At 40.0% G+C, this 120,740-nt stretch overlaps 1 protein-coding gene and 2 pseudogenes across 4 annotated transcripts; 2 read left to right on the top strand and 1 right to left on the bottom strand.

The window, feature by feature from the left end:
• Positions 1 to 36,807: 36,807 nt before the first annotated feature.
• TBC1D15 (TBC1 domain family member 15) lies at positions 36,808 to 120,446 on the top strand. 2 transcript variants are annotated; one of them, XM_079774379.1, is made up of 18 exons: positions 36,808 to 36,873; positions 65,360 to 65,458; positions 66,718 to 66,792; positions 72,656 to 72,794; positions 80,118 to 80,328; positions 86,619 to 86,721; positions 88,108 to 88,158; positions 88,428 to 88,625; positions 91,034 to 91,162; positions 91,684 to 91,787; positions 93,440 to 93,534; positions 99,696 to 99,812; positions 107,000 to 107,100; positions 113,018 to 113,117; positions 113,761 to 113,858; positions 115,570 to 115,686; positions 116,162 to 116,248; positions 117,714 to 120,446. In XM_079774379.1, the coding sequence occupies exons 1-18, from the start codon at positions 36,844 to 36,846 to the stop codon at positions 117,933 to 117,935; spliced, it is 2,076 nt and encodes a 691-aa protein (XP_079630505.1). In that variant the 5' UTR covers positions 36,808 to 36,843; the 3' UTR covers positions 117,936 to 120,446. The 2 variants fall into 2 exon arrangements, with proteins under 2 accessions (XP_079630505.1, XP_079630504.1); XM_079774378.1 differs by lacking the exon at positions 88,108 to 88,158 and having other exon boundaries at positions 36,825 to 36,873; positions 117,714 to 120,444.
• On the bottom strand, positions 88,653 to 90,823 carry LOC307101430 (ethylmalonyl-CoA decarboxylase-like; annotated as a pseudogene). The gene has a single exon. The product of its transcript is annotated as an ethylmalonyl-CoA decarboxylase-like (transcript).
• Positions 92,279 to 92,654, top strand: LOC307101432 (small nuclear ribonucleoprotein G-like; annotated as a pseudogene). Its single transcript has one exon. The product of its transcript is annotated as a small nuclear ribonucleoprotein G-like (transcript).
• Positions 120,447 to 120,740: the final 294 nt, after the last annotated feature.

Below are 120,740 nucleotides of genomic sequence, written 5' to 3' on the forward strand. Positions count from 1 at the left end.
TCTTACATTTGAACTTGTGTAGAGCAATGAGGGATAGGGATAAAGTATAATATTGAAAAATAGACAGTGGTATTTGGTAGCAAGCTATTTTAAGGAAGTCATTATATGTAGTACTTCCTAGAAATGTGAAGTTCTTCAATAAAAATATAGATACTGTGAAAGTGCCCCTTAAGAACTCCCCTCCCAAATGGTCACCCTTGCTCTTTAATACATACTATTCAATTACTGTTTTGCCATACACACACACACACACACACATAGTTTTGTGGGACTTACAATTTTTACATGAATTGTTCTTACTATGCATATGTTTTGCAACTTGATTTTTTTCTTACCAACATGCCTAGGAGCTCTTATCCTATATAACAAAAGGCTAATATGCAAATCAACCAAACAGCGGAACGACCAGTCACTATGACGCGCACTGACCACCAGGGGGCAGACGCTCAATGCAGGAGCTGCCCCCTGGTGGTCAGTGCGCTCCCACAGGGGGAGCGCCGCTCAGCCACAAGCAAGGCTGATGGCTGGCGAGCGCAGCGGCAGTGGCGGGAGCCTTCCGCCTCCGAGGCAGCGCCTGACTGTGGCTTAAGCACATTTACCGTGGGAGCAGTCAGTCAGTCAGACATCCCCCGAGGGCTCCTGGACTGGTCAAGAGCGCAGGCCGGGCTGAGGGGACACCCCCTCCACACACACATTGCTTGAATGTCATGCACTGGGCCTCTAGTGTCAGTATAATCATTCATTTGATTTTCTCCCATATCTCTTTGGGAATATTTTGTCTTTTTGAATAACCTCCAAAAAGATATCTGGTTAATTTGGTAGACTTAATTAGAATCATAAAATTTTAATGCAAACCAGTGCTTGCTTAGAATCAGTCTCCCTTAAATGTGTAAATCAGGAAATTAGAATGGCATCTGCTTATAATTAATTTGAAGTACGGTACATTATTTTTGGACTACTTTTGACTAATATAAAAAATTCAGGAGTTAACTTTAGCAGATTCTCTAGAATAGGTTTTTATTTGAGGGAAGTATAATTGATAGGGAAAAAGTACAGGATAAACTAAAGTCTTCATACAACTTCAAGTAATTATGTCACACAAGACTTCATGCTACCAAAAATTTAAACTTTCATTTGATCTGTGCTTTTAGAGTGAAAAAAAATTTAAGTTCCTTTTCAGATCTCGCTTTCCCTACCATCCTATGTACCTCTTTAGAGGTACCCATTGTTAACAACTTAGGTTGTGTTTGTATCCCTATTATATATAAATGTTTTTATTATATTTGACCTTTATATGTTTCAGTTCCCTGAAAGCAACTTTTACTCTATGTCAGAGTCCATCCTCAATCAGCAACCAATTTATCAAGAACAAGCCAGAATCCCACCTTAACGAAAGTTAAATCAGTGTTGACAGTTCTTAAAATTAGAAGTTAACTGACTCTTAAGATGTTTTATTAGTATATTTATGATAAATTAAGCTTAAAGAATAACCATAGCACTCTGGGAAAGTAAATTTAAATTATTGGTTTCTATTCCCTGTGGAAATATGGCTGAGAAAGAGGAGTGTGCAAGTCTAAGCTCCTTAATACCCAGGTAATTTTGGATTGGACTCATTTATTCTCTTGGCATACTTTCCTACTTGGGGAGCATTGTAGTATCCCCAACAATTCAGATACTTCTCTGCACTCTCAAAGCAATAGTTTAGCATATTATTGCCATGACATAAAGTTAAGTGTGTGTGCCCCAGAACAACAATTATTCAAATTTATTCATATTTGATTTTTAATCTAAATGACTCAGCAATTGAAGCACAACTTACCATGATTTTGTTAATTTTCCAGTGGTCATTTAAAAAATGTAAAACACATTCTGCTTATCATGACTGTTCTGTCAATTTCACTTATTGAGTATCTGCTGTGTGCCCAGTGTCCTTTATAGTTAGAGCTTAAAATTAGGGAGCCATTGCCCATACTCCAGCATGTAAGTACTTTATCTGTGGATATGAGGTCAACAAACCAGGCATGTTCACATTCTGTATTTGATCAGATATGTACCAGTGAAACTGTGGAGGTAATTAGAGTGACAGTAGTTGAAGCTGATAGTGAAAGTTGAGGTAAAGCTGAACAGAATGATTTTGAGTCTTGCAAATAATTTTCAAGCCAGATTAAAATAGAATAACTTGTTTTCTAGCTTCAAGGGGGCAATTAAATGATCCTCAAGCCCAAATTGCTTTTCCAAATTTTGTGGTAACAGTGCAGGAAACAGATGCCTTGTGCTTATTTAGACAGCTGCTTTTTTTTTAACCTAGGAAAAAATGCAATTTTAAAAAGCAATTATTTTTTATTTTTGCCTTTGACAGATATTTGCCTTGTCACCAGATAGTAACCTAGGAAACAATTCATTAATGAGTCATAGTAGGCCTGTTTGGAGAGTGTAACCAAGTGTAATTTGTGAATTTCTAAATACACTTTCCAAATTGGGAGTATAGGTCCTCTTTTTCCTACCTGATATTGAAGATAGGCCAGAAAGATAGCTTAATGATTATCTGAAATTTCTGCTAATCTTTTCAATAAGTTTTAATAGTATATTTTTAATTATAGTATATTATCAAAGGTAACATCCAGGTCCCTTCTTGACCCTTTTGGGGAGAAAATGAATGACATCATCAGTTTTTAAAAATGATTCTATGAGCCAGTTATCAAGGAATAACTTCTATTTATCTGCATTAATTCATTTGCACTAATTCATAAAAGGTGAATAATTTCCATGATCTAGTGACAGTTCTTCAAAAGGTAAAAGCCTGTCAGGGAAATACAAAGTTTTTGGCTGACTCCAGGGTGACAGGATTATTTTGTACCAAAGCTATATGCAATGAATTCTGTATTGATGTTTTTAAACCTAAAAATGTTCTTTAACTGAAGAAGTGGCTGGCATGAGTAGTTCCTCCCTTCAAAAATTAAAAAAAAATGGCCAACAGTAGTGGCATAAGAAAATCACTTACGAAGGACATAATTTTGGTTGAATTTGAATGAAGATGGTCAGATATGGTATTTAATTTACTGAGTACTTCTCTTTGATATGTTGCCTTGAGGTTGACATTTGATAGTCCTGATTTCTCAACATTTTGGTTCACTGCTTTGCCAGACTTTAGGAGTGCTGCTGCCTCTTCTGATAAAATTTAAAGAATTACTAACATGATGAAGAATTATTTGTAAAGTTATCACTATGTGCCATAAAAGCAGTTCTCATAAAAGCAAGCAATCTGTGGACTGTTTGCCACAGATATGATTCATAAACGTGGGAGGGTGGTCCTTAAATGCAGAACTAAGAGTTAAAGCTTTAAGGGTACGGTGTTGATTGAGAGCTTTATTCAATCTGATAAGTGACTTCTATTTGTCCTGTTTTATTGATAGTGAATCCTGGTGGGTATAGTTAAAGAAAAATTGGTTTGTGATTCAGAATATTAAGAGCCAAGAATCCAAAAATAGCCATCCTAATATATAAAAAACCAGGGCCATCACGACTGAACAGCAGGCTGCATGGGGCGACCAGGCCGGCAGGGGTGTTAGTGAGGGATGACCAAATGACTGAACAGCAGGCTGCGTGGGGCAACCAGGCTGGCGGGGGGTGGGCAGTTGGGGGTGACCAGGCCGCCGGGGGGGGGGGGGCAGTTAGGGGCAACCAGGCTGGCCGGGGAGCAGTTGGGGGCTACCAGGCCGGCTAGGGGGCAGTTGGGGGTGACCAGGCCGGGGGGGGGGGGGCAGTTGGGCGCAACCAGGCCGGCAGCGGGGGTAGTAGGGGGCAACCAGGCTGGCAGGGGAGGTAGTTAGGGGTGATCAGGCTGGCGGGAGGGGGGAAATTGGGGGTGACCAGGCCAGCAGGCAGAAGCAGTTAGGGGTGATCAAGCAGGCAGGCAGGTGAGCAGTTAGGAGCCAGCGGTCCCGGATTGTGAGAGGGATATCCAACTGCCAGTTTAGGCCCGATCCCTACCGGCAGTCAGACATCCCCCGAGGGGTCCCGGATTGGAGAGGGTGCAGGCTGGGCTGAGGGGACCCCCCCGCAAAACCTGTGTATGAATTTTCTGTACCGGGCCTCTAGTTAAAAAATATATTGTTGAAGAATCATAGTATTTGTAGTGGTACTAAACAAAAAAAAAAGGCACCTCTAAGCCAAGCACTGCTTTTAAAAAAAAAAAAAATGGGGAGGGGGAGCTTGTATCCTATATAATAAAACCCTAATATGCAAATCGACTGAATAGCGGAATGACTGGTCGCTGTGATGCGCCTGACCACCAGGGGGTGGACGGTCAATGCAAGAGCTGCCCCCTGGTGGTCAGTGCACTCCCACAGGGGAAGCGCCGCTCAGTCAGAAGCTGGGCTCATGGCTGGCTAGCACAGCAGCGGTGGCGGGAGCCTCTTCCGCCTCCACTGCAGGGGGCGGTAAGGAGCAAGGGATCCCGGACTGCGAGAGGGCACAGGCCAGGCTGAGGGACACCCCCCCACCCGAGCGCACGAATTTCGTGCACTGGGCCTCTAGTTTAATGATAAGGAAGTTTGGGGATATCCTTAGCCTAATAATGTCTTATGTTGACATTATTTTAAAGTCAGTTTTAACATCATTAGGGAAGGTTGAGATAGGTTCTATGACCTTTACTTACCAAAGGTAACTAATACCTTTTTCAGAGTCAGCCCTCCCCTCTCCTTCATTTGCCTTTCTATTTCATCAATAAATTATGCAGACACTTCCAGCTACCTGGCATTTGTATGATAAATTTCAAATTTTCCGTATGTACAATGTTGGCTAATGCTGTCCTGAATTCCCTTACCATCTTTGCTCTCTGGTTTTTTTTTGTTTTTTTTTTTTGTTTTTGTTTTTCAAGATGATTAAGCACTGCCTGTTATCTTTTGGAAACAGTTGAGGTAGAAAACTTAAGCTGAAAGTTCACCATTTTTGTCCTAGTGTTGAAAACTGGGTAGAAGTTAGTGTCTTAAAATTCTTAATCTTGGACAAAATTTTTTAGAAAAAATGTATACGTTTTTTAGCTCCTTCAATTTTTCAAGATAATTTTGCTATTTTGTTTTTGCTTTTTGGTTGCTTTGCAATATATTTAATGGGATATTAAAAGCAAATCATTACATTTATATTAACTCAAATGAATTTTTATGCCATTTTAATATATATACCAAAAAATGCTAAAAGGAACTTCTGCAGGTGCCTGATGGGGCACCCCAAATGGGAAACAGTGAATGGACAGGAAAAGAGGCAAAACATAATCTTAACTCATAATCTCCAGTTGTCACTTAACACTGATGAATCTGTTAATCTAAATTAATAATAAAAAGTAATTGCACTGTTTTAATTAGAGTATTGTGGTCAGGATTCACATCCTATTGTAATGAACTCATTGGTTAGATCTTTAAATCTCAGTTATCTGCCTTTGTTGATCTTTGGTGGTAATTTTAAAATATTAGCACATTTGAAATTTTATGCCTCATTGTTTGAGAGTTGGGAGTGTGGTATGTACACAGTCAATGTAAGATCCAGGGGGTATAAGGTGCAATATAAGGCAAAAGAAGAATTAGTTACTGAAGCAGTGAAAGAACCTTCTCATGAGATTTGAGACTAGTGCTTGAGTTAAGCTAGAGGATAGTGTCTTCTGGCCCTGTGAGGAAAATCTATAAATATTTGACCATTTTTCTGGGCAGTTTGAAGAGCTGCTTTTTATTTGTACTTTCCTGAATTTTCATCTTCTTTCACTTCTAGCACACAATTGTTACTAACCTAACTTCACTTTAGAAAGTTTAACTTAGAAGTTAGAATTTTTACCATGCTTGTAAAAGGCCTGGGGAAGAAACGTATGTTTTATCACATGAAACTTCTGATTTGGTGTAGTATTTTTAAGATGAACACATGACTGAATTATTCTTCCTATGTAGTTGGAAGAATGTAACTGGTGTAGTTTGGAAATATTTTAACATAATATCCTAATGTAAGAAGACTAATTTTCTTATATAGTTTATAGATTGTAATCTGTTTCATACATGTAAACATGTTTTGTTTGGATTTCTCCTCACATTATACTTAATGTGTGTATTTTAAAAATAAAATCATACATAGATTTAGGAAAACTGCTATGAACAATGTATGAGTATCACCAAGACTGTTAAGCAAACCTGAGACTAAAACCTTTTAATTTTCCCTGCAATCTCATATGTAAATCTAACGAAAAAAACTTATAAACTAAATGCCTACTTTGTTGTAAAATATGTGAGTGACACTTTAAAAGATATCACTGTGAGAGGAGAAAAGAATTAGATGCTATGAATGGGCAGAATTGATTAGTCTCTTTAGAAGAAAATTAGTGGGACCTGACAAAGGGGTAAATAAAGGAACTGGACAGATTCAGAACTTAGCAGGCACTTTGTGTTTCTATTTTCATGGTAGGGGTTAATCATGAGCCATTCAATGCAGAGCATTTTACTGGTGCTCTAAAAGGTACACAAAATATACTAGTATAAATTCATGTCCTCAAGGACCTTTAAAATTGAGGGGGAGAATTAGAGTATTTAGAGACATTAGAAGTGGAAGAGATTGATGTAAAATAATCTATAAATGTAATGTGACCCCAATAAAAATATCAGGGTTTTTCAAAACTAGAAAGCTGATTCCAAAGTTCCTTGAGAAGTAAGACTGGCCAGGAAAGCACTGAAAAAGCAATGAGGGTAGACTAGTCTTATGAAATATTAAAATAGAGAACTCTAGTAATTAAAATAGTTTTGTCCTAGTATATGGCTAAACAGATCATTAGAACTCAATTAAAAGGTCAAAAATAGACCCAGATATGGAAATTTAGTACAAGATTAAGATGACATTTCAGTTCAGTGGGAGGAAATATGGCTTACTCATTGAAAGGTGTTAGGATACCTAGGTAGCTTTTTCCAGGAAAAAAATAAAGTTGGATGCATATCTTATACCAAAATAAAATCTAGTTTTAAGTGTGAAAACTGAAATGTTTAAAGTACTTGAAGAAATCATTGGAGAATCATAAAAGATTTTAGTGTGGTATGAAGGCTTTTCTAAATTCAATATAAAATCCAGAAACAAAAAGGATTTCCCTATAAAGTTATAATAAATTATATCACTATGTTAAATAACTTCTTCATGGCAAAAACCATAAACAAAATAAAAATGACCAATTTGGGGAAATAATTTGCAAATTATATTATGCATTGCTTAATATAAAAAAACTCCTATAATTCAATAAGAAAAAGTTCAATAGTACAAAAGGGAAAAGATCCAAAACTATAGAATTTTTACAGAAATGGATATTAATGACTCAAGCTGGGAAAAAATTCAACTTCACTGTTAAGAGAAGTACCCTGAGACACTAGTTTTTAAACCTATTTGATTAAGAAAGATTTTTTTAAAATTGATTTTTAGAGAAGGACGAAGGTGGGGATGGGGGAGGAGAGAGAGAAACATCAATATGAGAAAAATACATTGATTGGCTGCCTCCCTTTGGCGCCCCAATCAGGACCAAATCCGAAACTTAGGTATGTGCCCTGACCAGGAATTGGATCCATGACTTCCCAGTGCATGGGACAATGCTCCAACCAACTGAGCCACACCTGGGAAGATTTTTTTAATTTCATAAAGCATTGTGTTATATTCTAGATATTATTGGTAAGAATTAGGAAGCAAGTGTTTTTACTTGTAGAGGCATATATTGGAACAACCACTCAGGATGGTGAACTACATATTCTGTATTTTGTCAATTGTCAATTTACCTTCCTAGAGAGGGTGGAAATAAATACATTTACCAGACTTTTTCGTGTAGCTAGAGTTCTGGAAACCAATTAGATTTTTCTCAACTATATGTTTTCCACATGAGTTGAGAAGAGAAGTGAGGCATAGGCCATCTTCTTGAGGTTCTTGATTGTTGCAATGTTGTAAGAAACCTGTTGCCATGCAGCAGCGATCAAGTGTCCATCCTCCGACTTCAGGATATGGAGTAGTGGTGGTGGTGGCAGTAGCTTCATAATCTGACGTATTTGAATGGTGGTTATGAGATCTTGCCCAGTTTCCCAGGTGTGAGAGGCTGTGGTGGTGGCCTCTGGCTTCCAGCATGGCTCAGCGATGACCCCAGAAGTAAAAGCTCCCCTAGTGAATCAGTTCTGTATCATGGCAGGATTCATTCCGGAGGCTCAACCTAGATCCCTACACCCTATTCCTTTAACTCTCCCAATGACTTTGGAAGCTTCAAATTCCCTACAAGTGCCTTCCTGTTTAAAATGCCTAGAATGGTTCTGTTTCCTGCATTGAAAACTGTTCAATTTGGCAATAACAATCAGAATTGTAAATGTATTTCTTTTTGACCTAACACTTTTGCTTCTAGAAATATATCCTGTAAATATGCCTGTATATGACGGAAACAAGTTTGTACGAGTTTTTCAATGCATTGTTTGTAATTGACATCAGTAGGAGAATTGTAAAATCAAATTACATTGCATGTGTATAATAGAATCCTAAGTAGCTATAAAAAAGAATGAGGGTGTTTTGTGTATTTAAAAGATAGAATCAACAAGATATGTTAAGTTTCTTTAAAAAAAAACAGGAGGCAGAACTGTGTATGCTGCTTTAAAATTTTTTAATTAGCTTTGTTGAAGAAGAATAGATATAAAATAAAGTACATATAAAGTGTGCAATTTGACAAGTTTGACCTGTGAAACTAGCATCACAATGAAGATAATGAACATATCCATCAATCCCAAAAGTTTCCTTATGCTTTATCCTTTCCCCACATTCCTGCTTTCCTTTACAATAGATGAGCTTGAATTTGCTAGAATTTTATATAAATGGATCATACAGTATGTACACTTTTTAGTCTAGCTTCTTTCACTCTGCATAATTATGTTAAGATTCATCCATGTTATAGTGTTTATTGATAGTTCATTCCTTCTTATTGCTTAGTAATATGCCTTTGTATGGATATAACTGCTTTTTTGTTTATTCATTCACTTGGTGATGGACATTTGAGTGGTTTTCCATTGTGGTTATACAAATAAAGCTTCTGTAAACATTTGTGTGCAGAATAACTACCTAGGAGTAAAATGGCTGGTTTATTTGGTAGGTGTATGTTTAACTTTTTAAGTAACTGCCATTTAGTTGTACCATTTTACCTTTCCACCAGCAGTATGAGAGTTTCAGTTCTCCCACATCCTTGCCAACACTTGATATGGTCAGGCTTTTAAATTATAACCATTCTAATAGGTATGTATATTATTATGGTTTCAATCTGCATTTCCCTAATGACAAATAATGTTGAACATTTTTTCATATGCTTAGTTGACTTCTGCATATCTTCTTTAAAAAAATTTTTATTGAGTTTGGGAGAGGGAGGAAAGGTGAGGGGGAGAGAGAGAAACATTGGCTGTCGCCTGCATGATCCCTATCCCTCCCCGGTGATTGAGCCCTGACCCAGAATCAAGCCAGCAACCAAATGAGCCACACCAGCCAGGGCTCTGTGTATCTTCTTGGTGACATGTCTGTTCAAATCTTTTGCCCATATTTTATTGTGATTTTTAAAATTATTTAGTTTGAGAGTTATTTATTTTTTGAGGAGGGTTTTTTAGTTTTTGTTTGTTTTGTTTATCCTCACTAGAGGATATTTTTCCATTGATTTTTAGAGTGGAAGGAAGAGGGAGAGACAGAGAGAAACATCGATGTGAGAGAGACACATCGATTGGTTGCCTCCTGTACACACCCCAAACAGGGCCGGCGAACCTGCAACCGAGGAATGGGCCCTTGGCCAGAATCAAACCTGGGACCCTTCAGTCCGTGGACAGACACTCTATTCACTGAGCCAAACCGGCTAGGGCTCTTTATATATTTTGAATATAAGTTCTTTAACAGATACATGATTTACAAACATTTTGTTCAGCTTATCTTTTCATTCTCTTCATGTCTTTCAAAAAGCAGAAGTTTTAAATTCTGATGAAGTCTAGCAATATTTTCCTATATTGAGTGTGCTTTGATGTTGTTTCTAAAAACTCTGCGCCCTAACTGGTTTGGCTCAGTGGATAGAGTGTCTGCCTGCAGACTGAAGTGTCCCGGGTTCGATTCCAGTCAAGGGCATGTACCTTGGTTGCGGGCACATCCCCGGTGGGGGGTGTGAAGGAGGCAGCTGATCGATGTTTCTAGCTTTCTATCACTCTCCCTTCCTCTCTGTAAAAAATCAATAAAACATATTTTTTTAAAAAATAAAATAAAAACTCTTTGCTTAGCTCATGGTCATAAAGATTTTTCTATCATACATTCACCTTTGCTTGAAATTTTAAAATTGAATTTATTAGGGTGACATTAGTTAATAAAATTATTATATAGGGTTCAGTTGTACAATTTTATAATATATCTCCCATATAGTGGTATTTTTATAGATGATCTCATTTTTTTCCACAGCATATTGAACAGAATTCTCTCTACTGGCCCTTTTCCTAGAATTAGAAACATGGTCAAGAACCTCACATTTTATGCCCGGTGGGTGTGGCTCAGTGATTGAGCATCAACCCACGCATCAAGATGTCACCAGTTTGATTCTCGGTCAGGGCACATGTCTGGGTTGCAGGCTCGATCCCCAGTAGGTGATGTGCGGGAGGCAGCCACTTGATGATGTGTTTTTCTCATCATATTTCTATATCTCTATCCTTCTCCCTCTCTAAAAATCAATAAAAACATATTTAAAAAGAACCTCCTACTTTAAACAAAGTCCATCCTTAATTATGAGCATCTCCTCTTCTTTCCTGTTTTATAATAAAACTAGAGGCCCGGTGCACGAAATTCGTGCACGGGTGTGTGTGTGTGTGTCCCTCAGCCCAGCCTGCACCCTCTCCAATCTGGGACCCCTCAAGGGATGTCCGACTGCCCATTTTGGCTCGGGATCAGGCCTAAATGGGCAGTTGGACATCCCTCACAATCCAGGACTGCTGGCTCCCAACTGCTCGCCTGCCTTCCTGCCTGATGACCCCCTAACCACTCCCCTGCCAGCCTGATCGACACCTAACTGCTCCCCTGCCGGCCCGATTGTCCTAACTGCCCTCCCCTGCTGGCCTGGTTGCCCCTAATTGTCCTCCCCTGCAGGCCCGGTTGCCCCCAACTGCCCTCCCTTGCTGGCCCAGTCACCCCTAACTGCCCTCCCTTGCCAGCCTGGTCGCCCCTAACTGCCCTCCCCTGCCGGCCTGGTCACTCCCAACTGCCCTCCCCTGCAGGCCTGGTCCCCCACAACTGCCATCCCCTCAGGCCTGGTCCCCCACAACTGTCCTCCCCTGCAGGCCTGGTCACCCCCAACTGCCCTCCCTTTCAGTCCTGGTCCCCCCCAACTGCCCTCCCTTGCTGGCCTGATCACCCACAACTACCCTCCCCTGCCGGCCATCTTGTGGCAGCCATTTTGTGTGTTGGAGTGATGGTCAATTTGTATATTACCTCTTTATTATATAGGATTTATTGCAAGTTCACATTGGTACCTCTATCTATGTTCTCCTATTTTCTCTTCATTCTTCAAACTACTGGAATTTTCCACCTGACCCCATCACTCCACAAAATTGTTTTTACCAAGGTCAAGTATAACTATTTTCAAGGTGTCTCTTCTGAGACAGTATAAGGATTTTCTCTGCATTCCTAGAACATAGAATCAAGCTGGAACATCGTAAGAACTCAATTTATGTTGAATGAATGCACACTGAATTGTCTTGGTCTTCTACATTAGACCAAGAGCTATTTTGAAGACTGGAAAAATTGTTCTTATCTCTGTATTTACCACGTTAGCTCAGAGACTGATCCATAAGTGAATGTATGAGGAGTGCATGGGGAGTCACTATGGCACCATTTACCCAATTTGGGTAAATGCTTCTGGATATTCCAAGGCCTGAAAAAGTAGTTTTTAAATGCTACATTGGAACCCTAGATCTCCAATTAATTGATATTATAATTTTGCAAACAATGGAGATTTTTAAAATATATATATATATTATTGATTTTTTACAGAGAGGAAGGGAGAAGGATAGAGAGTTAGAAACATTGATGAGAGAGAAACACCAATCAGCTGCCTCCTGCACACCTCCTACTGGGGATGTGCCCACAACCAAGGTACATGCCCTTGACCAGAATCGAACCTGGGACCTTTCAGTCTGCAGGCCAACGCTATATCCACTGAGCCAGACTGGTTAGGGCAACAATGGAGATTTAAGTTGCCTAAAGACACTATTGGTGGTCTCGAGAGAAACAGAACTAACTGGAGATTATCTATCTACTAGTGACCTGGTGCATGAAATTCGTGCACATTAAAAGGGAATTAATTAGAGGAAATAATTTAATATTGCTATTTGCCCTTTCTCTATAATAGAAGTGTCAGAGAGGAAAGAAAATTAGTAAAATGTATATGAAAACCTTCCTCCTGTCAGAGTCTGGGGCACACCACGGAACCCAAAGTCATGTCCCTGCCCACCCACATGCACCTCAAAATCACATGAAACTCAGACCCGGCCGCCCCCCTTCCCCCATTGGGCTAGATACAGACCTGGCCAGTCCCACCCTTGTCAAGCCCTGCTGGGCAGGGGGCATAGCCTCAGGTCCCCTGGCCCAGTGCCAGGACAGGGGCGTGGCCTGAGGTTCCCCCAGCCCAGACTGGGGTGGGGGCGTGCCTTGAGGTCCTCCATCAAGCCCCGCCATGTGGGGGACACGGCCTGAGGTCCCCTGTCAAGCCCAGCCAGGCAGGGGGGTGCAGCCTGAGGTCCCCTGGCCTGGTGCTGTGGCAGGGGGCGTGGCCTGAGGTCCCCTGTCAAGCCCTGCTGGGTGGGGGGGTGCGGCCTGAGGTCCCCTGTCAAGCCCCATGGGGGCGGGGGAGGGTGTAGCCTTAGGTCCCTGCTGATTGCTCATTAAGGCTCCTTATGGGAACTTGGCCTCAGCTGTGGGTGCAGCCATCTTTGTGATGGAGTGATGGTCAATTAGCACATTCCCTTTTTTATTAGATAGGATTATCTATCTATCTATCTATCTATCTATCTATCTATCTATCTATCATCTATCTATCACCTGTTTATCTGGAGACTTATTATGAGGAATTGTCTCATGCAATTACGGAGGCAGAGAAGACCCACAATCCTCTGTCTACAAGTTGGAGACCCAGGGACACCAGTGATGTAATTCAATCCAAGTCTGAAGCCCTGAGAACAGGGGAGCTGAAGATGTAATTCCCAGTCCCAGGGCAAAGAAGGTGGAATGAGAAGTCCCAGTTCAAGCAATGAGACAAGAATAAAGGGATAAATTCTTCCTTTCTCAACTTTTGTTCTATTTAGGCCACTAATAGGTTAGATGATGCCCAAACACATTGGGGAGGGCAACTTAACTGGGTCCATTAATTCACATACTGATCTCATTCAGAAACACCCTCAGACCCCCCCCCCACACACACACACTCAGAAATGATGTTTTATTTGGGCACCTTGCAAATTGATACATAAAATTAACCATCACATTGTTTATCCCTTTAATTTGTGTTATTTATTAGGATTTTTTGAAAATACTTCTGCTGCTCAAGTAAATTTAAACCAAAGACAGGAAGGAAAGAAGTTCAGAGACAAGAACAGAAGATAAAGTTCTCAACTTTGAGTGCACATTTGAATCACTAGGGGAGTTTTTCCACTGATACCTGGACCTCACCCCCAGAAGTATTGGTAAGGTCAAGAACTGAGCATAAACATTTTTTTTTTAATTTTCGGATTATTCTGAACCACTGAAATAAGTAATCCTTGACAAATGGGTCAGGCTACTAGGGAAGATGAAAGTTAGACTGCTGAGAGAGGCAAAATGTCTCCAGTGGTTGCTTACGGTCCTCTGTAATAACACTGGGTCATAGACGGAAGTCCCTGTTATTGTTTTGTTGTTGTTGTTTGTAGTCATGACTAGTAATTGGATCCAGACACTTGAGGGGACAAGAGAGCAGACCAAGTGCTTAATTGTTACTTTATGGGACACTAATAGCAACTTAAAAAAAAAAAAAATCCTTCTTCCTTGAAGCTTCTAAAGGTTAATTATCAACCAGTTCTTTCAACCCTTAAATTACTTTCTGAGAGTGAATTAGAAAGAGGAGCATGAATTCTATTAGGAGATTGTGGTACTAGTGTAGATTAATTCTTCTTATTAAATGGTACCCTGTTGTTCATTTTTCACCACAAAGAGGTTAACTTAATCCTTGTTTCAAGCTTGCATATTGAGCAATTCTTGATAAATGCATGTAGAATGATAACCTTTATAACAAGCAAAATCCAATAAGGAGAAAAATTTGTTTTTGGAATGCAATTTCAAATTCATAAAGTGAAATTTAGTATCTTGGAAAGAGAGTATATGAGTTTCCTGGTGTATTATTAGTATTCCTAAGGGAAATGTCCAATATTCTGGGATTCAATATAGACTTAGAATAAATATATGCTACTGGCACTACATGAGGCATGCTAACAACTTAACCACATTAGACTTATTAGCAGATCACTATGGTCAACGGTTACATCATTTTGGTCAGAGCTCTCTATGTTTGGTTATTATTCTCTATGAAAATACATTTCAATAACAGAAAAACTCTCCATGTAAAGAAGAGCATGTTTTAATTCAGTTCTTTCTAAAGAGTAAGCTATTTTCATAAGAGATATTGAAAGTTTTCCCCTTCAAATTAACTGTTGTTTTTTTTTGTCAGTAAATTTAATGAAATGGTTCACCACAAGAATTACCTTTTAAATTCCAAAATAAAGTATTAAAGTAAAAGTTGACTTTAACAGAAATGGATATTGCATTGTTTCTTCCACAAGTGCCTGTGTTTTTTATTTTGTAATGATTTGTGTTCCCTGATATGCTTTATCTCATGCTTGACTGATTACAAGTGTGAAGGGGGGTTAAATGTATTTGCTATTGGCAATTTATAATTAATTGTAATACGCTGTAATCCAAATTACAATCTGTCATTTCCAGTCAAATTGTGAAGCACTGTAATTGTATTTTAGAGATCCACTGCCATTGATTATAGCTACCTCATTTGTGTTTTAATATACCATGACGAATTTGTGAATGGAAATACAATCTTGTAACAAGCCAGGAAACAAGTATTGTTCTTCCTATTATAACAGCAAGAAAATTATTTCTTAACAAATGAAAAGGGAAGGCAATAGTAAGACAGTAAAGAGAATTCATGTAAGGATGAAAAAGACTTCAATTTTCCAGCAGTGCATAAAGATAAATGAGGCATAGAATTTTAAAAAACATTTTTAAACAAAACATTACAAAAATATTTTTAAATTAACATTGTTTTTGAAATCTAGGCATACTAATATAGATTGTTTTACTTTATTTGTTCAAATTGCATGTAGTATTCCACAGCTTATTGGAAATTCTCTCTGTGGTGCTCATTCAGGTTATATATATATATATTTATATATTTTTTTTATTGATTTCAGAGAGAGGAAGGGAGAAGAGAGAGATAGAAACATCAATGATGAGAGAGAATCACTGATCGGCTGCCTCCTGCACGCCCTCTACTGGGATTGAGCCCGCAACCCAGGCATGTGCCCTTGACTGGAATCGAACCTAGGACCCTTCAGTCTGTAGGCCAATGCTCTATCCACTGAGCCAAACCAGCTTGGGCTCATTCAGGTTTTTAATAAGTTTTTACTATTACAAATAATGCTGTGGTAAATATTTTGTACATGACACTTCATACATGTAGAAGATTCACTAGGGAATATGCTTAGAAATGGGATTTCTAACTCGCAGAATATGCACAGCCTGTATTTTAGTTTTTTAAAATTAAATCTATGTAAGAACACGTAACATGAGATTTACCCTCTGGACAAATTTTTAAGTATACATTGTTGACTATAACTACAGTGTTGTACAAGCAGATCTCCAGAGCTTATTTATCTTGTCTAACTGAAACTTATTAGTAACTTCCCAATTACTGCCCCACCCCAACTTGTGGCAACCAGTTTTACTCTTTGATTCTATGAATTTGATTAGTTTAGATACCTCATATAAGCTAATCATGCAGAATTTAATTTTTCTGTGACTGGCTTATTTCACTTATCATACTGTTCTCAAGGTCCATCCACTTGTCACATATTTCAAATTTCCATCCTTTTGAAGGCTGAATAGTATTGTATGTATAAGTATCATTGGACATTTAGGTTGTTTCCATGTCTTGGCTATTGTAAATAGTGCTGCAATGAACTTAGGAATGCTAATATCTATTCAAGATCCGGACTGAAATTCTTCAGATAAATAGCAAGGGTGGGAATTCTGGATCATGTGATAGTTCTATTTTTAATTTTTCAGGTTTTTCCCCATTGAGTATGATGTTAGCTGTAAGCTTTTCTCTTTTTAAAAAATATACTTTTATTGATTGCAGAGAGAAAAGGAGAGGGAGAGAGAGAAACATCAATGATGAGAGAGAATCATTGATTGGCTGCCTCCTGCATGCTCCCTACTGGGGATTGAGGCCACAACCTGGGCATGTGCCCATGACCAGAATCAAACCTGAGACCCTTCAGTCTGCAGGCTGACATTCTATCCACTGAGCCAAACTGGCTAGGGCTCTCAGGGATTCTTGATTCCTAGACCTAGCACATAGTAAGTACTAAGAAAATACAGGATTAGTGAATATCTACATTTTAAAGGTGGAGAACTAAATCAATTACTTAGAAATTCTTACTCTGCTCCATTCTTCAAGTAAAATATTCACATTTATTTGAATAGAATAAATGGAGTGAGGATTTGGGGCTTTAATTCCTCAATTCACCTCATAAATGAATATACAAACAGAATCACCGGGCATAAAGTCTTTAAAATGTTGTGATTATTTGACGATTCTGAAAGTAAGCTAGAGTCAGTGTCATGGTGAGGGGGATCTTTCTCTGGGTTCTCTGCGTCCTCCAATCTTATGGGAGCCCGTAGGGATTCCCAGAGGAAAAGTCAGTAGGATGGTAGTAACACTGCCCCCACCCCCATACCTACAGCCTCCAGGAGCTTCACTCTCTGGAGTTGTCCCATGTGCGGACTCCAGTATTTCATCCATATTTCTAGTTTGGTCTTCCAACTGGTTTGTGGGGCATCTGTGGTGGTCCCATCTCAGTTAAGCTACCAGACTTCTAATTCAAAGAAACAAGTTTAGGAGTTCATATACCATCACACTTGAAGATTAAACTACTGACAAGCTGAGGGAACAAATTTCATAATGTTAAATCTTCTTACAGTCCTAGGAGTTTGGTGTTTGGTGTAGAATCTACACTGTAGATCCTTAGGATTTTGTTGTTGTTGTTGTTGTTTTTCTATTTTATCCTTTATGCCCATAACAGGTGAGAAAATCAAATAGTTCACTTAAATAGTTGGCTCCAACACATTCTTAAATCCCAATAACAGGTTCCATGTATACTATACTGTATATCTTTTCTTATTGCTTAATATTGATTCAAAGTTGTGGGTGTGAAGAAAGGGAAAGTATACTAATTATGGGTGTACATGCTGTTATGCAGGGAATGTTCACATAAAATACTTAAATAACTGTTGTAGAGAAACATACGCCCTCAAACTTTATTTTTTTAAAATATATTTTCACTGATTTCAGAGAGGAAGGGAGAGGGAGAGAGAAAGATAGAGACATCAATGATGAGATGCCCCCCACTTCGGATCAAGCCTGCAACCCGGGCCCTTGACTGGAATCGAACCCAGGACTCTTCAGTCCACAGGCCAACGCTCTATCCAAACCAGCTAGGGTGCCCCACTCAAACTTTAGATGGAATGTTTAGACTGCAACAACTGGTATTTTCAAGTGTTCAATTTATGCAACTATTTGAATTTGCTAGTTTTGTTTTCCATTAGCTTCATCAGAGTACGAGAGAGAAATAATGCTGTAAATTTGTGCCAATATAATTTTAAATGATTATTACATTGATATTCCTTTTTCTTACCAAATAGCTTATAAATTTCCTGTTTTCTTTCTTCATTTTATAAACAGTGGGGGGGAAAACATTTAGCATAAAGCTTCATGACATATTAAAGGAGAGAAAAATGTGAGTGGATAAGTAATGAAGCTGAGAAGGAAACATTTGATATGAGGTAATATGTGCCTTGATAGAAGAAAACAAGAATACCTCCTCAGGCTCACCAATAACTCCATTTCTCAATAGTTAGCTATGTTATGATTCAGAGATAAATGGAAACATTTCATGAATAATCAGTAGTTTGGGAAGCTATTTTTTATTATTTGCCCAACAGGTCTTTCATTTCCAAAGCATCGTAGCAATAGGGGAAAAAACATATGTAAAGGCTGTCACTGAGCTACAAACAATTGACATTCAAAAACTCCCTGCATATAACCATGCCTCGGGTTTGAAGTTTTTATTTGTTTTTCAATAGCTCTTCATTGTTTTTCCAGCTCACGCCTACAATTCTATTAGTTGAGACTCTTTTGCCTACCACTACCAGGATGAGGAATTGTGGAGAAGCTTTCCAAGAGAAAGTGTTGATGTCCTGGCTGAGAAGCCATCTCCTTGTTGAAACGGGTAGGTTTGGGAAGGGAAAGCAAGGGGATGCCAGGCTGAAGGGACCTAAGAAGCAAAGGAAGAAATCGCACAGAGTTCAGAGAACCATAAACAGTTGCAGAGAATGGTAGAAAATAAGCTGAAGGATTAAGTCAAGAAAAGAGCCTGAATTTCATACTGTCAGTATTGATGAAAAATTAGTGAATAATTTTAGGAGGTTAATGTTATTATAACTGAAAACAGAAAAAAAGATCGCTGTGCTTCATTGTTGAGAAAGGATTAGAAAGCAACAATATTTTAGCAGGGAGTACAAGGAAGTTGCTGTAGTCTTGCATGGGGAGATAATAGTAGCCTTAGGTATAATGGATAACTTTAGAGCTCTTTTCAAATGCATTAAGAGTTTAAAAAAATTTTTCAATCCCGGTTGCACATATGGTATTGCAAACATATAGGCGGTCTACCCAATAGCCATTTTCTCTTTCTTCTTTGGTAACTAACTGCTCTTTGGTACTAAGAGCCATAAACTTGAGAGTTCTACTACATTCTGAGCCATGCTAATTTAGGAATAAAAATGAGATGCAATTCTGGCCAGTAAGATTTGAAAAACTCCCAATGGCTTTTCATTAGTTGTAAAAGAGGAACACATGGAGAAGATATTCATCAATGATACATCTGATAAGGGGGCAATATCCACAATTTATAAAGAACTCATACAACTTACCACCAAAAAAGCAAACAATCCAATAAAAAAATGGGCAAAGGACCTGAATAGACACTTCTCCAAAGAGGACATACAGATGGCCAATAGACATATGAAAAATTAGAAAACATCACTATTCATCAGAGAAATGTAAATTACAACCACAATGATATATCTTTTCACACCTGTTAGAATGACTATTATCAATAAATCATCAAACAACAAGTATTGGTGAGGATATGAAGAAAAAAGAACCCTTGTATACTGTTGTTGGGTTGCAAATTGGTGCAGCCACTATGGAAAACAATATGGGGGTTCTTGAAAATATTAAAAAAAATAGAACTAGCAATATGACCTAGCAATTCCACTTCTGGGTATTTATCCAAATAAATCCGAAACACGAATTTGGAAAGTCATGTGCACCTTATGTTCATTGCAGCATTATTTACAATAGATAAGATATGGAAATAATCTGAGTGTCCATTGATAGATGATTGTATAAAGATGTAGTACACATGTGCCCATACACACACACACACACACACGCACATACACACAGTGGAATATTACTCAGCCATAAAAAAGAATAAAATCGTACCATTTGTGACAACGTGAATGAACCTAGCAGGCATTATGCTAAGTGAAGTAAGTCAGACAGAGAAATACCATATGATTTCACTTATGTGTGGAACCTGAACAAAATAAATAAAACAGAAACAGACTCATAGATACAGAGAATAAATTGATGGTTGCCAGATGGAAGGGGAATTGGAGCAGGGGAGGGGGGGGGAGGTGAAAAAGGTGAAGGGATTAAGAAATAGAAATTGGCCAAAACCGGTTTGGCTCAGTGGATAGAGCATCGGCCTGCGGACTCAAGGGTCCCGGGTTCGATTCCGGTCAAGGGCATGTGCCTTGGTTGCGGGCGCGTCCCCGGTGGGGGGTGTGCGGGAGGCAGCTGATGGATGTTTCTAACTCTCTATCCCTCTCTCTTCCTCTCTGTAAAAAATCAATAAAATATATTTAAAAAAAAAAAAAAAAAAAAAAAAAGAAATAGAAATTGGCAGTTACAAAATAGTCACGGGGATGTAAAGTACAGCATAGGGAACATAGCCAATAATATTGTAATAACTATGTATGGTGTCAAGTGGGTACTGGACTTATCGGTGAGATCACTTTGTAAATTTTATGAATGTCTATGCTGTGTACCTGAAACTAATCCTATGTAATAAAGAGGTAATATGCAAATTGACCCTCATGCCATAACACCATCACAAGATGGCTGCCCTGCCCAGCCCCTCCTCCGGCCCCACCCCTGATCAGCCTCTCCCACCCCAATTGATGGTGGGGCAGCTAGCCAACCCCCCACCCTCCCTCCAGGGTCCCTCACCCAGGCTGGCCACACACCCATGCTTTCCCGGGGCTGGGGGTACCTCAGGCAGGCTGCAGGCACAGTGTTGGTCAGAGGCAAAGGTCCTGGCTGTCCCTGGCCTAGAGAATCCAGAAAACCTCAGCAGTGACCAAAGACCAAGACCGAGTGGAAAGGTGCCAGCCGGCGCTTATGGCTCAAAGTGCCAGGAGGAGGCGGAGCGTCTTGAACCTGCAACCCTGGTGTCTGCACACCAAGCCTTGGGGCACACCACTCCGGTGGTGCCTGTGGGTGAAAGCGGGAGAGCAGGGAGCTGGGGTGTGGAGCTGGGAGGGGTCTAGAGTCTTCGGGAGCAGCCTGCCTGCCAAGGTTGCTGTGACCTGCGCTCTTGGGCTTAGTCAAAGCCCCTGGTCAGTTCTGCCACTTGCCTTCCAGGTGAAGCTAGCCCTGAACCGGCAGGCGTTGTGCTCAGAGAAGCAGCTGTCACTGGGCTCAGTTAAATAAGAGAAATCAAAGAGCTGAGAGTAAATATCCACCCAGCCCCTTTCTATACCCCCGGGCGAGGAGGGCTGGGGATGGGGGTAATGGAAAACGGCTGCTGCTTTGCATTTTATAATGAAAAGACTCCTACTATGTAGAGAGGAGAGCTGATTTGTTTCCAGCAACACCTGGCGTGTTTCCTGCCCCAGCCCTGAAGCCTGACAGCACCTAGCAAAGGTGTGTCCGCACAGCCACATTGGCCTGGCTCCTGGAACGTTGGGAGCAAGTTTGAGCTGCAGTGATTAAAAGAAAAGGTAAAGATTGAAAAACACCTCTTTGTACTCAAATGGCACTATAAAATGCAGATCACAGCATCTGATTTTGTCTTCTGTGTTGATTTTGAGGTAGAGCGCAAATAGGTTCATGGGAAAAGCAGAAAAAAAAAAACAAAGGGAAAGGGAGAGGATCCTGCAGTCCACAGCACTGAACGTTGTTTTTGTTTTTGTTTTGTTGTTATTTTTCCTTCTGTTCTTCAAGTCAGTATATGCCATTTAAACCACTTTATGGCATTAGGTAATGAGCTAATGCTTCCTCTATTAAGAGCAAGCAGCAGTGCCTTTCATATGAGTCACATACATTTAATCCATTCAAATGGAGAGAATGGTATGTGTCATTATATAAAGAACTTGGCATTATGATGCTATCTGGCTGCAGATCTTATTTATTTTGCAATTTAGAGAACGTAGACAAATCAGGCATTGAAAATGAATGTGTATGCTTTAATGCATGACTTTATTTTCATCCATAACGACCTAACGACTGGTCACCAGGAGGTGCATTGATGGGTCCCGCGGGGCGGCGGGTCTGGATGAGGCTGCATGGCGTGGGCCAGGGCCGGGGGACCTGAAGCTGCACCCCCCGCCCCAGCACTGGGGGTGGGGGACCTGAGGCCGCGCCCCCCGCCCTGGTGCTGGGATGTGAGGCTGCATCCCCCACCCAGCAGGGCTTGACGGGGGTGGAGCCGGCCAGGTCTTGGTGTCACCCAATGGGGGTGGGGCCAGCTGGACACTTCTATTATAGAGAAAGGGCAAATAGCAATATTAAAATATTTCCTCTAATTAATTCCCTTTTAATGTGCATGAATTTCATGCATCGGGCCACTAGTCTATATACATAAAAGCCTAAGCAACCATTACAATGGAACGACCGAAACAACCGGTTGCTATGACACGCACTGACCACCAGGGGGCAGTCGCTCAATGCAGGAGCTGCCCCCAGCCCATAGGCCCCGATTGCCAATGGGGCCTGCTGGCCAGAGGGAGGGAGCGGGAGGTTGGCCAGCAGGCCCCGATCAGCCCCCAGGCTAGGACGGGGAACTGGAGGTGAGTGGTGGTGGATGCGGGTGGTGAGGGAAGGAGGAGGCGGGGAGGTGGGGAACCTGATCGGCCCTGATTGCTGGCCAGGCCTAGGGACCCCACCTGTGCATGTATTTCGTGCACTGGGCCTCTAGTATAAAATAATATTGAATGTCAACTGTAATTGGAAAAAAAGGGAACCCATGTAAGGAACTTTTTCTCTTCTAGCCTTTGCACATTTTTGTAGGAGGATGGGATTGATGGGGCTGCTGCAGTCATTTTGAGAGCATGGGAACTATTTTAGGACAAAAAACATTCTGGAAATGAAAGAACAGAAATATTTCAAGAAGCAGAGTGTTCAATGACCATGTTGAGGTGGTGAATTAATTAACCCCAAACTGCCCTATCTCTTGAATTTCTGTAGAGACAAATCAAAATCTACTTATTTAATACATTTTTATTTGGATTGTCTGCTACTTACATTCAAAGGCATCCTAACTGGTATTTATGTGAAAATATGTAACGGAATTGAAAAATATCCTATACACATATGAACTGTGGAAAGTTGCCCCCCAAAATGTACAGGGAGGACTCATACATCTTTCACACCTTTTTTTCCCTATGGTAACATCTTATATAATGACTAGAGGCCCAGTGCATGAAATTTGTGCACTGGGGCGGGGGTGGGGGTCCTTCAGCCCTGCCTGAGCTTTCTTGCCGTAGGGGAGCCCTCAGAGAATGTCCGACTGGTGGATAAGGCCCGCTCCCCATCAGTCGGACATCCTTAGCTCTGCTGTGGAGGCAGGAGAGGCTCCTGCTGCCGCTGCTGCACTCACCAGCCATGAGCCTGGCTCAGGGCTTCTGGCTGAGCAGTGCTCCCTCTCTGGGAGCGCACTGACCACTAGGGGGCAGCTCCTGCATTGAGTCATAGCGACCAGTTCCACTGTTGGGTCGATTTGCATATTAGCTTTTTATTATATAGGATAGTATAGCATCAAAATCCAGAACCTTAGAATATGTTACCTTACACAGCAAAGGTACTTAGCTGAAGGAATTAAGGGTATGGACTTTGAGATGGGGAGATTGTTGTGAATTATCCAGGTAAACCCAATCTAATTGTATGAGTCCTTAAGTGGGGAACCTTTCAGGAAAAGATGTGACTGACAAAGAAGGACCAAAGATGCAGATATTTCAGAGAGATGGAATATTGCTAGCATTGAAGATGAAGATAGGGGCCATGAGCCAATGAATGAATGCAGATGACCACTGGAAACTCTCTTTCCTTTATTGAGTTACAACTTCCAGTATTCCTAACTAGCAAGAAATAAACTCTCTTCTAAAAGTCTCCAGAAAACAGCCCTGCTGACAGCTTGATCCTTAACGAGGACAATGAGACCTGTTTTTGACATATGATGGTAAGAAAATTAAAATGTGTGGGTTTTCTTCTCCACAACTAAGTTTGTGGTGGCAGCAAGAGGGAATTAATGCTGTGCTTTTTACCCATTTTTAATTGGATTAAGTGTTTCTTTAACGTTGAGCTTTGAGACTTCTCTATATATTCCAGTTATTGGTTCTTTGTGGGATATGTGGTTTGCACATGTTTTACCCTAGTCTGTAGTTTGTTTTTTCATCCTTTTCATGAAGACTTTTGAAAAGCAAAGGTTTTTAACTTTCATAAAGTCCAATTTATCAACTTTCTTTACAGATCATGATTTTGATGTTAAGTCTAATTTTCTCCTATTTTTTTCTAATTATGTTTAAAATTGTGGCAAAAATGTACCATTTTAGCCATTTTTAAGTGTGTACATCAGTGGCATTAAGTACATTCACATTTTTGTGTAATCATCACTGCTCTCCATTTTCAGAATTTTTCATCATCCCAAACTGAAACTCTACACTCATTAAACATTGACTCTGATTCTCCCCTGTCCTTCCTCCTGTCTCTGGATAACTATTCTACTGTCGCTATGAATATAGTTGTTCTAGGTACCTCAGATAAAAAGAATCATATGATATTTGCCATTTTGTGTCTGGCTTATTTCACTTACCATATGTTTTCAAAGTTCATCCATGTAGCTTGTATCAGAATTGTATTCCTTTCTAAGGCTGAATAATATTTCATTGTATGTATATATCACCTTTTGTTTATCAATTCACTTGTTGATGGATTTTGGGGTTTCAACCTTTCCGATCTTGTGAATAATGCTCCTAGAAATATTGGTGTGCAAATACCTGTCTCTGCTTTCAATTCTTTTGGATACATATCTAGAAGTGAAATTGCTGGATCATATGAAAATTCTGCTTATATTTTTTAGGAAATGCCATACTGTTTTCCACAGTGGCTGCACCATTTCACATCAGGAATATTTTGAACATTCTCTTTTGTATCAGACCCCTTGTGTCTGTTTCCCATTTTCTAGATTCTGTATGGTCCTCCCTCATAATTAACTGCCTTGTTTTGGTGTCACACAGCCACCAGTTGCTTCCTGAGAAAGGGTGCATAAGAGATACACTTTTTTTTTTTTTTACTTGCGTGTCTGAAAATGCATTGTTTTACTCTCACACTTGATTATTTGGTTATTTCATTCTAGGTAAAAAATATTTTCAAAGGCTTTCCTTTATTGAGTTACAGCTTCCAGTATTCCTAACTAGCAAGGTCAAAGAAATCTTTATTCTCATCCTTTTCATGTAACCTATTTTCTTTTTGCCCTTCATCAAAGTTTTTACTATCTTTTTTTGATTCCCATTCTTCTGCAATTTCACAATTATGTCCTTTGTTGTTGGTCTTTTTACTCCATTCTGCTGGGCACTTGGTGGGCTGACTGAATTTGAAAATTCATGCCTGACATTTCTGGGGAATTTTTTTCTTTTAAAAAATGTTTTTATAATTTATTTAAAATTACAGTTGGTGCACAATATTATAGTTTCAGGTGTACAAACCTGTGATTAGACATTTATATAACTTATGAAGTGATCACCTTAATAAATCTAGTACCCATCTGACACTACATATAGTTATTACAATATTATTGACTATATTCTTTATGTTGTACGTTTACATGCCCATGACTATTCTGTAACTACAAATTTATACTTCTAAGACCCATCACCTTTTAATTTTTTATTTTAAAATATATTTTTATTGATTTCAGAGAGAAAGAGAGAGGGAGAGAGAGAGAGAAACATCAATGCTGAGAATCATTGATCTGCTGCCTCCTGCATGCCCCACACTGGTGTATCAAGCCCAAAACCAGGGCATATGCTCTGATCCAGAATCAAACCATGACCTCCTGGTTCTTAGGTTAATGCTCAAGCACTGAGCCACACTTGCTGGGCCCCTTCACCTTTTTAACCCATTTCCCCAATCTCTCTCCCATCTGGCAACTGTCAAAATGTTATCTGTATGTCTGTTTCTCTTCTGTTTGTTTGTTTTTTAGATTTTACATATAAGTGAAATTATCTGGCATTTGTCTTTCTGTGACTGACTTATTTCACTCAGCACAATATCTTCTAGGTCCACCATGCTATTGTAGATGGCAAGATTTCCTTATTTTTTATGAGTCATATTCCTTTGTATATATATATATGCATATATGCACAACTTTTCTTTATCCATTAATCTATTGATGGACACTTAGGTTGCTTCCATATCTTGGCTGTTGTAAATAATGCTGCAATGAACATATGGATGTATATATTTTTTTGATTTAGTGTTTTGGGTTTCTTTGGATTAATACTCAGAAGTGGAGTTGCTGCATCCTTCTTCGTTTCTTATTGTAGCCTTTATTTTAAAGTCTATTTTGTCTGGTATAAGAACTGATATTCCAGCTTTTTTGTTTTCCTTTTCATGAAATATTTTTTTCCACCCCTTTACTTTCAGTATGTGTGTGTCTTTTGATCTGAGGTGAGTCTCTTGTAGACAGCATATGTAAGGGTTTTGTTTTGTTATCCATTCAGTCACCATATATCTTTTGATTGGAGCATTTAATCCTTTTGATTTAAAGTAATTGTTGATAGATATATATGTATTGCCATTTTATTTTTCATTTTTTAAATCTTTTTCTCCTCCTCCTCCTTCTTCTTTTGTTGTTATTGTTGTTAATCACTCTCAAGGACATTTTCCCATTGATTTTTTTTTTTAAACAGAAAATGGAAGGGAGGGGGAGAAACAGAAAGAGAGAAACATTGACGTGAGAGAGACACAATGGCTGCTTCCTGTACGGCCCCCACAGGGCTGGTTTTGAGCCTGCAAGGGAGGTATGCGCCTCTGACCAGAATTGAACCTGAGACCAATGCTCTAACTACTGAGAAAAGCAGCTAGGGCTTCCTTCTTCTTCTTAAAGAGGACCTTTTAACATTTCTTTAATACTGAGAAGCTCTTTATCTGTCCTTCAATTCTAAATGATAGCTTTGCTGGATAATCTTTGTTGTAGGTCCTTGAGTTTTATCGCTTTAAGTGGTTCATGCCAATTCCTCTGGTCTGAAAAGTTTCTGTTGAAAAATCATCTGACAGTCTTATGGGGCTCCCTTGTAGGTAGCTAATCACTTTCTTTTTCGCTGGTTTAAGATTCTCTCTTTGTCTTTAACCTTTTGCATTTTATTTATGATGTGTCTTTGAGGACTGGCTGTGACTACAGCAAACGAGCTGCTGTGCAGGGGCAGACCCCAAGGAGCAGGACTTGCTTCATTGGAGTTTCGGTGCCCGATGAGTCCACCCCTTGAGTCTGTCACTCGTGGATGTGGTTGGGTTGTAATCCATTGTGGTATGAAGCTGTCCACTGGGTGTGCTGGCTCTGGGACCTCCCAGGAAATGAAAGGTCATCCACGACCTGTGCCCTGTCTGGGGCTACCCAGCATGAGGTAAAGAGTGATCTGCAGATGACTGCTACTTGTGCTGGGCTTGGATATGCCCAGGAGAGACCAAGCTGCAAACCGAGATTGGCTGCTGCTAGCGCTAGGTCTGGGGTCAAATGCAAGAGGTACAGGATATGCACAGGCCAAATGCTGCTTGTTTGAGAGATTTCATTTATTATTACTATTATTTTTAAAAATATATCGTTATTGATTTCAGAGAGGAAGGGAGAGGGAGAGATAGAAACATCAATGATGAGAGAGAATCATTGATTGGCTGCCTCCTGCATGCCCTGTATGAGGGATCGAGCCTGCAACCCAGGCATGTACCCTTGACTGGAATCGAACCCGTGACTCTGCAGTCTGCAGGCTGACACTCTATCCATTGAGCCAAACCGGCGAAGGCTGTTTGAGAGATTTTAGGAAAGTCTGAAGTATGAGCCAAGACAGGCCATTTGTATAGAAAAGACACTGGAAACTGGGTAAGCCTACAAGTTGGGTGCAGTGGGATCTCTGGGAATCACCAGGGCTGGGTGAACAGTGTTCACTAGGTTGATGGAGACTCAGATATGGTGCCACCTGCTGGCTCTGTGGAACAATGGCCTCTGCCAGCACTTCTTAAAAAAAATTCTTTATTGTTTAAAGTATTACATATGTCTCCTTTTTCCCCCACTGACCTCTCCCCGGTCGTTCTCTCCCCCACCCCCAGCAGCACATGCCCTCACCCCCCTACTGTCTGTGTCCATGATTATGCTTATATGCATGCATGCAAGTCCTTTGATTGATCTCTCATCCTCCGTCCCCTGCCTTCCCAAAGCTGGCCCACCTGCCCTCATCCTGAAGCCAGATAATTCAGTTCCTCCCCGTATGTCCCTGATGTGACTTTTCGAGCTGCTGCCCCAATGCTGGAGCTCAAAGCAAGTGAGTACAAGTAAGTTAGTGCTTTAAGAGGAATGCCTAGCCCAGTGATGGCGAACCTATGACACGCGTGTCAGCACTGACACGCGTAGCCATTTCTGATGACACGCGGCGCATGCTGAGGATGAAACATTTGCTGCTCCTGAGGATGAAACATTTGTGACTAGAGTCTTGGAGTTATTTTTTTCCTCAAAGTGACACACTACCCGAGTTATGCTCAGTTTTTTTGGCGAAGTTTGACACACCAAGCTCAAAAGGTTGCCCATCACTGGCCTAGCCGAAACCGGTTTGGCTCAGTGGATAGAGCGTCAGCCTGCGGACTCAAGGGTCCCAGGTTCGATTCCGGTCAAGGGCATGTACCTTGGTTGCGGGCACATCCCCAGTAGGGGGTGTGCAAGAGGCAGCTGATCGATGTTTCTCTCTCATCGATGTTTCTCTCTCTCCCTCTCTCTTCCTCTCTGTAAAAAATCAGTAAAATATATTAAAAAAAAAAAAAAGAGGAATGCCTGGGGCTCCAGGATCTGTCCCCACTGGTTTTTATAGCCAGAAGTCATGGGGACTTCTCTTCTTGGCACTGAAAACCCGTGCTGGGGAGCCTGATGTGGGCTGGGACTCTTCTCTCCTTAGGTGGTACCTCTGCAGCCCAGATTTCCTCCACACATGGGTGTGGCATCAGCCCTTTTCAGGCCCCTGACCCTCCTACACGTCTCATGTGGCATTTTCGTTATCTCCTTGGTTATGAGACTTCTGTTCAACTAGTTTTGGTATTCTGAATGATGGTTGTCCTGAACTGAGTTGTAATTTTAATGTGGTGTGGTGAGAAGGCTAAAAGCTAATTCCAATGTGACCCTGATGTTTGGGGGGGTTAGCAATCTGAATCTGTGCCAGTAACCTAATGTACATTCTTGATAACCTATAATTAAGTCACTGTCCCTTCCTCCACAATCTGGTCTTGTAAGACCTGTTACCTAAATGCTCACATTTTACAGAGGCCATAAACCATGAACAATACACAACCCCTGGAGGGGGTTATCAGCGCTGGCGCCAGGCCAGGCCCTTAGATATGGTCTCAAGACCCCAACCCAACACACGGGGCTTTTTGCAAAGCCCATGAAAGGTCCGGAAGTCCCATCCATATTTGGGGGACAAAGAAACCAAAGGGGATAAAAGAAGAGCTTCCACCATATTTGTTTGCTCAGACTTTGGAGGCATCTCCTCTGAGACCACCGGTGTAATAAAACTGTGTAACTCCATTTCTCTAAGCGTCACTTGGGTTTCTTCCGTCTTCTACAACATCGGGAGGTTCTGCATACCATGTTTACCTATGCCACTATTTTGACTGGTACTCCCCCATTTCTGGAAAATTTTAAAAAATTTTTTGTTTGATAATTTTCTTTTCTCCATATTCTCTGCTCTCTCTCTCATTTGGATATTGTATAACTTGTTGTAATCCACTACTTTTCTTAACTTTTCTCTCTTCCAGGGCTTTGCCTTTTTGTTTTAATTTCTGGGACATTTCCTCAGCGTATCTTCCAATCCACTTAATAGGTTTTTAAAAATTTATGTTATCATTTTTTTAACTTCTAACAGTTCATTTTGCTTTCCTGAATATTTCTTTACAAGGCCTTTTATTTTTGTTTCATGAATGCAAAATCTCTTCTCTCTCAAAAGGTATTTATTATAATTAAAAATATTTTTTCTGTTCTCTGTTGTCTTGAATTACTTTTTGTTGGTATGTTCATTTTGGTCTCTGCCTTTCAGCTTAAAGGTTTTCTTCAAATGTGGAGTGATCCACAATTATCTGTTTATAGTTTAGGGTCCAGAAACAAAAGCTGACTGGAATTTTTAGGTATAAATGTAGAGGCTGTTGGTTTTTGTTCTACACTGTAGGATAATGTGGCTGGGTCATTTCAATGAAGACCCCCAACTGCAGTATCCATAGGTCTGATTTCATCAGCTGGTTAATTTATTTAGAGAGAAATCCTGTAATCTCTTGGCTGTGAGCAAAGTCTGTGCTCTTTTCATAGTACTATCTTTTATAGTTGAGCACTAAAAATTTTAGTCTGACTGGTGTAAGAGTTCAGGAAAGATAGAGATCAATGAGAAGTGGCAAAGTTGGGGAAAATCTTATTAGATGGTGGGATAAACTCTCAAAGTAAAATAGATTAGTCAGCAACTGAGTTGAGAGAGCATCAAATTGAATAGGTAATTAGATGCTGCCGTGATCACAAAAGTGTAGCACAGCTAACTAAGCCATGTATCTATAATGATGTCTCTAGTCAGTCATAAAAGCAGCTTGTGACTTTGGTAAATCATTGATCTCTAAGAGACTCAATTTTTTCAACTGAAAAAATCTGGGGAGACTATCTCTGAAGTCCTGCCTAGGTCTAAAGTTTCTTTAAGGTACTTATTAAGAGTCTTTTATATCATATGACTTTTTGAGTGATGCTGTAATTAGTAAATGACTCTATAGTTCATGGGCGTGAACTTAAGAACTATAAAATTACTCACTCCCATGAAAACAGTAATTATTTTAAGTTATAAGGAACTCAATGACTTTTTTTTAACTTTAAATTCATATGCATGCTGCTTTAAAACACCTGTCCACTTGTTATATGTAAGTGTACTATGATTATTGCCCTTCTAATATAGTAAAAAAACTAAAACATGAAACACACTATATTGAAATCCCAGCCTTGTTTTTTGCATACAGAGGATATCATTGAAGAAGGAAAATGGTCTCTTTCCACTTGGAAGTGAAGTCTAACTATGCCATTTCTAAATGGAAATTGATTTAAATGAACCTTTAGTGTCTGCTATGGGTTAGGCATTTATGTCAGATGTGGTGGTCACGATGTGAAAAGTATACATACACCCCGCCTTCCAATAGTTCATAGTCTATTAAGGGAAAGGAAAGCAATTCAGTAAGTAACCAAGTATTTTGTAGTCTGAGACCATGGGAATGTAGAAATGGAACCTCTGTAACTGATGTCTGTTTTGGCTTATGCAGTAGCCACCCCCCTTTCTTCTGGAATGGCTCCTAAATTTTTCTTTGGGAATTACCCTTCCTCCCATTTCATGTACTTTGACTGAAGCTTTGGGCAAATCAGGCTGATCAGAACATCATATACTTTGGGCCACAGAGATTGCCTCAGGGATGATCCCATGAGCCAAGCCAAGCCAATCTGCTATAGTCAGAAGCAATCTAGGGACACAGCATGGTACATTCAGGAAAGATTCAGATATTAGGCTATGGTTGGAGAATTGGATCTGAGTGAGGAAAGTTGGGATATAAAGTTAAAATGGTGGGCAGGAACAGTTTATGAAGAACCTTGTATGCTTAAGGGAAAGGAAAGCAATTCAGTAAGCATGGAGTTCATATGATCATATTCATGATTTAGAAGAATTAATCTGATAGGGATATGAATTATGGGTTAGGAAGAAGATGAAGCAGAAAGCAAGGGAAGAATTAAGATGCCACAGTAATCATCCAAACCAGGGGAATGAGAGACCTGAATGTGGGACTGGGAGTGGGAGTCTGGGCAGGAAAGAGAGACATTGTGGGGGTGTTTCCCAGGACCTCTCCAGAGAAAAACATCAGAAAGGGGAAACATGATTGCAAGACTCTCCTGGAGAAATTGTGTTCTGACTGCATTTCTAGTTCAGCAAATGGTAGTAATTTTCAGAAAACAAAAGCAAAATATTAGTATAAGTTATTTTAACACTATGTTTCTCAAAGCTTAAAGTGAACACAAATCACGGTAGGATCTTGTTAAGATGTAGATTTTGATTCAGGGTGGGACCTGAGAGCCTGCATTTCTAACAAGCTGCCAAGTGATACTGGTGCTGCCGGATTGCAGACTACACTTTGAACAGCAAAAATTTAGGACTTTTTTTTAGGTGTCAGTGGTTCATTCAAATAAAAAGGTCCAGCAGGCTGTTAACATAAAAACATTCAAACCTGTAAAGAATTTTTGTGAGTTTATTTGAGCCAAATTGTCGACAATTGCCGGGAAGCAGAATCTCAACAGACTGAGGTAATGCTCTGGAGAATGGCGGGTTACATTTATATTTATACATTGCAATCAAAGGAAGGGACGTGCAGGAGTCATAATAATACACACCACATATGCATCTTTCTGATGGAGTAATTTGATAAGAGATAAAGCATAGAAAGTCTTTGTCGATGATTATCTATACCTTAAACTACCTTTCAGTATAAGCAAGGTATTTTAAAATCAGATTTTGATTTATATATGTTGATGATTACTAGTTAGAAATAGCAATTGTGGAAAGTTCATCCACATTAGATCCAAGTATTTAACTGGAAAGTTTGACATTTTGTTCTGGAAACTAGAGCCTATTGTTATTTGAATAGTTGGAGAATTATAAGTGGGTTTCCATATAAGTGGATTTCCAGGATTTACCTGCTACATTTCAAACAATTGTAATGGGAACTATTTAAGTAAATAGCAAATCTGACAAAATGAGAATTTTTTGAGTTCTCATGAAGTGGGTTACATGAAATCCATTGGTGATAGACTAGAGAGGTGGGAGAAAGCAAAGCGGGGGGAAACCTCTGGGATTGGATAAAAAGTAAAATGATAGACACATACCTAGGTGTGTGCAGGAACAATTAACATGATAACAATGAAGGAATTTGTGGTATCTGTTCTGGTGCCCAGGCACATTAGGTTGTGCCCCTAGGGGTCCGGAAAAAGGGAAGTTACTAGTACAAGTTACCCAGACATTTCAAGGATATGTTATCATAGGTGCAACAAGACAGATAGGCTCAGTTAAGTAAAGACTGACCTTGTCAGTGAAGATACCAGCCTGGGAGGTGACTACTCACCATAACTGCTTTTAGTTAAAGTTTAATTTCAGACCATCCTTTGTGGTTACTTTAGGTCTTCGAGTTTGCAAGACTGCCATGTGGGCCTTCCCTGAGATTGTCAGGTTTGCATGTGGCCCCTTTCGTCCACAAGGCAGTCAGTGTAGGTTCTAGACTTTAGGTAAGAAAGAGACTTGGGCTCCAGGTATTTGGGAGTCATCAGCACATAGGTGGTGGTAATACTGGAGTGTGAAGATAATGGCCCAAGGATAGTGTTTGGGAAAAAAGTAAAAGAAATGCAAGGATAGCTCATGGGTAGCACCAGCATTTAAAGGGAAGTTGTTGGGTGAGGGTTAATAATATGAAGAAGTAGCAGATAAATCTAGGGTGCCAAATTTTCAACAAGAAGCCTTTAATTCTCAAACTTATTATGTAAATAATAGGTACCATTGTAAGTATTCTATTCCTGGCACTCAACTTTTCTCCAAAACAAAGGTATAAGAAATGTTGTATTAAAACTAGAGGCATGGTGCACAAAATTCATGCATGGGAGAGGAGTCCCTCAGTTCAGCCTGCACCATCTTCAATCCAGGACCCCTTGGGGGATGTCCAACTGCCGGTTTAGGCCTGATCCTGGCAGTTGGACATCTCTCTCACAATCCTGGACTGCTGGCTCCTAATCACTCATCTGCCTGCCTGCCTGGTTGTCCCTAACTGCCCCCACCCCCCCCGCTGGCCTGATCGCCCCTAATTGCCCCCCCTGCTGTCTTGGTCACCCCTAACTGCCCCCTGCTGCCAGCTAGGTCGCCCCCAACTGTCCCCTCCCTGTCAGCCTGGTTGCTCCTAACACCACCCCCCGCCACTGGCTGCTCACCCCTTACTGCCCTCCCTGCTGGCCTGGTCACCCCCAACTGCCCCCCTCCCCCCCCGCCAGCCTGGTCACCTCTTACTGCCCCCTCTGCCAGCCTGGTTGCCCCCAACTATCCCCCTGCTGGCCTGGTCGTAGGCAGCCATTTTGTGAGGGTGTGAGGGTCAATTGTATATTATCTCTTTATTATATAGGCTTTTTCTCACCCAACCAGCATGGCTCATGGTTGTAATCAGAAAATCAATGGGTCTGTGCTGCCTGTTACTACTTGAGCCAACTAAACAGAGACAGGGTTGAATCATATGAGTGTTTATTCCAATAATGCTAGCAGTATGGGAGAGCAGCAGGTCATCCACAAAAATCTGCTCTGCAGCCCCCCATAGGCCTGCTGCTTATATAGGGTAGGACAAAGGTTACATGGGGAAGTAGGGATTACAGGCATGGGGAAGTAGGCAATGCAGGCTCCGGTGGACTCCATTGTTTAGACAACAAGATTGTTCATCTTTCCATGATAATATGCAGTTCTTAAATGAGAATGAACCACATTCTAAGGTTGACTCCCAGGTCTCGGGAGCGTACAACTCCCAGCCAGGTCAGAATGTCCTTTCTTTAACCAACACAAGGAAATCATGGGTAACAGAGCATGATTAATATTTCCCATTGTGGACAAAAGGGGCCACATGCTAACCTGACAAGCTCGGGGGAGGCCTGCATGGCAGTCTTGCAAACTCAGAGACTTAAAGTAATCATAAAGGATAGTCTGAAATTAAACTTTAACTAAAAGCAGTTATGGTGGACAGTTACATCCTAGGCCAGTACCTTCACTGACTAGGTCAACCTTTACCTTAACTGAGCCTATTGTCTTTTTGCATCTATGATAACATACCCTTGAAATGTCTGGGTAACTTGTAACTTCCCTTTTTCTGGACCCCTTGGGGCACAACCTAATATGCTAGGTGCCAGGACAGATACCACAAAGTCCTTCATTATCATGTTAATTGGTCCTGCACCCACCTAAGTATGTGTCCATCATTTTACTTTTTATCCAATCCCAGGGGTTCCCCACTTTGCTTTATCCCACCTACTTAATCTATCACCAATGGATTTCATGTAACCCACCTACATCCCCTCTTTTGATTGCAATGTTTAAATACAGATGTAACCCGCCATTCTCTGGAGCATTATCTCAATTCATTGAGGTTCTGCTTCCCAGCATATGTCGACAGTTTGGCTCAAATTCACAAAAATTCTTTACAGGTTTCAATGGTTTTTACATTAACACCATAACCATAGCTAGTTCCCAATATTCTATTTTGCACCTAACGAGGTCACACACGGTTCGATTCTGGTTGTACTTGCCTGGGTTGCAGGCTCAATCCCCAGTGTGGGGCGTGCAGGAGGCAGCCAATCAATGAGTCTCTCTCATCATTGATGTTTCTATCTCTGTATCCCTCTCCATTTCTCTTTGAAATCAATAAAAATATATTAAAAAATCTTTTTTCTCTAATCAAACCCCATTACTCTGAGCTGGTAGAAAATTTAATCTGGGGCACTATAAGAGATCTACAAACCACACCCAGGATTGTATGAAGGTCAAGGGGTCTTAGTCCAGTACATTTGGGGAAGGTCCTCAAGTCTTCACTCTATGTTGGTTACTATTAACATGCTTATTTCCCCAAGCTCACTTATCCCTTACAGATGAGCTGCTTTGCTGATTCAGTCAGTGCCAAGCTTGGGCATGGGTGTTGGCCATGGATAGAATCTCTGAGGTCCACCGTGCAGCCTCCCTAATGGTGCTTCACATCCATTCTCATGTAAGGTCCTGCCACCTCCCTCACCCATTAGGTTCCCGATAGGCAGAGAACCTGAAACCCACCTTTTCTGTTACTCCCATTGGTTGCCACTTATCCAACCAACCTCAAAAGCCCCTACTCTTTCTCCACTCTGTGAAGAGAGAAGTATCTCAATGAACACAAAAGGCCCTTTTATTATGCTCTGGGGCAAGGGAAGTCCCACACCTTGTGCCAGAGCTGTCAGGGGAGTTTCCAGCCATTCTCTAGCGTTCTTTTATAAGCACGGAGAAGAAAACAAACTAATAACCTTACTATCTTGAGAAACCATCTTACCACACATGCGTTGTCCCAGGAGATCCCTACAACCACTCCATGGGAAATTCTCATTTTACATACTGAAGCTTGGTTGAATGCAAAACTTGTTTCAAGTCGCACAGCTGTGAAGTCACTGTGTAGTAGGATCTGTGAGCTGTGTACGTTGGACTCTGTAACCGTGAGGGTGTGGCATGTTACTGAAGTTCTTATCCAAACACCTGGCTCAACGCCCAGGGTGAGCGGGCAGCGACCAACCTGAAATTCGGACACGTCACATGCGGAGGGGAAAGGCACTGTGTGCGCGCCTCAGATAGAGGGCTAGGACTCCTTCCACCTTCACCACAGCTCTATCATCTCAGTGTTACAGATGAGAAACTGAGGCTGAAGCGGAAGGAGGACGTGACTTGCCTGTATAGCCACAAACCCAGGACTACGTTCGCTGCCTCCCAAAGCGGTGTTCTCACCAAATTGAATTGGCAGAGCGATTGGCTGAGTCTCACTCCTCCGCAAACCCCAAGGCAAAAACCACGTCAGCTCAGCTTCCCTCTTAGAAAAATACACACACACACATGCGCAGTGTGCACCCGAGACCCCACCCGGGCCGCCTCCGAGCCCTACTCACCACGCATGCGTCAGACGGCTGCTCCCGCCCCGCCCCTTCACGCCGCGCCGTTCCGTCTACTCCCCGCCCCTCTCCCTCCCGGAAATCAGCCTAGTTTTGCCGGATGTTGTTGTGAGTCCGAGAGACACGTGGGGGCGCTGCTACGTCATCACAGGCCCGCGCAGGAAACATGGCGGTGGCGGGCGTAGTGAGCGGGAAGGTAGGTAACGGCCACGGGAAACGCCTCGCCTTTTTCCGTCGTGGGGGGATGCTTTTGCTGCTCGGAGGCCGGCCGGGGAGGGGTGCGAGGGCTTTTCGGTACCCGGAACAGCCCGTGGCGGGGGTGGGAGAAGAGGACTTGGCGGTGTCAGCTGTTGTCTCGAGAATGCCGGCTCAGTCGGGGAATCAGGCGCCCGGTTCCCGCTCCAAGGCCAGCTAGGCCTCGGCACGGTGGTGGTCTGCTCCGCCCCGGGGCGGGGGGGGGCTGTTATTTGTATTACTTTTCCTTAGGGACAGGTGGTTGCCCGGTTCCTTTCTTTTTTTCTGGCTCACTTTTTTAGTTCTCCATGCTTGCTCTTCTGACTCCTGCGGCTTCCTCTCCTGGAGGCCTTCATCTCGTTTGCCCCTGCCTTCCTCTGCTTTACTCTTGGCGAAGGCCCTTGGAGAGGAGCTAAGAACAGGTGCCGTGCCGCAGCTGCGCACAGAAGAAAAAAAAAGTGTATTAGATCCATTTTACCAGACTGCTGAGCTGGTTGGTGCTTGTGAGCAAAAGGGCGTGCTTCCAGCCCACGCTGGCCTACGAAGTGGTCAGGGAAGGGGTTTCTTCCCTAGACGTCTCTTGGCTGTTACTCTGGGAGTATCTTTGGTGCTTTCTTTAGGAGGCGGTCAGTGACCCCCGCCTCGTTCGTTAGGAACTAGGATTGGGTGCGGAGATCTCATTTTGTAGTGCCTGTCGACGTTGCGAAAGCACACCTGACTTCTTCAAATTAGCTTGTTATTTAGGACTATCACGGCAGACATACCCCCGGCAGCATTTCCCGTTGCGGGAGTATTTTGTAAACAGTTGGGACTGGTGATGACTCATCCCACACTAAGGACTGTTTTACTTGTAGATAGCTTCCTCTGTTCTTTTGAGTTTCACTCATTTTCCCTGTGCTGCCCTCCCCACCCCATTTTGAATTATTTGGCAGCGTTTGTGGTTTGGTGTGTATGGCTTACTAGACTACGTGGCGGAATAATATCTATGGTCGTGGCTTTACTGATAATCTGAAATGTGACCTTGGGGAATTGAGCAAGCATGACTTCTCTGTCCTTCGTATTGTTTATCTCTAAAATGGAGGTGATGTCAACCATTATTTTTTGTATTGGAGTCGTTAGGATTACATGAAATAACGAAAGCATTAAACATTACATAATTCTGCATACTGGCTTTTTAAATGATAGGTTGGTCATCAATTGGGATTATTCACGCTCTTTGGTTTCTGGTCATGGTCAGTTTTTGTCTTAAGGGTGGGTGCTGATCTACTTGACTCACTACATACAGAATGGGGCAAAAGTAGTTTTATAGTTGTTCGTATGGAAAGTAATACAACTAATAAGTAAAAATACAAGAATAAACTGTTTCACTTATTCTTCACAGCTGTAAAGCCCTGTATATGAAGGTTATCCCATTTGATTTCCCATCTGGACTTGATTCAATCAAATTTTCAAGAGGGAGAATTTCCTCTTTCAGGTGTGGATTGATTTTGAAAGAACCCTTGAGATGATGAAACAGCTGTGAAATGTAAGACTTTTTTCACCCTGCCTCCCAGGCTATTCACAAATATAAAATTAATGTATTTATGTAAAATAAACTAGAGGGAAAAAGGCAAAAGGAAAGTAAATAAAGGTAGGGAAGGTAGATGAAACTGAAGTATGACTATTAATTAATCGAACTGCCTCCTAGCTACTTACCTTTCCTAATCTGACTTCTTAAAATTAGTCTATTTCATAACTCTATCACCTCATTTGTTCTCATTGCATATTCACACCCATTCCCATCACTTCTATAAACTATATTTTCATGCCAAAAACTACCCCTCTTCCAAATAATGCTATCATGATCCACAAAAGTCACTTATTCTCTCAGTGAGCTCAGATTTAGTTTCATGGCAGCATCATTCACCTGTGTGCATGTAAAACAAACTTGGAGATGTCCATTTCTATAACAACGTTTAATCAATAACCAACTCCTAGCCATTTTACCGTAATGATGTTTCTTAAATTTGCTGCATCCTCTTCATTCTCAATGTTTAGTTCATTTAGGCCTTTCATTTACCTGTAGTTAGGAGTTCTTAGCTAATTTTTTTTCTCCCTATCTGCAGTCTCTTTGCCCACAGTCACCTCTCCACATCACCACTGGAGTTATTTTTCTAACGCACAAATCTGATCCTCTCTTGCTTTAAGAAACAAACTATCTTTTTTTGTTATTGTCACCATTAAAATAGTCCTCTAGGCATAAAAACCCACATTACCTTTTGGGAAAGGGAAGTTGGAGGAAAATACATATACATATATATGAGAGAGAGAGAGTGTGTGTGTGTCTCTTATTTACCTCCTCCAGCCATCCCTCCTTCCAAAAATGTTTAGCTAAGCCCTGTCTATTTTAGAAACCTAGGGCAGGGGATGTTAACCAATGTTCACAAGAAGTCACATGCGGTACCTTTAAAAGATACAGATGCTGCCCAGCCAGTGTGGGTCAATGGTTGAGCATCAACCTGTGAACCAAGATCAGTGGTTGAGCGTCAGCCTATGAACCAAGAGGTCACTGGTTTGATTCCTGTTCAGGGCACAAGCCCCCAGGTTGTGAGCTTGATCTCTAGTAGGGGGCATGCAGGAGGCAGCCTATCAATGTTTCTCTCTTCCTAAAATCAATAAAAACATATTTAAAAAAATACAGATCTGGGCCACAACCCCACTCTACTGAAATAGAATCTCTCAGTGTTGAGCTCTGGGATGTAGAGTAACTTTTCTAATGAGTATACTTTGCTTGCTTTGAACTTTTTTAAAAAAAATAAATCTTTATTGTTCAGATTATTACAGTTGTTCCTCTTTTTTCCCCCATAGCTCCCCTCCACCCAGTTCTCACCCCACCCCCTTCCCTTACCCCCCACCCCCCACTGTCCTCATCCATAGTTGTACAATTTTTGTCCAGTCTCTTCCTGCACCCCCTCCACCCCCTTCCCCCTGAGAATTGTCAGTCCACTCCCTTCTATGCCCCTGATTCTATTATATTCACCAGTTTATTCTGTTCATCAGATTTTTTATTCACTTGATTTTTAGATTTACTTGTTGATAGATATGTATTTGTTGTTACTTTGTTGTTCATAATTTTTATCTTTACCTTTTTCTTCTTCTTCCTCTTCTTAAAGAATACCCTTCAACATTTCATATAATACTGGTTTGGTGGTGATGAACTCCTTTAGCTTTTTCTTATCTGTGAAGCCCTTTATCTGACCTTCAATTCTGAATGATAGCTTTGCTGGGTAGAGTAATCTTGGTTGTAGGTTCTTGCTATTCATCACTTTGAATATTTCTTGCCACTCCCATCTGGCCTGCATAGTTTCTGTTGAGAAATTAGCTGACAGTCGTATGGGTACTCCCTTGTAGGTAACTAACTGTTTTTCTCTTGCTGCTTTTAAGATTCTCTCTTTGTCTTTTGCCCTGGCATTTTAATTATGATGTGTCTTGGTGTGGTCCTCTTTGGATTCCTCTTGTTTGGGGTTCTGTGTGCTTCCCAGACTTGTAAGTCTATTTCTTTCACCAGGTGGGGGCAGTTTTCTGTCATTATTTCTTCAAATAGGTTTTCAGTATCTTGCTTTCTCTCTTCTTCTGGCACCTCCATAATTCGGATGTTGGTACGCTTGAGGTTGTCCCAGAGGCTTCTTACACTATCTTCAAATTTTTGGGTTCTTTTTTATTTTTTCTTTTCCGGTTGAGTGTTTTTTGCCTCTTTGTATTTCAAATCTTTGACTTGATTCTTGCGATCCTCTAGTCTGCTGTTGGGTCTCTGTATAATATTTTTTATTTCAGTCAGTGTATGTTTAACCCTTTTAGTGCCAGCCTCTTAGGCCTGGTATACGTGAAAAATGCCACGGCTTTTTTGACGAATTTGCACGTTTGTACTAAGAAATTTATATTAAGCTTAATACTTATTTGTTGAAGCTAGTTTTTTTTTACATACACTCTTAATACTTTCAGGTATGATAAAAAAGTTCATTTATGTTGTTATCTCTTCTATAAATTTATGAAAAAAAGTAAATTTTAAAATTTATTATTAAAAAATTTAAACTTTTACATTCAGATTAGAAAATTTGTTCTTTAATATTTTTTGACAGTATTAATTTTGTTAGCATTAGTTTCTACTACTATTTATTAGCTCACCAACAAATTTTTATGCTTTTGCCATTATTTTTTAAATAGTAACATTGAATTTACTAAAATATCCCACACACAATTTAACACGCGCACTTATGTTCAGGATAGCATGCACCATGAAGACCTTTCTCACATTTACCACACACTGTACGGCTTCTTCTTCGCTTCCCTCTCCCTGTTTCACACCTTTTGCTGAACACACAACAGTCCTTCTCCTTCTTTCCAGGTAATGTTTTTAACGGCTTCTTGTCTCACATGTTCCTCCAATTTCCCACATTTGTTATTTTTCTCTAGGAGCCATTTATTCCCAAGATCTTCAACAATACCAATAGTAAAATCCAAACGAGACATAGGGCTTTTCTCAGAGGGGAGGTTTTCTTTGTAAATTATGTAACTGTTGAGGATCATTTGCGAAAATATGTTGAAACACATTTTTTTCCAGTATTTCACAGTCTGTCTCTCATCAAGATACGTGTACATCATATCTGATGTGTCTATTCCACCCATGTAATCAGTATACGATTGTATAATTGATGGTTTCACTACTCTTTATTCTGACCTCTACGTTTTCTTAGGTGTTTACTGTTTTCTGCTTTTGATTTGGTGGATAATAATATTACTGGAAAACGTTGTGACTTCTTCTCCCGCCCGGCAGTAGCGAGAATAGGGCCTTGGCGGAAATACCTCTTCACTCCTACAGCAAATTTTTGTGTCAGTTGTTCGGGTAAATATTTCCTACTTCTACGAATGGTACCAGTAACATAACAACCTAGCTCATACAAGTCCTTTGCCAGTGGAACAGACATAAAAAAATTATCCATGAAAATATGATAACCTTTTCTTAAGTAATTCCCCATTTTCTTTTCTTTCTTTCTTTTTTTTTTTTTAATGTTTTATTGATTTTTTACAGAGAGGAAGGGAGAGGGAGAGAGAGTCAGAAACATCGATGAGAGAGAAACATCAATCAGCTGCCTCCTGCACACCCCGTACTGGGGATGTGCCCGCAACCAAGGTACACGCCCCTGACCGGAATCGAACCCGGGACCCTTGAGTCCGCAGGCCGATGCTCTGTCCACTGAGCCAAACCAGCTAGGGCAAATTCCCCATTTTCAATAATCTAATCACTACACTATATCCTAGGCCGTTCTTTTGGATTTCAGTTTTATCTACATCACATTTTGCTCCTCTGTATACAAAAAATGCCAGACAATAGTTAACGACAGAGTCGCGCAACATCCAAAATTTTATACCCCACCGATGGTGCCACTTATTTGGTAGATACGGCAAGAGTTGTGTATGGTTCTTTGTTCCAACCAAGCTCTCATCAACACTCAACTGCATGTGTGGAGTATAATGGTGTCTGAACAAGATATTGGCATGATCTGTGAGAGGTTGGATTTTGGCACATGGGTCATATCCAGGTTCACCGGGTCGAGCAAGATTTGTAGTATCGGCTAGGTGGAAAAATTCCGCTACGTAGTAAAAGCAGGTACGCTACAAAGCAGGAAATACCTTATGTTCTTCTAGCCAAAAAAACGAACATATATTTAATTTTCACAATGAAAATTAGTCAATAATGATTAGGAAGCATGACAGGTACTAAAAATATGTCTACAAAACCTATGTGATGCACAGAAAAGGCGTGAGCGTAAAAACACCCGGCTGATAGATCGGCCCGTGGCATTCTTCGCACATACCCCATGGGCCGATAGATTGGCCCGCTGGCACTAAAAGGGTTAATTTCTAGTTGGTCCTTTTTCATATCTTCGAGGGTCTCGCTAAATTTATCGGCCTTTTCTAGGAAATTCTTGAAAAACCTTATAACCGTGGTTTTGAATTCTATATCCAGTCGTTTATTTTCCTCCATTTCTTTCATTTGTGATCTGTTTCTTTTTCTCCGCATTTTGGCTGCTTCCCTGATTTGGTGGAGTAGCTTTGTGTGGTAGGTGCCCTATAGGGCCCAGTGGCTCAGCCTCCTCAGTTACCTGAGGTGGACACTCTTGGTGCACCCCTTTGTGGACTGTGTGCTCAGCCTTGTTGTAGTTAAGTCTTGATTGTTGTTGATATCACTGGGAGGAATTGACCTCCAGGCCAATTGGCTGAGGATCAGCTGTGTCTACGCTGGGAGAACTTCTGTGCTGGAGACACCCTTATGGGACAAGACTTGCAAAATTGCAAAAGCCTCTGTGCTCAGCTTAGATGGGGCGGAGTTTCAGGGCAGAGCCGACAGCCTTGGCTTCCAGTCAGCCCTGCCCTATGAAGCCCCTGGGTCTCAGTGTCCCTCCGTAATCGCTGCAAGCACCTCTGAGAGAAAGCCGCCCTCGAGTTTCGCCTGCTGCCAGACAGTCCAGTTTCTCCCCGAATGAGTCTGGGTTCCCAGAAACTCGCCCGGAACTGGAGTTCAGTGCAGTTGGCAGCTTTTATCTCCATCCCTCTTTAGAAAGCCAGGCGCGCACTCAGCCACCCGTGCATTCAGCAGTCAGTCCTCTGCGCGTGCGCGCCTCCGGACCTCTGCCTTCCGCAGCTCCCAAGTCTCAGTGTGCTTTCTGTTTTCCTGACAGTCCAAATTCCTCCTGAATGAATCTGGTTTCCCAGAGTCTTGCCTGGGACTGGAGTTCAGCGCAGTCGGGAGCTTCTGTCTCCCTCCCGCTTTAGAAAGCCAGCCGCGCACTCAGCTGCCCATGCATTCAGCCGCCCGACCTCTCTGCACGCGCATCTCCGTACCTCAGCCTTTTGCACCTCCTGAGTCTCAATGTGCTTTCCTCTTTCCTCCTAGTTGTAGTATTTCCACTCAGCCAGCTTTCCTGTGGTTCTGGATGGTGTCCGTTTTGTCTTTTAGTTGTAGTTTTGAAATTGTTGTGCAAGGCAGCAGTTTAGGTGTTTACCTATGCCGCCATCTTGGTTTCTCCCTGTGTGCACAGTCTTGTTGTAGTTAAGCCTTGATTGCTGTTGGTATCACTGGGAGGAAGTGACCTCCAGGCCAATTGACTGTGAAGATCAGTTGTGTCTACGATGGGAGAACTTCTGTGCTGGAGACATCCTTATGGGGCCAGACTTGCTTTAGTGGGGCTTTGGTGCTCACTGAGTCTGCCCCCTGCGTGTGTGTCTCATGGATGTGAAGAGTTGTAATCTGGATTGTCTCATTCTGACCACTCGGTACACTGGCTCTTGGATCTCCAAGGAGGTGCAAAGTCATCCAGCCCCTGAGGCCACCCAGCAGGAGTTACAGAGACATCTGCAGATTCCTCCTCTTTGTTTGGGGTTTGGAGGTGCCCAGATGCGGCCCAGCTGTGAAGCAATGCAAACTGCTGTCCAGCCTTGGGCCTTCTTTTAGAGGCTCTGTGGCTCTCAGACCCAGCTGCAGTTTGCTAGGTTTTAGATTGCAAAAGGCCAGGCCATTCATATGCAAAATCCTCTGCGCACAGCTTGGGTGGGGTTGTAAATTGGGTGGGGCGGGGTCTCAGGGAATCACCAGGGCAGAGCAAACAGCAATGGCTGACCATCAGCCCTGCCCCGAAGAGGTCCCCGGGTCTCTGTGTCCCGCGACACTGTGCAGGAACAATGGTCACTGCAAGCACCTCTGAGAGAAAGCCGCCCTCGTGTTCTGGCCAGATGCCAGACAGTCCAGTTTCTCTCCGTATGAGTCTGGGTCCTCAGAGTCTTTCCTGGAACTGGAGTTCAGAGCAGTCGGGAGCTTGTATCTCCCTCCTGAATGAAAAAGACAAAAGCGTACTCAGTTGCCAGCCCTTTTCGTGAGCGCGCGCCTCTGCACTTCACCTCCGCACCTCCTCTGAGTCTCAGTGTGCTTTTCTCTTTCCTTCTAGTTGTAGTATTTCCACTCAGCCAGCCTTCCCGTGGTCTGGATGATATCCTTTTTGTCTTTTAGTTGTAGTTTTGAAGTGGTTTTGCGAGGCAGCAAGTTCAGGTGTTTACCTATGCCACCATCTTGGTTCCTCTCTCGCTTGCTTTGAACTTTTTAAAAAAAAATATGTTTTATTGATTTTTTTTTTTTACAGAGAGGAAGGGAGAGGGATATAGAGTCAGAAACATTTATGAGAGAGAAACATTGATCAGGTGCCTTCTGCACACCCCCTACTGGGGATGTGCCCACAACCAAGGTACATGCCCTTGACCAAAGTCAAACCTGGGACCCTTGAGTCTGTAGGCTGGCGCTGTATCCACTGAGCCAAACTGGCCAGGGCTGAACTTTTAATGTAGGAAGTGATGGATGCAGGAAGTTAATGTGTGTCATATGGAGAAGCAGTGTAAGATAAGAGGTAAGAGCTTGACTTTAGAGCCAAGCTAGTTTCAAAAACTATTTTCACACTTACTAGTGACTTCAGTAAAATTACTTAACCTCTGTACTTCAGTCTCTTCACCTGTATATGGGGATGACAATAGTACCTACTTTATGGGATTGTTAGCATTAATAAGAAGATATACTGGAGCAGCCCTGACTGGTTTGGCTCAGTGGATAGAGCATCGGCCTACGGACTGAAGGACTGAAGGGTCTCAGGTTCGATTCCGGTCAAGGGCATGTACCTTGGTTTCGGGCATATCCCCAGTGGGGGGTGTGCAGGAGGCAGCTGATTGATGTTTCTAACTCTCTCCCTCTCCCTTCCTCTCTGTAAAAAATCAATAAAATGTATTAAAAAAAAAAAAAAAGAAGATATACTGGAGCAAAGCCTGGCACATAGTAAATGCTCTGCAGGTGTTATTCATCATCTTAATTTCCCTGCAAGTCATTGGTTGGGTGTGGTGGAATTTTAAAGATTAAGAATATGGTTTTAGTATGTCTGTGAATTTAATTTTTTTTCCTAAAGTATTTTTATTAATTTCATATAGGAAGGGAGAGGGAGAGAGGAAAAAAAACCACATCAATGATGAGAGAGTATCATTGATCGGCTGCCTCCTGCATGCCCTCCACTGGGGACTGAGCCTGCAACCCAGGCATATGCCCTTGATTGGAATCGAACCTTGGACACTTAGTCCTCAGGCTGAAGCTCTATCCACTGAGCAAAACTGGCTGGGGCTGAATTTCATTTTTAAAAAAATAATGTGATGGTCTGATAACTGGGAATAATCTTAACACTTGGCTTAATTGTAGGCATTAGGGGAAGTATCTGGTGAGTAAGCTATGTCTATTTTTTTAGAGAGAGGAAGGGGAGGGAGGGAAGGAGGAGAGAGAGGGAGGGAGGGAGGGAGGGAGGGAGAGAGAGAGAGAGAGAGAGAGAGAGAGAGAGAGAGAGAGAAAGAGAAATACCAATGTGAGAGGGAAACATCAATTGGTTGCCTCCCGACTGGGACTAGAACCTGAAACCTAGGTGTGTGCCCTGCCACCCTTTGGTATACGGGATGATGCTTCAACTAACTGAGTCACTCCAGCTAGTGCTGAATTCCATTTTTTGAAGTTACCTCTAGTTATAATTCTCATTGTTATTTTGGGAATTGAGAAATACCGTGTTTTAGGAGTCATGTAGTTTTGATGAATGAAAAAAATCACAGTAGGGCAATGCTTAAAGAGATGGAGCCTAATGGCCTAGGTTTAAACCCTCACTCCATTGCTTTATACCTGTGTTACTTTCTTGTGCCCCATTTTTAACTTTCTTAACTTTCTTGTGCCCCATTTTTCTCATTTGTAAATCGGGAATAATAATTATATTGTATTTCCATCATGGAATTGTAGAGAGGATTAAATGAGTTAATGTTTGCAAAACATTTAGAATAATGCCTGGCATCAAGTGCTCAATAAAGGTTGGCTGCCATTATTATTATTGTTAAGAAAGCTATTTCAGACTGTCTTAAGATAGTAAGGTTATTATTGGTTTGGAAATAGTTGAATGTTTATTTTGGCTGCTGTTTTGTGCCAAGATGAAGACTATTCACAAATGTAAAATTAATATAGTTACGTAAAATAAACTAGAGGGGAAAAGGTGGCAAAAGGAAAGTAAATAAAGGTATGGAAGGTAGATGAAACTGAAGTATGACTATTAAACTGTATGTTTTAGTGAGCTCTAGTTTGGCTGTAAGTTTTCTAGCAGCCAAAATAAAGAGGGGGAACCTGATCACTTATAAGAATTATAGCATCAATGTAAAATAAGACCAAAAGTAAAAATCCCAAAAACTAGTTTCTGAAGGTTAGACCAGAGTATAAAGTCTTCTGTAGATTCTTTATAGCAGTGGTTGCCAACCGGTGGTCCTCGAGGTCCAAAAGGTTGGTGACCGCTGCTTTATAGTATGTAATATTATGAATGTGATTGTATGGTGTTTTGTATCCTTCGGACCCTGTATTGCCCCTTAGTATGCTGTTGTTTTTTTGCCAATGGGTAGTTCAGTAGCTCAGTGAATACAGGGCACTAGTTTGATGTTTTCAATTCTTTGATGATTGACTAAAGTCAAGGGTAGGGTTTTTTTTGTGTTTTTTTTTTTTTTCATCATGAGTGTATGGATTGTTTTCTTATATATTGTTTTTCTTAGCTTTTGAAAGTGGGTTTGAATTTGATAATAAACCCTGATTTTTGGAGTTCAGCTATTCTTCGTTGCTATGTATGTGCAGAACCATATATTTTCTGTTAACCAAATGGAAGGAGTGACATCCTCTTGTGAATAATGAGGGAAGATATGGGGACAAGTCTGTAAAGGCCATTCTGCTTCTTTTCTTACAGGTGAACAGAGTTGAATTAGTGGAATGAGTTGAATTTACAGAGAAGGTAGGAGAAAGGAGATAGCTTAAAATAGATTTTGCCCTTATGCCCAATGCCTTTGATGGTTACAGTTTACTTTAATTTTTAAGCAAATATTTATTAAGCACCTAATTTGTTCCAGTCACTATATTAGGCATTGGGGATACAAATAGCCCCTTACCTTGGAGCTTATACACTTCAGTTCTTCAGAAGGAACACATTAGCTAACAACCACCCCTTTACCATGTCTAAATAAGAAATGTAATATGATTTTAAAGTCCTTGAAGTTGTATTTCTAGTGAATATTTGTATTCTGAAGGCCTGTAGACTAAATATTTGTATTGTGAATTTTTGTAATCTGATGACCTGTAGACATCATGAGGGCAGGGCCTGCAGTATTTCACCTGCATCTAGCATAGATTCTGGCACATAGGTAGTCAGTGAAGAGGAACCTACAAGAGGGTAGAGAAAATGAGGGAGAAATAGAGTGAGAGAGATGGGCTCAGTAATGATAGCACTCTTGTCTTGAAGTTAAAAAGTCCTATATTTTTATACCCTTACATTTCAATCTAGGTCTGTGCTTTTTACTTTGGTTGTATTAGAATTTGTTTCTATTGAAAATAACTTGAAACAAGTTGGAAATCAGTTGTTATTTTTTTCTTAGAATTTGTTTTAGTGGCATTCTGAGTAAGAACTTATTTTGTAGCTTAAATTTGGCCACTTCCAATTTCTTTTAGATATGCTTATAGTGTGTGAAACCCTTGTGCTTAAGAAAGATAAAGGATATTCTTGGTACTTGGTAGATTTTCCCAGAGACTATTTCTTTTCCTAGAATAGATCTTGTAGCATGGTAGTACCTTGCTGGTACAGGATACAATATGAGTTTGCCATCTTTTTTTTTTTTTGGCATTCTTTAGTTTAACAAACATTTAAGTACCTTTGTGTGTTGAGTTCTTTGGATACAAGAATGGCTAAACACAGACTTCTCATTCTTGACACAGTACAGTGGTTTGCAATTTTAACAAGTTACTTCAATATATGAATTAATAAAAAACATGGCTTTTTGACAAAGTTCAAATGTCAAGACTTTCCTTTGGACATAGCTGTTGGGACTAAATGAAAAATTATAATGCAACCTTTTCATTTTCACTTTTTGCCAGAAGCCAGTTCCAGCATGTCATAATTGCAAGAGTTTCATGAAAAGGTTGATGGAACTTGGGGACTCAACAAGGGCTGAGTCACATATGTTATCGCCTGTTGGGAATGGCTAAAGGCATTTCCCCAAACCTGAAAAGGATGATTGTTTGCTGCCAGACAGCTCAGGGCATCTTAATCTACATGTTATTGCCTTCTGTTGGCCAAACACCTGAACAGCCCAAGGCAGTTCCCCAATCTGACAATGGACTCTGTAGACCAGTGGTTCTCAACCTTTCTAATGCCGTGACCCTTTAATACAGTTCCTCATGTTGTGGTGACCCCCAACCATAAAATTATTTTCGTTGCTACTTCATAACTGTAATTTTGCTACTGTTATGAATCGTAATGTAAATATCTGTGTTTTCTGATGGTCTTAGGCTCTACAGCAGCGGTTCTCAACCTGTAGAACTGCTGCTGTAGAGCCTAAGACCATCGGAAAACACAGATTTTTTAACAGTAGTAAAATTACAGTTATGAAGTAGCAGCGAAAATAATTTTATGGTTGAGGGTCACCACAACATGAGGAACTGTATTAAAGGGTCACGGCATTAGGAAAATAATTTTATGGTTGAGGGTCACCACAACATGAGGAACTGTATTAAAGGGTCACGGCATTGAGAACCACTGCTGTAGACTAACCCTGGCTTTTGATGTGTATGTCTCCACCTTGCCTTAGGACAAATTGTGTTGATAAAAAGCAGGGGGTCCTGAGACAAGGAGAACTTTGTTTCTTCAGCCAAGCTCCTCTGCCCCCCTATATGCCTTTCAAAATTATGTTTTGTCTCTGGACTCTTATTTAATTTATGCACAGCCCCTTCTCCAGGTTTCCTTAAACCTTCTAGATGCTGGATCAAGACCACCGGTGTTAAATGACGCCCAACGTCTGGCAACTTTTTTGTGGAAGGAAATCCTTATGAAATCTACTAACAATCTCGTATTGTGTAATACTATATATATATATATATATATATATATATATATATATATATATCCTACCTAATAAAATAGTAATATGCAAATTGACCGCACCTTCGCTACGCCCAAGCCACGCCCACCAGCCAAAGCCACACCCACCAGCCAATCAGGGCGAGTATGCAAATTACCCAACAAAGATGGCGGTTAATTTGCATACGCCGAGAGAGGGAGGAGTGAAGATTGAAGACAACTTAGAAGGAAGAGGGAGGAAAAGCGGAAAGCAAGGTGGCTGCTAGAGGGAAAGCCTGGGCAAGGTGGAGCGGGGCGGAACGGGGCGGAGCGGGGCGGGTGGCAGTGGCAAGCGGGTGCAGGCACGGTGGCCGCAAAGGCAGCGGCAACGGCAGCACATGCGGCCGCAACAGCCGCTTGCAGGATTTTCCTGCAAATGGGCTACTAGTATATAAAATAAAACTCTAATATGCAAATAGACCGAACGGCAGAACAACCGGTTGCTGTGACGTGCGCTGACCACCAGGTGGTGCGTGTGGAACATGGCGTGCGTCGGCAGCAGGTGGCAGAGCGCAGAACATGGTGGGTGTCGGCTTCAGCGGGATGGTGGAGCAGGTGAGCGGGGGCGCCAGGCCAAGGTGGGCGCCAGTCGCTGTCATCGGGGCAAGCCTCTGGTGGTTACTGAAAATTCTTTGCTCCTGCATGCCACGGTCCTGCCAGGTGCTCGCACCTGCTGCTGGCCCCGCTTGCACCTGCTGGTGGCGCCTGGCGCTGGTCCTGATTGCTCAGCGCCATCAGTGGGTGTGAGCGGTGGCTGCCAGCCCCAGTCACCCCTGAGGGCTCCTTCATCTCCCCCTGCTCCTGAGGGGTCATTGGGGCAGCAGCTGCTGCTTGCACCTGCTGATGGCTCTGGCCCTGCTTGTACCTTCTGCTGGTGCCAGCCCCAGTCGCTCTGTGCCATCAGTGGATGTGAACGGGGCCAGCGCCGTCAGCGTGTGGGAGTGGCAGTGGTGGTGGAAGCGGGGCTGTCAGCAGATGGGACCAGGGGCCATGGTGGGAGGGGCCGGGTGGGGGCACGGAGGATGGACCAAGACTCGCCCCTGTGCCCATCGCAGCCTCTCGGCCCACAGTTCCTTTCAAGGTGCACTGGACCCCTAGTAATGTATATAGAGTTTTTGGTATAAGTCATTCACTTAGTCCTTGTTATAGCTCTCCAGACTGCTAAATTATTTCTGCCCTCCTGTCTGATATTGTTTGGCACACTAATGTCCTTAAAAAGCAATACTAATTCTGCACCCTGCCTTTCATTGAGAATTGTACCATCCTCAATATCTCAGTATCTCTATATCTTCACTCAGAATTTCTGTGGTTTGTTACCCTTAAAATCATCCTATGTTCTACATTTCTTTAGTTCCACAATCATTACTGATTAACGTGTCCTAAAGAACACTCATCGTTTACTTCTGTATACCCTACTTATCTCATCTACTCAGTTTTGTCCTTGACTCTTCTCCCCTTCACCTCCCACATCTGATCAGTCATGTAGTCCTAACATTTTACCTTTTTATTTATTTATTTATTTTTTAAAATATATTTTATTGATTCTTTACAGAGAGGAAGAGAGAGGGATAGAGAGTTAGAAACATCGATGAGAGAGAAACATCGATCAGCTGCCTCTTGCACGCCCCCTACTGGGGATGTGCCCGCAACCAAGGTACATGCCCTTGACCGGAATCGAACCCGGGACCATTCAGTCCGCAGGCCGACGCTCTATCCACTGAGCCAAACCGGTTTCGGCACATTTTACCTTTTTAAATAACTTTCTAGGCCATCTTCCTTTCCTCATCCCCACTGCTGCTGCCTTAGTTCAAGCCACCATGAGTCTCTCCCTCCCTGGATTACTGCAGCTGTTTATTCTTGGCTTTACTGCCAGAGTGTTAGAAAAAGGCAAGTCTGACTATGGCATTCCCAAGAGTCTAGTGACTCTTTAGTGGCAAAGATTCTCTTCTGGATAAATTACAAACTCCCTAATTCTTGAGAATGGCTTATGAAACCCTTTATGATCTGATCTCTACTCTTGTCTCTCAACACTAGCTTCTGTCTGATCTGAGTTATAGCCATGTTCTGAATTTCTGCTCTTTGTATAGAACATATATCCTCTTTAGTTAAAATTGCCATTCTTCAGGTCTCAGTTTATATGTCACTCTGGTTAAGTCTTCCTTATTTCTCATCCTGCCTGAGCCTCTTAAGTCTAGGTTATATATAATTTATTTGTGGTAGCTTATTTATACTTCTCTTATATGCTGTGATTACTTGTTTTCTTATCTTAATCTCTAATTAGATTGTAAGTGCTATGAAGGCAATGACTGAATCTTATTTATACCTTCTAAGCTTACTTTATGCTGGGCATATTGTAGGTATATGCTAAATATTTATCAAAGAAATAACAAATTGACATTCTGCTATGACCATAGAGTTACTGGTTTATATGACATTACCAGTTTAGTCAGACACTTTTTTCAGTGTGTGTGTTTTTCCACCAATGGGGGTTGTTGGAAGAGTTTGGAGAGGCTATTGCTTGTGCTCTTTTGCAGGATTTAGAAGTTATTTGCAGAAACAAATTATAAAAGGGTGTTCTAGGTACAATGTACACCAAAATGGCACAAGGCTTTGAGGGAAGAAGTGAGTTCAGAGTGGGCCGAGGCAGGAAGTTTGTATATATTCGGTGGGGAATGTCAGGTAAGACTCATAGGGTTTCAATTTGCATTTCCCTGATAACTAATGGTGTTTAGTATCTTTTCATGTGATTATATGCCGTTCCTGTATCTTAGGTAGAATGTCTGTTTAAACCTTTTGCCCATTTTATTTTAAACTGTTGTTCATTTGCTTGTTAGTGATTTTTGAGAGTTCTTTTTATGTTTTGGATATAAACCCTTTATTAGATATGTGATTTGCAGATATATTTTCCCTTCCTGATCCAGGGCTTTTCATTTGCTTAAGTGTCTTTTGAAGATCAAACAAATTCAATTTTGATGATTTATCAATCTTTTATGCTTTTGGTGTCATTTCTAAAAATTTTCTGAACCCAAGGCCAGAAATACCCATTTTAAAGTATAAGCACTATTTGTTGAAAAGACTATCCTCTATTTGCTGAGTTGCTTTTGTACCTTTGTATAAAAGAAACTTTATATGTCTATATAATTTGTTTCTGAAATCTATTCTGTACTATCAATCCATTTGTTTCTCTTCAATGCCACACTTTCTTGATTACTATATAGACTTGTACGTAATCTTATAGTCAGGTATATTAGTGCTTAGTGCTCCACTGTTACTCTTTTTCAAGGCTGATTTGGTTATTCTAGGTCAGTGGTCGGCAAACTGTGGCTCGAGAGCCACATGCAGCTCTTTGGCCCCTTGAGTTTTTAGCAAAGGCCAGCTTAGGAGTACCCTAATTAAGTTAATAACAATGTACCTACCTATATAGTTTAAGTTTAAAAACTTTGGCTCTCAAAAGAAATTTCAATTGATGTACTGTTGATATTTGGCTCTGTTGACTAATGAGTTTGCCGACCACTGTTCTAGGTCATTTGAATATTTATACCAATTTTAGAATCAGCTTTCGTTATTGTCTTCAAAAGAGCCTGCTGGGATTTTGATTGACATTGCAGTCAATCTAGAGATCAATTTGGAGAGAATGGACATCTTAACTGCATTGATTCGTCTGAGCCACGAACATGGTATATTTCTTTTTTTTTAAACTAAATTATTTTCATGCTTTTTATTTTTAATTTTTACTGATTGCAGAGAGGAAGGGAGAGGGAGAGAAAGATAGAAACATCAATTATGAGAATCATCGATCAACTGCCTCCTTCATACCCCCCACTGGGGATCGAGCCTGCAACCTGGGCATGTGCCCTTGAATTGAAACCGGGACCCTTCAGTTGGCAGGCCAATGATACTAGATTCACTGAGCCAAACCAGTTAGGGCTAGTGTATTTCTTATTTAATTTAGGTTTGTCTTTCATTTTTCTCAGATGTTTTATAATTTTCAGTTTAGAAGTCTTGCACATCTGTCAGATTTATTATACTTGAGTATTTCATGTTTTTGATGTTATTTAAATGCTATATTTGAAAATACCCCTTTGATTGTTCATTGGTATTTATAAAAACATAGTAATTGATTTTTGTATATTGAACCTGAGTCTTGGATCCTTGCTAAATAAAGTCACTTAGTTATAGTAGTTTTTATGTAGATTTCATTGAATTTTTCTACATAGACACTCATGTCATTTGCCAATAAGTTGTTTTACTTTTTTCCAATCTAGGTGTCTTTATTATTTTTCTTTATTGCAGTATCTAAAACCTTAAGTATAGCATTGAATAGAAGTGGTAAGAGTGAACATACTTATCTTGTTCCTCATCTTAGGAGAAAGCATTCAGTCTTTTAAGTATATGATGTCAGCTGTAGTGTTTCATAGATACTTTTTTATATGGCTGAGGACATTTTCTTCGATTCCTAGTTTACTGAGAGTTTTTGTCAGAAATGGATGTTAGATTTTGTCGAATGCTTTTTCTGTGTCCTTTAAGATGATCATGTTTTTGTTTTAAATTTTTTTCACAATCATGAATTACAGTGATTGATTTTTGAATATTAAACCAAACCCAAGTAGGGTAAGCCCCCTTTGGTCAAGAAGTATTTTTCTGTTTACATATTGTTGGATTCAGTTTGCTAAATTTTTGTTTAAATTTTTTGTGTCTAAGTTCATGAGATATTGGTCTATAGTTTTATTTTCTTAGAGTATTTTTGTCTGAGTTTGGTCTTAGGGTAATGTTGGCCTCATAGAATAAATTGGGAAGTATTCCTTTCAATTTTCTGAAAGGGAATTTTCCTTGTGGGAAGGTTTTAATGACAAATTCAATTTCCTTAATTCATAATGGGCCACTAAGGTTATCTTTTTCATCTTGAGCATGCTTGGGTAGCTGTGTCTCTTAACTGGTTTGTCTAAGTTGTCAAATTTATTAGTCTAAATTGTTTATTTTTTTAGTGTCTTTTAAAAAAATATTTTTATTGATTTCACAGAGAAAGAGAGAGGGAGAGACAGAAACATCAGTGATAAGAATCATTGATCAATTGCTTCCTTCATGTCCCACACTGGGGATTGAGCCCACAACCCAGGCATTTGCCTTGACTGGGAATTGAACTGTGACCTCCTGGTTCATGGGTCCATGCTCAATCACTGAGCCATGCCTGCCGGGCAGTATCTTTTTTATATGTGTAAATCTATAGTGATGTTTATGCTCTTAATTCCTAATATTGGTAATTTGTGTTTCTTGTTTTTTCCTTCTAAATCTGGCTAGAGATTTATCAGGTCTTTTTTGAAAATTTTTTATTGATTTCAGAGAGGAAGGGAGAGGGGGGGAGAGAGAGAGAAACATCAATGATGAGAGAGAACCATTGATTGGCTGCCTTCTGCACACCCCCTACTGGGGATCGAGCCTGCAACCCAGACATGTGCCTTGGCCGGAGTCGAACCAAGGACTCTTCAGTCTGCAGGCTGATGCTCTATCCACTGAGTCAAACCAGCTGGGACTAGAGCTTTATCAGTTTTATTCTCAAGGAACTAACTAGCTTTTGGTTTCATTGACCCCACCCCCATTTTTCTTCATTTTATTGACTTTTTCTCTAATCTTTCTTTTTAGCTTACTTTGGGTTTAATTTGCACTTTTCTAGTTTCTTAAAGTAGAAGCTGATGTCATTAACTTGAAGCTTTTTTTCTGTTCTAATAAAGCATTCAGTGTTACATATTTCCCACTAAGCACTGTTTGGTGGCACTGCACTAATTTTGATATGATGTGTTTGCATTTTCACTTAGTTCAAATACTTTTTAATTTCTCTTTTTATTTCTTCTTTGATCCTTGGGTTATTTAGAAATATGTTACTAATTTCTAGATAAGTGGGAATGTTCCGAAGATATTTCTATTACTGATCTATAAGTTAATTTCACTGTGATCACAGGATATACTTGAATTCTTTTAAATTTACTAAATTTTGTTTTATGGCCCAAAGTATGATATGTCATGGTGAATGTTTTGTGCACACTTGAAAGAAGGTATATTTTGTAGTTGGGTGGAGTGTTCTGTAAGTACCACTTAGGTCAAGTTGGTTGATAGTGTTACTCAAGTTTTTTTTTATATTACTGACTTTCTACTTTATCAGTTATGGTAGACAGATAATGAAATCTCTGACTATAATTGTGGATTTGCTATTTCTTCTTGCATTTCTATCAGTTTAAATTTTGTAAAGGTCTGTTATTAGGTGCATAAACATTTAGGATTATTAAGTTATCCTGATGCATTGACCTTTTTATCTTTATGAAATTACTAGAGGCCCAGTGCACGAATTTGTGCACGGGTGGGGTCCCTTGGCCTGGCTGGCGATTAGGGCTGATTGGGGCCGTCTCACCCAGTCCCGCTCGGGGCCGATCTGGGCCGGCCGACCAGGGTGAGGGACCACGGGAGGTTGGCTGTCGGAGTGCACTGACCACCAGGGGGCAGCTCCTGCATTTAGCATCTGCCCCCTGGTGGTCAGCGCTTGTTATAGCTACAGGCCCGTTGTCCGGTAGTTCCGGTTGTTCCGCTGTAACGGTTGCTTAGGCTTTTATATATATAGATCTTTGTATCTGGTTATATTTCTTTGCTTTGAAATTTACTTTTGTTGCATATTAATATAGCCATCAGCTTTTCTTTTTCATTACTCCATGTTTACTTTCTTTATTGGTTTATTAGTTATAACTTATTTTAGTGATTGCTTTGGGACTTAGGAGTATACATCTTTAACTTACCACACTTATCTTCAAGTGTTATACTACACATGAAGTATAATAATCTGGAACAATATATTCCATTTTTTTCTCCTGACTTTTATCCTATTTTTGTTGTTTTACTTTTGTATGTGTTACAAATCCTACCAAACAAACATATATTTATCTATTTATGCTTTTTAAACAAAGATTTGTTTAACGAGAAATGAAATATATTTATACAAAGTTACCATTTTGGGTGGCTTTCATTTCTGTATGTAGATCCAGATTTCCTTCCAGTTTAATTTATTCTGACGGAAAAATTTAACATTTTTATAGTGTCGGTCTGATGTTGATTAATTGTTTTAGCTTTTATATGTCTAAAAAACTCTTTATTTTATCTTTTTTTTGAAAGATATTTTCTCTGGGTATATAATTGTAGGTTAACAGTGGTTTTCTTTCAGTTACTTTAAAGAAGTTGCTCCAGGGAGGTGGAGGGAACTTTTGAAGGTTTTGGATATGTTTATGGCTTGATGGTGATGGTTCATAGGTTTATATTTATCCCCATACTTAGTCAAGTTATATACATTAAATATGTATAGCTTCTTATGTCTGTCATACCTGAATAAAGTGGTTTAAAAAATGATATTGTTCCATTGTCTTTTAGTCTCCATTGTTTCTAAAAAGAAATCTGTCAGATCATTATACTTAATGGTTTTTCCTCAGACAGATTTTAAGATTTTCGTTGTATTACCGATTTTGAACAGTTTGATTAGGATGTGCCTTTATATAGTTTTTTGTGTGGTTCTTTTTTAAAAAATTTAAATCTTTATTGTTGAAAGTATTACATATGTCTCCCTTTTCCCCCCATCGATCCCTTCTAGCTCACCCCCATCCACCACCCTGATTCTTGTTGTTTAAATCTGTAGGTTTATAGTCTTCATCAAATTTGGAAAAATCTCTGCAATTATCTTTTTTACTAAGTTATTTTTTGATTCTCCCATCCATCATCTCCTTGAGGTACGTCAGTTATCTCTGTACTAGACCACTAGAAGTTTTCCTGCAGCTGATTGATGTTCTGTTCACCTTTTCTCAGTCTTTCCCCCTTTATGTTTTGTATAGTTTAATTGCTGTAACTTCAAATTCAGTATTTTTTTGCAGTGTCTAATCTTCCATTATTCTACTCAGTGTATTTTCATATGAGACATTGTATTTTTCAACTCTAGAAGATTAATTGGGTCTTTGTAATATTTTTGATGAGCTCTAACTTTTCTCTAGTGTCTTGAATAATATGAGATTCAGTTATAATAATGTTTTAATATCTGTCTCTATTAATCCTATTATTTGTGTCTTTTGGATCTTATTTTTTTGGTTGATTTTCTTCCTTATCTCATTGTGGGTCATGTTTCTCTGTTAGCATGCTTGGTAAATTTTTTTTTTTTTAACCAGATGTCAGATATTGTGAATTTAATGTGGGTGCTAGATAAAATACTAGAGGCCCGGTGCGCGAAATTCGTGCACGTGTGTGTGTGTGTGTGTGTGTGTGTGTGTCCGTCCCCGTGTCCCTCAGCCCAGCCTGCACCCTCTCCAATCTGGGACCCCTCGAGGGATGTCCGACTGCCCATCTAGGCCCAATCCTGGATATATTTTTGTTCATCAGTTTATCTTGGTCATTACATTCCCCAAATGAGTGAGATCATGTGATATTACCTTTCTCCTACTGGCTTATTTCGCCCAGCATAATGCTCTCCAGGTCCATCCAGGCTGTTGCAAATAGTAAGAGTTTTCTTTTTTACAACAGCATAGTATTCCGTTGTGTAGATGTGCCACAGTTTTTTAATCTGCTCATCTGCTGATGGGCACTTAGGCTTTTTCCAAATCTTAGCTATTGTAACTTGTGCTGCTATGAACATAGGGGTGCATATATTTTTTCTGATTTCTTGGGATATATTCCTAGAAGTGGGATTACTGGGTCAAATGGGAGCTCCATTTTTAGTTTTTTGAGGAAACTCCATACTGTTCTCCACAGTGGCTGCACCAGTCTGCATTCCCACCAGCAGTGCACAGGGTTCCTTATTCTCCACATCCTTGCCAGCACTTGTTGTTTTTGGATTTGTTGATGATAGCCATTCTGACAGGTGTGAGATGGTACCTCATTGTCGTTTTCATTTGCATCTCGGGATGATTAGTGACTTTGAGCATGTTTTTCATATGTCTCTTGGCCTTCTGTATGTCCACTTTCAAAAAGTGTCTATTTAGGTCCTTTGCCCATTTTTTGACTGGATTGTTTATATTCCTTTTGTTAAGTTATATGAGTTCCCTATAAATTTTGGAGATTAAACCCTTATCGGATGTAACATTGAGAAATATGTTCTCCCATGCAGTGGGCTCTCTTGTTTTATTGATGGTTTCTTTTGCTGTGCAGAAACTTTTTATTTTGATGTAGTCCCACTTGTTTAATTTTCTCCTTAGTTTCCATTGTCCTAGGAGCTGTATTGGTAAAGATATTGCTATGACATAGGTTTGATATATTGCTGCCTATGGATTCTTCTAAGATTTTTATGGTTTCCCGCTTTATGTTTAAGTCTTTTATCCATTTGGAGTTTATTTGTGTGTATGGTTTAAGTTGGTGATCTAGTTTCATTTTTTTGCATATATCTGTCTAATTTTCCCAACACCATTTATTGAAGAGACTGTCTTAACTCCATTGTATACTCTTGCCTTCTTTGTCAAATATTAATTGAGCATAATGGCTTGAGTTGATTTCTGGGTTCTCTGTTCTGTTCCATTGGTCTATATGTCTGTTCTTGTGCCAGTACCAGGCAATTTTGAGAACCGTGGCTTTGTCATATAGCTTGATATCTGCTATTGTGATCCCTCCAACTTTGTTCTTTCTCAGGATTTCTGCAGCTATTGGGGGTCATTTTTAAAAAATATATTTTTATTAATTTCAGAGAGGAAGGTAGAGGGAGAGATAGAAACATCAATGATGAGAAAGAATCATTGATCTGCCTTATGCATGCCCCCTACTGGGGATCAAGCCCACAACTTGGACATGTGCCCTTGACCGGAATCGAACCTGGGACCCTTCAGTCTGCAGGCCGATGTTTTATCCACTGAGCTAAACCAGCTAGGGTGGGTCTTTTTTTTTTTTTTTTTTTTTATACCATATAAATTTTTGGATAGTTTGTTCTAGGTCTGTGAAATATACCATAGGTATTTTAATGGGGATTGCATCAAATCTAGATTGCTTTGGGTAATATGGACATTTTAATGGTGTTGATTCTACCAAGCTATGAACATGGTATATTCTTCTACTTGTTTATGTCTTCCTCTATCTCTTTTTTTCAACGTCCTGTAATTTTACACGTACAGGTCTTTTACCTCCTTAGTTAAGTTTATTCCTGGGTACCTGAATTTTTTTGGTGCAGTGTAAATGGGATTGTTTTTTTAGTTTCTCTTTCTTTGGGTTCATTATTGTTGTACTAGTAGCCCGTTTGCACGAAGATTCGTGCAATAGACCTTCATTCACCTGGCTGCCTGCACCAGTTTTCTGCCGGCACCAGGGACCCAGGCCTTGGCTGTGGCCACCGCCTTCTGCCTTTTTCAGGGTCGGGGCTTGGCCCCGGGTGGTGGCCTTGGGCTCCGCGGCACCCAACATCCTTGCTAAGGATCGCAGGAGCCGACCCCCAGTGGTTTCCTGCGATCCATGCAGGATGCCCACTGGTGCCCAAGGCAAGGAAAGCCTCCGCCCCAGGCTTTCCTGGCCTTGGGCTCGCCGCACCCAGCGTCCCTGCTACCGATCACAGGAGCCGACCCCCAGTGGTTTCCTGCGATCGGTGCAGGCTCCCCGCTGGTGCCCAAGGCCTGGAAAGCCTCGGCCCCTGGGACCCCTGGGAGCGGCGGGAGGGGCGGGATGGGCACGGCCAAGCCCCCCCAGGTGGCCTATCGACCCCCGGGACCCCCGTGAGCGGCGGGAGGGGCGGGATGGGCCCGGCCACGCCCCCACAGGTGGTCGATCGCCCCCCCGGGACCCCTGGGAGGGGTGGGAGGGGCCGGCCACGCCCCCCAAGTGGCCGATCGACCCCCGGACCCCCGGGAGGGGCGGGAGGGGCCGGACCACGCCCCCTCTGGTGGCCGATCGCCCCGGGACCCCCAGGAGGGGCAGGAGGGGCGGGAGGGGCCGGCCACGCCCCCCGGGTGGCTGATTGCCCCGGGACCCCCGGGAGGGGCGGCATGGGCAGGGCCACGCCCCCGGGGTGCCGATCGCCCCAGGCACCCCTGGGAGCAGCGGCATGGGCCCGGCCACGCCCCCCCGGGGTGCCGATTGCCCCAGGCACCTCGGGGAGTGGCGGCATGGGCCTGGCCACGCCCCCCAGGGTGCCGATCGCCCCAGGCACCCCGGGGAGCGGCGGCATGGGTCCGGCCACGCCCCCCGGGGTGCCGATGGGCCCGGCCACGCCCCCCCGGGGTGCCGATGGGCCCGGCCACGCCCCCCGGGGGTGCCGATCGCCCCAGGCACCCCCGGGAGCGGCGGCATGGGCCCGGCCACGCCCCCCCCGGGGTGCGGATCGCCCCAGGCACCCCCGGGAGCGCCGGCATGGGCCCGGCCACTGGGCACCGCCATCTTCTCAACGGCGGATATGCCACCCGGAGTCCCTCCCCCAGCCTCCTGCCGGCCCAATCGTGGGCATAGCGGAGGTGCGGTCAATTTGCATGTTTCTCTATTATAAGGTAAGATAAAAATGCCATATGTTTCTGGGTGTTAATTTTGTATCCTACTATGTTGCTGAATTCATTTATTAAATCTAGTCGGTTTTTTTTATGGAGTCTTTAGGGTTTTCTATGTACAATATGTCATCTTCGAATAATGAATTTTACTTCTTCTTTTCCAATTTGGATGCCTTTTATTTCTTCTTCTTGTCTGATCACTGTGGCTAGCACTAACAATACTCTGTCGAATGGGAGTGGTGAAAGTGGCCATCTTTTTCTTGTTCCTGTTCTTAGGGGAAATGGTTTTAGTATTTGTCCATTGAGTATAATATTTCATCTAGTCTTACTCTTGAATATTTTCAGGCCCATTTTCAGTTTGCTTAACATTTGCTAAAAACATACCTAAGTGAAATTTGAATATTGATACACAGTTATCCTGACATCTTTGTTTATGGAGAAGATCAACCAAAGGACTTGTATGCATGCATATAAGCCTAACCAATAGACACAGATACCAGGGGGGTGAGGGCATGAGTGGGGGTGGGGTGGGGAGGCAATGGGGAGATAAGGGCACCTATGTAATGCCTTAATAAAGGAAAAAAAAGATTGTGATAATCACAAAATTAAAAACTTTCATGCATAACAAAACAAATTCCAGTTTATCTTTCTTTGAAGTACTCTTAATTCTAAGTGCTATTTTTTATTTTTATCATAGTCTTTAAAAAAAAAACTTCATTGTTGAGAGTATTACAGATACCTTCTCTCCACCCTCCCCCCCCATGGTCCTCTTCCACCAGGTTCCTGCCACGCCCCTCCCCAGGCCTTCGTCACCCTATTGTCTGTGTCCTTAGGTAATGCATATATGAGTGTAAGATCTTTGGTTATTCTCCTCCCACACACCCCCTCACCCCTTCCTTCTGAGATTCGTCAGTCTGTTCCATGCTTCTGATTCTATTCAGTTTAGTTTATTATGTTTATTATTAGTTTATTTTTATTTTTAGATTCAGTTATTGATATGCATTTATTGCCATCTTGTTAACTTAATTTTGTCTAAATCTTTATTATTGAAAGTGTTACATAGGTCCTCCTTTTCCCCCCATTAACCTCTTCTGGTTAGCTCCCATCCTACCTCCTACCCCCAGGCCCTTACCACCCCATTGTCTGTGTCCACAGGTTATGCATATATGTATACCAGTTCTTTGGTTGATCTAATATTTTTTAACCCTTCTTTTTCTTCTTCTTTCTCTTATTAAAGAACTAGTGGCCTGGTGCGTGAAATTCATGTGTGTGCGGGTGTCCCTCAGCCCGGCCTGCACCCTCTCCAATCTGGGACCCCTGAGGGGATGTCCCACTGCCGCTGGCTCCTAACTGCTCACCTGCCTGCTTGCCTGATTGCCCCTAACCACGCTGCTTGCCGGCCTGATTGCCCCCAAATGCCCCCCTTTGCCAGCCTGCTCGCCCCTAACTGTCCTCCTCGCCAGCCTGCTTGCCCCAACTTCCCCCCCCCCCTGCCGGCCTGCTTGCCCCCCTTTGCCCCCCCTGTCGGCCTGCTCACCCCATCTACCCCCCCTCCCCCCGCTGGCCTGATCGCCCCCAACTGCCCTCCCCTGCCGGCCTGATCGCCCCTAACCGCCTCTGCCTTGGCCCCGCCACCATGGCTTTGTCTGGAAGGTCTCCTGGAAGGTCTCCCCGTCTAATTAGCATATTATCCTTTTATTAGTATAGATACCCTTCAACATTTCATATAACGCTGGTTTGGTGGTGATGAGCTCCTTTAGCTCTTTTTTTTTTTTTTTGTCTGTGTAGTTCTTTATCTGACCTTCAATTCTAAATTATAGCTTTACTGGGTACAGTAATCTTGGTCATTGGTCCTTGCTATTCATCACTTTGAATATTTCTTGCCCCTCCCTTCTGGCCTGCAAAGTTTCTGTTGAGAAATCAGCTGACACTTGTATGGGCACTCCCTTGTAGATAACTAACTGCTTTTCTCTTGCTGCTTTTAAGATTCTTTCTTTGTCTTTAACCCTTACATTTTAATTATGATGTTTCTTGGTGTGGGCCTCTTATGGTTGTTCTTCTTTCAGACTCTCTGTGCTTCCTGGACTCTGCTTTCTTTCACTAGGTAGGGGGAATTTTCTGTCATTATTTCTTCAAATAGGTTTTCAATTCTTTGCTCTCTCTCTCTTCTTCTTCTGGTCCCCCCATAATGCGAATGTTGGTATGCTTGAAGTTGTCCCAGAGTCCCCTTACACTATCTTCATATTTTTGTTTGTTTTTTTCTTTTTGCTCTTCTGATTGGGTGATTTTTGCTTCCTCATATTCCAAATTATTGATTTGATTCTTGGAATCCTCTACTGTTGAATACCTGTAAGTTATTCTTTATTTCAGTTAGTGTATACTTATTTTCTGACTGTTCCTTTCTTATGTCTTTGACATTCTCACTAAGATCCTTGAAAGTCTCATTAAGTCCCTTGAAGCTCTCATTAAGACCTTTGAAACCTTATAACCATTGTTTTGAACTCTGTTCCAGTAGTTTGCTTGCTTCCATTTCTTTCATTTCTTTCATTTGTGACATGTTTCCTTGTCTCTACATTTTGGCTACCTCCCTGAGTTTGTTTCTATGTATTAGTAGAGCTCTTATGTCTCCTAGAATTGGTAGAGTGGTCTTGTGTAGTAGGTGTCCTGTAGGGCCCAGTGACTCAACCTTTCCAGTCACCTGAGCTGTGCACTCTAGGTGTGTCCTTTTTATGGAAGAGTTGGAAGAGTTGCTATGCAGGTGACATCCCTATGCAGCAGGACTTGATTCAGTGGGGCTTTGGTGTTCACTGAGTCTGCCCCTTGAGTGTGTTGCTTGTGGATGTGTAGAGTTGTAATCTGCTATGGCCTGAAGCTCTCCATTAGGTGCACCGGCTCTGGGGCTTCCAAGGAGGTGCAAAGTCAGCCACTGCCTGGGGCCACCTGGCATGAACTACAGTGAGATGTACAGATGACTGCTACTACTATTGGGCTAGGAAGTGCCCGGTGAGGCCACGTTGTTGAAGCAAGGCAGGCTGGTGTCAGTGTAGGGTCTTGGGCCTTGTATTGATAGGTTTGATGCCAGATGCTGCTTGAGAGATTTTAGGAAATCTGAAGCCTGAGCCAGAACAGGCCATTCATATGAAAAAGCCAAGGGTGGGTTCTCAGGGAATCATCAGGGTAGAACAAACAATATGGGCTATTGCTTAGAGAAACTCACATATGGCTGCCAGTCAGCTTTGCCATGGGGGAGGTCCCAGCACAGGAACAATGACCCCAGCTAGCATCCCTGTCTGGGAGAAAGCTGCCCATGAGTTTCTGCCCTGATGCCAGACAGTTCAGTTCCTCCCTGTATGTCCCTGGATTCCCCTAAACCTGCTGCCTGGTGCTGGAGCTTAGAGGAAGCAGGACCTTACAAGGTCGTGGAACACCTGGTACTTCAGCAGTTTTCATGTCACTCAGCCACAATCCTTGCTGGTTTTTACAGCCTGAAGTTACAAGGACTTCTTTTCCCAGCTCTGGAACCCTCGTGGGGGGCTGCGACCCCCTGTTTCTCAGGGGCGGTCTTGGAGATATCCCTCCTGATTAAAAAAATGTCACATGTGGGTGTTGGACCAGCCCATTCCACGCCTCTGCCCCTCCTACTAGTCTCAGTGTGCTTTCTTCTTTATTTCTGTGGTTGTAGAACTTCCTTTCAGCCAGCTTTCAGTCAGTTCTGAATGATGGTTGTTCGGTATTTTGTTGTAATTTTGATGTGGTTGTGGGAGGCAACAAGTACTGGTGTTTACCTACACCTCCATCTTGGTTCTCTCATCACAGTCTGTTCCCAATAATACATTTACAAATGAAATAACCAGAAACTTGGTTCAGGCATTATAGGGAAACATCTCTTTTTAAACTGATGTTGAAATAGTATTGAATAAAAATAGTGTGATTAATCTTATTTTTGCTGTTCCAGGTTATATATGAACAGGAAGGTGTCTATATTCACTCGTCTTGTGGAAAGAGCAATGACCAAGACAGCTTGATTTCAGGAATATTACGTGTTTTAGAGAAGGTATGTTAACAGTAAATGATTTTATTTAATAATTAATTGTTCATGGTAGTGGCTAATCTTTGGGGCATTATCAGCAAGTTTGGATTCCATGTGTAAGATAAAGATATGTAATTGAACAGTAGTTGTAAACTTAACATTAAATGATATTAGAAATAAAATACTTTAGATAAGTCAGTAAAATGGCATGGAATACTTAAAAACTTAATATGTAGAAGTTGCAGTAATATAATCTAATAAAGAGGGAATATGCAAATTGACTGTCATGCCATCACAAAGATGACGGCGCCCACAGCGGAGGTGGGGTTTCCGTAACACAAGATGGCTGCACCCACAGTGGAGGCTGAGTTCCCCTAACGAGCCTTAATGAGCAATCAGGGACCTGAGGCTATGCCCCCTGCCCAGTGGGGCTTTACAGGGACCTCAGGCCGTGCCCCCCGCCCGGCAGGTCTTGACAGAGGACCTCAGGCTGCGCCCCTCTCCCCGGCACCAGGCCAGGGGACCTCAGGCCGCGCCCCCCGCCTGGCGGGGCTTGACGGGGGACCTCAAGGGACCTCAAGCTGCTTCCCCCGTCCCAGTGCCGGGGAACCTGAGGCCACGTCCCCCACCTGGCGGGGCTTGATGGGGGACCTCAGGTCGTTCCCCCTGCCAAGCGGGGTTTGACAGGGGACCTGAGGCTGTGCCCGCCCCCCCACCCCCCCCGGGTGCTGGGCCAGGGGACCTGAGGCTATGCCCCCCGCCCGGCGGGGCTTGACAAGCGTGGGCCTGGCCGGGTCTGGATCTCACCCAATGGGGGTGGGTCTGGCTGGGTCTGGGTCTCGCGCCATTTTGAGGTGCTGCGGGTGGGCGGGGACTTGACTCTGGGTCCGTGGTGCACCCCAGACTCTGACAGGAGGAAGATTTTCATATACATTTTACTACATCTCTGACACTTCTATTATAGAGAAAGGGCAAATAGCAGTATTAAAATATTTCCTCTAATTAATCCCCTTTTAATGTGCACGAATTTCATGCACCGGGTCACTAGTTTCTTATAATAAAATGTGAGCAGAGTTTTAAAATCTACATTATATTGGTTGTCCAGTAGTAGTTTATATATGATATCGCATATTTAAAGTGCTAGTATTTAAGAGGTTAACTTATTTTGGGTTCATGAGATTAAAAATAATGTAAGAATGTAATAATGACTAAGAATGTAAGATATTGCTGAATAGTAAATAGTTTTTTTCTAAAATTATGTAGTTCATAATTTTTTTCTCTAGGATGCTGAAGTTATAGTGGATTGGAGACCATTGGATGATGCTTTAGATTCTTCGAGTATTCTCTATGCTGGAAAGGTATTTAAAAAAAAATATATGACTCAGGAAAGTTAGGGCATTAAAAAAATAGCTTTATTGAGATATAATTCATATACCATAAAACTCACTCTATTAAAGTGTATAATTCAGTGGTTTTAGTAAATTTACAGTTTTGTTGCAACCATTGCCAATATTTAATTTTAGAACATTTCATCACTCCCAAAAAAGAAACAACCTTATTGGTTGGTCACTCCTTAATCTCCTCTTCTTCCAGTCCCTGGCAACCACTAATCTACTTTGTCTCTGAATTTGCCTATTGTGGACATTTCCATACAATGTGTGGTCTTTTGTGACTGGCTTCTTTCGCTCAGCATAATGTATCAAGGTTTATGCATGATATAGCATCTATTGATATTTTCTTTTCCCCCCCTGAATAATACTGCATTTATGGACATACCACATTTGTTTTTTCATTATTTGATGGACATTTTTTTTTTCACTTTTAGACTAATATAAATAATGCTGCTATGAACATTCATGTACAATTTTTTGTGTGAGCATATATTTTCTCTTGAAAACCTAAGAGTAGAATCATTGGGTTTTTATGATAATTTGTCTTTAACATTTGTATCATGTGTTGACTTCTCACTGTGGTAGGTAGAGATTTAACTCTGTCTTATCTCTATTTCACCTTCACCTTGAAACTCTGGCTCAGCTGTCCACATTTCTTCTCTAAGTATTTAATCATGTACATGACCTTCTAATTTCATCTTCATAGAGACATTTCTTCCAAAGTCTTACATGCTTCATTTTGTACTAGTTGCCCTCTGGGTTTTCTGTGCAGCAGTTATCTTGGGGATTCTTTTAGCCTTTTTCCCATATTTTATTCCCTCCCTCCTTTTAAAAAAATCCTATGCTGTTATCTACCTATTTGGGTTTACTCCCTTGTTTTGGGTTTACTCCCAAGTTCCAGTGCTTTCTAAGGAAAAAAAAAGGTGCATGGGAACAAAATAAAATTTTTTTAAGACTTTTTTATTCTTATTCTAGATCGGATAGCTTGGCTGGCATAGAATTACAGTTTTGAAAATAATTTTTCCCACATGTTTTTGAAAGTTGTCATCCCAGGTTTGTCTAGTTTTTTTTATTGATGTTAGGTTGAATGAATTCTAATCCCCTATCCTTTGTATGTATTTTTCTTCTTTAGAATCTTTTAGGATGTCCTGGTAATGAGCCTTTGTAGTCTTTTTTATTTTTTGTGCTGAGTACTTGATGGGCCTATTTAATATGGAAACTTGAGTCTTTTATTTCTTAGGAAATATTTTTGAGTTATTTCCATTTTTCCTTTTCTTTCCTTAGGAAACTCTTTAGACCTTCTGGACTGGTCCTGTAATTTTTTTAATACTTTCTTTCCTATTTTCAAATTCATTGTGTATATGTGTATTCTATATTCTGGCAAATTTCTTCCATGTTATCTTTTAGCTATTTTATTGCCTTTTCATTTTTGTTATATTTTTAAAAAATATTTTTTCAAAATACGTTTTTATTGATTTCAGAGAGGAAGGGGGAGGGGAAGAGAGATAGAAGCATCTGTGATGAGAGAGAATCATTGAATGGCACCTCCTGCACGTCCTCTGCTGGGGATCAAGCCCACAGCCCAGGCATGTGCCCTGAACAGAAATTGAACTGTGACCTCCTGGTTCATAGGTTGACGCTCAACTACTGAGCCACAGAGGCTATGCTATTATAGTTTTAATTTCTAGGAAATTGTGTTGTTTGTTCCTTCTCACTGTTACCAGACAGGGGACCTGGCCGTGAGTGGGTCTGCCTAGGGCCAGCCAGTAGTGTGTGGGTTCTTGACTTTGTGCAGGAAAAATTTCACAACACGAGTCCAGGTGATTATGAGGGAATGTTATTAAAGCTGGGGACAGTAAAACAAGAAGGGGGTTAGCATAGAAGAAGCAACTGGAGAGCCTAGGCTGGGCTGTCCTAGCTCTCTGGGAAGTCAGCTGAAAAGGGGCCTTGGAAACAGGTTCAGGGGTTAGCTTGGGATGAGTTTCCACTGCCCATTGCTCCTCTGGTTGCAAGTCTCACGGCGTCCCTTGGAGTGTAGGAGATGCCTTCCTGTGGTGGAGGAAGAGGGGAAAGGAAATGGTGGGGGCTGCTCCCTAGAGGGAAAGCTGAATTCTTTTCTTGCTGGCAGGAATCTTAGGGGAGGTCTTGGGGAGAGGAGGGTTGTTTTTAGCATAATATTCATCAGCTTTCTAGATGTGCTCCTTCAGAGTCAAGGTCTTCACTGATTGGTCAGTGTCAGGGCAGGGGGTGGTTAGTCATTGCAACTAATCCTGGTGTTGCCCACTTGGTTTTGCTACTTTTCTGGGACTGGAGCTGAAATACAACTGGGGCTTAGATGTTATTTCTAGGGAGGTGACCTTCTGTACCTGCTAAAAATTGCTCTGCCAGTTCAGCTATCTGTCTCAGTTTCCCTGTTCCACTTATCCTGGCTCACTGGCTTGCCTCACCCTGTTTTTAAACACAGCATCCTGTTCTTAGTGGATGTAATGTCCTTCCTTATTTCTAAGGTGTTTAAGGATAGTTTTTTTAAAAAATATATATTTTATTGATTTTTTTACAGAGAGGAAGGGAGAGGGATAGAAAGCTAGAAACATCAATGAGAGAGAAACATCGACCAGCTGCCTCCTGCACACCCCCCACTGGGGATGTGCCTGCAACCAAGGCACATGCCCTTGACCGGAATCGAACCTGGGACCTTTCAGTCCGCAGGCCGATGCTCTATCCACTGAGCCAAACCGGTTTTGGCTATTTTTTTTTTTTTTAGATGCTTTCATTTCTGTATATAGTCTACTTCCTCTAATTGACTTTCTTTTTCTTGTTTCATTTGGACTTTCTCTTCTGTATAGACATTTGCCTGAAGTTTGGTGATCTTTGTAGTGCTCGTATTTAGCAGCACTCACAGAAAAGTGACTATAATCTCTCAGGTTTGAGTAGGTTTGGTAATAGTTGGGACTCAGGGTGACCTGGCTAGTCTGCTTCCTTTAGAATCCTTGGTGTTGAAATTTAGGGCTACTCATTCTTCAGAGAACAGTCTGCAGATTCCCGGCTGGAAAGGTTAAGCCTGGATTCTAGTGTTATGGGAACTGAGTGGAGGAAGAGAGCTAGGAACCTTGCCAACTCATTGTAGAGATGGACTTTTAGGTAATTCTCCTGTTTTTAGAGTGTTATCCCTTTCCTGAGTGTGCTTGGTTTCTCCTAATCCAGAGATAATCTATTAGCTTTTTTAATGAGTAAACCCCTAGCCTCTGGACTTTGTTAGTAGTCCTGTTTTTAGCTTGACCTTTATCCTGATTTCCAAAAGTACTTGATGTACCTATTCCAAGCCTTTGTGTGAGGTGAGGGTTCTGTAGATGCTTCTTAGCTTTCTCCACTAGAGATGGTAGAGTTGGTAATGATGGTGGTAAAGGCTGCATTCTCCCTCCCCCCCACACAACAGTGTTTTTATTTTATTTCTTTCTCGTTTTTGTTGTTAATGCTATCCCAAGGATATTTTTCCATTGATATTTAGAAATAGTGGAAGGGATGGGGGGAGACAATGAGAGAGAAACACTGAAGTGAGAGAGACACATCTATTGGTTGCCTCCCTCATGTGCCCAGACCAGGGCCATGGATGGAGCCTGCAACCAAGGTGTGTGCCATTGCCCAGAATCAAACCCGAGACCCTTCAGTCCGAGTGCCTACGCTCTATCGACTGAGCAAAACTGGCTAGGGCAGGGCTGCATTTTTTAAATTGAGTAACCATGTGTGGGGGGCTCCCTAGGAAGGACCTGAAAGAAGAAACACTCCACTTTAGAATTTCATTTATTCAGTCACTCCCCAATTTTCAGTCTGTATCTGTTCTTATTACTTAATTTTCTTGTGCCTTTATAATATCTCCTATCCCTACAAATTTCCTTTTTTCCTTTTTAAAAATAAAAGAATGATACTAGCAATATATGAATACATTCTTGTAAAAATTCAAATAATGGAAAGTTAAAGTCCTATTTGATTATAGCCCTGTTCCTCATCTGTCCATTAGTGTATGTCTTTTAAGAATTTATCTGTACAGTTTCCCTATCTATTTATCCATTCCTAGTTTTCTCCTGTGCATTTCTAATTACATATTTACATGTAGTTGTTATACTGCACATATTATCACAACATTTTTATTTACTGTATGTATTGAACATAGATAAATATTAACATATTATCAGTCTAAACTATTGGCTAATATTTCATTGGCTACTCCCTAGTTCAGTGATGGCGAATCTATGACACGCGTGTCAGCACTGACACGCGTAGCCATTTTTGATGACACGCGGCCGCTGAGGCGGCCGCATGCCGAGGATGAAACATTTGTGAAATAATGTTTTTTCCTCAAAGTGACACACTACCTGAGTTATGCTCAGTTTTTTGGCGAAGTTTGACACATCAAGCTCAAAAGGTTGCCCATCACTGCCCTAGTTTATTCTTTACTCATTTCTTTATTGATGAATATTAGGAATTTCCAATTTTTTCACTCTTACAAACAATGCTGTTATGAAAATTCTTATATATGCCTCTTTGTATACATGTGTTAGTATTTTTTTTTTGGGGTAGCTGATGAAAAGAGAGTTGTGGTAAAACACATGCCTATTTTGAATTTTAATAAGGTTGGCTGAACTGCCTTTTTGGAGTAAGTACTGTCATCACAGTATGGGGATAGCATTTCCTCATACTGTCTTTCCTGTTTTTATTTTTTAATTGAATAGGGCAAAGTAATTGAAATTCATCTTAACTTGCTTTTCTTTGATTGTTTCTGAAGTTGGATATCCTATATGTTTGGCACTTTATATTTCTTCTTTGACTTGCTTGTTGATAGCATTTGCTTATTTTTCTCTTTTGATATTTGTTGATTTTGAAATAAATTGGTAGGAGTTGTTTTTGTATTCTGGATGTTTTTATGTCATCTACCATATATTTTGGAAACATTTTCAGCCAGTCTTGCTTCCCTTTTATGTGTGGTATCTTTTGCTGTATAGAAGTTATTAGACTTTCTGATTTAGTCAAATTATTAACATTACATTTTAGACTTTTGGTTTTAGTCTCTCTTTAAATGGCAAGTTGTATTAGAACTATACATGTAGATATGTTATTTGTAATGTTTAGCTAATTTTAAGTTAAAGCAAATATGCAACTGATGGCTTAAATAAGTAGGCACCATTGGCTGTTTTCCTCAACCGGAAGTCTGAAGATTGGGAGCTATTTGTAGTAGTTATCTTGTTTGGTCTCTTATGGTTATGAGGTGGCTGCCATGTTTTTAGCCAACACAGCTTCATTGGAAGCAGGAAAAGGGGGAAAAGGGATGAAGCTTTTATTAGGAAAGCAAAATCAGTTCCAGAAGCCCTGCAGTTGACTTCTGCTTATATTTCATTGGCACCCCTAACTGCAAGGCATCCGGGTAAGCTTTTCTTCCCCTCCCCTCCCCTCCTCTCTCTCTTTGTTTTCTAATTGTAAGAGAACGTTTATTTAGAAAGTTACAAAGATAGAAGAAGTGAGCCAGTTGGGCTGTGTAGGCTCAGGAAACAAGCAGCAGAAGCAAAAGAAGGGCCCTTGGAGCTTAGGAGAGGGAAAGGCAAAGGTGTAACATGACTGGGGGGAAGGGGAGGGGGATGGGAAAGGTGCGGGTGTACTCCCGATGGTAAAGATGGGCAAGGGAGGAAATGACAGGAAATAGTGTTCGCGTTTTCTCACCAGTGATGCCTGCCATAATGTACAAATTTAATTTATGTAGATGCTGAGAATTCAATTATTGATTGAAATTAAATTCTACTTCTAGTTTCTAAATATTTTATGTGTTACATCATTTTAGGATTCCAGTTCAGTTGTAGAATGGACTCAGGCCCCAAAAGAAAGAGCTCATCGAGGACCAGAACATGTGAACAGTTACGAAGCAGAGTGGGACATGGTTAATACAGTTTCATTTAAAAAGAAGCCACATACCAATGGAGGTATGAATTAAATCTTTTGAAATCTTAAACTGATTTGCTGCATTATTATATAAACAAAAGTACAAAGAAAGTTCTTTTATGTTCCTCAGAGAAGAAGGATGCTTTGGTGCTTTAATACAGATAACTCTTATATTTTAGTTATATTCCCTTTTCATCACTTTTTTGCTTTGTTTTGTTTTGTTGGTTGTGACTTCATAAAAAAGGCTTTAAAAATACTTTTTCTGTTTTGTAGTTATTAATGGCAAAAAATAGAAACACTTTAGAAAATTGCTTTGGCTGTCTCTCATGCATATTTTTCTTAATCTAGTAGAATTTTTAAAAAATAAAGTTATTTCATCCCAAAGCACCAGGGGGAGATGGAGTATACCACTAACCATCCTATTCTAATATCAGTGTTTCCTGGGAATTTAACAGCTCATTGCAGTCTCCCCTTTATACATGTTCAGTGATTATTCTCTTTTACATATATATTAGAGACCTGGTGCATGACATTCGTGCACTGGGGTGGGGGGGTCCCTCAGCCCAGCATGCTACCTCTCACAGTCTGGGACCCCCACCACCGCCGCTGCATTCACCAGCCGTGAGCCCAGCGTCTGCCTGAGCAGTGCTCCCCCTGTGGGAGCGCACTGACCACCAGGGGGCAGCTCCTGCATTGAGCATCTGCCCCCTGGTGGTCAGTGCACATCATAGTGACTGGTCATTTTACCTTTTGGTCAATTTGCATATTAGCCTTTTATTATATAGGATTTAAATCTGTGTTTGCTATGTGGTAATTATCTACATGTAGATAACAAAAAAGAGCCAAGCCAACAGCCTGATAGAACACACATATTACTCCAAATATGGTATAGCCTATCTGTGATATGGCCAGGTTATTTGTGGATTGATTGCTTTTAAATATATTAAACACTTGTATGGAGTTAAAATGTTTTTTTCCTATTGATTCCTCTATGTTTTATAAGTAAAAGTATATTTTATATCTTAATGATTTTGGTTTGGCTATAGGAATTTATCCATGTTTACCAGAATTTATTAGAATATCTGTTGCTACATTTATATAGCATTGTTACTAAGTAAAATTGATTTTAATATATGGTCTGGGAAATTATTCTCATATACTAGAGGTCTGATGCATGAAATTCGTGCAAGAATAGGCCTTTGTTCCCCCGGCTGCTGGCACCGGTTTCCCTCTGGCACTGGCAACCTGGGCTTCCCTCGCAGCCCCTGGCCTTATCCGGAAGGATGTCCAGTCTAATTAGCATATTATGCTTTTATTATTAAAGATTATTATAGGTAGTAGTTACATTTTGAACTGTATCATTTCTTGGAAACAGTGGCAATTAAGAAATAAATAGTAATTCACAAGATATTGACAATCAGTTTATGCATGTGTGTGACTCTCCTATTTATTTATTTATTTATTTATTTACTTAATAACTTATTGGAGTTCTCTTTCTATCAAAAGAGAACCAGAGCAATATAAAGTTTTAAGGAAAGATAAAACCACAGGAGTTTAGTATATTTGGCATGTGAGGGATTTTTAACTTCTCTAGACTAGATTTTTAGGATTGGTTATGTGAATTGCTATTTTTTTGTTGTTGTTGCATAATACTGTTAAATCCTTGAAAATGAAAAAGTCAGGCTGCAGGAATGAGCAAAATTAGTTTTCAGAATTCCATAGAAGAAAGAAGCATTATGTGGATGAGAAAAGTATAATCTGACAATAAAGATCTTTTTATTTATTTGTTTTTTTAGAGAGAGAGGAAGGGGGGAGAGAGAGAAACATGATGTGGAAGAGAAACATTGATCAATTGCCCCCCCTACTTGCCCCGACCTGGGATCGAACCCACAACCTAGGTATGTGCCAGGACTGGGAATTGAACCCACAACTTTTTGGTGTACAGGACGACGCTCCAACCAATTGAGCCACTGGCCAGGGCTAAAGATCTTTTTTAGAATAATGGTTTTCAACTTTGCACATTGCAATTATTTGGTAAGATTAGGCTTTTAAAAAAATACTAATGCCTGGATTTTATTCAAATTAAACCATACTCTGGAGATAGAGCCTGGACATCAGTACTTTTCAAAATCTCCTAGTGATTTAAATGTGTGAAGTTGAGAACCTCTGTATAGCTTAGCAAAAAACACAGTTGTAAATACTGCTTACATGGCTTGGCCATGCATTGTGACTTACAAAAGTAAAGAGCATAACTTTATTTAGTAGTTAGTAAAAGTTAAGATTTTCTTCTTTTTTCCCCAGTATTAAAAAAAAAATTGTGGTTGTGCATAGCAGTAAGAAATACATTGAACAATATGGCCCAATATGTATACATATATTTAATTGAACAAGGAGTTATGAAGTGCAATGCACTCTGTCCCATCCTATCCTGTCCTAGACTACCTTATCTGATTATATTTTATCAAAACTCCTTTCTAAAGGAGACATTTTCTAGGCTTGATGTTTCAGAATTCAAAATTGTGCCATTATGAAACTATATATATATGTATGTATATATATATATATATATATATATATATATATATATATATATATACTAGTAGCCCGTTTGCACGAAGATTCGTGCAATAGACCTTCATTCACCTGGCTGCCTGCACCAGTTTTCTGCCGGCACCAGGGACCCAGGCCTTGGCTGTGGCCACCGCCTTCTGCCTTTTTCAGGGTCGGGGCTTGGCCCTGGGCGGTGGCCTTGGGCTCTGCGGCACCCAACATCCTTGCTAAGGATCGCAGGAGCCGACCCCCAGTGGTTTCCTGCGATCCTTGCAGGCTGCCCACTGGTGCCCAAGGCCGGGAAAGCCTCCGCCCCAGGCTTTCCTGGCCTTGGGCTCGCTGCACCCAGCGTCCCTGCTACCAATCACAGGAGCTGACCCCCAGTGGTTTCCTGTGATCGGTGCAGGCTCCCCGCTGGTGCCCAAGGCCCGGAAAGCCTCGGCCCCTGGGACCCCCCGGGAGCGGCCGGGCCACGCCCCCCCAAGTGGCTGATCAACCCTGGGACCCCCGAGAGGGGCGGGAGGGGCCGGCCACGCCTCCCGGGATGCCGATCGCCCCAGGCACCCCGGGGAGCGGCTGAATGGGCCCAGCCACGCCCCCCCAGGGTGCCGATCGCCCCAGGCACCCCGGGGAGCGGCGGCATGGGCCTGGCCACGCCCCCCCGGGGTGCGGATCGCCCCAGGCACCCCGGGGAGCGGCCACGCCCCCCGGGGTGCCAATTGCCCCAGGCACTCCCGGGAGCGGCATGGGCCCGGCCACTGGGCACCGCCATCTTGATCTTCTCAACGGCGGATATGCCACCTGGAGTCCCGCCCCCAGCCTCCTGCCGGCCCAATCGTGGGCATAGCGGAGGTGCGGTCAGTTTGCGTGTTTCTCTATTATAAGGTAAGATTTTAATCCTCACCCAAGGATATTTTTCCCATTGATCTTTTAGAGAGAGTGAAAGAGAGGAAGGGAGGGGTGGGGAAGAGAGAGAGAGAGGAAGAGAGAGAAACATTGATATAAGAGAGACACATCAATTGGTTGCCTCCTGCACGTGCCCTGACTGGGGCTGGATTTTGAACCTGCACCAGAGGTACATGCCTTGACCAGGAATTGAATCCAAGATACTTCCATCTGAGGGCTGATGCTCTAACCACTGAGCAAACTTGCCAGGGCCATTTTTATATTTTTAAAAAGAATTTTTTTCAAGTATTTTTACTCTCGTTGGTGATTCACAAAGGAAACTTGGGACAAACCTTTAAAAAATTGACTATCAAAGATTTATTTAACTTTATATTTCTTTAGAGATTCTACTAGATATTTGCTTTTATGTACTAGATAAATGTTTTGAAAATACATATTCCCAGAACAACAGACTGCGATGATGCTCTACAAACCCATCTAAAAATGTCATGTCCTTGATGTTAATTCTATTTAAGACATGGATACTCACTAAGCTCTTTTGTTTTACTTTTCTGCATTATGGCCAGTTTTCTCATGTCAGTGTTTTGGAGATGTTTTTATATGTATTTGGTAACATAGTAAGTTCATCAGTACCAGTTAGTTTTATTACCTTTCTGTAAGGAAAAAGAAGGAAATTTTGAGCTAACTCTTGGTTTCTGTTTCTTTGTAACCATCTGTTTCTGGTTAGTTATTGATGATAGTTTAAATTGTTGACCTGTCCTAATTATTCATTTATTCTACACATCTTTGAGTACCTGTTACGTGGTAGTCACTCTTCTAGGAGCTGGGGATATAGCTGTGATAAAATAAAGTTCCTGTTCTCATGAAGCTATATTCTAGTAAAGGGACTTCTAGAATTGACTTGTAATGTTTATCTCATCACTTGTCAGCATTTTAACTGAGGAAATGTGTGAGGCATTTTCTGTTTTATTTAATACTAGAGGACTGGTGCACGAATTCGTACACTAGTGGGGTCCCTTGGCCTGGCCTGCGGGATCGGGCTGAAGCTGGCTCTCCGACATCCCCCGAAGGGTCCCCAAGGTTGGCCAGCTGGGGAGGGACCGCGAGAGGGCTCCAGGGCGTGTCTGGCCCTTCTCACTCAGTCCCAGTTGGCCGGACCCTAGCAGCAAGCTAACCTACCTGTTGGAGCATCTGCCCCCAGGTGGTCAGTGCACGTCATAGCGAGCAGTTGAGCAGCCTTAGCATATCATTAGCATATTATGCTTTGATTGGTTGAACGGACTGGACACTTAGCATATTAGGCTTTTATTATATAGGGCTAGAGGCCCAGTGCATGAAATTCGTGCACTGATGGGGGGTGTCCCTCAGCCCAGCCTGCACCCTCTCCAATCTGGGACTCCTAACTTAAGAATTTTATTTAAATAATTGTTTATATCTAGTTTTCCATAGCTCTTTTGCTGTGAGGGGTCCCTGTGGGATTGGGCCTAAACCAGCAGTTGGACATCCCTCTCACAATCCGGGACTGCTGGCTCCTAACCACTTACCTGCTTGGCTGCCTGATTGCCCCTAACCACCCTGCCTGCCAGCCTGATAGCCCCCAACTACTCCCCTGCCGGCCTTATTGACACCTAACCGCTCCCCTGATGGCATGATTGACACCTAATTGCTCCCCTGCCGGCCTGATCGCCCCCAGCTGCCTCCCCCTTCAGGCCTGGTCACCCCCAACTGCCCTCCCCTGCAATCCTGGTCCCCCTCACCTGCCCTCCCATGCAGGCCTGGTTGCCCCCAACTGTCCTCTCCTGCAGGCCTAGTTGCCCCCAACTGCTCTCTCCTGCTGGCCATCTTGTGACGACGTGGGGGGGTGGCCATCTTGTCACAATGTGGAGGCGGCCATCTTGTGATGATGTGGGGGCGGCCATCTCGTGACGACGTGGAGTGGCCATCTTGTGGTGACGTGTGGGTGGCCATCTTGTGACAACGGGGTGGCCATCTTGTGATGGTCAATTTGCATATAACCTCTTTATTATATAGGATGTAATGTGTGTCTCTTCCTTTAATGAAGAAAAAATCTGTAAAATTTTTAGTTTTGGATATTCACAAACTCCTGATGATTCATATAACCTGCATATATTATTTAATATTCTCCACATGATTTTCTTACATTAATTTGGGTTAAATACTTTTTTGTGTAACTTAAGAATTTCATTTAAATAATTGTTTATATCTAGTTTCCATTGCTCTTTTGCTATGAAAATATTTTTGTTCTTTGCAGATAATATAGTAATAGGTAGTCTAAGTGTATATTCACACTTAAATGATTCATGAAGACATTGGAATTGTAGAATTGTTCTCACTTTGATATTAGTTTGTAGTAATGTTATATGCTCTATAATATAAATTCTAGTAAAACATGTTATATAGCATCCAATTGGGCACATGTCACTTAATCTAGTGCCAGTCTTAGATATGAGTTCACCATTTTAACTGGTGTGTTACTTGAGCCTTTCTGGGCTTCCTTTGAAATGATACTTGCTAAAGTGCCCATGAAATAGGAATGGTGCCTGCATTCCTTGCAGGTAGCAATTTCTGTAAGCTGTAGATTTCTTTGTGTCAATGTAGGAGATCTTTTTGGAGTTGATGGAGCTATCGTGTTCCTGTCTATATAAGAAGGGTGATATACATGCAGGTTAACAGCAATAGATCTACCCTTTGATCAAGTCCTATACGCATATATCATCTATGCAGTTTATCCTTGTACAATTGATGGTGTGGGACGGAATTAATGAAGAGCTTGAATAACAGTATGACACTTCTTAGGAAAGAACATTAGGTACAATGTTTTTTAAAATTTTAGGAACATGACATGCTTATGTCTGAGTTAAAATGTTAAAATAAAATGATTTGAAATTATAACTAGATTAGAAACTAATTTTGTACATTAATGAAAAGAAACATTTTTCCTTGTTCTTTAAATTTTTATTTAAATGGATAATCTTTAAGTTGCTTGTTATCAATTATGATATTGTTCACAAACCTAGGATTTAAAGCTTCTATAAACAGCCCACAAACTCAGAAAATGCTTTATTTTATATAACTATAGTTTGATTTGAAATGAGGTCTTAATTTAGTATAAGATTGATTTAGCAGGAAAATTAAATGCATTCATTCTCTTGGAAGCATTCACAACTTAGTTATATTTTCACCCTTAATTCCCTAGTGTTCTTTGGGTTTTTGCCCGCCCCTCCCCCTCCCCCCAAATAATAGTCTGGCTATTCACCCCAGTATTTTTTTTTATACTGGTATACTTATCTTCACTCAGTGTAGTCTAGTAAAAATAATTGCAACGGAAGTGATGGAAATAAAGGTTTGTTTTTGTTTTAAATGATTGTCCAAGAGCATCATCATTCATATTTGGGGGAGTGGAAAATATTAACATTTATTGAGTATTTGCTACATACTTTGCATTGTACCTAGTTAGTTGACAAGTATTATCTCTCAATTCTTAGAATAACATTGTGAGGTAAGTATAATTCTCTCCATTTTACAGATGATGAAACAGGCTCAGAAAGATTCAGTTATTTGCTCCAAATCATTTGCTTAATAAGATTGTGGTATTGTAATTTGAATACAGCCAGCCTGCTTCCAGAGTCATGTTCATTTTGGGCAAAGCTTATATTTAAATGGGGATAACCTTTTTAATTTGCGTACAATAGGATAATTATTTAAAAAATTATTTTTTAAAGAAAATATATGCTGCCATTTTTAATACAGGTGGGAGCCATAGTGATATGAATGGTATAGTCATTCCCTAGGGTCAACAAATTTCTGTTAGGCCATCATGAAGAGCACTGTCAGTACCTTTTAAAAAGGTGAACAAAAATATTTTGCCCCACTTTCTTGTTTTTAAGATACTCCAAGTCAAAGAAATGGGAAAAGCAAATGGTCATTCCTGTTCAGTTTGACAGACCTGAAATCAATCAAGCAAAACAAAGAGGGTATGGGCTGGTCGTATTTGGTATTCTGTCTAAAGGATGACGTCGTTCTCCCTGCTCTGCACTTTCATCAAGGTGATAGCAAACTACTGATTGACTCTCTTGAAAAATATGTGGTATTGTGTGAGTAAGTATCAATTATTTTCTATTTATTGAAATTGGATTGTTGTATTGGACTCAAGGCAAACTATTTTCACTTGTCAATGGGTATCAGCGACCTATGTGTGTACCAGGGCACAAGAGGCTTTTTATTTTCCTGGGATATCAACTACTTTGAATAACATTTTTCCATTTTAATAACTTGGATCTGCAATCTATTATCATGGCACTGTTTTAAAGAAAAGAGTGGTCTGATATTTTTATACACATTTAAGTGAAGATGCATCAGTAGCTTATGGATTATATATTTACTAAATTTACCTTTTATTATGTAGTTATTTTTAGGTATGTAGAGTTTTATTTGTAATATTGCAGATTTAAGTTAGGCAAGTCTAAGCCCTTTATAAAATTACTAGAGGCCCCATTCAAGAAATTCGTGCAGTGGGGTTGGGGTTCCCCTCAGCCCGGCCTGTGCCCTCTTGCAGTTCGTCACCCCTTGGAGGATGTCTGCCTACCGGCTTAGGCTTGCTCCCTGCTGGCAGGCGGACATCCCCCAAGGGGTCCTTAGCGCTGCCACGGAGGCAGGAGAGGCTCCCGCCACCACCGCTGCGCTTGCCAGCTATGAGCCCGGCTTCTGGCTAAGCGGTGCTCTTCCAGTGGGAACGCACTGACCACCAGGGGGGAAGCTCCTGCGTTGAGTGGGATAAGGCTGAAACCGGCTTTCCGACATCCCCCGAGGGGTCCCGGATTGCGAGAAGGTGCAGGCCAGGCTGAGGGACCCCACCGGTGCATGATCAGGGTTGGGGAGAGACGTGAAAGGTTGGCCAGCTGGGGAGGGACCACAGGAGGGCTCCAAGGCGTGTCCGGTCTGTCTTGCTCAGTCTCAGTCGGTTGGACCCCAGCAGCAAGCTAACCTACTGGTTGGAGCATCTGCCCCCTGGTGGTCAGTGCACATCATAGCGACTGGTTGACCTGTCGACTGCCCCCCTGGTGGTCAGTGCAGTGGTTGAGCGGCCTTAGCATATCATTAGCATATTATGCTTTGATTGGTTGACTGAATGACTGGACTCTTAGCACATTAGGCTTTTATTATATAGGATTATAATCACTTTTCAAAAACCTTATATCTTACATTTATTCACCTATGTGCCTTTGTACACACATTCTTTCTTGCTGTCACTCTCATCAAATATATTTTGGGTATCAATTATGTTCTGAGCACTGTGCTAGTTTGATATTTAGTAGAGAATAAAACAGGCACATTTCTTGATATCTGAGAGTTTATGGTCTCATGAAGGATGATGACCAATAAGTGGCAATAAAATCAAGAACTAAGATGAAGGATGTATGTACAAGGTGTTTTGGGAGCTCCCAGGAAGAGAGGAAGGGTACCTCATTCAGATTGCAGGTTGGGTAGGGTTCAGGAATACTTTCTGAGGAAGCGACATCTAAGACCTGACGAGTGAACATTAGCATGAAAGGGAAGGTCGTATTTAAAAAGAGAGATGTTTTAGATAGAGAAAGGATGTAAAACTGATGTAATCACAGAACAGAAGTAATTCAATATCACAGGTCTGCATAGTGGGAGAAGGGAGGTTACTAAATATAAAGATGAGGCCAAAGAGCTGGGTAAAGGCCAAAGCGTGAAGGATCTTGTAAATCATGTTAGCAAGTTGTTCTAGTCATCTAGATGAAATTATAGTGGCATGAAATGGGAGAGTGACAGGGAAGATACAAATATTAAAGTTTGTGATTGATTGGATATGTGGAGGTGAGAAGGGAGAAGTTGCGATTTTCAGCTTGGGGAACTGTAGGGATGATTGTTAACTTCATGAATGATGTCCTCACTTTATAGGTAAGGGAGTCCCTTGAGTCTGGCGCCTTAGACCACTCGGCCATCCTGACACCTCTATGTCCTCACTTTATAATAGAAAATAGAAAAATGTCCTTATTTTATCATGTCTAAATTTAGTTTATATAAAGCTAAGAGTGACCCAATAGTTGGAAGATACTGACTATGTATTTTCTGGAATGAAATTTTCTCCCCTATCATGTTGATCATTCCTGGCTGGCATTAGATATGCTGATCATTACCAGTAACCATAAGAAAGTCGGGCCTGGTTGGTAGTATTTGGGTCTGGATCTTCAAGTGAAAGGCTGTGACTAGGCTACCATACAGGAGATTAAGTAGATTTCAGGTGAGGCATTGTCATGATTAGGGCAGAAGGTTTGGCCATCTGAATAGCACGTGTTAAAGACTTGGGTTTTACTTTTGAGCAAGCAAGCTCATTAATCAGTGTTGTGATGTAACACTCACAAAATAGCTCATTCGATCTGGGAATTGATTAAAGCATAGTACCAAGGATGAAGTGGTAGAACCTCTCTACTGGTGAGTTCATACTTTGGAGAACTGGGCTTAATTTTAAATGTGTTAGACTAACTATTCTACATGGAAAAGATGACGTGTAATAAAAGGGATAAAAATGGTATCATGAAAAATATTAACTTGAAGAAGAGGAATTTTGGTGTAACATTAAATAAAATCCAGACTTCTTACTATGGTCAACGAGGACCTGCCCTATCTTAGCTCTATTTATCTCTTAAACCTTATCTCACACTATTCTCTTCTGTAGTCTAGCCACATGATTTTCTTTCAGGTCCTAAAACACCCTAAATGCTTTCTTGGTCGTAGGGTCTCCTTATGTATCCTGTTTCTTTTGTGTGGGATATATTTTTTCCTTTCTGATCCTCATGATATTAGTATAATGGCACTTCCTCAGAAGAGCTTCTCTGGATGCCCCTATCTCCCATATAATGTAGGTTCCCACGTCCATTCCTTTTCACTGTCTCATTCTCTTGTTTGCTTCCTTCATGGCCCTTAACAGAATAAAATCATTTTGTCTATTTTTTAATGTTTTGCTCTAGAATGTAAACCCATATAGATAGGCAGGGATTACTTCTATCTTGTTTGTATTGTCTCCTCAGTTCCTAGCACAGTGCATAGTATATATTTGCACAATCAATCTTAGTTGAATGAATAAATGGTATGATACTTTTAATTCTATAAGTAATATTGAAAGCGATGTTAAAAGAAATAAATTGTACATTTGTTTTGTATGACTCCAAAGAGAAAATAGAAGGAAATAGATTTTAGCTTAAGATGTAGAGTGTTTTCTATCCTGGATGGGAAACAGATGTACTTAGCAATCTGTCTATAATAATAAAAGTGTAATATGCTAATTAGACTGGACAGCTGAACGACCCTCTGGATGTCATTCCGGACAAAGCCGCGGGGGCCGAGGCAGAGGCGGTTAGGGGTGATGAGGCAGGCAGGCAAGTAATTAGGGGCGATCAGGCAGACAGGTGAGCGGTTAGGGGTGATGAGGCAGGCAGGCAGAGTGGTTAGGGGCGATCAGGCAGGCGGGCGAGCCGTTAGGGGCGATTAGGCAGGCAGGTGAGTGGTTAGGGGCGATCAGGCAGGCGAGCGAGCAGTTATGAGCCAGCGGTCCTGGATTGCGAGATGGTGAAGGCCTGGCTGAGGGACTGCCCTCCCCCCCTCCATGCACGAATTTCGTGCACCGGGCCTCTAGTCACATTATAAGGGCATGTGTAGCTTGAATGTGTGCTGGTGATATTTTAATGAGGTCTGTAAGTGAACTGTTGTTTTCTTTCCTGCATTTGTAAATTACTGAGTAGTAAATATAAGAATCAGACAGTTGCTGATAAAAATATCACCATTATCGGTGAAGCTTAGATATGCAGCATCATAATAATCCACCCCAAATTAATTTGAAGGCACCCAGTTTTTGTCATTTTTAGATAACTGCAGGTCTCCCTCAAGAGGACAGATCACTTATGATGTGAATGAGAGCAGGCTAGAAACTGCTTTCTCTGTTGGCAGGCTGATCCAGGAACAGGAGAGAGCCGGAATGGGATTATGCCAAACATGAACCTTGTTTTTTCCTGATTTCAGCAATCAGTTGTGTCCATGTGAAGGAGAATTTCTTTAGAACAAGTTCATATTTCCATTTGGAAACATGAAACCGAGGGAACGGTGTTCTTCTTTCTCCCTCTATTTTTTAATTCAACGACTAATTTTTTTTTTTTTTAGGAACTGGGTCAAGTGCTGGAAAGAGCAGTAATCAAAAAAGATATGACCCCTGCCTTCATGGAGTTTGTACTATTGTGGAAATGTAGCAATATTCTGGAATGCCAATACTCTGTAATTGCCTAAAAATATACTACTTGTCTTTTGGCTGATGTACTTTAAAAATGTTTTGTTGATTTTTTTTTTAGGGGCAACTAAGTCTTAAATTTCTTATATCTTTCCTCCTAGAGCTCTCCCCAGCCCCTCATCACAGAACATTGGCTATAAAAAATGAAATCATTCCTTTTTACAAAGTATCTGTGGTTGCTTGTTCATTAGGCAATCATTTCTTCTTCCCATCTACAGTTTACTGACTATAGTTTTAGATCTGTAGCCATAATGATCTGAGTCCAGATAGTTGAAGGTTGTATATTTGTTCCTCTTCTACATGCATAACCAGAGTTTTGACTTTAATGACCAATTTTTATTTGGATTTTAAAGAAATAATTTGACTTAATTATTGTTAGAAACAAAATAATAACCATTGCACCAGCAGCACTGTGGTAGGAAAAAGTATGTTTCTATGTTAGTTTCTTGTTCTGGTGCTACATTTAGAAGTTGACCTATTAGCCGAAACCGGTTTGGCTCAGTGGATAGAGCGTCGGCCTGCGGACTCAAGGGTCCCAGGTTCGATTCTGGTCAAGGGCATGTACCTTGGTTGCGGGCACATCCCAGTAGGGGGTGTGCAGGAGGCGGCTGATCGATGTTTCTCTCTCATCGATGTTTCTAACTCTCTATCCCTCTCTCTTCCTCTCTGTAAAAAATCAATAAAATATATTTTAAAAATAATAATAAAAGTTGACCTATTATTTGAAAATACTATGCGAGAACCTGTACTGTAGGTCTTCATATTAAACATGATCCCAAAAAGTGCTCAGAAAGATGGTGTTTAATGAAAATTGAACATTAAAAAAATTTTTTTTTCTACTGCAAATGACTCAACTTCAGCTACTTTTAAAAAGCCAAAAGGCTTATTAAGCTCCTATTGGCTCCAAAGATTGAGTGCTGTTTCTGAGTATGTAAGAATAAGACCCTGTTTTGGATTTCATATTCCCCGTAGCATTGCTGTTGCATTCTGTTATGTTAGAATTGAGAAGAGATAACTGTTATTAAAGTTCTTATCTCAAACATTTATAATAAACTATAAATAGATAGTAGCAAAATAATACATTTAATTTTTATTTTAAACACAAAAGTTGTGGATTCATTACAGTTGACTTACTGAGTTATCAAACTTATTTGAATAGAAAAAAGTAGATAATTCATTGATTACCTGAAATTAGATGTCTGCTTGGGATGTATTTTATTTGTTCTGTAGCTCTGCAGAAATACAAAGAAAAACTTGTGTCCAGAGCTTAATAAGCAGGAACTAAAAAATATTACCTGAACTGTACATTATATAACCTTGTTAAATATGTGTGTTAATAATTACGGTTAGCATAATTGATGATCTTTAACAGATAATCTTCCCATTTATATTTTTTAATAGGTTTTACTGATTTCAGAGAGAGAAAGGAAGAGGAAGAGAGAGAGAGAAACATCAGTGATGGAAATCATTGATTGGCTGCCTCCTGCATGCCCCTTACTGGGGATTGAGCCTGCAACTCAGGCATGTGCCCTAACTGGGAATTGAACCGTGACCTCCTGGTTCATTGGTCGATGCTCAACTACTTAGCCACACCAGCCGGGCTGTATCTTACATTTTTAACATCTTATATGCAATACTACCAAGCTGTGGAATGAAATTGGAAACCATTTCAAAATGGGACATTTTCCTAGAGTATATAATAGTATATATACTGATGAATCCTATAGTGTGTTTTGTCTTACTTTAGTTTTGATGATATAAAGGAGGCTATATTTTTAAGGTTTTCTGCTATAATTCTAAACCAGAATTTGGGTTCATTACAATGTAGTCCTCTTGGTTTTACTTAGAAGAAAAATATACCGGTACTTCAACCCTTTTATATTTGCTAATTTAGTATTTCATGTAGTTTTGGAACTCAAGGTAGTTCTAAGTACTTGTTAATATTATATTAATGGGAAACTTCTAAAACTAGACATTTAAGTTTTTCATTGTTGTTAAGGAAAAGAAACTGCACTAGAGTTATTCAGGTAGTAATTGATGCATTGTGCTAGCATTTTCAACACATCCCTTCTTTTTATTACAGAGCTCCACAGGATAAAAGAATACTTCTTGTGAATTGTCCGAATAAGAGTCTTTCACAGTCTTTTGAAAATCTTCTTGATGAACCAACATATGGTTTAATACAAGTATGTTTCTTAAATCTGTCTGTATTATTAATCTGTTCATCTATCTCCATTATTTTATATATATACCCCCTACCTCTCAACTTGCTTAGTTACACAGAATGAGGCAAATGTCTCTTTGTAAACTTTATAAAACTGTTCGCTGTAATTTTATAGAAATAATAGTATGTTTTATATTGTTAGAAGCTTCTTTGGTTCTTAGTTACTCTCAAAGCATTTTTTCCCTTTATCATAATACTGAAATAGCTTTCATTGATTAGGTGAAATATCGTTTTGTAAGCTATTTTGAATTCATTAATGACAAACTTAGGCAAAGATCTAGTTTGAATTTTTATTTTCTATTTAAGTAGGTTCTAATTCCTCTTAAAATATTTTAGTATATTCTTGCATTTGGCTAAAAATGTGCACTTGACACAATAAAGTTAGTTTATTTTTCACTCAGATTTGTATGTAAACTAATGAGATGGTTGTTTGTTCATTCATTTACTCACTCAACAAATGTTTGAGTGATACTCTGTCCCAAATATTCTCTTGGTTCCTTTTTTTTATTTTTTATTTTTATTGATTTTAGAAAGAGAGGAAAGGGGAGAGAGAGAGAGAGAGAGAGAGAGAGAGAGAGAGAGAGAGAGAGAATGCAACATCAATTCGTTGTTACACTTATTTATGCATATATCATTTGATTTTTGTATGTGCCTTGGCCGGGGATCAAATCTACAACCTTGGTGTGTAGGGAAGACGCTCTAACCAACTGAACTATCGGGCCAGGGCTCTTCTTGGTTCTGAAGTTAAACAAGATAAGTAAGGAAGACAAGAGAGCTAACCACTGATTAAAATAAAAAGTGAGGGCCCTAGCCAGGTGGCTTAGTTGATTGGAACATCGTCCTGTACACCAAAAGGTTGCAGGTTCGATTTTCAGGGCATATACCTAGGTCGTGGATTCGATCTCTGGTTGGGGTGGGTATGGGGAGTCAACCAACCAATGTTTCTCACATCAATGTTTCTCTTTTTCTCTCCCCTATCCTCTCTAAAAATCAATTAAAACGTATCTTCAGGTAAGGATTTTTTTTTAAAAAGTGAGAGAACGGATTTTCTTATTGTGATTAAATAGTAAAGATTGACTTTAAAGAAGTAACAGTTTTTGCTAACGTGAATAATCAGGCATTTGGGGATTTAGAAGTAACCTTAGCAGTAGAAAAACCTTTTGCTGTTTTCAGGCACAGCACTGCCCAGAACTAATTATTTTTCTTGGCATGATGTACTAACCAGATAGTTAGGTTAAAATATCAGCTAATATTTAAGTATTGTGAGTTTTTAAACTTAGCTACCAAATATTTTGTGTTAGGCTAGTGTGGTACTGCACGCTTCAAGAAATAATGTTCTTTTGTGAAGGCAGGACTGCTAGACAGAAGAAAGCTGTTGTGGGCCACTCACCAATGGAAAGTAAGCACTGCATATGTTTCTGATGTGCAGATTGAATGAAGCCTGCAAATCATTGTTTACCTGTAATTCAATCAGTAGCATTAATTTCCCATTTAATATACTGTTTTAACCAAATGAAAAGATTGGCTTAGAAAATTAAATTTTTTCTCCTCGGAAAAAAATATTTTAAGCTAATCTTAGACCACTCTGTTTTAGTGCCGATTTCCCATCATGAGGTATTTTTATTTTTCATTTGAATTAATGCTAATATTTTTCTTTCTACTACATAGAAAATTAAAAAGGATCCTTATACAGCAACCATGGTAGGATTTTCCAAAGTTACAAACTACATTTTTGATAGTTTGAGAGGCAGCGATCCCTCTACACATCAGCGACCGCCTTCAGAAATGGCAGATTTTCTTAGTGATGCTATTCCAGGTTTAAAGATAAATCAACAAGAAGAACCGGGATTTGAAGTCATCACAAGAGTGAGTGGAGATTTATATTAATATAGCTCTTATATTTTAACAGGAGGAATGTTTTTAAACATATATGAATGCTATATAAATAGAAACTCAATTTTAGTTATATCTGCCTCTTTCTCATAATCCTTTCTTGTAACTTTCTGCTAACATATTTAACAACTAACACTTGTCTTGCCACCAAATTGTTGTTCATCGATTACTACGTATTCTTTCTGTTCATTAATGGTGGATCTCTTTTCTTTGGTTACCTTTTCTTTACTGTTATAATTGTGTTATTAGTTATTGTTGTTAATCTCTTAACTGCACCTAATTTATAAATTAAACTTTATCACTGGTATGTAAGTAAAGAAAGAAACAGTATATATGGGGTTCAGTGCTATCCACGATTTCAGGCATCCACTGGGATCATGGAAACTGTCCCCTACAGAAAAGGGAGGGAATATTATATACTGGAAACTATGCCAGTGAGTTTAGGTATTCATAATATTTTTAAAAACAAACCCAAATACAGGTACTAGTAGTAACCTGCAAAGTAATTCTGACATTCATATTTAGTATCATTTAACTTTTCTACATATGAGTCCTTGGAATTGTAACTATTTACAAAATTTTCCTTTCCTAACAATAGCCTCTAAATTTATGGGTCCACCCCAAAGTGCCCCTAAAAGATCTCTTTCGGTCTATAATGCCTCTTGGAAATGAAACTTCTTTGCCTGAAGAAGCAGATTTTTTTCAAAGCTCAAATGACTTCTGGTGGCCCTTTCATAAACTGCTTTAGCCACTTGTGCCCTTTTTCAGTTTCATCTGAAGACTGAAAGACCTCTTTGACCATTCCTAAGTTGAAAGCTTGTTTTGAATCCAGTTTGAGGGCCCCACTTAACACTTGGAGAGCTTGTCTACTCTGGATAATTTCAGCCAACCGGGCAGCTTTGCCTCGGCTTAGTATTATATCCATCTTCTTGTGAACAAATATGATCTAACTCTTTCTAGTCATTAATCTGAAATTATATGCTGTAATAAATTCTGCTCCTCCAACCAATGCCCAACCTTGATACAGTGGGACACTTTAAAGGAAGTTTCTTAAATCTTACTAAGGTGTTTTCCATGAACATACGCAAGGCCACTCCAGCCTCTGGGGTTCCTAGTACCTTCATTGCTTTCAGATCAGATCCTGAGGAGAAAGTTAACACCCAAGAAGTCATTCCTTGTACTTGGATCGTTCATAGTGAGAAAAGCCAATGCCACTGTCTTCCTTCCAAAGGTCACTGGATCCCCCAGGAAACTGTGGCAGTTTTCTTTTAATTTCTGCCACATGGAGGCCACAGATGTATTATAAAGTGACAATCCCATTTGATGTGGCAATTTTGTCCTTAGAGACATAGATGATGTCTTCAAAAGGCTTCTTGCCATTTCCTGTTTGGACTCTATTCCTCTTTGCAAGCTGCTTTCTCTTACTGGAATGATCTGATTGCCTTTTAATAATAATGAACAGGTTGTTTGTTTCATCGTGCCATTTCTGATGACACGCGGCCACTGAGGCGGCCGCATGCCAAGGATAAAACATTTGCTGCTCCTGAGGATGAAACATTTGCGAAATAATGTTTTTTCCTCCAAGTGTCACACTACCCGAGTTATGCTCAGTTTTTTGGCGAAGTTTAACACATCAAGCTCAAAAGGTTGCCCATCACTGCCCTAGAGTATTGCTTCTAGTTCTGTTCCAGAGGCACCAGCCAGGACACTACTACTATAAGGTTTTTATTCTCATGGGAATCTTTTCTTTTTAAAATAAGGACTTTGGCCCTGAATTATGGCCAATCTTTACATATATGCTCAACAACACTTTTGAATTTGTTACAGTGCTAGGCTGTACATAGTTAGAACATTATAAATATCTAAATTGTGGTACTTAATTAAAGGGCTTATGTTGTAAATGGCATTTTTAAATTACCAACATCCGTTAATTGAATTAAAAACTGTAGAAAATACCAAGTGGAGCTAATGAATCAGTTCTGAGAGCTACAAATTTTAGTTTGGAAGAAAAACTAATTTTAGAATATGATTAATGGAATAATACTGTGGGTTTTTTTTAAAATAATACAGCATACCATTTAGTGTGAAGGGTCTCTTATAGGAATTTACATGTTAACTGTTCTGCACTTACGTAATTGAAACCCAAAATAGCAAATGTTTTTCCATCCTGAATTTATAACCCAATTATTTGTATATTTAGTAGGAGGGAAAATGTATGGAATGTTAACTATTTAGTTCATAAACTAAATGTTGGAAAACAAGGGAAGATATTAAAAATGTTAGAACATTTCTGAGTAATCATATTTTAGTTTAAGTTTCTATATACCATGATTTCATTTCACTGGTTAAAGGTATACTTTTTATTGGTTATCTTATTTTAGATTGATTTGGGAGAACGACCTGTTGTTCAAAGGAGAGAGCCAGTATCACTGGAAGAATGGACTAAGAACATTGATTCCGAAGGAAGAATTTTAAATGTAGATAATATGAAGCAGATGATATTTCGAGGGGTAAATACTTTAATATGGATTGTATTTTAAACTGCTGGTGTTCAAGATTTCCTTCTTTTTTGGGGGAGGGGGTGAATTCCTTTTTGAGGAATGATGCTTTAAAATTGTTGCAGGACAGAGTTACATGCTTGTGATGTCCCTGATGTCAGGTGGGATACCAGTAAGCCTAGGGAAAGATATTTTTCCTTACTTCAGAAGTTATGGGTTATATGAAGAAGACATGTATACGCCCCAGTGGTAGTTGCGTTATCCAGTAATGATTTGGTTTTGAAAGACTAATCAGCCCCACTGTCTGCTATGTAGTCTGTTGTATATACTCTGCATTATTTAAACTTTCTGGCAGCTGTTTATATCTTGAGAATGCAAAAGTCAAAAACAATCTAGTATTTACTGAATTGAGCTGTTTTTATTTATAAAACTCTCTCAAATATTAGTCTTCCTGTTTATTTAAATCTAAGTTTTGTGAACTAAAGTACTGCATTCTTTTTTACGAATGTGTTTAATATGCATGTTTTCTTCAGGGACTCAGTCATGCATTGAGAAAGCAAGTATGGAAATTTCTTCTGGGTTACTTTCCTTGGGACAGTACCAAGGAGGAAAGAACTCAATTACAAAAACAAAAAACGTAAGTAATTGTCTTTTGTATGTTCATCAAAGAAATTCAAGTAACCTATAGAAATTAATAAAGGGTATTTATTTATTTATTATTTTAAAATATTTTTATAGATTGCAGAGAGGAAGGGAGAAGGGAGAGAGAGATAGAAACATCAATTATGAGAATCATTGATCAGCTGCCTCCTGCATGCCCCCTATTGGGGATCCAGCCTGCAACTTGGGCATGTGCCTGACCAATCCGTGACTTCCTGGTTCATAGTTTGATGCTCAACCACTGAGCCACTATGGCTGGGCAATAAAGGGTTTTTAGATAACTATTTAGAATATGTAGACTAGAATATGAGAAAGTAATTTTATTTTTATCCTTTTAATTTAAAGTTTATGCCCACCAGTGCAGGAGCATGAGGGAGTCCACAGATTGTGTTTGGAGGTATCTTTGAGCTCACTGAGAGGATACCATGAACAAAATTTACTCTCTTGAGTAAAAAACAAACAAAACTTATGGACAAGAAATTATAATTAAAATTAAAGGAAGGCAAATATATCCAAGGAATATTGCAGGGATTTGATCCTTTTATGAATCTTGTGATAGATGAATGTGTGGAGATGGCAACTGGTGGGCAACAGAACAATATTGGAACATGGTAATATGAGGAAATAGTATCATCATGTTAAAAGCCTTGGAGAGTATAAAGAATGGCTGTGTTCACCAGAGAAATCAATTGCTTCTACATGTCCCCTCTCCACAATACCTGTTTTACTATAATAGAAAAATTGGGTTGTATGCATTTTCATAGTGAACTTTTATTAAATAAACTTTGTGATAGTAAAAAAATATATTATGAATGCCATAGTTATTTCAAACCAGAAACATTTATTAGACGGACCTCATTGTAGTTATGTACAAATATTTTGAATACTTGAAAAAAAAACTAGATTTGGATTTTAAAATATTTCATTTATCTTGATTTATTTTTGTAATTTATTATGAGATTATAAAGTAGCTCATAAAATGTGTATTTGCTATTTAGGTTAATTTCCTTTAATTAATTTTTCTGTGCTCTTGTAACATAAATTGATCTTTCTTTTTTTTTTGGGAAGAGTGTTTCTATTTTTAAATAATCTCTTAGATTTTAAAAGAAACACAGAACAACTTTCCAGGTGTACTCTTATTATCAGTTCATTAGTCTAGCCTTTAATTTAAAGCTCACTCCTAATCATTATGTGCATATTCAAACTCTCAATTCTTTTCTTTTCAACTTTTTTGCCAGTTTTCCTAAGACATTTTTACATTAACAAGTTTATGCAGTAAACTTGTCACATTTTAAAGTTTGTAGATTTGTATTTGTAATTACTCAGATACTTTCATGGTTAAATATTTAATGACTGGAATAATTTTAGGTATGATATTAAGGTTTAAGGTATATGTTTCCTTACAACCATAACTAAATTATTCTAGTAGTTTAAGCAAAATTTATGACATGTATAAGGTTGTTTTGTTTTTCCTTTGTTTTATAACTAAACATTTCAGTATCATTTATAAACTTGCATCTCACTAGCATTATAAATGCTTTGATAAATTGTTTGTAGAACAGCTCAATTAAACATTTTAAATCAAATGTTCAAAGTAAGCTGTTTTTGGTGTAAAATTGTTTTCTATAGTGATGAATACTTCAGGATGAAACTACAGTGGAAATCTGTCAGCGAGGAACAAGAGAAGAGAAATTCGAGGTTAAGAGATTATAGAAGTCTTATTGGTAATTTTTTCTTAATTTTGAAAATGCACGAGAAAGGTTTACATTAAAATCTTGATTAGATTTAAGAAATGAATATATATGTTATAGAATTGGGACTGAAAAGAGAAATCAGAATTCAAGAGTACATTAGAATGTGTGTTTACTATTTTTCTTAAAAAAATATATTTTAGCCCTAACTGGTTTGGCTCAGTGGATAGAGCGTCCGCCTTCGGACTCAAGGGTTCCAGGTTCGATTCCGGTCAAGGGCATGTACCTTGGTTGTGAGCACATACCCAGTGGGGGGTGTGCAGGAGGCACCTGATTGATGTTTCTCTCTCATCGATGTTTCTAACTCTCTCTCCCTTCCTCTCTGTAAAAAATTAATAAAATATATTTAAAAATATATATATTTTATTGATTTCAGAGAGGAAGGGAGAGGGAGAGAGCTATAGAAACATCAACGATGAGAGAGAATCATTGATCGGCTGCCTCATGCACACCCCCACTGGAGATTGAGTTGGCAGACCAGGAATCAAACCGAGACCTCCTGGTTCATAGATCGATGCTCAACTACTGAGCCAAGCCAGCCCAGCAGAGTTTACTATTGGTTTTTCCTTTTCAAATAGCTATATGAAGTCAGTATATTTATAAATACTGGTATCCTATCTAATAATAGAGTAATATGCAAATTAACCATCACTCTGTGACAAAATGGCGGCCCCCATAGCCACAAGATGGCGGTGCCCAGTACCCTCAGCCCCGCTGCTGGAGTGCAGACCCCTTGCAATCGATCATAGAGAGCTGGTGGTTGCTTCGGCCTGGTGCAGGAGTGGACCCCCTGTGATTGATCACAGGGAGCTGGGGGTCTGCTCTTCCCCTAGAGGCTTTCGGTCTGGGCAGGCCTGGGCAGGGGCTGAGCCGGTGATCAGAGCGAGCTGGAGGGGCCTGCCCAGGCCTAAAGCTTCGGCCAGAGGCTTTAGGCCTGGGCAGGGTCCAGCCCTCGATTGGTGTGAACTATAGAGGAAACACCTTTTCTGACTGCACATTGGCTAAGCTTCCTGTATGCCACTGGTAATATTCTTAGTAACTTGGGTAATAAGAATCCAAAAACGTGATCTAAGGTTTTTCCACCACACTTCTGGAGAAAAAAATGAAGGTCTGCTGCTGGAGGGCTAAGAAATGTCATATCCTGCCCTAGCCAGTTTGACTCAGTGGATAATGCCTCAGCCTGCAGTCAGCAGGGTCTGGGTTTGATTCTGATCAAAGGCATGTACCTAGGTTGCAGGCTCCTCCCTGGCTGGGGCCCAGATCACGGCTCATGCAGGAGGCAACCAATCAAAGTGTTCCTCTCACTTTGATGTTTCTCTCTGTCTTTCCTTTTCTATTCCACATTCTCTAAAAGTCAATGGAAACATATCCTCAGGTGAGGATAAAAAATAAAGAAAGAAATGCATATCCTATGAAAGACACATCTTGAAAATGCCTAAAGAAAATTGTCATTTTTTTCTTGGTGAAGGGACTGGAGTCCGTGTTGATGAAAACACCTTGGTGGCTGCAGTGACTGGCAGTGGCTGCAGCAGCGGAGTGATGGGGCTGGTGCCTTCCCCTGATCAGACCGGTTGCCTCCCACAAAGGGAGGCCAGACTGCAGCTTAGGCCCGCTCCCCGTGGGGTGTGGGCCTAAGCCGTCAGTAGGACATCCCCTGAAGGCTCCCAGTATGTGAGAGGGGGCAGGTTGGGCTGAGGGACCCCTGACCCCCAGTGCACGAATTTCGTGCACCGGGCCCCTAGTATTACATATTTTAATTTCAAAATGTGAAATAGTAAAAACAGTACTTAACTTTACTTGTTGAATTAATTGCATTAAGATTATTATCTTATTTTAAAAACAGTTTGTTTATTATGAAAAATTAGAAACTATAGATGAGAAAAGAAAAAATTAGTTTGTTTCTGTCATCCAGAGATAACGGTGTTTAAATAGGCTTTGGTTTATATCCCTCCAGATCTCCTCTAAATCTATATATATAAAAAGCCAGTGACTGTAACGGCTATAACAACTGGTTGCTATGACACCCACTGTGGCCAGCGAACTGGCCGATCAGGGGGTGGGGCCAGCTGGACAACCTCGTGGCCCCTCCCCCCTGCCGGCCTGCCCCTGATCAGACTCTTCCACCCAGATCAAGAGCTGGCTGCCCTTCCCCCCAGCCAGCCCTGCCCCGGATCAGCCTGCCCCATCATGATAGGCCCGCAGCCCCTCCCCCCAGTCTGGCCCATTGGGGTGGGGCTGGCCAGCCAATCTCCTGCAGCCCCTTCTCCCGGCTGGCCACGCCCCCAATGGGTCCCCACTACCCTGATCGGCCTGCAGCCCCTCCCCCATGCCAGCCCCACCCATTTGGTCCCCCCCACCCCAATATGGGGCGGGGCTGGCCTGCCAACCTCCTGCAGCCCCTCCCCCTGCCTGGTCCCACCCCACATCAGCCCCCTACCCCATCAGGGGCAGGGCCGGCTGGCTGGCCAACCACCCATGGCTCCACCCCCAGGCCGCTGGCCCCCTTCACCCCATTCAGGGGTGGGGCCGGCTGGCCCACTGCCCACAGCCCCTCCCTATTGCCAGCCCCGCTCCCAATTGCCCCTCCAACCCCAATTAGGGGTGGGGCCCGCTGGCCAATCACCCGCGCCCCTTCCCCCAGCTGGCCCAGCCTGATCGGGCCTGATGGGGCTGGCCGGCCAGCCATCCTCTGCCATCTCCTCCCAACAGGCCCAGCCCCGATCCACCCCGATTGGGGCCAGACCGGCTGGATCCTGTGTATGAATTTGTGCACTGGGCCACTAGTATGAATATATTTCATTTTTTAACTCATTAAATGACTCCAGAGAGATAGCAAATTCTGGTCAATTTTTGCAAATTGAATAATTATTAACCTAAAAAAGAGATGAATGACAGAATTTTACATTAAGAGAATTAGACTTATTTCCAAATTAGAGGTCTGGTGCATGAAATTCATGCACAAGGGGGCGAATCCCTTCAGCCCAGCTACACCCTCTCCAATCTGGGACTCCTCAGGGTCATCCCTTTCACAATCCTGGACCGCTGGTTCCTAATCGCTTGCCTGCCTGCCTGGTTTCCCCTAACTCCCCCCCCCCCTCCCCGCCTCCTGATCGCCCCTCACTGCCTCTGCATGCCAGCCTAGTCGCCCCCAACTGCCCCTCACCCCCCGCTGGCCTGGTCGCCCTCAACTGCCCTCCCCTGCCAGCCTGGTCGCCCCTCATGCAGCCTGCTGTTCAGTCGTTTGGTTGTCTCTCACTAACCCCCCTGCCAGTCTCCTCTCCCCATGCAGCCTGTTTGTTTAGTTGTTTTGTCATCCCTCACTAAACCCCTGCTGGCCTGGTCGTAGGAGCCATCTTGTGAGGGTTAATTTGCATATTACCTCTTTATTATATAGGATAGTCAATACTGGGTTGTGTGACTCTTACTAGTATGATAAAGGCCATGTTGGAAAAGTTATTGAAGGCATGCATAGCTGTAGCTGTACAAGAATTTTTTTGAAAATCACAATATTTTAAACATTCCTATATTCATTCAATATTTACTTAGTGCCTATTATGTAGTAGACCAGGGGCCTGGTGCACGAAATTTATGCACTGGGGAGGGGTCCCTCAGCCCAGCCTGCCCCCTCTCACATACTGGGAGCCCTCAGGGGATGTCCTACTGATGGCTTAGGCCCACTCCCCATTGGGAGCGGACCTAAGCCGCAGTCTGGCCTCCCTTTTCGGGAGGCGACCAGGCTGATCAGGGGAAGGCGCCAGCCCCATCACCCCGCTGCTGCAGCCACTGCCAGTCACCGCAGCCACCAAGGTATTTTCATCAACACAGACTCCAGACCCTTCACCATGAAAAAAATGACAACTTTCTTTAAGCATTTTCAAGATGTGTCTTTCATAAGATATGACATTTCTTTCTTTATTTTTCTTTTTATCCTCACCTGAGGATATGTTTCCATTGATTTTTTTCCCTTTCCCTCCGATCCCAGGCTCGGCCCCTTCCCAAGCCTAAAGCCTCCGCCCCAGGCTTTAGGCTTGGGAAGGGATTCCCCCCCCCCCCCCCCCACTGGGCTCCTCCGATCGCAGGCTCGGCCCCTTCCCAAGCCTAAAGCCTCTGCCCGATGGCCGGCTGGGAGTGACCTGGGTGCTGAGGAGGTTCCCGGGACCCAGGTATGTATGCAAATTAACTGCCATCTTTGTTGGGTTAATTTGCATTCTCTGGCTGTGGGCGTAGTGGATGTACGGTCAATTAACATGTTTCTCTATTCTTAGGTAAGATTCTTCTCTAGGCATTGGGGATTAACCAGGGAACAAAACAAAATTCTTTAAGTAGCTTTTGTTCCTGTGGGAAGAACAGACAGTAAATAAGATAAAAAGTAACATATGTGGTATGTTAGTGACAAGTGCTAAAATAGAAAAATAAGGCAGGAAAGATGGTTAGGAAGTTTATGTGTTGTGTTGTTTTAACTTGGGTGATCATAGGCGGCTCTTCTTGAAAAGGTGATATTTGAGTGGAAACTTGAAAAGGGGGATTGGTGAACTATGTAGATACCTAGGTGAAGGGCAATCCAAGCAGAAAGAAACGTGTTAGACTTGTTTTCATCCCAGGGTCTTGGAGTGAGTTGGGTGGAGTATAGAAACTGATGAGGTCAGAGAAGAAATATGGATTGGTGGAAGATAACGTGTTGGATGCTTGAGAAGAGAGGAGAAGTTGTACAATTGTTATATGAATACGAAGAGGGAATGGTAAGAAAGGTTAGTGATGGTGAATGTAAAATGGGATTAGTCGGCATGGTTGTGTTTTTCAGTCTTTTTTAGCTACATCAAGTTGGACAGAGAGTTGGATTTTTTTTTTACCTTAAGTAATAATTGTCTTTCTAGAAATACTTCCTTTATAAAATACCTTTTTTTTTTCTTTTAGTATTCTGCTTGACAGAAATATACAAGAGGAAAAAGTACAGATATTTCATGAGAGTACAAATAACTTTACTGTGTTTAAAACACCTGTTAAGTCAGATCATCTGTATTGGCATTATGGCTATGTAAATTGTGCTTAAGTTAATAAAAAAAGTTATGTACCTCTTTATCAACTGTAATATGAGACTGAAATATTTTGACATTTTAAATGAAATTTTACATTTATAGCACTTTAATTGCTATTTCTTATTTCACAATTCTATAGATATATACTTCATTAAATCTCATGTAGAATATTATAACAGAAAGCTAGAATATGGATCTACTACATTCTAAAAATGTTCTTTCAGAACCTAAACTGGCCATCTTCTATTGTTAGATTCTACTCTGTTATATAATACGCTCCCATTTCTTCACAACTTTTAAACAGGATTGGTTATAAGTATATCATTTTGAGTTTAAAAATTTCCAATATCCTGAGGGATTTAGGTTAGAGAAATGGTCTTTTTAGTTGTAAAGTCTTTCCCAAGATGCATTTAATAGGTTCGTGAGTTGAATTGTCAGTATAACTTGGAATACTCTTGTGGTGATGTTTCCAAATCTGTTTTTAAAGTTATGAAATAATTTCCAGCAAAATGTGGATTTTCATTTTTTTCAAAATTAAAATAAATTTCTTATACTAAAATATAGACTGAATAATGTACATATGAGAATAAGGAAGTAATTTATCCTGAAGATGATTATGGAACATGACAAAGAAATTGATACTACTTCTCATAATCAATGAAGCAAATATGAATGAAACAAATCTCTTTGATTACGCTTGATTGTATAGTAGCTTTTTCATTACTGTTTTCAAATAATATTGCCTAATTACAAGCATCATGACTGGCATTTTTATTGCTAACTAATGTGAATTACTACCTAGTGTTGCTTTTAATTAATGGGAAATATTATCTATTCAATTAAAAGATTTCTGTGTTTAGATAAATATGGAAAAATATTTAAAAATATACTTATGGATAGGTAGACTGATTTTTGAAAATGATTCCAAAATGCTACTTTATTGCATATCTGAAATGGAATCTGATTATTTTCATTAAGTAAAGGCTTGGCAATAGAGTAAAGTTAATAGCAAGAAAAATAATCCTGTACTTATAAAATGTGAGCTTTATAAAAATCTGTTTTTTAAAAGGTTTTCATATATGTGATTTTCCTCCTCAGAAAAAGATGTTAACAGAACAGATCGAACAAACAAGTTTTATGAAGGCCAAGATAATCCAGGGTTGATTTTGCTTCATGACATTTTGATGACCTACTGTATGTATGATTTTGATTTAGGTAAGTTCTACTCTAATTTCTAATTTAAAAAGATTTAGAATATTGATCTAATACATTTTAAAAATGTTCTTACAGAACCTAAACTGGTCATCTTCTATTGTTAGATTGTACCCTGTTGTATAATACCTCCCCATTTCTTCACAAGCATTGAGTTGAGCATTTTTAATACTGGCATGGCTCAGGGTTGAGCATCAACCTATGAACCAGGAGATCAAGGTTCCATTCCTGGTCAGGGCATGTGCCTGGGTTGCGGGCTCGATCTCCAGTATGGGGCATGCAGCGGGTGGTTGATCAATGACTCTCATCATTGATGTTTCTCTCTCCCTCCTCCCTCCCTTTCTGAAATCAATAAAAAATTAAAAAAAAAAAAGAATTTCAATTTATTAACCTGTTAGACACATCTATGTAATAGTTCTGTGGCCTAGTTTTTATAGGGGGGGGCGGTTCTACAGGACACTGGAAATTTACAAGGCTATGGCTCCCAAATTGTGCACTGAGGAGCACTGTGTTGTCTTAGCAAACTCATGGGGACAATGTGGGATATTTAAAAATTTTTAGGGAAATATAGTGACATCTATAGGACACAGCTCTAACTATTAGCTGAAATAGTCCAGGATTTCAAATTAGATCACCACATTACTTCTGATGAGTTATATATACATTTTTAAAAATATTTTTTAATTGATTTTTAGAGAGAGGAAGGGAGATGGAGAGAAACATTGTTGTGAGAGGGAAACATCAATTGGCTGCCTCCTGCATGTCCCCTACAGGAGATGGAGCCTGCAACCCAGGCATGTACTCTTGACTGGGAATTGAACCAGCAGCCTTTCTGTGTATGTGATGATGTCCAACTGAGCCACGCCAGCCAGGGCTGAAGTTATATCTTTGTTAAGCCGTGTTTTTGGCCTTGCTCTGATAAGCAAGTACTGGTGAAAATAGATTAGGAACAGGAATGAGGATGGCGGTATCCAATTGGATTTCAAGGTTTGAGAAGTAGTGTAATGCCCAACAGATGCTAAGTTCATAGGGCATAAATACTTATGTTGTTTGGATCTAACTACTTAATAAATGGAAATGTTAGTTGTTTCTTTGAGCCATGGGGTACCTTGGAAAAATTTACTGAGACATTAAGGGTTCTGTGAAGTGAGAAAGTTTTGGAACCTTTGATATGCTTTCTCCCTTGTTAAGGAATGTATTGATTTGATATATTTGACAGGCAGTGCTGATAACTCTGTACGGCATGTAGAACTTTACTTTCTTTTCTTGTTAAGGGACTACATGCCCTATAGAGTTATCAGCACTGCTTGTCTAATAGAGTTTCAAAAATGGGTTGAAAAGACTGGTACTGGAGGTCAGAATTAGGGATTGCATGGGGAAGAGATGCTAAGGGATAGATAACCTAAGAAACCAGTATTTTAAGGGGCAAGTGAACTTGAGCTATTTCTTTAAAAGACCAACAAATTTCCTAAGCATCAACCTTTAAGTAAGTTTAAGCAATGGGAAGTTTCTGAGTATACCTACCATGAGAGGGATCTCAAGTAGAGGCTAGTAGAAATAGATGTTTTCCAGGTTACTTTAATATAGCTAGAAACATCTTTTGGAGAAGGTAATTGGATATTTGGCATGTTAAACCCAAATGAACCTTGAATTATGGGTACATTTTATTCACTGTTTGTATCTATGTGAATTCCTCCTGGCTTCTTATATGCATATTAGGGAAAGATGTAAACTCTTTGTGGATCTTTGAGGCATCAGCCCCTTTGGTGACAATAAGTTGAAAAATCACAGATTTCTCTTTAAATTTTCGCCAGTTCTGTCTGTCATACCTATAATGAGCCTTAGATTGGATCATTGAAGACATATCAGTAGAGTGCTTTTCAGGTTATAGAGTGCAGGTCATACTTGATTTAGATTTGGATTCTAATAGCCTTTTGAAGAAGTGGGAAAATAATGCCTACTTTATGCATAAGGCTATAATGGTTTGGAGAGTGATTCAAGTTTGCACAAGTAGTAAATATTGGACTGGGGAGTGGAAGCCCAAGTCTTTCAGGCTGGATTTCTTGCCAGTATACATTCAGCACCCTGGCCCTTTGCCAGTTTGGTTCTATTGCCTCGAACTCTCAGGTAGGAATTTTGAGGTAGGAATTTATTCATATTCTCAGAAGGAATTCCTGAATGCTCAGATTTTTTTTTTTCAGGGCATAGGCCCAGACCAGCTAACTCCATAAATTGCTCTTTTAGTTTGTTTGTATTAACAAACATTCTTTCTGATCAAATACTTAAGTTACCTGAAACATAAGCAAGCTTTCCATGAAGAACTCTGGCCTTGTGAGAAGCCAAGGTAGTTTTTATAAAGCAGTGGACCAAATTTCTTGCCTTTTAATCATAGCAAAGGAACTTGGGTTATAAATAAACTCTTATAGGTGATTCTGTCATATTTGATTATTTGACTTCTTAGCCATAGACTAGGTAGGTATAAAGTTTATATGTGTTGAATATAATCTTTCTTTTTTTTTTTTGAATATAATCTTATTAATGGTGAGGAAGGAGACAAAAATAATCAAAAGCAGACAGAAGACAAAAATTACCAAAAGCAGTTAGAAAAACTCAAGGAGGACTGAATTTTAGTTAGTTCAAAGACCCCGCACCTAGGGCGTATCAGGTATCTGTTTTATAGGGTATGTTCATAATGATGATTCTGAATAACCAATAAAAAGTGAAATTATACTGTATACCAGAGGCCCAGTGCACGAAATTTGTGCATGGGGGTGGGGGTCCCTCAGCCCAACTTTCACCCTCTCCAATCCAGGAGCCCTCAGGGGATGTCCTACTGATGGCTTAGGCCTGCTCCCCTAAGCCGCAGTCTGGTCTCCCTCTGCAGGAGGCGACTGGGTTGATCAGGGGAAGGCTCTTGCTGCTGCTGCCCCTGCTGGTTGCTGCAGCCGCTAAGGTGTTTTCATCAACATGAACTCTAGTCCCTTCACCACAAAAAAATGACAACTTTCTTTAGGCATTTTCAAGATGTCTCTTTCATAGGATATGACCTTTCTTTTTTGTTTGTTTTTATCCTCACCTGAGGATATTTTTACATTGATTTTTAAAGAGTGTGGAAGAGAGAGGGAAAGGCAGAGAGAAACATCAATGTGAGAGGGACACTTCGATTGGTTGCCTCCTGCATGAGCCCTGACCTGGGCCCCGGCCAGGGAGGAGCCTGCAACCCTAGATACATGCCCTTGACCAGAATCGAACCTGGACCTTGCGATTGGCAGGCCAAGGCTCTATCCACCGAGCCAAACCGGCTAGGGCAGGATATGACATTTCTTAGCCCCTCCAGCAGCAGACCTTCATTTTTTCCTCCAGGAGTGAGGTGGAAAAACCCCAGATCACCTTCTTGGATTCTTATTACCCAAGTTACCAAGAACACTGTGAGTGGCGTACTGGGAGCTTAGCCAATGTGCGGTCAGAAAAGGTGTTTCCTCTGCAGCTCACGCGCAGAGGTGGGACTGCTGGCATGCACAGCTGACAGGCCCGGTTCTCTCCGGGCCTGCACCATCCGTGGCTTGCCTCACTGTGCACGCAGTCCCCTCCCGCCCACCTGCACACAGCCTCCTCCTGAGCAGTCGTGATGTTATGGCGTCCTGGCTAATTTGCATATTACCTCTTTATATATATAGATAAGAAGTCAGGGAATGTCTTATTTAAAAAAATGATTTCCAACTTCTAAGATTATTTAAAATTTGATTCTCTAAGGGTTAAAGTTCAGTTAACCTGGAAAATTAAGGTAGATGTAGATGAAATGTTTCTTATCAGTGTGAGAGTATACACTAGGGTAGTAAGGATATCATTTCTTACATGTCTCCACTGAAACAGTTGCTATGTAAATAATTTCAGGGAACTACTTCAGAAATTGTACTAGTGCTGATTAAGATGTGCATCAGTCAGCACTAGTGCAGGCTCTGAGTGTCACTGAATGCTAATTTAAACAGCTTTAGTCTTTCTTTAATTAAAGGGAATTGTACATTAATTCCACCCCCGCAACTCATGGCATATCCCAACTAACATCATGTATAAAATAAAATAGATTACAAGCAACTAAAATACAAAGATTAATTTAACTACTTGCTTCAGCTAAGACTTACAGAAGAAATATGGTAGTGATGCCATATGAAAGCTGAAGACTTAAAGGATTAAATTAGCTTTTTAGAAAATTTTATTATACCTTTATAATAAAGCATTCTCCCCCCCCCCCCCAGTGGAAAGGTGCTTTGTAAATTTTTTGAATAGTACACTTTGAAATATTTTTATTATAGACCACATGCAGTTAGACCCAGTAAAGTAAGTACTCTTTTGCTCTTTGTTGAATTCAGATCAAATTTCTTTCATGCTTTAATTCGTTTAACCCTTATATTTGACATTGCTTTCACTATGTGAGTGCCATGTAGGAAAATTTTGTTGATAACAATTTAATCTTCCTTTCAACCTACTTATTCTTTTTTTAAAAAAGTGTTGTATTAGTCAGGGTTTGTCAGAGAAACAACCATTAAGATTATATGTGTTTGTCCTCCTCCCTCCTCCTTCTCCCCCCCCCCACCCCCACACACATACCAGAAAAAGAGAAAAAGAAATCCCACAATTTGCTCTCTGCAAGCTAGAGGCCAAGGAAAGCTGGTGGTATCGTTTGAAGGGCTGAGAGCTGTGGAGCGCTGGTGTAGATGCGTGCAGGCATGAGACCCAGGAACACAGGGCAGGATAATATTGGATGTCCCAGCTCAAGCTACCAGGCGTAGAGCAAATTCAACCTTCCTTTATCTTTTTACTAGGGGCCCAGTGCCCAAAATCTCTCAAGACCCAGACCTGGTGCACTGCGGGACACAGCGTCAAGTCCCGCCAGTGCCACAAGACCCAGAGTCAAGTCCCCGCCCACCCGTGCACGCAGCCTCCTCATGACCAGTCTTTGGTTGTTACAGCGTGATGGTGTCATGACCAAGGGTTTTTTATAATAGAGATTCTATTCAGGCTCTCTCAATGGATTTGATTACACTCACCCACATTGGGGAGGGCCATCTGCTTTAATCATTTCTCCAATTCAAATACTAATCTCTTCTAGAAACACCTCCACAGACATTCCCAGAAATGTTTAACCAGACATCTGGGCATCCTGTGGCCCACTCAGGTTGATATAAAATTAATCATTGCAAGTGTTTGTTACTTTAAAAAAGCATCTGCAATAAATATGTCGAAATGCTTACATTTAGATATGTCACGTGTCTTTTTTCTGGCACTTCTGTGAATGTCTTGATAACTCCATTGGATGCCCGCCATGGGAACCCATGTGTTCTTTTGTGCTAAAGCGAGTAGACCCATGCTTTCTCACAGGGCATAGTATATACGTAGGTTGATAGAGACTAGCTACAGCAGTAGATGATAGAACAGAGGCTCTGAGCAGGTGGAGCTAAATGTTTATTTGTAAGGAGATCCTTATGTGACCTGAGTGCTTCTCTGTTACACATTTAATCTGAGGTGTGTTGTTTTTTTTTAAAGAGACTGGCTTATATGCTTCCTGGGTCATTTTAAAAAAACATTTCTTTCAAAATAAGAGTGATGCAGAGTTGTGTATCATTTCTAGCAGAAATACTCTCTTCCCTTTTAAAATATATACTCTTCAGATGTCTTCAGTACATGTAGATTTTTATGAATGTTAAAAATGTAAGTTTTGGATCTGTTTCCACAGACTTTCCAAGCTGCCATTGGGGAAAATTTTTTTTGGTAACTTTTACAAATGTATGAACTTAACCAAAGTTAAATGATAATATGTATGGGAAAAGGCTTAGAATGCGTTCTTGTTCGTTGGTTTAAGTATCTATGTCTTGTCTGAAATTTAATTGTAAAACACTTAAGAAAACTGAGGGTTTTATAAGTTGGAACTAAAAAATAAGAAGCTTGACATATTTAAGTGAAAAGTAGAACTAAGACTTTTTGTTCATTTTTAAGTAGAGAGCCTGATTCTTTAACTTCGCAATTTTTCTTTTAAGCAAGGGCTGTAATTAGTGTCATAACTGAAAAATTTTAACAGCATAAAGACAAAGATATTTAAAGTGGCAGTTTTAGGCTCAACATACTGATTGGATTAAACCCAATTGCTAGCATTGCTTGGGAATAGCGTAATAAGAAAAGAAAGAAGACATAGATTTGTCTATTTAAAAGAGGTAGATAATTTCATTGTGACTCCTTTTATTTAGATTACCAACGATCTGGTTGCTAAAGCAGTTGGATCCTGTTTAGTGTGTATTTTACTTGGCTTATTCAGGGCAGCTTGGCACTGTTGACTGTTCTGACCTGGCAGCTTTCTTTCCCTTGACTTACAAAAATCTTCTCCCTTGATATTTTTTCCCTTTGACTATTCAATCTCTTTCAAGTATGGACTTTTACATTGATGTTCCTCTGGGTTTTCTCTTTACCTCTCGTCTTTCTCATAATGCTTTTGCACATTATTATTATTATTATTATTTTTAACACATTTGTGTGTTGTTTTTTAAATATATTTTCATTGATTTCGGAGAGGAAGGAAGAGGGAGAGAGAGACAGAAACAGCCATGATGAGAGAGAACCACTGATCGGCTGCCTCCTGCAAGTCCCCCACAAACCGGGCATGTGCCCTTGACCAGGACCTTTCAGTTCGCAGGCCGATGCTCTATCCACTGAGCTAGACTGGCTAGGGCTGCACATTATTTTTTATATTTTTATTTTTTATCCTCACCTGAGGATATGTTTATCGATTTTTAGAGAGAGAAAGATAGAGACATAGACATCAGTTGGTTGCCTCTTGTACACATCCCAACTGGGAATCGAACCCGCAACTTTTTTAGTGTACTGGACAGTGGTCCAACCAACTGAACTACCAGGCCAGGGCTTGCACACTGTTCTTTAATAATATTACCCACTCTCGATAGTGAGGTCTACACTAAGACACCTACTGGAAGATAGATACTAAATGCTTGGCATCTCAATTGAAAACAGTGCATCTTTCTCACCTTCTTGCTAGACTTCTTTCCCCTCCCCTCTCCTCCCCTCTTGGTGAACATATTTACCAAAGAAAAGATGAAGTTTTAAATGAATGGTGGTGACATGCACAGAAGGATACATAAAGCTTACGTTTTCAGAGACATCATTTTTTTTCTTCCTCTTAGGATATGTGCAAGGAATGAGTGACTTACTTTCTCCTCTTTTATATGTGATGGAAAATGAGGTGGATGCCTTTTGGTGCTTTGCCTCCTACATGGACCAAATGGTAAGAACGGGGTTCCCCCCCTTTAAAAACTAATTTGAATTTTTAGTTGTATAATGTTATTATATAAAAGAATGAATTATATTTAGTCAGTTATGATGGGACTTTAGAAACTTGCTTCATGTTGTTTGTTTGTTTTTTTAAATAGCCTTTTCAAGAGGCTTGGAAATGCCGACATTGTTTTTGTTTTTTGTTTTTTTAATTTCTTTATTGATTAAAGTATCACATATTTGTCCTCATCCCCCCATTCCCATCCCACACCCCTCCCCACACATGCCCCCACCCCCCTGTCCAACATTGTTTTTAATACAAAAAATAGAAAGTGCCTGTAGTACAGGAATAATCAGGTTTTAATATCAGTTAATGCTTATATTCTCCAGAAGAGCTATGAGTCATTACAGAACATTGATGAAATAGATGAATGCAATTCTTGTGAAGTAGTTGAACTTTCATATCATCTGTTTCAGAGATAAAGCTTAGTCATACCAAGTAATATCCTTACCTTTTGTGAACATTTTGGATTTTGTCACTGATTTTTCTCCAGATGTGTTTGAATTATTTGTAACGCTGACACTTTCTTAGTAATTCACTGTTATTTTTCTCAGAAACATGTGGTTATGAGAGTTGAACTATGTCTATATATACTTATTACTACAAAGAATATTTTATCATCATTGTTCTATCTTGGCAATGGAGTTCTAGGACAGTAGTACAGAGAGAGTGTAACAGGGAAATAAAATAAAACAGTCTTCTCAAGTTATCTTTTAGAAAGAAAATAAAGCAGAGGGTCTAAGAGTAGATAAAGGCATATGAAATGCAAAGACTTGATCAATACATAGGTCACTTTACTATTTCAGAATAAGATTGATATACTTTATGATGGGCCTTGAAGTCGGATATTGAAATGGCTTGCTTGCAACGGGTCATTTAAAATGTTTCCTAGCAATATAAGGTTTAGCTTAGAGTTTCTGGGATACAAATGTGGAATTTGGAAGTGGTACCCTTCTGATTCGATTACTAGGTGTGCCGGTTAATTTATTAATGCGGATTTTTTTCAATAGATGGAGTTACACGTATGTTGATGTGTATGTTGATGTATATGTGATTTGATATGTATGCTATTTTGTTGTATTGACAACAAGCTTCAAAACTTCATGTGTCAACTTTGCTGAAGGTGTTAACATCGTAGATATTTTTACACTTAAAAACGTCGAATTTCGTGCCAATAAAAGAGCATTTGCGGAAAGTTATAATTCGTTACTTTATTTTGAAGAAAAGTGCTGCTGAATACTTCGGGAAGCTTATGGTGAATACTTTGGGAAGCTCCATCTCAAGATATTTGTGAATGCTGGTTTAAATGCTTTAAAAGTGATGATTTCGAAGTGAAAGGCAAAGAATGTCCAGGTCAACTGAAAAAGTTTGAAGACCAACAATTACAAGCATTATTGGTTGAAGATGTGTGTCAAATTCAAAAACAATTTGCAGAAAGATTAAACGTTGCTCAGCAAACAATTTCCAATCGTTGACAAGCAATGGAAAGATTTTAAAGGAAGGAAAATGGGTGCCACATCAACTGAACGAAAGACAAATGGAAAACGGAAAAGTCATCAGTAAAATGTTGCTTCAATGGCACAAAAGAAAGTCTTTTTTGCATCGAATTGTGACTGGCGATGAAAAGTGGATTTATTTTGAGAATACCAAAAGCACAAAATCATGGGTTGATTCAGGTCAACCATCAACATCGACTGCAAGGCCAAATCGCCTTAGAAAGAAGACAATGCTCTGTGTTTGGGTTCAGGGAGGTGTGGTGTATTATGAGCTTCTAAAACAAGGTGAAACCGTTAATACTGATCGCTACCGACAACAAATAATCAATTTGAACCATGCTTTGATCATGAAATGACGAGAATGTTCCAGAAGACACAGCAAAGTAATTTTGCTTCATGATGACGCACCATCACACACTTCAAAACCAGTTAAAGACACGTTAAAAGATCTTGCCTGGGAAGTATTAACCCACCTGCTGTATTCACCAGACCTTGCTCCTTCAGATTACCACTTGTTCCGGTCAATGGCCCACACGCTTTCTGAGCAGCATTTCAAAACATACGAAGAAGTGGAAAATTGGGTCTCTGAATGGTTTGCCTCAAAACAAGAAAAGTTCTATTGGGACAGTATCCATAAATTACCTGAAAGATGGGGAAATGTGTAGCTAGCAGTGAACATTACTTTGAATAAAGCACTTTTGATGTTTCTCTTGAAATTATCATGTTTTCTTTGATTATAAAAATCCGCATTATTAACTGGTACACCTGGTACTTCTATTCTTCCCCTGTTGCTTACCAATTCTTTTTTCCCCTGCAATTTTTCTCACTTTTGTCTATTTACTCAAGTCTCATCCATGGATCCAACTCATCCTCACTTCTCTTGCTCCTATTTCACATGCATAATGAAATTTGATGATTTTAAAATATCTTTTGCTATTAAATTGATAAATATACAAATTATGTAGTTTTTTACTATACACTGATGTTTTTGAATTATTTGGAAAGATTATTAATTGCAGTAATGTAGTAATATCATAGTTTGTCTTCCTTACCTTTTTGATTTATTGATTTTACCTACCTTCTTAGTTCCAATTACTCCTAAGTGCTCTAGAAACCTGAGGCATTTGTTACAAAGGTCTGTACAACTGATACTAATAGTATGATAACTCTTGTCTGCCTTCCTTGTGTTTCTGTTATTTATCCTCTTTTCACTAGAGCCAGTATGTTCCTTGATAAAGGGTCCATGTCTTTGCTTAACTAGTTTAGTTCTCTGGTATGCTTCCAGAATTTTCCCAATGCCTGATATGAGATTGTTGTTCAACAGATTTTTGTAGAATAAACACATGAATATTTCCCCAGTGCTTAGTTTAGACCTCAACTTATACGGTAGTGGGTACTCCAAGAGTTAACATGAACATACTGCATTTAGTTTATTATTATAACAGTTTTCATAAAACGGAGGATATATTGGCATGTTCCAATATAATGGCTTATGATACCAAGTGCACTCGTATATGTGCATGTATTTAGGTCTCAAATGTAAAGATTATTTTCTGACCACCTGTAATATATACTTGTAATCTATTATTTTTTTAATATGAAGGTTCAAGTTCTGTCTTTTCACAAATGCTTTCTGTGTTTACCTTTTTCATTGAGGATAGTCTGGGGACTTTTCTGGTCTTTATTCTAAAAAGATCTCTTAATATATTGTCTACTAACATCCTTTTTCCCCTCATAATATTTGAATAAAAGGGCAGTATGTTGCAATTTTAAAAGTCTACACAGTTATTTTTCACTGTATTGCTATTGTTTTGGTGCCCTTAAATCAGTGCTGCAGTTGTTAGATTTCATTTTGTGTTATGGCTTTATTTCATATAACATGTTATTTCTTATGTGATGGCTGGCCTAATATCTATAGATTTACTTTTGTTGATATTTACTCTCATCTAATGTAAGTGTAGGCGCAGACTTTGTCTGTTACGGAAATATTATGGAAACACTTGCAAAATGATCTAATGAACTTACTTATACCCACCATTCATTTTGCCATAAAGTTTAGTCCCTCCTTTCCCCTCACCTCCCACCCCCATAGAATGTATATGCATGTGTATATGTATGTATACATTATATGTAATATGCATATGTGTAATGTATGTATGCATATGTGTGCACACATTTATTTATAGATATATTTATAGATACAGTTGCAGCCCTTTGTATATTCATATATATCTTATTTCTTCTCCAGGAATAGCTTCTTTTTCAAAGTTGGCTTCTGTCATTTTGGGAGTGCTTCTTTTTATAGCTGCGTGGGTAGCATTGGGGATGCCATGTTGGTACTCCCAAACTGTGTGTCATAACAAAAATGATGTGGTTAATCAGAGAGTTAATTCTGCCTTTCCCCTACAGGTCCAGGTGGTAAATATGAAGAAACTATATATATATATTTAATATCTCTTTATTGATTTCAGAGAGGAAGGGAGAGGGGCGAGAGTGATAGAAATATCACTGATGAGAGAGAATCATTGATGGGCTGCCTCTTGCACACCCCCTACTGGGGATTGAGCCCGCAACCCAGGCATGTGCCCTTGACTGGAATTGAACCCAGAACCCTGCAGGCCGACGCTCTATCCACTGAGCCAAACCAGCTAGGGTGAAACTATATCTTTTTTAAAAATGTATATGTATATATTTATTGATTTCAGAGAGGAAAGGAGATAAAAACAATGATGAGAGAGAATCATGTCTTAAACCTTTATGTTAGTCTGTTAAACTGTTCTTTAACTTGTTAAAGAGAAACCAGTTTATTGAGAATCAGTAGCCTTTCATTTTTTTTTTTTCCTACCAAGAATGGGTGATTTCTAATCTGATACGTACTTCTGATACAGCACCACTATTGTCTCTAAAACTAAAAAAGAAGTGTGAAGGAGGGGATGTTCTTCTTAGGGGTAGGGTAGTAGGTCACCAAAGAGGGGTTGGTGCACATTTTAAAGGGATCAGACTAATCTAAGAAGCCTTTTATTTATTTTGGTTCCCCTTCTCCTTTGATGTGTTGGTAGGGAATTTACTCAACTTTGAAGATTTTTGGAAACATGTAAACCACAGCAGTTCTCAAACTTTGTGATCTTAGGACCCCTTCACACTCTTAAATCTTATTGAGTACCCCAAAAGCATTTGTTTATGTGGGTTATATCTATTGATGTTTATTGAATGGAAATTAGTAATGAGAAATTTATACTTACTCATTTTATTTATTTATCTATTTATTTATTTACTTATTTATTTATTTATTTATTTTAAATATATTTTTATTGATTTTTTTACAGAGAGGAAGGGAGAGGGATAGATAGCTAGAAACATCGATGAGAGAGAAACATCGATCAGCTGCCTCCTGCACACCCCCTACTGGGGATGTGCCCGCAACCAAGGTACATGCCCCTGACTGGAATTGAACCTGGGACCTTTCAGTCCGCAGGCCGACGCTCTATCCACTGAGTCAAACCGGTTTCAGCATATACTTACTCATTTTAAAGTAACACTAAACATACTACACCTTAAAATGTATAACATTTTAAAATGGAAAGTTAATTTTTCAAAACTAAAACAGATTTGCTGAGAAGAAGGATTGTTGTACATTCCCATTTTTTTTTTAATGTCTAGTTAAGTCCTACCTGCTTCTGGATTGAGTCTTTTGCATTAACACACATTATATAACCTTTATACTTTGGGAGATTTAAAAAAAAATTGTTGACATTATTACAGATGTCTCCCATCTTGTGAGAGATTTTAAAGTGCAACGTGCATATAATCTTCTAGTATTGCCATGAAGATGGTTTTGACATTGCAGATTTCCCTAATGTCGTGAAATCTAAGAAATAGTTAATTCTTTAAAATGAGACACATGTTAAAGCTAAAATAGATTTTTCATATGATAATTTGAAGAAATATTTTAAAATGGAAGTGATTTGATGAAAGTTTATTTCCCAAATGTGTTTCCTTTAATCAAATCTCTTATTCCATGTCAGAAATTAGTATGTCAGTCAGTCTATTGTTAATTGTTTCCACATTCTTTTTTATCTAAATCAAAGGAATAGAGGGGAAAATAATCCGTAGTTTGAGACCAAGGATTCTCTTTCCCTCTTTTTTAATGTTGCTCTAGCTTTTTTTTTTTTTAAATTTCTTTATTGATTAAGGTATTACATATGTGTTCTTATTGCTCTAGCTTTTTAATTTGTTGTGATTTAAAAAAAATGTCAGTATGGTATGAGTCCAATATTTGTTTTTAGACTATGGTTTAGTTATTAGTTAATTATGTACTATAAAATGTTTACTAAATATTACTTATATGGTAACATGTATTTCCTTCTATAAAGCACCAGAATTTTGAGGAACAAATGCAAGGCATGAAGACCCAGCTAATTCAACTAAGTACCTTACTTCGATTGTTGGACAGTGGATTTTGCAGTTACTTAGGTAAGGCAGTGAATCAGAACTATACCCAGCAAATTGTAGGGTAATTCATAGGGAGAAAAAAATGTGAACGACTCTTTTAAAGACATATATGCTCTATTGCTGTTGCCAGGGTTCCTCTGAGGAATTAAAAGTGTGGGACCACACTTTGCGTGCTATGTCTTAAAAAAAATTTTTTTTAGAAGATAGTTGTGTTCTTTTTAATATTTTTTTTATTAACATGTTTTTATTGATTTCAGAGAAAGGAAAAGAGAGGGAGAGAGATAGAAACATTGATCGGCTGCCTCCTGCACGTCCCTTATGGGGATCAAGCCCACAACCCGGGCCATGTGCCCTAACCAGGAATTCAACTGGCATCCTCTTAGGTGCATGAAACAATGCTCAACCAACTGAGCCACACTGGCCGGTCTGTGTACTTATGTCTTAAAATTTATTTTTAAAATTAGTTATTTGTTATTGGTTGTTTTCTTTTAAAGAAGTTAGCCTGCAAGCTTTGAATTGTTTCCTTTAATTAGTAGAAGACAAATTTATAGAACTTTCAATAGCCTAAAATGCATAGAGAAATTTGAGTTTGAAATAGGTCATTGTGTTCTGAGATAATTAGCATGAGAGTAAGCCATATATATATTTTTTCCCCTCTGTATAGAATCTCAGGACTCTGGATACCTTTATTTTTGCTTCAGATGGCTTTTAATCAGATTTAAAAGGGAATTTAGTTTTCCAGATATTCTTCGATTATGGGAGGTAAGTTCTTAAATTATACAAATATATTATTTATTATGGAAAGCAACAATTTATTCTATAGAATATAAATGGATTATACCAGTCTAACTGAAATTTCTAAAGCAAGTATGTTTCAAAATTATGATAGTTTGTTCTCTCCTTAAAATGAATGATCTTGAGCTGAATACCTGGTCTTTGGAACCTTTTTCTGTAAATTATAATCCTTATGAGATTTGGGGCTAGTTGGTCTCCCAGATCCAGTTCTCTAGACTATTTGTGTCTGTGTTCTCTGCTGGGGAGACTTGACTGTGTGAGGCTCTGTCATATTCTGGTATTGGTTGGAGAGTTCAAGGATGTTTTAGCAGGTGAACCATTTGAGATGGCACTGTATTTATAGTTTGAGATATTGAGAGGGAGCAGACTTGTATTTTGCTTTGTAAAAGAAACATAAGTTAGAGCAAAATATGAATAATAACATAACACATCCTACTATCTGTATTTAGCAGATGAGGAAACCAGAGTTTCAAGAAAAACTCACATATTCTTTTCTTTTTTCAAAATATGCTTTTATTGAATTTTTAGAGAGGAAGGGAGAGGGATAGAGAGATGGAAACATCATTGAGAGAGAAAAATTGATCAGCTGCCTCCTGCATGCCCCATACTGGGGATTGAGTCTGCAACCTGGGCATGTGTCCTGACTGGGAAACAAACTGGTGACCTCTTGGTTCATAGGTCGATGCCCAACCACTCACTGGGTTACATCAGCCAGGCAAAACTCACGTGTTCTTGACCTGAAATCATATTTTTAAAGTTTGTCAATTTTGTTAATATCTTAACTTTTTTAAAAGGATGAATTGAGAATATTATTATCACATAGCTAGAATAACTTTCTAATCTGTGTTTACCAAATATGTTGGGATGTTAAGTGAAAACCCTTAGAGGTTAATTGAATTTCATTTAAACTTTAAAAAGTTGGATTAGTCTGAAAATTATTCAACTTGATTTACTCCAGGTAAAAGAAATGAAAACATGTTAAGTATGCTTTAATAGTATGGTTATATGGGTCTTTTTATGTTTCCAGATAAGATATTATTAGGTACATTAACCAGGGGGAAATTAAGGCCTTAAATTTGAGGGCATTACTTATATTTAGGAAGAAGTGCAGCTATTGATCAAACATTTTATGCATTTGGGTATAAATTTGGGGTAGTTGATTCAGTTTTTGTCACAATATATGACATAATATGATGTTTAAAATGTAGAGTTGTCTGTGGGTGTTTTTGATTCCATGCATTGTGTAACTGAATCTTATTTATAGGATTTAGTTTTCTAGAGACAGAAGGTGATTTAAAAGTGAGAAACAGCATGTAATTGAAAGTTCAGGACAATATTGGAAATGCCTCTAACCCTTACACCTTAAACTTAACCTCATAGCTGTGGCTCTTTAATTAATACCATTCATCATATTGGTTAGACTCGATGATTTGCTTATTGTAGTTACCTAAAGAGCCACATTTGGAATTCATTGTGTTCACAAAATGTTAATTACTTTGTAGGTAAAGATAAGACTTTCCTTCTCTACCCCTCATTTCCTAACTAGAAAACTGGTGGACTACCTCATCTAGGCAACTTCTGCTTTGCATAGAAGGCATTTAGAGTTCAACATTGTATATATGAGGAAAATGTTTTAGAGTTATTATAGTTTACTAAATAGTTGTTTTTTGTTTTATAGGTAATGTGGACTGAGCTACCATGTAAAAATTTCCATCTTCTTCTCTGTTGTGCTATTCTGGAATCAGAAAAGCAGCAAATAATGGAAAAGCATTATGGTTTTAATGAAATACTTAAGGTAGTTATTTAATTTTGTTTTTTTCCTCTATGTTGATACACAAAACATTTTCTTGGAGATTTATTGAATCCCTCGAGTAATTTAAACTGTGTCAGTGACTCTGGGAGTGACAGTTCACCAATTACATATTGGCCAGTTATTTTTACCTGAGTAATTAGGAGAGAAGGAAAATTCAACATACACTTTTTTTGTGGTTTAGTTTTCTAGAAGAATATTGTTATTTTGCTTATAACTTTAAGATAGCAGACTTGAGACAGCTGTTAGATTTAATGTTCCATAAGCTTATTAGTTATTTTTCAGCTTTAAAACGGGAAATGATCTAAGAAAAGATGTATTAAATGTTCTGTTTGTTTGTAGTGTGTGAATATTTTTATTTTAAGGGTTTTATCTGTAGTAAAATGTAAGTGGTAATTATTTATATAGTAGAACATATAGTGCTTCCAGTTTTGATTGTTATTTTATTGATTCATTTTAGCATATTAATGAATTGTCCATGAAAATTGACGTAGAAGATGTATTGTGCAAGGCAGAAGCAATTTCTCTACAGATGGTAAAATGCAAGGTATACTGTGTGTGTGTGTGTGTGTGTGTGTGTGTGTGTGTGTGTGTGTGTTAATCTTCACCCAAGGATATGTTTAGTGAGAGGGAGGGAGAGAAAAAGAGAGAGAGAGGGAGAGAGACAGACATTGATGTGAGAGAGAAACATTGGTGGGTTGCCTCCAGTGCACACACCAACCAGGGATTGAACCCCACAACCTTTTGGTGTATGGGATGGTGCTCCAATCATTTGAGCCATCTGGCCAGGGCTCAAGGTATACAGAATTTTAAATAATTATAAGAATTTTTGCTTATGTTTTTGGTGGGTTGAGTTCAAGAATGAATTTTTCTTCTTAGAAATAATATAAATAAATGGCAGTTTTAGCAAGTTGAAGGCAGACACAAAGTATTGGCTAACATTTTGTTTACCATTATAGATTTACAACATGTAATTGAAAAGAGTTGGTTAACCATGCTAGATGAAATCATATAATAAGGCAAAATGGGAAAAGTAATAAAAACATTTCTGTGACAACCATCGAGGCTGTAGAATTTTTTAAAAATTACATTTTTATTGATTTCCAAGAGGAAGGGAGAGGGAGAGAGAGATGGAAACATCAGTGGTAAGAGAGAATCATTGGCTGCCTCCTGCATGCCCCCTCATGGGGATCGAGCCAGCAAACCAGACATGTGCCCTGACTGGGAATCGAACCATGACCTCCTGGTTCATAGGTCGATGCTCCACCACTGAGCCACACCGGCCGGGCGAGGCTGTAGAATTTAAGCATTGGTATGTATTCCCTAGTCGATTTAGTGAATACAGAATAGGACCTCATATTAAATATGTAGTGTCTCTAAATAAAGACAGATGCTAATCAGAAATGATTAGTCCATACCATTACATTTCTATATCATGCTCTTAATTTGTTTGAAAACAAGACAAATTTGGTGATCTGAATTCAAATCATTAATGTATTTTGGCTTTTGCATTTTTATGAGAATTCTTATTTGGTCTTTGTGTCATTTGTTCATGGTTCCAAATGCTTATTTTGGTTCAGTTTAAACACTTATTTGGCAGCTATTCTGTTCAAAACATATCAGTGATACCTTCTTACCTTTAAAGGAACCTTTGTATATTGAGGGAAAAAGTATGAAGAAGATAGTAGAAAAACAAGGAGAATGAAACAAATGCTAAATATTAGTAACTTTCAATAATAAAGATAAATAAAATATTAGTAACTATATGTTTGTGGGTGTGATAGGTTGGGGTGAAGAGTGATTAATTCAGAATAGATCAGGGAACCACTTAATGAAAAAAAGTGGTTAGGATTTCATTTTGGAGTGAAGAAGGGAGGTTTGTATGGGAACATAACAATTACACTCTTAGAACAAATGTTCAGATTCTGGAATCAGTGTAGTCTTAATTAGAAGTGTTACTTTGTGGTTAATTTTCCTCTATGGTGAATGATGGTTTTGTTTTTCATATTCAGGAATTGCCACAAGCAGTTTGTGAGATTCTGGGGCTTCAGGACAGTGAAGTCACAACACCAGATTCAGACACTGGTGAAGATGAACATGTTGGCTTGACTGCTTGTTCTACACCTGCGTTTCAGAGTAACTCCTTGCCTGTACTTGCTGCTAGTGGAGCCAGAGATGACAGCTCAACACAGATATCAGTGTCCCCAAATGTTAGCAGATTAACACCTGCATGATCCTTCTTGTTGCTTACTTTTTGAAGAGACACTTTGTTGCAACTTCTTTTCAACTTTTTGAAAGGTGGAAATTTTAAATCTTGGTAATGATCATGCTTTAAGATTAATGGAAAGAAAGTGTACTGATGTTCTTGCATTAAAGCTTTACAAAGATTTACACTAATTATTTTTGTAGTTACTTCTACCAAATAGCCTTTCTTTTTCAATAACATTCCTTAGTATTTTTATAGCTAAGTACATTTTATTTTCTTGTGGATGAACTGGAATCGAATAAATACTACAAGTGGATGAGTTGGAAATTATGCACTTTGAAACCATTCACTTTGTTTACTCTAAATTTAATGGCTTTAGATTTTATGAAATTAAATGTTGAGCCTTTCTATAGCATTCTAAGATGAGAAGTAGATTGCTACCCAGTGACAAAATTAAAGAATTTGATTTTCTCTGTTGTTTACAATAATATTCAGCTTAAATATTTATGCTGGTCGAATATGATTTAAATTGGACATTTTCATCAATGCAATTTAATGTGTAGATAAAGAGCTACTTCAACCATAAGAGGATTGGCAGTATATTTTTTACAATGGACTTTAGTTCACTTGTATATAAAGACTATATAAGTACTTATTTATGAGTATAAAAAAGGAATAGCATATTTTCTTTAACTGAATAAACTTGACTATTGATTTATATAACCTGATTTGACAAAATTAATACATAGCATCAATATGAGATCTTTTTCAAAACTATTTTCTTAACTAAGCATTTATTTCATGAGGCTACATTCAATCCTATACCTGGTATAATTTTGAAATTAATTGCTTGTAATCTCATTTTCCTAATGTTTTATTATCTTTCCTAATAATGTATTAACTACTAATTAATCTGGTCTTTAAATTTTTATAAAATACTCTTTGCAAAAAGCTTATGTAAAAAATTTCAGTATACTATTACAAGTCTCAAAATAGTACTCTTTTGTATATGAACAAAGCTGTTGTTTTTACCATGCAGTGTTGCATGATTTTAAGTTATGTGGAATTAACATAACTGATTCCGTTTTAATTGTAATTTGTTAACGCCTGTACATACCATTAAAATACATTTGAAGTTGAAGTAGTGTTTTCAGTTAAATCACACCTAGGAAAAAATCTGCTGGTTCTTCATTAGGAGAAAAAAATCCAAGATGGACCCAGTAAATTTAATATTTTTATGTGATTGAAACAGTCAATTGAATGAGTGAGTTGTGGAAATGAGAAAGAAATAAGACTCCTTTCATAACAAAAAAGTTTTTGCCAGCATGAAATTGGGCATAGTGTTGCCATGGAGGATATAATTATGTGACGCAGTAAAGCAGCTTCCTGCAATTGATGCTAATAATGTAAAATGTGACGCAGTTCTAAAATGATCCAATAGATAGGTTCCCGCCCTCCCATAAAACTAGGGAACCAAACGAAATTTTTTCCTACTTGAGCATTAACTGACAATCATGACAGAACCATTAGATGTTAGTTTTTAATATCATATGTGTTATCTTTCATCAGTTAATAATGAGTAAGCCTATTCAGAAAAAAAAAAAAAAAGTAAACTGATCAAAAACCCGGCATCTCCAGCCTTTCATTTCCTGCTGTTCAGGAAATTGCTTAGAACATCTTGATGTCCTTCTTGTTCTTCCTGGACCGGGGCTTTGGGGAAGTTTGTTCCCACTACGTAATGCATATCTGCTTCAGAGTTTTTAAAAATCTTAACACATTTAGTAACTTGAACTTTTGTCAAGTTTTTTTAAATAAAACTACTTGCTAAAACACTTGATTAAATAGTCTAGCACATTTTTATATGGAAGAGTAATGTAATATAGTGCTAGATAAAGTGTTTATTGAAATATAGTTGACATACAGTATTGTATTAAATTCAGGAGTACAAAGTGATTCAACGTTTATATACCTTACAAAGTGATCTCACTAAGTCTAGTAACTATGTCACTGTACAAAGTTATTATGATTTTATAGACTGTATTTTTCATGCTATGCACTACATCCCTTTGACTTATTTTATAACGGGAAGTTTGTGCCTTTTATTCCCCTTCACTCTTTTGGCCTTTCCCTCCACCTCCCTCCTTTCTGGCAACCATAAGTTTGTCTGACATTTTAGCATAATACCCTCTTGGTTCATGCATGTTGTCACAATGGCAAGATTTCATTATTTTTTTATGGCTAATATTCCATTGTGTGTGTATATATGTATACCAGTGTGTATGTGTATATATCCTATCTAATAAAAGAGCAATATGCAAATTGACCGTACTTCTGCTACACCCACAAGCCACGCCCACCAGCCAAGCAGGAGCAAGTATACAAATTAACCCAACCAAGATGGCTGCGGCCACGGAGAGAGCAGGAGGCTTGGGTTTCCCCGGCAATGGAGGAAGCCAAACTTTACACCTACCCTGGCCTGCCTTGGCCTCCGCTTAAGGCTACAAAGTTTCAATTATAGAAGATAAATAAATCCCAACAAAAATGGCTGCGGCCACAGAGCGAGCAGGAGGCTTGGCTCCGTTCAAGGCTACAAAGTTTCAATTATAGAAGATAGATAAGTCCCAGATCTCAGGGCCTCCTCTTGGGTCGCCAGGGGGCGTGGCTGGCCTGCAAACCACCACAGGCCCCTCGCCCAGGCTGCCCCATGCCCCAAGGGAACCCCCACCTTGATCCGGGACACCCTTCAGGGCAAACCAGCTGGCCCCCACCTGTGCACCAGGCCTCTATCCTATCTAATCCTCCTATCTAATAAAAGAATAATATGCAAATTGAC

The sequence above is a fragment of the Cnephaeus nilssonii genome (assembly GCF_951640355.1).
Source record: "Cnephaeus nilssonii genome assembly, chromosome: 6".
Classification (NCBI taxonomy): Eukaryota; Metazoa; Chordata; class Mammalia; order Chiroptera; family Vespertilionidae; genus Cnephaeus; species Cnephaeus nilssonii.

Bases quoted from the DNA above. Each gene is read 5' to 3' on its own strand.
- TBC1D15 (XM_079774379.1), top strand. From the start codon at position 36,844: ATGGCGGTGGCGGGCGTAGTGAGCGGGAAG. The intron at 113,118-113,760 runs GTAAGGCAGTGA...CCCTCTGTATAG, and splicing joins TGGATTTTGCAGTTACTTAG to AATCTCAGGACTCTGGATAC. The intron at 113,859-115,569 runs GTAAGTTCTTAA...TTTGTTTTATAG, and splicing joins ATATTCTTCGATTATGGGAG to GTAATGTGGACTGAGCTACC.